We start from the raw sequence: 144,179 nt of genomic DNA, 5'->3' as shown, positions 1-144,179 counted from the left end.
GGGGGGGGGGCACTCTCCAGAAGCAATGCTTTGCAGCCAGAGAGCTATAGGGAGCTAGCAAACAAGTTAGCTAGCGACAGAGATGGGGTGGGGGGTACGTGGTGATGGTGGTGGGAGGGGTGGGGATTCATTTAGCCAGGCATAGCTGCTCTTGTTTGTGGTTGTCCCTGACAGCGTCGGCAACGCTGCTCCAAAGCACCTGTGTTTGCTCACTAGCTTTCCCCCAATCTGCTCGAAAAATGCTGTGAGCATGTCACATGGTGGCCAGATAGCCCGGGCACCATGGGAATACAAAAGCCGGGGCTTTTAGAACAGTTAATCATTAATGGAGGCCTCTCTTTTGTTCCCATTCAGCTCCGAACTGACAGAGGCTTTGATATTACATATGGCAGTCAGGTCAGACGTAGATATAGCCAAGTACATCGACAACACGGCGCTGTCAAGGCGATGAAAGTTGGTGGTAAGAGGCAATGGAAAAGTTTCTGTCAGACGAAAGCCGTTTCTATCTGTGAAAGATACGAAGAACAACATGAAGAACAACATGAAGAATAACATTTCATGCATTTTTTTGTACAGTTATGCTAATATTAAATGAAATTGTAAATTTTTAAGGGGAATTAATACATGTTTATTTTAACATGACTATATGAGTTCGAAAGGTTTTCAAAATTACCTGCACAAAGAAAAAAATGGAAAATAATAATCAAAAAGATGATTGCTTAAGGATTGTAATGTTGTTGGTTCAAAATTGCAGTAAATAGTTCAAGTCAGGCATGAGACTGGAGGCCACTTTACCAACCCTGCAATTAATTAACATGCCCTAATCTCAGTTTGCTCTCCATCTTGAACTGTCAATGAAAGGTCCAGGACTCATTTCACGCCTGTCAAAGTGGGCTTTAGAGGAGAAAAAAGCAATGCATGAACTTGCATTCACAAAGCACGGACAAATTTATCTTAAGGGGAGATTAGGTTTACACAGCCACATTCTTATAAAGCACTAAAAGGGTCAGAGACAAACTCTTATCTTCCATTTACCTCGGCATGCCAATGGTTCTTTATTGGAAGTTAGTCTCGACCCCACCCTAACCCCCAGTGCTAATAATACTGTATGGGACTTGGAGAGGATGGTGGGACCACAAACATTTACGGCTGAAAATGCAGCACAAGAACAGGCAAAGTGGCCACTCAACGCAGGATGCTCAGAGCAGCAGAGAGTCAATCATTAACGTGGCACTTTTAGTGATATCGGCTCTCTCACACGGAGGAGAAGTCAAAAGATAAATGAAGGTTGTGTTTCAGGGAATGAAGTAAGGCACCAACTTATGTGCTTTAGCAAACATACCAGCCCACACATAGGTTTCTTTAGAGACTTTTGTGTCTGGTTCTCATGTCAGAGTCTCAGTTAGACAATATGTTCTCAAACTGACCAACAATAGTAGAATGACTCAGGTTTATGTTTGTGCTAACATCAATACTGCACTTCCTGAAAGCCATGAACGTATGTGCCTTGCAACCTTTCCAACTCCAACAACACGCTTGACATTTACTTTATTCCTCCTTGTTGTTTTTTTTTTTTTAAGCATAACTTGTTTAGAAAGATTTACTTATTTCTTTACATATCACTGCTTATATATGACAGGAATAATTTTCATTTTATTCAGTGTCATGGTGAAAAAAAAACAATGTATAACTTGAGAAACATTTAATATCTTTTCTGTCATGTCAGGGCATCATGAAGCCATAAATCTTTTCCTTCCTTACGTGCAGTTTGACTTCACTACAGTGTGTTTATTTGCTAACCCTGGTCACAGATGATAAGGGCCACTGGTGTCCCCAAACTGTGGCTCACAATCTCTCTTCATGACAACACGCCCATGTTCCCAACAACACATTTGCGCCATGCAGTGTACAATAAGAGGAAAATAAAGAACAAAGCATAGGTGCTAATAAATCCTCTTTCTCAGCTATAAGGAAATAAATTAGTTTGAGTGGAGTCAAAGGATGGGCTTAACAAATGCAAGCTTCAAACAAAAGTTCCTGTTTCAGGAGGGAAGGTGCATGGGTGATGGATGGCTTGGCAAACATAGTTGACATACCTGGCCAATGCCATGGGCCGGTCACAACCCAAGACTGAGAGAGACATTGTGTGAGTGTTTGAGTGTGTGTGTGAGTGTGTACACTAGTCAGCGTAGCCCTTCCACAGCTATCCTTCTTCCCTCTGAGGCTTCCTCTCCCTCCTCTCCTCCACTCGTGCCGTGGGGATCACTTCAGTCAGCAGAGCCCTGTTTGACAGAGACACAGCCTCCATATAAATCCCATCCTCCTATTTATTTGATGTGCAGTTCTACTAGGGCGCCTTCGATCCATCCTCAGGGAGCCCGCATCTCAAAACACTCAAATAGTCTGGGTGCAGCGATAAGCATGGGACCGGAATTATACTCCCAAATTCCCAAATCCTATAGAACTGAGAACCATCCCAAAGAAAGGCACATACACAGGAAGAGAATTAATATGGATTTGGTTAAGTTTAAGCAATTCCTCCCATAATGTGAGCGCTTTATATGTTAAAATAAATAGGAGAAAAATGGAAATGCATTAGAAAAAAAGGTGTTCATGTTGCTCCTTTTCCGTGAGTGCATTTGGAGCGTGGGAGACGGGTCAGTGGAGTCTGGTGGATGAGTGGTAGACCTTTATGGGGAACACCCAGGAATGTTTAGTTAACTCACCCGTTGCATTCAAGCATGTGTGTCAAAGGTGTTTACAGGGTGTTGACATTCACACATTGGCAGAGAGGTAATGGGAATAGTGCAGCCATGTCTGGCTGTGCTCAGCAGGACTGATTTGCAAAAATAATCAGGAGTCAAAACGGTCAAACATGCGACATTTAGAAACAAGAGGAAATAGAAAATGAAAGCACTGCTGCTATAAGTCACTTCTTTAATAGATATATTTTTTTTTAAAATATAATACTGTATTCAGGCCTGAAAAATGAGAACAAAAAATATCTTACAGCAATATTTTCAGCTACATAACATTAAAATAAATATATCATTTTACACTACATTTTATTATTTGTTGCAATATTATTAGAGTTTACAAAGTGAACAGTATATTGAACATAATTTAATTGTTTTGATATTTTTGCTGCCAATTTTGTTTTGTAAATCTTATACCTTAAACTAGTTAAATATACATTTGCGCTATATTTGTATTATTATTATTATTATTATTATTATTATTGTGAAATAAATGTATGTATAAACATTGTAATTTTGCTTTTGTCTGTCAAATGAAACACAATACTTTTTTCATTCATTCATTCATTTTCATATATTCCCAGCATCCTTAAAAATTCCTTGCACCTTTTGTTAAATGCATTTCTAAAAATCTATTTACTAATTTCTTTTGATTTATCATTTACTTTATGATAATTTGTCATGTTAAATTTTAATATTTAACATTTCAGTATTTCTACAGCAATTTGAAGTAAATTAATCAAAGATCTTTTTCTCTATGAACTGCATATTGTGTAGTTGTTTTATTAATTTCAACAGATAAAGATTAATTTTGCAATACATTAAAAATTTATTTATTTATCTTTCCCCATTTATATTACAGTTCTTATCAGTTTTTGTTTTTTTAAGTGATTCTTTTTGTGGTTATAATATGAACATAATGACAATAATTCTGATTGTAAATTTCATGACATTATAACATGTGGTGCCACTGATAAACTTGCTTGATTATGTCTGGTTTAATTTCCCTGTATGTGATGGCTCAGTAATAAAACACAATTAGCCGGTCATATATCAACTCACTGTAACAACGAGCAAACAAGAGATATGTAAATAGAAATTAACAAAACAGTGTCACAATAATTGACATCGGCACTGATTTTTAAAAAGCTTGTGTGTTTTGTTTAGGCCTTTTTTTTATATACATAGATTTTAAATTCTAGAAGGTTTCAAATTCTAGAAAACGACAAAATATTTTACTGGGTATAATACACATTAATTAGGCTGAAATGTATTTAATCAAACTCACCAAAAATTTCCATTATAAATTATATTTTAGAAGCAATATTTAAATGTTGTCATGGTCTAAAAACTTACTGAAATTATATTTTGAAATATAGATCTGGCTTACACTGCAATAGCCTGAGGTTTATGCACTTCAGTAAATACATATATTTACTTTATATTACCAATTCAAATGCAAGAAGCCATGACAGCCACCTTCTGAAGAGGATTTACTTTTTCTTCAGCGGGATGCCAAAGAGGCAGCGAGTGCCAGCGAGCACAAGTCAGCATGTCTGTCTGTCTGTCTATCATTCTGTCTGTCTGTCTGTCCATATGACCACCCACTGAGAGCTATCAGACAAAACAGTGAACCGCTCCGACTGTATCTGTCCAGCTCTGCACCGACCCACAGGTGACAAAACACCTAACCTGTTAAAGTGAGTGTCCAACAGATTAGTTTAGGTCACATCTTCTGGACATTTAGCGAATGAACCCTGCCTCATAACACAATGCCACAGGTATCACTCACACCGACATTGTTTAAGGTAATTGGAGGAGTGTTGTAAGTTTCCTATGACTCATACGGCTCTTTTCTCCACCCATGAATGCTAGAAGATTGTAGGTCGTAGTGAACTTAAAAACGGAGTCCTCTCAACTCATAAATTACACGGCCGTGGACAACCTTAAGCAGTGTTGAAATGCCTCGAACAGAGCTTTATTTCAGCGTTGGTGGAGCGTGAAGCTGAGAGCACCACCCCACAAGGAGCCTAGCTCTCACAGGCACAAATAAGACAGCTATTTATCTTGCCATACCTGAGGTCTGACATGCTGGCAAAATGCTGGTGGTACACTAAAGGTGGATGTGAAAACAAGCACTTACTGTTTCTTAATGATGTTGCTCTTTGAGGTACTGCTTCCACAACAGGTTGAACCTTTTTTTGTCATTGTGTATACCTCGCCAAGCAGTGAATAAAGTCAGGTCTTAAATTTGAAATTTTCTGCCCCAAACAAAAGGTTTTCCTTCCTGGGACCTGTCTTGGCACAGCCACTGGCACTTTGAAATGTGATCTGTGAGATCAAGAGCTTATCCATTAGAATAAACCATTGTGAAATTATCATAGGTTGCCTTTTTACTCAGGGTGAAAAAAACACTGTATTCCTGCGGTGTCTGTGTCTGTGAGCCGCTCATAACCCCCGAATAAAAAAATTAAAAAAATGTGACAGTGAAAACACAGCCAGTGACTCTCTTTTCTCAAAGGTTATTCTTCACAACATCATATTGTCATCCTCAGTCTGACCACCCAAGGGGTCTCTGACACCACAACCTTTACAGAGGGGGATGGGCATGTGTGTGTTTGTGTTTAGGCAAGTGTCTGCTCACATGCATGAATATGCTCCTTCATCTTATGTGTATTGATCTTCCTGTGACATCCTTCTACCCTTTTTTGCATTTGTTTGTTTGTTTCAGATACATTTACTATTGTTGTTTTATTCCTGGCAGACAGAAAAAAGGAACCACACTTACTTCCATTTCCTGCCCCACACACAACATTACATGTATTGAGTGTGAATACACATTCAGCAGAGAACTGGTCAATGTAAATGCAAACACAAACCAACAACCCAAAACAAAAGAGCACAATATGGATCCTTCTCTCAGCCAGAGCCACTACACTTGTTGTGTTTGCCCTCTCTTCTTGCTGGAGTTGCCATTAGGTCATATAACGACTGCATCTCATTTCTCCCTCAAGAGCCCTTAGCAGCTTTGTGCCTTTGGCTGGAAAAGTACATCTCTGTTGGGGTTTAGAAATAGGATTTGTCACTATTAATTCAGTTTGTTTCACTTTTCAAATCCAACTTTTTCTTATTTTCTATCTGGGTGATAGCAAGGCAAACGGTGCTGAAATGAAAATTCAGTCTGAGCTTATGCAAAGCCCTGCTATCGTTATCTGACTCAGTGCTTGACTTGTGCTGCCTCCTCAGAGAAGAGAAGAGGGGTCAGCCGTTATCCCCCTCCCTGGCCGCCACCCTGCCTTTTACAGCGAAGTGAGAGCGATTCATGCCCTAAACGAGTACACATGCTAAGGTGAACAGAGATACACACACGATAACTGGTTCAATTAGACAACGCCATCATGGCAGGCAGAGTGTGGACAGATAAATGACCATACAGTATGGTATACAATGGGAATTAAAAGTATAGGGCAGCTGGGCTCTTATCTGGCCAGAGAAGAAGAAACCAGGCAACAAAGGGAGGCCTAAGACTAAGAGGCTTGATGCATGGGAAAGCCATGGGCCGGCCATTGTGGCTGCCCTTCTGCTGAGCAAATAGTCCAAACTGTTCATTCCCCATCTCCTATTCTCTCGCCGGTACATTGTTTGTGTCCTTGCATTTCATTCTGACTGGGGAAGATTGCTCTCAGGGCCAGTGAGCAAACAGTCCAGAAAAGAGCCAGCTATCTCCTGCCGTTCCCAGGAGAACTAGCATTTTTATTTCAGCTCCAAGCTGTCAAAGGATTGGAGAGTTTATGTCAGGATCCTGAATTAATTGCTTTAAGCCTTGGGGCCGACGCCGGCGTTTTTATCACCAAATGTTCGGTAAAATGTTTCCTAGCAAATTATGCAGCCCCCCACACCTCCTCTTTCAGTCGCCAAACATTTGGTATTGGATACATACAGGATGAGTTTCTGCAACACAAATGATGTGTTTAGTTGTTGTGACAGCACAATGGTGTGAATAGTGATGGGCTATAGCACGGCTGTCAAGGATTTGGTGGAATGAAGGCAAACAGCAAACTTTTGTGTGTGTGTGTGCTTTTTTTTTTTTTTTACCCTTTCCATGACGGTAGGTACACGAGCCAAGCTTGGCAATAAAATGAGTAAGCTTACAGATGCCTCAATAAACCATAGCTGTTCAGACATTTGGTGGACTGGGCTTTAAGGCTCCAAACTGTCCTCTGAACTGCCAAACTGGCTTCAGAACCGTCTGTCATCCTCATATCGATCCACATTACTGCTTACATAATAACTATTCACAGTGTCATATACATTTGGATATGCATCTCTCATATATGCTGTGATATACATTCAGCTCATTTCTATTAAGCACCTACTTCCACATAAACAACCTGTTTCAAGAAGAACCTGTACCAACATGTCCTCCCACTGAATGTAGAGGGTGAAATATCTGCTGCAGTTGATACAGATGATGATTTTTGGCTCCTCACACAACATCCTATTCAGTGTATCAACCCTGGATTCCGCATTTATCCTATGCAGATAATTACCGTAGTAAGTGGAGTAAATAGCTGAAGTTTTTATGAACATCATGTTGGCATTTCTGGATATATTTTCATTCTCTGTTAGCTCCTGCACAAATGGGCCAAAAACAACACAGGAACGGGTGGTCCAACAGAGCCACACATCAATAACTGAACCTCAAGCTACCATCTGGACTTTGCTTTTCTTCACACAAATGCATCTGACAGAGTACTGGACCATTGTATTTGCATCTAAAAAGCACCAGCAATATTTTAACATCCTTCTTGATGCTGTGCTATTTGTATAAATAAGGACTTTGACAAAGTACCTGTCATTCACCTAACACTGACTACAATAAATGAAGATAAAGCTACTGATATGACATTGTTCCAAAAAAAGATGCAACTGCTTTTCACATACATGGTTTGCATATGAAGGAGGGTTGAATTTGCATCAGTGCGTAGATGCAACTGTCTCTAAGGCTGTGACCTCAAACAGTAGGTTGCTCTAACAACTGTGAACCTGCAGCGTATTTAAATATAACAGTGCCTGCGCGCGTATGTGAAGAAATACACTACAGGCTACAAGTCTGCACTCCAGCACTTCAAGATAAGAGTATCTTGTTCGAACCAATAAATCTCGCCGTTGACTCCTTAATCTGAACGGATGTTAAGTGACAACTGCCGTGATGTTTCTGTCAACGTCAAGCAGGCGAGAGTTAAATAGTGTGCGTCAGGGGACTACTCTGCAGTGGAGAAACACGCAGGCCTCATCCTTCAGCATAATCTGCTCAACAACCCTGTAGACACCTCCCAGCTTTCCTCAATCCTTCAACTGAGTATCCGCCTTCCCATTATAAATAACACAGCCATTTATATGGGATTAAATTGGGGATTAATTTGATTCAAGTCAGGGTATGGGAATTCATTAAAGGGCTGACAGTGGCACTATACATGGAGGGAATTTAATTTGAATCCCCCAGGGGAGGCACTAGGGGGGCACCAGGGCCGGGTTGAAATGGAGGTCTTAAAGACAACAGGGGATATTGTTCAGCACTTTAGATTTGGACACTTGTAAGATGGCACTTTATTGCTGTTGATTGGTTGTTATCAAATTGTGAGCAGCAATGTGATTAGGTGAGAGGATCCTGAAATAGACCTGAATGGAGAGGGAACAGGAGATGGGGTTAGTCTGAGGAGAAACACAGCTTACCCTCATATTTGGTGTTGTCTTTCCACATGGATCAAGCATAGTTCTTGACACTCGCATGACCATGACGAAGTAAATACAGGTTTTTCACACAGATTTGGCTCCTACTCATACGGTATTAAAATGAGCACATTATTTGAATGTCAGTGATTCTCATGAATGTTGAAATGGCATACATATATATATATATATATATATATTTATACTCCAGCCATTCCTGACAAGCTGTGTGGTGTAAAGTAAAGGCATTAAATTCAACTAGGAGGCAGATTACAGAATTCACCCCTACAGAATACCACCCTGGCATTCACTAAATTGGACAAGTCCCATTGTAAGATAGCCTATCACAGTGCACATGTCTGCATAGGAGAACATATGCAGGACAAAATATTCCGTAGTTTGTTATTCTGAAGACGGCACTGGGGGCACACGGGCTTGTTTGCCTTTGCTGGGAGAGGAGATTGGATTGGGGGTTTAAATGAATCGCTGGCGCACCACGTTTATAGGTTTCATTAACTTTTAATGAGTTGGATGTCCTTCGCTGTGATTGGCTGGCAAAGCTCTGCCTTCACTTCCTGGAACTGAAGTCGGGAGATATTGCAGTATGCTGGCTTCCACGTTATGACCATGTGCTGCTGAAAGTGCCACAGTGGGTGGAAATGGGTCCGAGAGGGGGATATAATGTGGTACTATTCCAAAGCAAAATCCCCAGATATCCATCAGCACTGGCAACTACTGAATCTAAAACCTGGAGGTACCGGGTCTCGAGGGGAATAAAGAAACCTTGGCAGATCAATCACGGCCAGGCAGGCATCCCTTTACCACAGCTGACTGACATATCGTTTTATGGTAGCTTTGCCAACAAGGTTTGATCTCAAAGACAGGCATGAGACCCACTGGGAAATGCCTGAGGAGGAGTCAGAAGCATGTGTGTGTGCGTGCATACACACAAATGCCTACCTTTCCTGCAGTCAGTCCAGGCCATTCCTAACTTCATATTTTGAGCATCTTTAATCTCAATCCAATATAGTATCTTTCTGCCTGGTTGATCACACATCTATTATCTTGCATGGAGGGTTTTTCTCAACGCGTTATATTTCTCCTTGAGAAGCTTATCTCCCCTGTGTGGGGCTAAGCCTCACTTCAGCACTCCTGAGAAACAAAGGCCCTTGCCTGTCATCTATATTTTATCTCCATCACTCTAACATAGGATGGAAAGTTCTTTCTTCTGATATTTACATTATCTCCAGAGCCCCTGATTTCCAGTGTTGCCCTCTTTGTGAGACCTTGATTAGTTTGGTAAGGTGGGGGAGTGCTTTGCATGGTGATAGTACTGTGTTGCAATATTCAGCAAGGATAAACACTGACCATCCATCCACTTCCAGACACAGAAAAGCAGAAGGGTAGTGAGAGGCACCCCTTCCTGGCCTGAATGGATCGCCTTTAGGTCAGTGCATGTCCCACCAGCTGCCGCCTCACAGTACTCAATGGGCATTGTCGGTGGACCTCTCTCTCTTTCTCTCTCTCTCTCTCTCCCTTCCCCTCTGTAACTCTCTCAGGACATGATGGAGTCCTACACTGGAATGTCACATAGTCGTGTCAGAAGAGTGCGGACACATCACAGTCAGAGGCTGCATTCTCACCCTGTCCATCCTACCATCTCTTTACTCCCTTTCATTCTCCATCTTTCTCAATCTCCCTCTTAAACACCTCCTTTTGCTGCACACATCCATCTGTGTCCTTGTTAAATGTGATGCATTCACTGTAGAATGTCCTTGTTCATTTTTCACTTTCATCATCACTAAAGATGATACTATAATCCCAAAATTGATATAATCCTCAGATGAAAGAAAAGGCCCAAAACAAAAAAGCAGTAAAGAGTTAAATATGAATACAGTAGAGAAAAAAATATGATAGAGAATATACAGCTCTGGTAAACATTTGTAAATCCACGAAGGATATTTCAGGATATAGGCAGAGGAGCAGATTTCTCCATAAAACCTACCCAAAGTTAGCCTCTACTTTCTCTCACATACTATGTAAAATATACTCACCTCATAATAAATATAGCCAATCATTTCATCAGCAATGGAAAAATAATAAGAACGTCATTTATGCAAAATATTAAAGAAGTAACAGCATCAACTTTAATTAAAACTGTTATGTAGGGATCAAATTAATTCTAAGTTAAATGTCAAGGCCATAACAGTCAAATAGATCATTAATATTGTTTCATTTATTCAGTGATTAAGCTAAAATATTTCAGATTTGTTCAAATAATTCCACATTTTACATAGATTTCATAAGGTAAGTTTTAAACATAATACATTTTACAGATGAGGCCTGTTCAAGCCTTGAAATAGAAACTAATTATTTGATTAATTCGTAGGGAGTACAGGAATATTTTTTCCTGTTCATATTTGCATTTTTAATTCACATTTTCATTGAAATTACAATTTTGTTCTTTAACTGCAGAAATGTTAGCCAATAAATACACCTTTCTAAGCTGCTATAGCCTGTATTTTAATAAGCAATAATGTAAAAGCAAAACAGTGCATTTTCGGTTGCAAGCAATCCAATCCATATTTTTCTTTTAATTTCTTGTAATATAATAATTATTTAGAATTTAAAAAAAAAAAAAAAAAAAAAAGATGGAAATATTACATATAGCCTGCTTTAAAAATATTATTTGTGATGATCAATTATTTTGCACACAGTTGCGTCAGGCTGCAACACCTGCAGCAGAGGTGGAATAAATAAGAGGTTATTTTGGTCACTGCCGTTTTGTTTCTGTTTGTATGTTTGTATTCGGTAGAAAAATAAAATCGCTTGCATGCACTGTCCTTGTCCTGCGCTCTTAGAAATAATAACAACCGAAAATGAAAAATGCATTGACCGGCTGGAGAAAAGCGCAGACACACATGGTCGGAACAGACGGACGGGGTGACGGAGCGTCACACCGGGACGGGCCTCCCGCTGTGAAACCATGGGTGGGTTTTGAGTTTTGACTCCGTGGGCCCTTTAATATACTGAGGGACGGCACTTTGCCTTGCTAAGATATGGGATTAGGAGTATTTCTGGTGAAAGAGGAGTTAAGTCGGGCTAGTGTGGACGGTCCCTCCCCTGCAATAGGCTGAGACAGAATTACAGCTTGTTGGACCGGTGTCCCGCCGTCACCATGGAGACAGATCTACTTGGGTGTTCCAGTCCGCGAGCTGCAGCGCACAGCCTATAGGTGCGGCTGACACCCTGCTGTATACAGCCCAACACGAGTCTGTCTATCAGCAAGAAATAACCCCAGACCAGAGCCCGACTGATGCACACACACACACACACACACACACACACATATGCATCCATCATATCAACATCAGCTGTTTATTAGTAAATGGACTCTCATTTTTATGTTATTTTATAATCAAGTCCTTATCTGCTATTTTCCCTCAGAATAAATAAAACTCCTGCAGCCTAATAAAAAGTAGAGCCTTTTCTCCTCTATATTCAGTTAACGCCCATGGGTGGAAGCGCATGGGCTTATAAGATACTGAGTCATTCAGTTAAAATAGAGGCCCAAACTCGCCTTGACATTAAAATGCATCGCTGAAGGGGAAACGTCTCATTTTGGAGGTCTGTTACAATTCATGACAAGGGGATGCATGAAAGAGCGCATGATGACATATTGATAGATTACAGCCCCATTAAAATACTTGAACTCTGAGCAGGGCTTTAAATTATATTATACGTCTTGAGGAATTAATGTCTTGTATATTGAATGTATTTATGAGTGGGTTTTCCGTCGCCGGGTTGCAGACAGGGTCAGGCTGTCTGCAAAAGATGCATCAAAGCTTTGTCTCCTCAAACGTGTGATTTTCAGGCCTTAATCAAGAAATATGCAAATGTAACCGAAAGAAACGCCAAGAAATCAGGTTAGCGCAGTGAAAAGGATCAACAGGCTGCGCCATCCTTTATTCAAGTTGCTATAACAACAGATGTGCTTGTCTGTGATGATGTGCCAGGAGCTGCTGCAGAGGTATCCTCCCTGATGGAAAGCCTGGACAAAGTTAGGAGATGATGGGGAAAAGGTGCAGACATGTGGCCTCGGCGCACTTTAGTGCTCTGCTACAGATTGAGGTTGGTTACCTTTGAACCGGTAAAGCTCCAAAAGGCCATTCCCATCTCAGTGTGCACTGGAGAGGGCTTGACTGGGGTTATCCCACCATCAGAGGACCGGAGGAAAGCCGCGTCGGGATGCGATTGTTTGATATTGACTAATGGACATTTTGGAGGGCTTTTCATCTGCTCAAGATTTAACTGGAGGAGGTTTTTATGCTCCGGTTACATTATTATTATTATTATTATTATTATTATTATTATTATTATTATTATTATTATTATTATTATATCAACGGTTTATCCTGGAAAATGAGTCTTCATTCCACAATTTTACATTACTCCTAAAGTCTCCTGATAATATATCCGTCTAAAACAGGCAGTAGCGAGCTGCAGTGAAAAAAAAAAAAAAAAAAAAAACACATCGATTTGTCCAACTATAAGTAAAGCCTTGAGTTGCAGGGTCAGTGTTGCAGGTGCGTCAAACCAACAAGTCAAAGCTCGGTTTCATAAAATTAATGCAACAACAATGATGATATAAAGAAACTCCCACACTGCAAAAAATATCCACCTGAAAAAAGCAATAAATCTTACACTTTTGTTAATATATAAAAGAAGCCTCTGCTTTTATTTGCTGGATTGTTTCATTTTTGCTGATTCTCTTTTGAGTAAAACACCCGTGGAAATCAAGTGGAAGCATTCAGTCAATGCACAGACTTTCGATGTGTTTTTTTTTAACATAAAATTACTTTTACCAGTGGGTTAGCCATGAAAATCACATGTTACTGACAGTTTTTTTTTTGTTTTTTTTTTCAGTGGAGCATGATCTCTCCCTCTCACAACTAAGACACAGAAACATGAAGCAATCTCTATCACACAACCTGCAGATCCCCTCAGCTTTGCACCACCCTGTCTTGAAATCCAATACGTCTCCTTTCTCATGAATTTAGGATATGATCCTCATGCCCCCCCTCACTCATCCATGTCCCCGAACCGGCCAACAATCCACATCTACACTCCGAGTAAAAATAAATAAATAAATAAATAAAATTAAACGTTCTTTTACACCAGAAAAAAATAGAGCTTTGTAGAAAATGAAAGGTTCATACCTGTGCAAAACAGTCGGTGCTTGTTGTTGGCAAGTCACACAGGAGCCCATTGTAGAAGCTCGCCTTCTGCCTTCTGCAAAGGGCTCCAGACATCACGGCATTTATTTGAGCTCAAACTCTGTCACTGTTGACTTTAGCACAAAGCAAAGATTTCACTGCCCCGCTAGTTAAAAAAATGATTATTTTACAGAGATATCGATCAGTGTGCTATAAAAAAAATCAGCTTAGCATTATATGTCTAAAATGAATAGAACGAAATTTAATGTCTGTGTAAATTTACAGAGCTGCGGCGTCCTATTCAAAGTTTACACTTGTGCAATTTGGTTTGTGTGTGTACTCTTCCTATATGTGGGCATAGCCTCCACTCTATTGTTTACTGGCTTTGTTTATTCGCAGATCACGCTGTTTAAAGTACGATCTGTAAAGAGGGTCTGGAGAATAAACGCACACTTTAGGCCCTACGTGTTCAGAAGGCGAAGGGGTGTCATTTGGTATAAAGGGAGGTAGAAATGTCCCCCAACTCAGTCCCTGGCCTTGGATTTGAGCTCGGCAGGGAAGGACCAGGCAGGACCAGGGGGGGAAGGTTCGATTCATTAGGGGCGACAAGTAACCTATCTTATCTAACAAGAGGGGAGGGTCCGACTACTTTAAAAATAGGGAGTAGACAATGGAAGCCCAGATTGTGGGGAGAGAAGTTAGAGCATCACATTGAGGCGGTTCTGTTCCCAAATCAGCCCCCTTTACCAGCAACTATTCTCCTGCACCACAGGAGGCTGTTTTATGTGACAATGACACTTAATCTTATTCACTGATCTAAACTTTGCAGTGTGTGTGTGTGTGTGTGTGTGTGTGTGTGTGTGTGTGTGTGTGTGTGTGTGTGTGTGTGTGTGTGTGTGTGTGTCAGTCACAGTCTGAGTGATAGGCTGAATCATAATGTGTTTCACTGTATGTGTGGGAATGTAAATGGATGATGGACGTTTCATTATCTTGTGACTCTTCCTGCACATATAAGCTGAAATATTCTGGTGGGTCTCATCATGGTAGTTTATCCAAAAAATTATAGTGTATTTATACTATTTCTTCTAATATAAATGTATATATATATAAATGTGTGTGTGTGTGTGTGTGTGTGTGTGTGTGTGTGTGTGTGTGTGTGTGTGTGTGTGTGTGTGTGTGTGTGTGTGTGTGTGTATAGTTTGTTTTTTTCTGTAGCCTAGGTTTTGCGCTCTTCACCATTTTTATTTCAGATTTGTAGAAAATATTTTTCCTCTAAATAACACAGTTTGTGTTTGGGATTATTAAACATATGTTTGTTTTGTTTGCATTTTCTCTGAGACAAATTGAGATCTTTGTGTTCGATGTTGTCCACCAAAGCTATTAATCCCTGGTGAAACTGTGCGCATGGTTTGGATAAAAAACGAGTCAAGTCCAGTTTGTTTAACAACAAAAAATCTATAGGCATGAAAAATTGACTAATTTTGTCGTTTTTAAATTTTAGTGAAAAAATATTTCAAAATTGAAATAATAGTTTTAATCTTACTCCACACTTGCATTTAATTGTATGCATTTATATGTAAATTATTAAGATATTGTCATGAATGTAAATATTTTTTTTTCCGTTATAATTTCTAACATTGTGGCTTTATTTTAACGGAACCTCCACCGATAATAATAATAATAATAATAATAATAATAATAATAATAATAATAATAATAATTGTCCAACACAACCATATTCGGAAAACAAAACCATAACACTTTAATATAGATTCTGTTCTTGTCACTACAAGAATACACATATACAAGCCATAAATAGGAATTACACAAATGATTGAAGAAATCCTGCGAGGCATTTAAATTCATGTAAGAATCCAGTTATGCAGACGAAGGCTAATTTACAGCAAGTTGTTGTCTTTGGGGGTCCATTCCTGAAGCCGACTTCTGAACAGATCTCGTCACATTATCATTACTTTAATTATTATTATTATCAACATCTCCTCTCAAAATAATTAGCTACTAACAAACTCGACAACTAAACCGGTGGGAAACGTCAAAAATATTTGAAATACATATTGTACACAAATTCTATATATTTTTTTACAAATATACAAATCGAAGGGGAAGAAAGTCCGTGTCGGATGGAGAGTTTATGAGGAGTTCATGATGGGCCTGGAATAGACGCCTTGGTAGTACGTGGTGTCAGGTATGGATGAGGACTCCAGGCCGGGTTTCCCCGCCATGGAGCCCATGGACAGAGCCCCTGCCATGGGGGAGCCGTAGCCGGAGTAATGCATCACCTGCTCGTATGTCTTTAGGTCCATTTTGTGGTGATGCTGCTGCTCCGAGGACATGAGGTTATTGATGGAGAAGGGGTGGTTGAAGGAGTAGTGGTGCTCCGGCTTCAGGTGCGCTTCGTGCGCCAGGACCGAGTGATGCTGGGACATGAGGTGCTGGCCCTGGGACACGGGGGAGGGGGCGGCGTGGTCCGGGCTCAGGGCCTGGCTCGTCTTCATGTCCGACAGAGACCTTTTGTGGTCACCCGAGGACGAGTTGGAATGAGGGGACTCGTTGCCGTTGCAGCTCTCCGAACTGCTGTTGGAGGAGCCGCCGTCGCCCCCCTTCCGGCTGGAGTCCTTCATGGTGACCTTCTTGTCGCATTTGAAGCGCTTCTGCCTCCTCAGGTAGCAGCCGTTCTCAAACATGTTCCCGGAGTCCGGATGCAGAGTCCAAAAGGAGCCTTTCCCGGGTTTGTCCGGTGATCTGGGCACTTTGAGGAAACAGTCATTGAAGGACAAAGAGTGGCGGATGGAGTTCTGCCAGCGCTGCTGGTTTTGCCGGTAAAAAGGGAACAGGTCCATTATCCACTGGTAGATCTCGGCCAGTGTGAGCATCTTACTGGGAGACTGCTGGATGGCCATGGTGATGAGAGAAATGTACGAGTACGGGGGTTTGGCGTGTGTGTAGCTCCTGCGGTAAGTCTTGGGGTCTCTGGACCTGTTGATGTTACCCTGTCCGTAAATGGGGCTCATGGCGTTCATGTTAGTGTAGGATGTCAGCGCGTTCATGGAGGCGGGCTGCGCCGTCATGGGGCTCATACTGGGGCTCAGGGCTGCGCTCATGGCCGTCATGCCTGCGCCCATGCCGTTCATGGCTCCGGTGCCCGGCGACATACCGGTCATGGAGGGGCTCATGCCCGTGTTGACGTATGACATGTTCATGGAGTTTGCTGTCATGTTGGCAGTGGTGCTCATGCCGGACATGCTCATGTAGGTATTCATCGAGTTCATTCCCAGGCCCGTGTTCATGTTGCCAACGGAGGTGTAGCACTGTCAGTGAGGGAGAGAGGCATTCATCAGTATCATCTGGCACAAACAGACCAGGAAGGAATTAAATGCAAGAGTAATTAGGCTGAGTCAAATCACAAGAATAGCTGTAATTTAAAACACCCTTAATTTATTGTTATTTTTATCATTGTTATTCTTATTATTATTATAAAACGCCTGATAAAATGATTTTGTATGGGTTTGCTCTTTTATTAAAAATGAATCACAATTAAAAGTAAAATTATTTGTACTAAGCAGCGACTTTAATATACAGTTGGGGTTTATAACAAACAAATGACATTCAGTAAGCCGCTAAAAATGCATAGTCTAGTGTCCACTTCATATACAGGACTGTGAACGCACCACAATTCATCTCCGCAAAAATTAACACAGCTCAACTGTCTGCTGAGTAGAACCGTAACAAAAAAAAAAAAAACCAAACACAAAAAAACAGTAAGATTAATTAGAAGATACGTATAGATTTATAAAATTATAATCCGAGAGAAAAGTTTCCACCCCTACATATCAAGCAACTTTGTTAGGATAGCGCGCTGCGTGGAGATGGGGGAGGATTTGGAGGCGCCTCAAGTCAATATTTGATCACAAAGTTAATATTATCTCAGGGCTAATATTGAGTTGTATAAAATGGGATCGGCTTTAGACAGAAAAAAATATATATTTAAGGTACCCACCTCGGGCTCTCCGTAGTAGGTGCTCCAGTCGGTGTGTTCGTGTCCTTCCATTTTAACTGCTCCAAGCATCATGGAGGACTTTCACAAAGCGTCTCCCAGCAGAGGAAAAGCCAAAAGTCTGTCTAATAGTAGGTGACGGGGGACCACTGAGTGTATTTGGGTCGTCGGTGTGTCCCTTCGTGGAGAACTGGCGCATGTGTGTCTTATGGAGCCAGCCGTGAAATGCGTCTGTCAGTGACTGGAGTTGAAATGACGCTCCGAGCTGCCTGTTAACGCTGTGATATAGCTCTGTGCGCTAGGCAAGCCTCCAATCCCTACTTCTACGCCTTGGGCCCTATTTGAATAATCTCCTCGCACCTAGGCGTGAGACTCCTCAAGCTTCCACCCCCCCTCACCCCAATTGTACACCTGCGCTGACTGAAAAGAACAGTTTCATATGAAAAGCTTCATTATAAACTAATCTTATTGTATTTTGTCTAAGGGGTAAAAAAAAAAAAAAAAAAAACAGCCATAAAAGGAATGTTTGGCGCTCTTCCTTAGTGTGCTTTTTTTCATTACGCACATCCTCCAACGTGTTCTTTCCACCTCAAATCTTTTTTTTTTTTTTTTTTTTTTTTTTAGAATTATAAAGCCTTAAAGTGTTCTCTCATAAAGATAACACATACAAATTAAAGTCTGTTACTGATTTAATTCACACAAAGCAATTAGTTAATAACAGTAGCATTATAGTGCAAATGTGTTGCTGTAAACTAAAACAAAAAAAAATTAAGATTATACAATGTACATATTAAATTGCATTAGTTTATTGTTGAACACGTACAGTCGTAACCTGTAGATTTATTATATATAGTTAATATGTGAATGTATATGTGGCGTAAACTGTACTATTTTATTCAAATGGGTATTTTTGATAAAACTGTAACAGAGAAATAAAAAAAGAAGAAAACACTGACTTCCCTTTTTTTTTTTTTTTTTTTTTTTTTTTTTACTAAAACGGTTCTGGCACTTACAGAGAAAATACCTTTGCCTTTTTTTGGCCAAGCTTTGCACCACTTCCCAAAACAATCTGACTAACATTTACAAAAAGGTGTGATCTGAACCTGCTTTTTTAAAAAACCTGGATGGCATGTTTAATTAGTTCTGAATATGCCAGACGCAGCTTTACAGCGCCCTCTCTCGACTCTTACCCCCAATTGACTTTGCTGCTTGTGGCACATTTTAAAGCAGCTGAATTCTGTCAAAAAAAGCAAAACAAAAAAAAAAAAACTTCGGAGCTTTTCTTGAATCTGTTGAATCCTCAATCAAAAACTTTTTTTTTTTTTTTAGGATTTTGGTGTGAAGCAAACCTCAGTTGGATATCAATCCCCAAACTCATTTATTCTCTCCCCAAGTCAAATACACACTTTAAATAATTCATGTGATAATTCAGACTATAATATGCATGGAAGGAGGTGTGCGTATTTTGTTCATATCGGGTTTTACGCAGCACTTTAAAAGTCTAAATATTTTCAGAGCCTGTTCCAGCAGTAATGGACAGAGACGCGCTCGGGGCCTGAAGAACTGAGGCCCTTCATTTTTCCTGTCTGTGTCTCTACTGTATATTTGTATGACACAAACATCAAGGTGAGGCTGCAGTCCGGTGCCGGCCACGTGTCGGTGGTTGTACATCTATTTGACTGCATATTTACGCAAGAGCATAACTATCAGTATAGAGCCCCATTAGTAAAAGCGAGTAAACCTGTCTTGTTGACGAGGGACTAACAGAGTCTGCTTAACTTGGAAATGAGATCATGAGAAAAAAAAAAAAAACCTCTGTGTGTTTGAGGATTGGGGATTGGCACTGGCGGAGAGCTGTAGATGTTCGAAGCGGTTAAGTCCATTTTTTTTGCGTTATATTTGCATAATATTTTCATAGACAAATGATTTTAATTTATATATTCTGATTCTATTTTATGAGGAGCTTATCTCATACAGTAGATGGTGGCATGTATATGAATAATGCAGATCTGCTTGTGTTTTCAAATGTCAAACAGTTGTATTTATTAACGTGTGTTTCCATGATTAAAAGTTATTATAAGATGGTTGTATTTGTTACATAAGCCTGTGTGGAGGGTTTTCAATGTCATATTTTTATTTTTTTATTTATTTTATTTTTTTTTTACATGTGTGCAAACAGTGTGTAGCCCACACAATCCAAACACCTGCTGATTATTCACTACATTTGTTTTTGTTTTTTGTTTTTATCGTGGTCTTCCTGTGTATATGTATATATTTTTTTAGTGTTTATGGGCTGAAATAAGAAAAAAAAATATAGTACGTAGTTTTTCCACATTTACTGACACCAAAGCCTGAGGAGGATTTTAACATGGTCCTTGACCTGTTTGACATTATGTTCCTGAATGAGACATGTTGCTAATTCCATGTTTAATTATTAACCAGCCAGACTTTTGTCACATGGGTGAAGGTCACATTTTAGATTTAGTCAAAAACAAAAACTTCAACTGGCTCTTATGCCAGTACACGCTCCCTCTGTTCTGTATATTTAAGGATATTTGACCTCCTCCATGTGGTGCATTAGTACTGAAATATCTCCAAAAGTAGATGTTGCTCCTTCTATATGGCCAGGACCAAAGTTAATACTTCTTTTTGATTTTATAAATAATTTTTATACCCACTATGCAATTTATGCAAGTATATCTGATGCTGAAGATATGACAAATGTGGCTGATTAAGAAAATCATATTACATTTCATTTCTAATAAAGCCTTCAGCTTATTTGCTGAGAAAGATAATAAATATGATCAGTACATTAAGTATTAATATTGTAGTTCTAGTACAAACATGTTGAGGTATCAGGGAAATGCAAATGGAGGTCAAGTGAAGAGCGGCATCTTTTTTCACAAAATTCAATGGAAAGAGATAAAATAAGGCATTTGTGATTATGTCTGAATATGCATGTGATTTATTCATTTGTTTTGCTAAAAACATTCTGTCAGATACGTCTTGTACAGTTAAATCTGTTTGTAGAGCCACATTTTGGTTTATATTAATCACCAGATATTGTGAACTTATGGTCAAATTTCCATAATTACTGTATTTGTTGTCTTTTTAATGACACTAATCTTAAATATAAATGGGTTTCTGGCCAACTGCGATGTAAAACTGCAAAACTGTACTATGAGGGGGTTTTTTTGTAAAGCTTCATGTTTTTTGTTACCACATGTACATCATAAAACACTTCTGCATGTATTGTGTATAATTCTGTTCCTTCCTCACATTTAACTGAAAAAAGTAAAGACACAGCAAAACCCTATTGACCTACATTAACTAAAAAAAAAACCTACAGAGGCTACATTTGCAGTTCTCTCAGTCCTAAATCACCACATTGTTGATTAATGAGCCTCCATGATGATTAGTGTTACATTTCACACATTCAGGTGTCGTTCCTTTAGCGGTTATCACAAGGGCAAATACAAAGTGAGGAAAGTTTAATTAGTCAGTAAAAGGAGTTAAAGTGTAGCACCTGTATGAGCGAGGATCTGAAACAACACCAGAGACACCCTTCAGATGCTGTTGGGTGCTTGAGAGGTTTTCTTGGGTGCAGGTCTTGGGGATGGAGGGGGTGCAGGGTGCAGGAAGGCGGGACTCTCAGAACATTCCTTTAAACACCCAGGAGTTGTTGGCAGGAATGTGTTAACTTTAAGTTTCAACTTTCAAAGTAAAGATTTTAGCAGATTCACTGAAGAATGTCCCCTTCTTTTTTTTTTTTTTTTTTTAGTGTTTTTACCTTTTGTGTCTTTCTGAATGCTCCAAGTCATACAAAACAGCACAGGGCAAAGGGTTAAGCATGTGATTCATCAAAATAAAATTAATAACGGGAGAGTCTTCCTCTCAGAAAGTGCTGGAAAAAAAATGTTTGCTGCCAACTTGCCTGTGGTGACAGTAAACATTCCAGAGCCGGGCTGGAGTTTGGACTTGCCATTATCTGCCACAGCTGTGACAACGCCTGTTGGCCACAGGTTTGTGGCTGGCCACACAGTGTTTACCTGGAAATGAATCTGAAAAGCGACTGGACTGGGAAGGCACACAACCCAGCTAAATAAAAACTGAGAGTGGTCATTGCAACGAGATGCGGTGGGAGGGAGTCCAAAGTTATTGCACTGGCCCCAGTGGGTCAGGGAGCAAACACAGGCGTAAACGGACTAAGGATATCCTCAAATACGCACCTTTTGATATTGAGAGGAATGTGGCTGGGAATACCATCCAATATGTATTATGTTGACTGTATCCAGGGTATTGCAGATTCAATACTTTTCTCTTGTCATGTTAAAGGACCTGATGTTGACCACTGCCCTTCATTTATCAAACAAGGTGACAGTTTATCTATAGGACCACAGGGGTAGAACCAGGACGATGGGATCCCAAGAGAAGCACAGATCAAATGACGCTGAAGAATTCAAATACACTGAATTACACAGAGCTCATATGATTGCAATATAAAGCAAAAGTAACCAGAAAGCACATTATAATTCAACATTACACAACATAACATTAGATTAGGTCTAACTCATCAACATTTTTAAAACAGACTGAACTGGAATTGTTTGTTTCCTGAGCCTACACCTCAAGCAAAACACCTTTTTTGAGTCAATTTTTCCAACGTTTTTTGCTAATTATTATATACCATGTTTAGAGATACACCATACATTTAGCAGACAAACTCAAAGTAGTTACTGGTTGGTTTACCGGCAAAACATGACGCTATTTTAACGTGTTATACACCCACTCACATAGATCTACTTATGCCTGAACTTTGTAAGACAACGTGGTTAGGATGTGTATTAGAGCCAAAAGATTTAATATCACCAAATCAGCACATTGTTATTCATTAGTGGACCAACTGCAGAGTCAATACACATTTAATCACAGACTGAAGGCAATTAAAACAGGAGGGGGGCAGTAGTGCTATGTTAATTAAAGTGCCAGGCTCCCATGGGAAGCTCTGTGTCTAAATATCACTACGATCAAGCTCATGCCATAATCCATGATGAGCTATTGCCGTTCACACTTTGGCGCCATGCTGTCAGATCCCCGTCAGCGTTGACAAGAGGGTAAACCTGACCTGATAATTAAAAAGTTCTTGCCTTCCTTGTAGCATTCTTCCCTTGTCAGGTACATTAAAACGGCTGTATCCTAATGAATCGCTTCATAGATATAATTGTAATAATCTTCCGTACAATTCTTCTTCTTGATTAGCACAATTTTCAATTTCCTCAGATCTACTGGGCTGCAACCATCTGTGAGAAACCTCTTGAGAAAACATGCACACACTCTCACACACACATCTTAGCTCTACATCTGAAAGAGGCTTTTGGTCCATTTCCTTTTTCCATCAGTCAGTCACTGAGGTTCATATCTGCTGCTGTCTTATCTGTATTCCAGGCTGATGGAGAAATTCAAGTTTGGGATTACCTCTGACTGCTGACCCGAACCCATCATTTCATTATCCTCATGCTTTAAAGCGCCATACAACAAAATCTCACACTCTCTTGAGCAGGGGAACGTCGCTGGCATATCTAAAAACCCCTGTGTCTAAATGCTATCCCTGTTTTGTATGCATGGGATAGAAATTAAAGGCTGATAGTGGAGAATTTATATCTGGTCTACATTAGAGGAGAGCCTATATCTTCTGCCAGGCAGTTGTCTCCTTCCTGTATGGACTGAGGGCCCATCCATATGCAGATGGCTAATTTGTAGTGTTTACAGAGGAGTGTAGAGGGGGCCGACAACTCATGAAGAGGGGCTGAAAAGAGGCTGCCTACGTGTCACCCCAGGAGTCCGGTGGTAAAGCCTGTCCCAGAGCAACAACATAAGTGTCCAATCTGTGTTTGCTTACCCGTGGACACCGATGGCTGAGTCCTGGCCTGGGCCTGTAAATTGTGCCTTTTTTTTACAGACCCTGACAGCTAACAGGCTATTGGGAACAGAGGCCCAATGACACAGCCACTCAACAGATTAGCACCTCATCAGCCTCCTGCAGCTTCGGACAAATACAGCCCCTGCCTCCTTTAAGACACAATAGGACCGCCAGCGCTAAACAGCCCCCCGCCAACAAGGCCCCCGCCCTTCTCTACCACAAAACTTCCTGGTCTGGTCTTTCTCTGGGCCACAGCTGCATCAAGGGGTCCTTCCCTAGTCCCTGGCCCACCCCGACCCCAATTGGCAAGATGTGTGTATTTCAGGTGAGCAAATATTGCCACTTGCCTGAGAGTTCAATGGCCAGCCCTTTCAGGGTGGGGGTTGCGTATTGCGCCTGCCTGCTTTGCAACAGGGGTACATGTGGCCTCACACAGCAACCAGTCCCAGGGATGGGTCAGGGGAATTCTGCAGGCACAGCTGGAGTCAGCAAATCAAACATACCTTTAGCTCATCTGCATTTTCCCAGACCAGGAAACTATTTCCAGCTTTCATTTCCTGTCGCCGTAGCCTTTACAACAAAAGAGCGTCTAGGTGTTCCTACCAACCACCACACACGTAGATCTGACCTTTTTCCACAATACACAGTCTCCAAACCTGTGACTTGTAAACTTCATATTTAAAGCCTTTAAAGCCTGGCTCTCTTATGATAAATATCTCCTATAATGAACAAACATGACATCCATAATTGAGGACATTAGGCAGCTTAGCATACAGAGTAAATGGAAGTTAATTCTGTCATGGACTCGCCATGTTGTAGCACCTTTGTCTCCAATACACATATTGACAAAAAAGTTTTGGGATACATTGATTATAGGTCATTTCTAATAAGAGGCTGGGCTACTAATAACGACAAATACCATAGTACAAGTTTATAATACAATCAAGATAAGTGCAACAAATATTTTTATGTCTTCTTTGGGTCAGTTTGGTTGCCCCAGTGTTTGGTTTTTACTTAATTTTACTCAGTGTTGATTATTTCTCAAATCACTATAAGGGTTTCAAATGTTCTACCTGTAGCTTTGTGAAATAATTGTCACATTCTGACCATGCACGTAATCATTTTAAGCCGAAAGTAACCATCTGCTATCTTCACCTTTTACTCAAAAAAAAAAAAAAAAAAAGCTGTAACCTTGCAAGAAAAATAGATTTGACATTAACCAGAATTATTGTCAACAACTGACATGAACATATGATAATATTTATAATCAACAGAAAAGGGAAGTCCTACTGGCTGCAGGTGTAATGTGTTACAGTATTTTTGTGCACATAGTGTATGTCGAAGGCAACCAGGGCTGCGTACATCACAACTGGACTGGACTGGATGAAAAATATAACACATAGTCACATACTTTTATTAATTTATTTATGATTGTCTTTCCTGTCACCTGCCTAGGGACTGCAGATGGAAATTAGCACTGCTGCTACAATCTGGCATATTTACAGCTGCAATTGTTGTAAATGTTCATTAATATGCACTGTCCCTAATAAATAAATAAATAAATAAATAAATAAATAAATAAAAAGGAAACAAAAAACACGCACAATTACAAACCAGAAGCCAAACTGATCATACAGTCACGGAAAAAATTTTTAGATCATCAAAAGTCATCCAAAACAATGGTTATGCAATCAAGTACTAACTCCTGTGTGTGTCATGTGACTAAAACAGACAGAAAAGAAAACATGAAATGTCTAAAAGCACTGTTTTCATAGCTATTGATGTAAGAACTGAAGTGATTTTGGTTATCAAGAAAACCATGGAAAATGGCTAGATATCAGCTCTGAAATTAAACTCTTATGAGCTATTTTTGTTGTTATCATTATATTTGTCCAAACAAATGTACCTTTAGTTGTATCAGGCATTAAAATGAACAAGGAATTGAGGAAAACAAGGGTGGTCTAATCAATTTTTCCACAACTGTTAAGTACATGTCCAGTCATCTGAAACCCTTTTAACACTATATGGTGCACTAGTTTATAAAATGTAGGTAACATGCATGCAGATAAAATTAAGCAGTTATCTGAATATAATGTGTGTTGGACATAGCAAAAGGTAAACAGTCAAATACTAAAAAGATAGACTGTTTAAAGTTAATGCTGACTTAAATAATAAAATACTTAAGTTAAAATAGTAAGTTCATGATAAGATGATGATGTTAAGATTTAGCAGGTTAACTATTAATACTGAGGTAATAGTGCCTATAAGTTCAGTAAAAGGGTACTTGAGTGGTCTTAGGACTCCAGACTCCAGACGAAAAAAAGTTGTGATCCACTGGTCTAAGGTGTAAAGGGTGTCTGCTGTTGTATTCATTTGTCACTGAAGCCTTAAAGTGGAAAAAGCAGATAGCAAAAGTAACTCATGTGCAGTGAGATTGTATTAGAGATTGTAGATAGTGTTTCCTTACAACTATGTCTTTCAGCAAGGACACAGGACACAACAGTCTCACTGCTGTTTGGGTTTTACTCCAGTATAAGCATACAGACCAGATCCTGTAAGGGGGAAAAAGTGATGATGATTCTAAGGGCTTGTGACGGACAGGGGCCCTCGAAAATAGTTGATTATTGGTTTTAAAAAAATTTGAAAATGATTAACCTATTACCATGAAAGAATGTTTGCTTCATAAGGTACTAATAAATATGTGTTTCTTTGCATTAGTTATGAGTTGCTTTTTCAGAAAAAGAATAAATTAGTCAGAAATGTATTATTCTATACACTATAAAGACCCAGTGCTACTTTTGTGGTAGTTCCCAAATGATTTTTTTTTTCTATATTTAACCTTTCTGAAGTGATTTATCACCATTTATTATAATATTATCCACTGTATTTTGTGTTTTTTAAGTGTATATCATGTATTTTCATATATTTAATTCACTGATCATATAGATGTTTATTAAAACTGAGTAAATTCATAGATTATTCTATCAGAAACAGAGAAAACTGAAGAAAAAGTGACTGTTTCAGCAAAGGTATCATAAACTGAACATAAAAACAAGTGTATCCATCCACTGTCATTGATCCAACTCCATGGGTTTTACTGGTGAATCAATGTTGTAGAAGATGACAGTGTTTCCAAGTTCACTCCAGGGCCTCTGAACGTCCAAATGGGTCATATCTGATGACCATGAAAAGATGACAAACTGCATTTTACACCAAGTATTTACATGGATTGATAGGATTAGTGGATCAACAGGTATTAAATATTTTAGATCAGTAGATGTTTTAGTTGCCGGTGGTTGTTTGGGTCTTTATGGGTTAAAAATATAATAATAATAATAATAATAATAATAATAATAATAATAATAATAATAATAATAATAATAATAATAATACAGTATTATTATTATATTCCACCAAATGTTCTATTGATGAACTAAAACAACCAACATTACTCACTGGATGTTGGTCACTTTTAGTCATGATGTTATTTTGAGCACTATTAGGAATATATTATGATTTGTATCATTGCATTCTACAGAGCCAGGACCATGTGTAGGTGACACTGAGCCAAATGAGAGGAGAGAAAAAAGCAGACAGAGTGACATTTACTTCTATCCAAAATGATAAACTACATTTTATTTGTATATCAATGTGAAAAAAAAAAAAAAGTAATAATGTTAATATTAAAGAAATATGATTAACCCACAAAGACCCTGCACTACTTTTATGTCAGTTCCCAAATGACATTTTCTCTATATCTAACATTTCTTACCATTTGTTTATAATAATATCCTCTGTATTTTGTATTTTATCAGTATAAATCAGGTATTTTCCAATTTTTAATTCACTGATCACGTAGATGTTCATAAAAGCTCAGATTTAAGTTGACGGTTATTATATCAAAAACAGAGAAAACAGCAGAAAAAGTGAGTTTTTCTGTCAAATATATTATCAGTTGAACATAAACCTGGTGTGTCTATCCATTGTCAATGATCCAACTCCACGGGTTTTACTGGTGAATCAATGCTGTAGAAGATGACGGTGTCTCCACGTTCACTACGGAGCCTCTAAACGTCCAAATGGTTGATATCTGATGACCATGAAAAGATGAATAACTGTATTTTACACCAGTTATTTACATGTATTGATCAACAGGTATTAAACAGTTTAGATGAGTAGAAGCTTTTGGTCAGTGATGGATATTTAGGTCTTTATGGGTTAAAATGTAGAACATGGCTTGCATTTTTCTCATCCATCTTGCAAAAAATCCTGAATCTATTGTAAGCAGAGTATTGATCCATGCCTGCACAGTGTTATATTTTTAGGGTTTGCCGCATTGAAATAATGAGGCCTGAAGTGATATATTTTTATAGGGTATGGCACATTTTTCTTGTTTTAAATGCTGTTATTGTAATAAAAAAAACCAAACAAACATATTTTTGATTGTTTTAAGTCATCCAATCACTTCACTTCACTTTTTATTTACTGGTCATGACTCAAATACAATGCTGACAAGATGAAAGGCCACCAGCTGAATGCCACACCAACAAGACCCTCAGATAAAGGCCAAGACCACAGCTAAAGAGAACAGGGCCAGCTTCAGTAAAGGCTACAGGCCTGACTGTGTATTGGGCCATAAGATGATGTGTCAGCAGTGAAGACCACCTTGCTCACCCCTGGAAGTCAAACACAAATGTAGGTAGCTGTGTCCTGGGAGGCCTTCTCTGCCATCATCATGAAATGGAACTAGCCAAGAAAGCAAACAAGATCTCTCCCCATCTCTCCACGAGCCCAGACCAACCTTGTCTGGGTGATGGGTTTTTTTTGTTGTTCTGTTTGTTTGCTTGTTTGGTCTGGAGCCCATGGATACCCAGCATGGAGCAGAAAGGAGATGCAGAGGAATGGAGGACCGAGAGGAGAGAGAGAGAGAGAGAGAGAGAGAGGGGGCAAGGAAGGGGGGGGCCGTGAGGATGCATGACACACAGACCTCCCCTTGAGGTGACGAGAGACCTGCGGAGAAGCTACCAGGCAAAGCTGCTCAACAAATATACACAGACACCGGGATCAGGGCAACAAAGACAGATCGCTGTCTCTGATCCTTCAGCAGATGTTATTTCTGACGTAAATCTGATAGTGCAGTTCTGATGCATGTAAATTCCATACTGACCCTTTAAACATTTGGCAGCGTGTGGTTTGGTGTAAAGATATCTGCAAAAGTGTAGTCGACAACATGAACATGACTTAAATAAATATCACATGTCTTTAATATCAGAATTCACAGTTGGATCACTGAAGGATTCATCAGCCTCGCAGTTTGGGGAATCTCTTGCAAATACTGACCTTTGATTGATGAATTCACTCAGATAGTGACACCTTCTGGCAGCACAGAGAACTGCTTTTCCTATGGATTCAGAATAAAAACAATATACAGGGTGTCCCATAAGTCTCCATACATAGGAAAAATAAACGTTTCTTGACATAAACCATTTTTATTCATATAATATGCTCTATATGACTGCCATTTTGTCAGGAACACATTTCAATGCGTGTCCTCCACTGCTGAAGAACTATAAAGAAGAAATATAAAGAAATACATGTTAGAACCATAAATGTATGGAATGTATTATGTCTCCTATGTATGGAGACTTATGGGACACCCTGTACAGTGAACCCAAGTTGAGAACGTTACTTTTAGAACATGTTCTCCTGTGTCATTACTTTCACTATCCCTTTTTTTGTCATGCCTCTCCACATCAGTAACTCAATATCTACAGTGCATTTTTTTTTTTTTTTTTTAAATTTAACACAAGGTAGATTGTTGCTTGTGAATATTATTTGGATCTGGATTGAAGAATTCTACAAAGAATTCCTCTTTTATAGGTAATTTATCAATAATCTGCTAGTAAAGTGTAAAAAAAAATTACACACATGCTAAATGACAATATCCATGATGGATTTCCAATTATTTATGTTGTAGTGTTACTTTGCAAACTAAATAATTGTTAGTTTTACAAACATAACATACGTGCACAAAACATGAATACAAATCTTGGGAGTCTGTTTTAAGTACCAATGACTTGATTTCTAATAGATATAGTGTATTTTTCTTTTCATCACAACATAGTGGAATTATTCAGTGTGATTAATATGATCTGAGCTTCTAATGTAACAAACTAAACCTGCCACATCTGGTACAAAGTGGACATCTGTGGACACCAGCTATGTGAGTAAATGCACTGAGCCTGGCTGTAAACTCATGCACATTTTGTAAAACGCTATAAAAATGTTTTTTTAATGTGTTTTCAATATATTGATAACTCAACCTGAATATAATTTGAATTTATGTGACCTTCCTGGATGTGATATGTCATAAGTCCTAGGATGGGGGGGTAGGAGGATGAGGGTTGTTAAAATGTGTGTTATGTTTGCTTTCCTCTGTTGTACTTTTGGTTTGTTCACTCTGTGTTTATTTTTCAAAATGTGGACAAATTGTAATAATTGATGTTTTTGTGACTAACTCTTGAATAAAAAGATTGACAACAAAAATTAAATTAAATCTGTTGTGCATAAAGTTGTTTGAATACATGGAGCAAAAATCTGTAGCTGCAGTTTATTTTTTTGCATGTTTCTATAACTTTAATCACTAAATGTTCAGCCATAAGAGGGAGACATTACACTCTTTTTCTTGAGAGGGTTCATTTTCACATCCACCTTTCCTTCACCTTAACACAACTGCTGCTTATTTTTTCATTCATTACCGCTGTTGCCTGTTCAGTGTCTCCCCTTCAGAGGTTAACAGGGTCATCTAACCTCCACATCTTGAAATAATTAAGATAAAGGAGTCGTATTGAATATCATTTAGAGAAAAACCAACGATCTTCAGCTTCTCATCAGTAGCTATTAGATGATATGATATCTTGCAGCAGTCAGCCAGTATCTCAAGGAAGAAAAGCACACTTCAAAGATACGGCTAAATTATTGACAGCTGTCTGCTCTGTAGTTTACGGAGAACTGTACCTTCAAACAATAGACCCATTCAGGAGTCCGTTCCAGGAGTGAGATATTTTATTCATATGGCTGGACTTGAACGCACGTTTGATACTTTAAGGGATTCCATGATAGCATTTATCATGAATGATTTCAAAGTGTTCCACAAACCCCCACATCACCACCACCCTCTTTAACTATGTCATTACTCTCTTGTGGTGAGCGCCTGGCTGGGCAAACAGCTCGGTGTGGTGCAACAATCACATCCAGCTGCTGAGAATGGGACCTGACATGCGAAACCACTACACACTCGCTCGCTCTTCATGATGCAATATTTTCAAAACTGAAAACCAGGCCCGCTTATGCACGCTGGGAAATCTATTGTTAAGGAAAGGTCGTGTATAGAAAGACAATGAGAGGTTTAAGAAGACTTAGTTATGAAGTTGGGTTTTTATTCCATTGGTATGTACTGAAATATACAAAACACTGACACCTGCCAATCCAGCGGCAACAAAGACAGAATGAAGACAACAGGAAGCAGGAACGTACTCCCAAAACACACCAATAGCTGTACTAAAAACTCCCATGTGAACCAAATTGTAATTATACCTTTTTTATCCAAAGGGTTGTTGAAATGGTCCAGACAACTTAATACACACAAGCATCTTCCAGAGGAAACCGACACATATATTTTGTTCCAAGTGAAACAAAATTGGTCGCCTCAGATACCTACAAAGCATCAGAACACAGATTCCAGAACTGGAGTCACATTAAAAAACTACTACAAAGGTATGGAAATGTGTAGAGAGAGGCATGATGCTCTAAAATAGAGTCCATGCTGCACATTGCTGGTTTTAGCCTCAGGTTTAACAGTCAAAAATTGGCTCCATTATTGCATACCAACCAACTTATCATCGCTTCAGAGTTACTGTTTTGTAGCACACAAAAAAAAAAAAAAAAAAAAAAAAAAAACAAAATCACAATATTAATTTAAAAACAGTTTACAAAGATACAAATGAATAGTTTTAAGTTAGCATATCTGTTCATGTTTGTTGGACTGTATTTCTGAATAAAGCTGATAAAACTTGCACATTATTAGCTTCGACCAGCAGCTCATACTCTAAAGAATAGAGACATGTACCTGCTGTTTTTTTGTTGTTTTTTTTTAATAAAGTAGGACTCAAAGCAGCCAATTTTGTGTAAGTTGTGTCGTCTTTCTGCTGAGTGTCACTCTTAAACACTGCAGAGCCTAAACTGGATGTTGTAGCAGCGAATTGTTTCTATTCAAATGCTATGTTCATTGATAATATAGTGCAAAAAAATCTACCACAAATACTAAAAACATACAAATACATGTGACGGTTCCAGTTTCACGCCAAAAGGACAGTCTCACAAACAGTTTAGAAATGAGAATGAAACTTGTGTGTTTGATCCCCGACGGACAGACTGTGAATCCCTTGTGAAAAGTGCCCTTTACTCCTGGGGGGAAAGTTCTCATCTTATCTGATCTCCTCTCTCTTATAAAGAACAGAGCCATATTATTATTCAATTGTAATCAAAACTGTGTGTACAATAACTAAGCTATTAAGTTCACCTCATGTAATTTAACTTGTGATTGTCCTTCATGAACCAAACTTGAGCAAAATCCATGGAATGTTTTGATATCGTGCAAAAGAAGGGAATGCACTCCTCTCTCCTGACTGAGTCTTCATGAGTTACTGCAGCATCCCCACCCGCCTGCAGTTTAAAGCAGGGCAACATTTCCACGGGTTCTGTTGGGTTTTTCCAACTTTTTAAGTCTCTGGAGGGTAATTCTCCTACTAATCTGCTTCTCTCTGTTTCCACAACAAACAGTTCTGGAGGGAAAATCCACCGCTCCCAAAGCTCCACGCAAAAAGTCCCTATGACATCGTATGTGATGTAGTATGTGCTCTGCACCACTAGGGGTCCTCCTCCATGTCATCCAGGTTGGGTGCCATGATGAAGTGTTTGGGGTAAACCAGACTGTGCTCATCAGCGTACTCCTCCCAGCGGGCGTCATCACTCTCGTGGGTGATGTAGCGTTCGCCTCGTCGCGTCTCAAACTCCCTGAGGTCCAGCCATGTCTGATAATCCTGAGGAAAAGAGGTCAACTTTGAGATTAAGGCACATTTGTTTTGAGGGATGAGTAGCAGAAAGTGTCATTGTGACAATCTGACTTAACCCGTTATCGAGCAAGTGACTATTTTTGGTCATTTCTGCATACACTACAAAACAGTGACTGCAAAAGTTACAGTGAGGCAACAATCTCAGGTTCAATGTGGTCTACAGGGTCTGTAAGGTCCACCTCTGCATGAACAGTGAGTGTACCTGCTTTGTGAGGTACCATGAAGTAATGGTACTAATGTAAGGAATGATGTTCAAAAGGATAATGAGGATGTGGACAGGTGTCTGGATCAGCACTTATGTTGGTCTAATGTTCTAAAATACATGTTCCTTTCACCTTACATGCATTTTTCTTGTAAATACTTTGCCACTTATGGGTAAGGAACCAAATATGGTAACTCATTACATTGATTTTCCACATAACAATACTTTTTTTTTTTTTAAATCACAAAAGTAATAAAGTCTTGTTGTGTCCTCCAATAACAGAGGTTAATAAGGTTGAAATGTTGAATTTCAGAGTCTTTCTACAAGTGCCCTACAAAGGGTTAAATAATTCCATTTCTAATTTTTAAAAAAGCCTGGAAAAAAGCAGCATAATGACATATAGGCAGAATGTCATATAGGATGCAGGACAAGATGGAAAAATATCTTGTGAAATGGAGACACTTTAGATGTCAAAGAGTAAAGACCGAGAGGATGAAACTGAAAATACGACAATTCCATGCCCTATGTATGTACATATGTATACTATGACTAGACTCCTCTGTGTAGATATGTATGCTGTATGCATATATTATATACAAGGGTACTCAAAGTGTGTGTGTGTGTGTGTGTGTGATAAAAAGCTACTATATTGATACGAAGACCCCTTCTTGTTACAGGTGAAGGGCAGGTGGGTAGTTTACCACTATTCTAAAGTTAATGTTAGATGTGTGATGATGTGATATGTTTGGAAAAATAAAATTTAAAAAAAAAAGTCACCTGTAACCAGGGATGGCTGAGACACTTGTCCACACTGTACCTCTTTCTCATCTTGACTTGAAGAAGATTGTTGATCAGATCTGTGGCTGTAAATCAAGATGAAAGAAAGATCTTAAGCAAAAAGACACAGAGGAACAGTTCATAAGACTGTAATGACCTTCAGCATCAACACCTCCATTGTTTGTTTCATCTTGTCTATCACACTGTACGGTGGAGATGCTGCAGCTCAGAGGGTTGGGGAGATTTCAAACTGATTCATTTTGACCGCAGACAGAAAAATGTCAGGCAGACCAGACAGGTGGGTGGAGAGTATCAGTTTGACACTCAACTACAGGTGCAATCAGGCCACCGAGCACTTACAAGAGCAAAGGACAGAAGTAACAGTGAGATAGGATCGAGTGTTTACCCTCAGTAGAAATGTCCTTCCAAGGTGTCGGGGGGTACATGAAGGCAGCATTCTGGATCTGGTCATTAATGTCCTCGTCCTCGTTAAAAGGGAATGTCCCGCTCAAACTGACGTACACAATGACCCCCACTGACCACATGTCTAAGGAGCGGTTGTAGCCTTTACTGCGCAGCACCTCTGGAGCCAGGTACGCTGGAGTTCCCACTACCGACCGGCGGAATGACTTCTCACCAATTATACGGGCAAATCCAAAATCACACAGCTTTACCTGTGATAATACAGAAACACAGGTCAACATACAGTATATATATACACACTTGTTTTCAGATATATCTGTGTATTTTTTCCTTTTACCTGAGGGAAGGGCTCGGCGGAGGCCAGTAGTACGTTCTCAGGCTTCAAGTCACAGTGAACAATGTTTTTGAAGTGCAGATGTCTCAAGGCAACCAGGATCTGATGCAAACAAATAATACAAATAGATTTAACTTAAAGAATCCAGATGACAATACTGTAAACTCTATCATCTAAATGTTTCACTATATACAGTATATGGTATAAACAAGGTAGTGTTTGTATAACCTAAACAGTAGAATCTATGGTGCTGCCATATGGAAAACTAGCAGCAGTATAAGCATGCTAATGCCCTTAAATACTTCCATCTTGACCAGTACCTTCGCATAAAGACATATGATCTCATCTCATCATTCCATTTATATTCACGAGGCCTGGCGTAAGCTAGCGCTGCACGCACGTCTGCCTATGGCCCTGTACCAAAACCACAGCGCCTGGCTCCCCTATTCTGACCCTGGCTTTGACAGAAGTCGTCCTGGCCACATCAGAGCCAGGCCCGCTGCAGCTAATGGGGCTGTTGTTAATGGCCCCGCTCCTGTTTGGGACCTGGGATCCACGGAGGCCCAGGGGCCTGCTGCACTTCTAATCAGGCCACAAAGCCACGAGCACAGTGCAGGCTGTAATCCACAGCCAGGGAGGAGGCCCTGATGCCATGCAGACCAATTCTGTAAACAATCCTCCACAATCAGCTCACCACAAGAATAAACAGGCTGTGGAGCTGGAGCAGAAGGGCAAGTACAGTAGCAGCACACACCAAAGTCAAGAGGGTGGAAAGAGAGAGATAAGATACAACAAAATAAAGCTCAACCAAGAAGGCGAAATGCACAAGTGGAGGAACACATTATTTCTTAGTACAAGAGTGAAAAACTACATCAGTGTTAATAACAGATGTTACAGAAATATATTTCAAAGATGGAACGAATTGATTAGTGAGTGTGCTGTTTTCATCACATACAAACAGAATATGTACTTTTGTTTTACTTACTAGTTTAAGTTAACATGCAAGTAATGAAAACTACAGAGATAAAGTGGGGTAAATTCAGCTGCCCATACCTGTGTGACTAGGAATTTGGTGATTCGTTCAGGTAGTTTGCTCTTCTCACTGGACAGGATCATCTCCAGCATGTCGCCATGCAGCTTCTCCATGACAACAAAGACCCGCTCTGGCGTCTCAAACATACACTCCAAGTTGACGATACCTGGATGATGCAGATTCTGAAGAAAAGCAGATAAAACCATCAAATTTCAGGTCACTGGTGACGTCTCTGTTGATCTCAGTTACTTCATTTGTTTAATTACCTGTAGTATGGCCACCTCATTCCGTAGCTGACTCTCCTGCTTGGTAGGAAATCTCATCTTGTCAATAACCTTGATGGCCACATCTCTGCCACTCTTCCTATGTTTACCTTGAATAATATGACATATAGTTAGAAGACTAAGTTGAGCAGTAATCCCTTAACCCAGGGGTCGGCAACCCTGGTCCTACAGAGCCACTATCCTGCATGTTTTAGATGTTTCCTTCTTCCAACACACCTGATGGTCATTACCGGGCTTCTGCAGAGCGTGATGATAGGCTTATCGTTTGAATCAGGTGTGTTGGAAGAGGGATACATCTAAAACATGCAGGATAGTGGCTCTGTCGGACCAGGGTTGCCGACGCCTGCGTTAACCTATTACAATTCATAGTGGATTTAAATGGGGAAAAAAAGCAGAATATATCAATACAGAGACCTACCTCCGTAGACAATGCCAAACTGGCCTGATCCCAGCACCTCATCAGAAAATATTTGGTAGACTGACGCAATATCCTACACAGACATAACACAAATTGTTATTATGATTGTATTTTACAGCACTGTGTGTAACATTAAGTTAATTCTACGTGCTGATCCTGGCCGTAAATAACAGTTACATCATCTGAAGGCTAATAAAAATTCAACTCCTTCATTTTTGTTCTGGTTTCGCAAAATATTTAACTCTCACTCAGTGCAGAAGTGGAAGCAAGTCGAAAAACCCTTGACCAAAAATGAGCCTGGAGCTTCCCTATTTGCGCAGGAAAAAAGCTTCTGCAGTAGGTTTTGTTAAAGAAACAGCAGGATACAGTTTCTGATTTTACCACAACAGCTACTTTAATAGTACATGAATGCATGCATGTGCAGGCCATGCTGGGAAATTGTGCAACAGTTTTGCGGAGAAAAAAAAAGACTCACCACATTCTCCTGGATCTGGCAGTTGGACACAGATATGCTGATGGACAGCTCTTCTAGAGGGGGAAACACATGATGTTTTCACATTCAACAACTGAAAAACGCCACTTCACCAGTGCATAAAGTAGCAAGTGAGGTCTTCGTAGGCAGAAGCGCATTGCTCACATTCTGGTATTTTTTTCCACAATGTTCAGGCTTATCACAGCTGGATGCAATAAGTCACAGCCCAACATAATGAAGCATTTTATTACACAATAAATTGGCTATAAAATTGATCTGGAAAGTTATGTGTGACGGAATAGGACAAATATGTTATGTATTTCATAGCTAGGAATTTAGAGAGCCATGGGGGCTAATTCTGCAAACTGGCCAACTAATAGAAAACCAGACGTAATAGCAAGTACAAAACAGGATGGTACAATCCTTTAGTTAGTTCTACTCACACATTTAATGTTATACTACAAAAGCAAAGCATGTTTGTCAAAAACATATCGATGGTTGAGATTAAAATCATATATAAAGGTTAGGTGATACTGATTTAGCAATATTTGAGAGATAAATAAATACAGATCTGGGATGAAATATATTTTTGTTGGTCATATTAAGTGTCACCCTTATGTGACTAACTAATCTGCAAATCAATTCACATCCATAAAAGCTGAAATGACAGCATACAGACACAAATAACACTTGTTGAAGACCATGTGTAAATGATGCGATGATGTATTTTGAAACCTCAGTGTAACATTTACGTAATGACCACAGTCAGCCAAGCAAACAGAAACTTAACGCTTTGGCCTTGATTGCTTTGGCCTACAGAAACTGAGTCAGGGGGTTCCCTATGAGCTACAGCAGGTCATCAAACAGTTTTTTCATCACAAAGGTGAAACTGCGGTGGAGAGAATGTCCCGCTTTTTATATAACATGACTGAACTAAGAAGAACTAAATACATTTTTCTAAAAGAGCGGGGATAAAAAATCATGTGAAGCTCGTATGACGCAAGAAAATTCAATAAAGGTAACACAAACCTTGCTTCCAGTTATTTTTCTGTCTTACTCAGAGAGTTATCTGTATGAGTACTAGGATACTTACTGTGATCTTTGCCTTGGCCAACAGCACTAGCCACACTGGGTTGGGGGGTGACGGGCATGAGGGCCTGTCTGATGGCCTTCTCCCAGCCTTGGGCCACCTCCATTCCAACTCCCGAGGCAGCCAGAGCGGGGCTGTGGTAGTGGCTGCTGTTATTCTCCCCTACATAGTAGACCATGGTGGCAGTGATGATCTCAAAGCAGTGCGGGTTGCTGCCCTGTGCCAGATTACGGTAGTCTCTGGGCTGTTCAACCTGAAGGATCTCAGACAGAGGGATTTCCTGCAGGACGGGACAAAACGAGAAATAAACACTTAGGATAAAAATTATTTAAGCCAAAGTTTTTTTCAAATGAGTGACATCCCCTAATGAACATTTTTGTCACTGTATTTTGTCAATGAACACAACAGAAAATAAAAAGTCAGTACAAAGAAGTATGATCAGGACATCAAAACCAAGAGCCCAAACAAGTACAGTTTCTATGTATATGTACATTTCATACAAGTGAAGAAGAAAAAGAATATTTTAACTGGAATACTAAGTAAATGGAAACAACACCAACACTGTAAAATGCTCAGTTACAACAATATCAACTTAACACAAAGCACACAAACATATCTTATTACTCAAATCATGAAGTTAAAGATAAAATTTAAATTATTACTTAAAAGAGGAAGTTGAATTACTTCTGTTAATGGTTGTTTCATTTTAAGAAAATGTACTTAAAGCAAATATTACTGTTCACGTACATGACACCATTTTACAGACTCTTCAGTGCAACAATATAAACAAAACAAAGGTACTTGTAAAACTCACACTCTCCAGATGCCTTCACACTTATGGGCTGTTATCACAGTCTTGATTTTATAGTCCCAGCTCTAACCTTCTGCTTTACTCTCCTCTGTCTTATGAGCACACGCAGAGAAGACACTTGGATCACATTTTAAAAGTCCCCCCCTTCCCCTTCAACCTCGCTGTCAAATCAAAGAGAAGAGGGAGGGTCCAAAAAAAAAAAAAAGAGAAAGAAGAGAAGTTCCAACCAATGGGGGCTCAAGAAGGCACACGCTGTCCCCTCCATGTGGCTCACCACACAGTATCAGATGAAGTGCTTGTGGTTAGCGGGGCCGGGTCACGTGAACGGGCCCTGCGGCAGCTGAAGTACTCTAGTTCCCTGATTACAAGGCAGGGCCAGCCAGGGGCCCCATCTGAGCACGAGCCGCTGGCGCTACCGCTAGCCACTGAGACGAAAGACACTGCATCTACCGTTCCGCAGGGTAGCGTGTGTGTGGGTGTGTGTGGGTGCACATTTGAGTGTGACAGGAGTCAATCTGGCAGAGACAGAGAGAAGCCCCCTCACCCCATAAAAGGTTCTTCAGAGAAAGCCACAAGTACAGGGGTCTCATCTTCAAACGAGGAGCCGTTATGGCTTCCAAATGGTGAAAATGGCTGCCATGCCTGGCGAGCAAGCCACCACGCGACCACTGCTAATCAGATTGGAGGTATAAAGAAAAGGGAAGAGGGGAGGACAGTGGCCACACACTGATGAGCAGTGGGCTTCAGAGAAATGAAAGGATGAAGTCCAAAACAGAAGGTTTCCCGGACGCACACTGAGTGCATGTTTGTGGTTTCAGTAAAGAACTCCCTTAAAGACTGTTTTTGTGCAGAATGTACTGTAAATGTAGAAGAAAAACATCTCATGCCAAGTGTGTTGAATAAAAATTTACTCGGCAGCAAATGTCATGAAAAAAGGCAAAATTGTGAGCATGAAAAGAAGGCATTTACAGCTAGCCTTCAATTAGCCTCCTGAAGGTCTTAAATGTGCCAAGTTGATAATAAAGAACCACATAAAGCTGACAGTAAACACACCCTGAAAAGTCAGTACCCAATGAGGTTTCCTCTCCAAGGGTTTAGTGGCAGCAGATGAAGGGTGTGACAGAATAATTGAGAGCGGAGGGACAGGGATTTAGGCTTTCTCAAACTTATTGCACAAGTGACATAAGATTGAAAAAAATGTAAAAAGCCACCTGTGAAACACACAACGCAAACTTAACACATTGGCCCTGACTCTGGAAACTCTGCTGCATCCTACACACCATCCCACCTCATCATATCTCTGACCACAGCGCAAGGAGGTGTTGGAAGTCTCAAAACACACAAAGCAACACGAACAATAAAATGACAACATCCCCCACCCTACACACACACACACACACACACACACACACACACATACACAGACAACCAAGAACACACATGTGGAAGTCTTTACCTTGCAGGCTGCAGTTCCCTCCCTCACTTCCAAATGTGTAATTACTGTGCTATTAAGCCCCTGCGGCAATGTAATGACCGAGTATGATGCTGGAACTGAGAGGAAAGTGTCACACACGCTCTCCACAACTGACTTTACACATCTAAATTACAATGTTTTACTCAAAGCAACCACTGACTTTGAAATGAGGACGCCTAACGCAAAAATAAACAAAGCTTAAACACAAAATGTGAAAGTCTGGACTGCAAACATGTCAAACATACACAAATTCACTGTATTTTGCTGTTTTTTTTCCTGGAAAACCACTTTAGCTTTGGAGATCCCAACGGTCTCAGTTTTGCTATTTATTCCAAAACCCCTTCAAATGCCCCTGTATGATCTGATAGTGACAGCACAATAACTACAGACAGCGACTAGACAGTGACACAAGCCTTTCACTTCATGCAGGGACTAGACCGTGGCTGCAGAGTGAAAAACCACAGGGGAAATTTCAGTGGGCCAAACTGACCTCAGTGTAGTTTACAGTTGCAACATGACATCCCTCACACTTAGTTCAACAGTTAGCGCTGGTTAGATTTTATTTACATACCTCACGTAACAAATATTCAAACAAAGATATCAAAATGAATCATATCTGGAATAAAAAAATCAGCATTATAATAGAGACACTGGGGACATAACAGATATTAGTCACCATAAGCTTCGCACTGAATCATCCTGCATTAATCTCAATTTTCTGTCATCGTAATGAATGTTGTGTGTGTTTGATGTGGAGGGTACGACATGTTTTCACCAGGAAAAAGTAGACATGCTAGCTTTATGCTTACTTTATAGAACTTGGCTCCGGTGTCGTTCTGAAACAGACTCAGACTCTTGCTGTCCAGCCTCCAGTAATGTCTCTTCCTCTGTAAAATGTGGGTAATCTGTTACTCCAAGTAGCAAAATGCACATGATGTAATGCACATTCACGAGGAAAATACCTTCGGTGAAAACTTCATGACTTATGAGCAGCTTTACAGAAGGAGTTTCCCTCAGTACAGAAGAAAAGCACAGCCCATTTTTTCAGGCCAGGTTCCCTTATTGGGCTTTGGTGTTATCGGTCTTACCAGGTTGTCCCTGCTCGTATAATGAACCATCCAACCCTCCTTCACCACAGTGGAGCTCCGCCTTTTGGTGTGTTTGATGGACTGGACCACCCGCATCAGAGGGATGTTGGTACTAGTGGAAGGGCTAGAAACACACAGAATTTGAGATGTAGGTGAATAACAAGAATATTACTTTGGTAGATCCCGATGTAATGAAATACAAACTTGTACTTTTCAGCTGATTCACAGCCAGTTCATGCAGCCTTTCATTTTATTTTTCTAAGCTGCCAGTGTCTGGTCAGTATTTCCTGACAGAAATCCTGAACAGGAAGTCATGTGTCTTATGTTTGCAGCAGTGGCAACACTTGCAGAAACATAAAACTGCTGTTGTAGAATAAACAGAAGCACTGGGCAGTCGGACCTAGGGATTAAAACTTAACCTCAAAGTCCCCGATTTAAATCAGGCTGGTGACCTTTGTTGCATGTCTTCCTCCTTTCACTCAATATTTCCTCTAAGACTTCACAAAACTGTTCAACGAAATGAACAATGCCAAAAAGCAAAATTGACATGAGTTGTAAATATCCAGTGGTGGAATATAACTTTAACTACTTTTATTCAAGTACAAAGTTGAGGCACTTTACTTTTTTCCAAAAAAGGTACATTATCTGAGAACATTTATCTTAAAGTTTTCATTCCCATCCTGCCACATAAATATTTTAATTATGAATGTAAATGATAAACTCAATTATGACATTCATGATTTGCAGATTGAGAAAATTCTCCTCTTTTATTCAAGGAAATAAAAAAATGAAAGGCTTGCATTAGTTGGAGAATCCATTGTTATAAACCTAAACATGCAGGACAGTGGAGCTACAAACACATGAAGATCTTTATGCTGTAGATTAAACTTCCCAATGTACAAACCCAACATATAAAGTACTTTTTTATTTTTAAAAATATCTACAGCAATAAAGTACAACAATACTCATTAATTCAGGAGTGATATTAATTGACAAGATCATATATAATAGTACAACAACAAGGGGGTAGTAGTACTGTTTACTTATTTTTAATTGAATGCATAACATTTGCTATTTTCACTGTGCTATTAGTATTTTTACTCAAGTAACTATTAAATAATATCACAATATTATGCAAATAATAGAAAACAGAGACATTTGCAGTGATGTATACTTTGCCCGTAAGGACACTAAAACATATCACATAATCGGTCATGTTTAATATCCTTGCTGAAGGGTATCAAGGATGAGAATGCTCATCTGTTACGATGGATTACCTATTATTACATAAGTATCTTCGTACCTAATTGTCTTGATAGGCTCTTCATCCTTCTCTCTGTCTAAAAATGGAGAATCCATGTCAAACATCCTCTCATCCGGGGTGGAGGGCTCCTCTGGGTCGTCCAGCCCTCTGCTGCCGTCCATGTCACTGCTGTCCACCTCCATCGTGTCCATAGTTGTGTCTGAGTCTGGCCCAGGGCTGGCTGGCTCTACATAAGTACATCGACAGTGTATTATAGACGTATCACAATTACTATGAAACAATAACTACAGATGGCTACTAAACACACCTCCATTGAAGTCCACCTCCCCCAAACAGTCTCTTGGTACCTTTGAAGCACACCGCTTATGGCAGTTGAATCTGCAATCTGGTAAAATAAGTTAAAAAACAACATTAAGTCAAGGATCTTCAGCACCTTCCCAAAAAAAACCCCATAACCTCTGATATGGTTTCTTACCTTTACACTGCATTCCCTGGCGAAAAAGACCCTTGAGAAGACGCTTGCAGTACTGACAGATAGTTGGGCGGGTGTAGGTGTGAATTGCAAAAGTATGTGGCACTTTAACCCGTCCCAGGACCATCTTCTCCATCCAGATAGGCCTGCCGCTCCAGGATAGGATCCGTTTCCCTGCCTCCTGATGGGACCTCTGCTGCTTCGGTTGGAAGCGCAAGAGGAAGGATGGAAAAAGGGAAAGATAAAGATAGGTCAGGAAGAATTAAAAAACCATATGCAGGAAGGAAGAAGAGGGGGAAAGGATAGGTAGAACAGCCTCAAAGGGAGTGTTTCAGTAATAGAGAAAGACAGATTAAATAATGACAAGACAGTTGAAAAAGAGGAAGAAATCAGATGGAAAAAAAACCTGTCATATTGACTTATGAAGACTGTTTATCTAATCCTAGTGGTTGATAAAAGGTTATTAAATTTGTCATATTTTACCACAAATGAGCATTTAATTTTGATTTTGTGAGATTACATGGAGAATAGAGAAATAGGAAGGAAGTGTTCTTGTCTTTCTTTTTGGCCGACCACTGAGAAGACATGTAAAGTTGCATTTCATTGGACTTTTAATGTCATTAGCATAATTACATTTCCTGATAACCTTTATTGGAGACACAGTCAAGAGGAGAATACGCCAGAGTGAGCTTGTGCAAAATTGTTTCCTAAGACCTCACTGAGGATCCACGGACAAGCGTTCCATGCAGCTCAATTCAATTTTCTGCATCAGTGGTATTCTACAACAGGGTCCAATAGATTAACCCGTGGAAAACTGCCACCTTTGATAAGTTAAGAAACATTCAGTGGTTGAGACAGAGCGGTTATGAGGAGGATGCAGATGGACTGGCACACACTCATAGCTAATTCACCTGACTTCCATTTCAATTTAGGATGATGTCAAAACACCAGCTGGTTCATTTTATGGGAGCTATATATAGTAGTTCTAAAAATGACCTGAAATTATGACTAGAGTGTTTAGAATAAAAGTTCTGACATAATGCCACTGACGTCAACATATTAGGTTGTAGACATACGTGCTGCATTTAATCACAGAAACAGGTCAGAGTGTGTAGTGAGATTACCGGATTCCAAGGGTTGAAAGTTAAAGACTAATGCTTTGACCAGAGTGTTAGAGTATGACCAGTTCATTTGAAAACTGGTAAGAGACAACTTTCAAAGTCAAAGAAAGTAACAAAGTGATTCAAAAATATGAGCATCAACACTATTTTCACCACTAGATACAGCTCTAAATGAAAAGAATGGAGTTTGAAGCTGAAATTGCAGTGTTTCTTCTACACGGGTGAGTTTGATTATAAAGCTCATGAACATTTACGTTTATTATGTGATGTTATTATCCTTGCCAAGTTCACTGTTTGTGGATCCATGATTCAGACTAAACTGTGACAGTTCTGACATTTAGACGATTCTACACAGATTTTAAATGCAGCTATTAACAACACAAACTGTACAGAAAACAGAGGTGATTTGTGGTTTTACTGTGGTTGTTTTATGAACTATAATGTAAACGACTGGCTAATACAGTAATATACATGAAGACCATAAAAAAACTGTTATTTTGACTGGCTGTCAAAACAGCCAAGTGTAAGTTTTTATTAAAGGAGAATATTTCTCTGTAATAGATGCAGAGAAGATAAGGACACTGTTCCATTGTCTATGGTTATGTCCAAAAATCAAGAAATTTTGGGGAGAAGTTAGAGGTATGTTACAGGTGATTTTATCAGTGAAACTAGTGCTAGAACCCAAGTTTTTTATTTTAGGATTATACCCTAAAAAAATCCACTTAAATTCCTATGGAGAAATCCTCATAAACCTGGGAATATTACAAGCAAAGAGAGAGATCGCTCTGTCATGGAAAGAAATGGGCAAACCAAGCATAGCAAAATGGCTCAAAAATTGTCTTTATGTTAACCACTCGAAAAAAATCACATACACTTTAAAAGACAAACACTTTTGAAAAAGTGTGGGGCCGTTTCATTAATTATATTAAGAACAAAGATTTGACATATCTGGCGCTGGTATCTGGGACATCATAATTATTCCCTGTACAGGTCCAAAATCATATGCTGTATTCTGACAATATGACTCACCATCTGGAAGGACTCTCATGGATTCAAGCACTGATTTTAAATATGCCTTTTTGTTTGTTAGATTGTTTATATGTTTCTACTTTGTATATATAGCCTGTAAAAATCTCAATAAATATATTATTGAAAAAAAGAAAGGAGATATTTTGATACCATAATACAAACTTAATTCAGTGAGTGACACAATCTGTGGAAACATAGCATTAATTTGTTAGTTTTAGCAGTAAGTGTGTTTTGGTATACAACTTAACCCAGCTAGATAGTTTGGAATATCAACACCATATATAAAACCCCTTTTAAGATGAAATTTTTTTTTATCATCTTCCCTTTTCAGTCAAACAGATGCTTATTATAATATCATAATTTATAAGGTTTTATTATTTTAATCATTTTCCACCTTTTCCCATCACTCTTTTGTGTAGTAAAAAGAAGACAGCAAGAAATGTATGACTATATATTTTCCAAATTCAACTCACCTCATCCATGATGACGACGGCATTCTCAGTAGGTACCGGCCGCGGGACAGAGAGGGATGGTCCAGGCAGTGAGACATTGGACAATCGCCTCTTTCTGACACCGGTACAGTTATTTGGGATCTTAAAGGCACAGCGCTTGTGGTAGTTTAACCCACATCCTTTGGACATGAAAACATAGATGACATCAGTCAGAAAAACAAACTTAGTGTATTGGTTTAAAATGAATATGTCAGGCTGGTGAGGGGCGAATATATTTTTCATTTTGCAACTCAGCCACAAGATGGCTCTACTGGTGAATAGGAGAATTTATGACTATGAATGATACACTAGTGGATAATTCAGCTACTTAAGTTTAATTCATAGTCAGAGAGAGCTTCAAACGCCAACTAACTGTTCTGATCCAACAATGACCAAAAAAAAAAAAAAAAAAATCAAAGACAAGCCAGCGTGCCATAATTCCACTGGGGTCTGAATGTCAAGCATTTCACTAGCTACAGTGCCCAGACCTAGTCCTTATTTGCTTGTATATCTCCATGATACATTCTTGAGGTCAGAGATGTGGTCTGTATTTGCATCAGTGTGAGTGGATACAGTAGGAAGGTGGATTATTGCTCTGAGTTACAGTGAAAAAGATCTTGGATAAATTGTCTCAAAAGCTTAGCAGTGACTTAGTGGAATCAGGTGTGTGTGTGCGTGTGTGTGTGTGTGTGTGTGTGTGTGTGTGTGTGTGTGTGTGTGTGTATGTGTGGGCGTCTAACCTTCACATTTGAGCCCCTGCCGGACGAGACCCCACAGCATCTCCCCGCAGTAGTCACAGAATGTAGGGGCCTTGTAGGAGTGGACATAAAGGGCATGGGGTCGGATCTGGAAGTCTTCAACTGTGGCTTGAGCTAAAAACAATACACAAGTGGTGTAACTAAAACTTGGCTAAAGCAAAACAAAAAGAAAAAAAAAGAAAAACAAAGAAACAGAAGACCAGAACAAAACAAATGATGAAAAAAGATGATAAAGGAATCAAAGAGACAAGAACAGAGGTTATTTATCACACTTCCTGTGTGTCCTGACTGTTTCATAAAGTTTCTAATACCACATACACTGCAAACAGTATATAGCTCCTGTAATATTCTTATAATGAAAAATGAATTTAAAAAATCCTTCTGAGTGCTATAGCCTCTTTGCTACAGTAGAGGGCATCACATCTGCAGTGATGTCTCCTCAGCTTCATCATTTCTTGTATCAAAGTGATAACTGCACATCCACGGGACACCAGAGAAATACAGTGTGATTCTGTTACCAATCAATCTTTATTTTAAAGAATCAAAGGGCTACGCTCCACTTCCACCCATTTCTCCTTCATCTGCAGAAAGACACGCTGAGCTCATTGTTGGAAACAAAAGTTGGTTAATCACGGCTGTGAATCATCAAAGATGTGAGGATGAGTAAGAAACATACAGAGGTCACTGTTGCCAAACCTGCCTGAAGCTTATTTTCTCTCTGAGCTTGCATTAGCAAAGATAAACCGCTGAGAGCAAGTGTTTCTGTGCAATCATTTATTCATTTAAGGCCGCAGTCTAAACTCTGAGTAACAGGAGAATGGTTAATCTTTACACTTGGTTTAAGCAGCAAAGTCTTTGTGGTGGCAACGCTGATGTCATAGCATGTGTCAGTTTGTTTCCTCTGAAGTGATTCAACCTAGTGTATGGTCCTTTTGGGCGACTATTCTGAGTTGTTTTTGCTGTGATAAAATGCAGACCTGAACAACAAATATGACATCTGGCCAGTTACTAAGTAAGAAAACAATTCCTCTGCTCGATGATGTGCATATGCTGCACATCGCATGCCAGAAAAAACATCCTTTAAGTGAGACAACAAATGCTGATTTGAATTAATTTATTTAAAAAAAAAAAAGAAAACAAAAAACTAAATATCCAAAATACAATCACACTGCATTGCATTATTTTCCTATGTTTAATTTACTAAGTAGATATTCATAAAAGCTTGGAGTAAATTCAAAGGATATTACATTAAAATAGAGAAAATTGAAGAAAAGGTTACTTATTTGACAAAATATACCGTTAACTTAACATAAAAACAAGGGTTTTCAATCACTGTTTAAAAAAAATAACATAGGTTTTCTGAATGTTCTGGATGGTTACAGAGCATCTAAGCATCCTAATAAGCCACATCTGATGAAGTGCATTTTATCAGAATTATTTCAATGCATTGATTGGATTAGATGTTCATTCATCTTCTGAACTGCTTTGTCTCATGAGGGTCACGGGGGTGCTGTAGCCAATCCCAGCTACCTATGGGTGAAGGGTACACCCTGGACATGTCACCATTTCATCACAGGGCTGACATATAGAGATGAACAACCCATCACCCTCACATTCATACCTAAGGCAGGGTACTTGCTCTTTATCCAAATAAAAATTCCAGACTTTTTTCAAAACTGCTATTTTTTTTTCCCCCCAAGACCTTGACTTCATGTATTTTTATACTTGCATGCCTACTTTTTAGGTTGAGATTGTGCCTGTTGTGAGTAGTAGAAAAGCTCATTTTACTAAATGTATGAGTGAATGAATGCATAATTCATAGTAAATTATGTTTTACTGGCAGAAACCTTTTCAAAACATGAAAATCACACAAACAAGTTTCACTAGAATCAGTCCAGTACCAACCGGTTAGTGAAATCATACCAAGTTTTGTATATGCTTTCTCCGTGTTTTTCTTATCTTTCAAGATTATGTGCCTTTGAGCATACTCTAAAATTTGACTGAGAGAAACTATTTTCCATACTTTATTAAGACTTTCACACAAAATTCCAGACTTTTCAAGGTCTGGAAAACAGCGTTTCAAGATTCCATACTTTTTAAGACTTTCAAGACCTGCACAAGCACCCGGCTAAGGGCAATTTAGATTAACCAATTAACCTATTAGTGCATGTCTCTGGATGGTGGGAGGAAGCCAGAGTACCCGGAGAGAACCCATGCAAACACAGGGAGAACATGCAAACTCCACACAGAAAGGTCCGGCCCTGTCGGATGGTGTTAGAATCTGACCCAGAACCTTCTTGTTGTGGGGCGACAGTGCTGAACATTGCACCACCGTGTTGCCATTAGTTGTTTAAAAGTTGTTAAACACTTTCGATCAGTAGATCGCTTTCTTTGCCAGCAGCTGTTTAGGTCTTTGAGGGTTAAACATTTTATTTCATTGGAAAATAATGTAAGGAATTGTTAGAGGTCACCAGAGACTGCCACCACATATTTCCTTTTCAAATGATGGCTGGTGGGTGATGTTTCGCAGTTTTGGTTTGATTTGAAAGAGAAGAAAGAACCCAGGGCAGATCACATGTCATGGGGTGAACATAGCTCCCTGGCAAAAACACATAAAAGGCAGCATTCATGAGTGTTTTCACACATGTCTGCAAAACAACTGTCCACTTCTTAGCAGTCACGGTGTTATCTAATGCTTGTCATACTAATTAGCATCAAACAAGGCCAAACATAAACTCAGCACATTGTTTTTCACAGCTCTTCTCACGAGCAATGAATGCACTATCTGTTTGCTCTGAGACAGCAACTTTCCATTTGGAGGCCACAAGTTTCCATCTGACAAAAACAAGTTTGCCATATTTATGACAAACAGAAGGTATTGTAAAATATCAATTTCACACTGCCAGTAGTGTTGAATAAGAAGCTTGTGAAAGTGGGTGGAAAATGCTAGTGAAAAGTAGAACAAAGGGACAAATGGTCAGGCCAAACCTCAAACCCCATGGGCCGAGATGGCCTGTGCAGAGTCCGCTGTGTCCAGGGCCGCGCCATACATCAGAGCGTGTTTACACTCCATGGGTCTACTAAAATCACTTACTGCAGGAAAAACAAGCCCTCTTCTTTGAGCCTAGAGCCAAGAAAAAGCCACTTCTGCCTCCCTCTCGCAGCAAGAGAGATATTCAGACCATCTCTCTCCCACAGCCACTGACTCCAACAACAGGTTGGTTAAGGAAAACTGAACTGAAGATGACAGGAGACAAATTGAGGGGCGGAAAAGGTTTGTATTTTTTTTTCTGAACCAAATGAAAGGCTTGGGAATCTGGACTTTGTTGAGCTCATGTTACTCCAACAAAGATCAAGTCTCTGACATGCTAAGCCTCTCTGTGACTAAACCAAAGTTTATTGAGTGTTAGATAAAATTTTACAAAACAGCGTGCGATGCAAAAGTCGCATGTGTAGCAAATCTGTTATCCAACACTTCAACGGCGGCTTTCATCAAGTATATCTCAGGCTATAAATTATCTTGCCCCACTGGTGGAGCGGTGGTGCAGCTTACACCTGCTGATGGATTTGTTGAGGTAGGACGGATTAGGAAGAGAGAAAGCAGCGAAGCAAAGACAGCAATAAAGACTGACACAAAAGAGAGCACAAGACAAACACAGACAGTCAGAAACAAAAAGAAGGAAGTTCTCCAGTCTTTAGTCTACATTCCTCAGCCCTGATGCCTGAAGTATCCTCAGATCCTGAACCCATACAATCATCCCCCATCTAAATCCCCACAAACAATACTCTCAGCCCACGAAAGAGGGGGAGATATTCAGCACAGGTGGCGTCAGGTGCTTCCCAGAGGAGACAGATGGAGCAGGAGAACAGATTAGAGCAGAACAGATACTCTAAGCCAGTTGTGGGTCTCAGCACTGCACAGGAACCTGATTCATTCATCACAGGAAATGACAAAAGAAAGCCAAACACCTGTGTAGCAACTATAAAGGTGAACAATCTGATGGAAGAACACATAAAAACAAACATATCCCAAAATACAAAAATTTGGTGAATACAGAGTGTTGAGTGATCCAGGCACAGCCATTCAATTGAAAACATGCTTGTATCACATTAATACTTTTATTGTGTTTTGGTGCATTAGGACTTGGATTAATCTGTCTTGTAGAGCAAGAACGTCCCTAAAACCTCTGTGTACTGGGATCAATTATAACAAGGCACGACAAACTGAATGTTTTTTCCAGTTTTTGACCTTAGTTTGGCTTTTAAGACTTACATTTGATGTCTGTTGACCAAAGCATGAGCTTAAAGGGATTAAATGTAATATTTCTGCTTTAAAACATATAACTTGGCGACACATCCAGGGTGCATTCCGCCTTCACCCGATGGTAGCTGGGATAGGCTGCAGCACCCCCGCAACCCCCTCAAGTATTCAGTGGTTCAGAACACGAATGAATGAATGAATGAATGAACTTTATAATCCAATGTATTGGATTATAGATATAAATTGACTGTATTTACATTGATCTGGCTAATTTATGTGACCACTAGAGGGAGTAATGAGTCACTCTGCTGGTCTCTCATGGTGAGGAAAACTAAGGTCACAGGGCATTTGACCGAAGCATTAGAAAGTGACAAGATTGGATGAGAACCACTAAGAAACAACTTTTAGGGTCAAAGAAAGTGATAAAGCAATAAAGGTAGAAAAATTGTTTTCAAGAATTGGGTTTGATGTGAAATGCCAGTGTTTCTTCTACACAGGTGAGTGTGATTATGAGGCTTATGAAGGTATACAGCTATTATATATAGAGCCCGACCGAGATGGGATTTTGGAGGCCGATGCCGATACTGATATTGCGGGCTAAAAAAAGCTGATATCCAATATATCAGCTGATAACCAATGTATCGGCTGATATATGAAATAGGAACACTGATATACACAGGATATAATAGTCTTATATTAGATAATGGTGGACATGTGAATTATTAGTTGCATCTTTGTTTATCTCACAAAGATAATTTAAACATCTTTAAAACGCTGTATAATAGTCTTATATTAGTCTAGTATGTGATTCCGCAGTCTGTGATTATGATTGTGTGTGCGTGTGTGTTTGTGTGTGTGTGTGTGATGTGTGTATGGAGTGAAAGTGAAACTTAATATGCTTTACTATTCCTCTAATTCTCCAGGCAGCATAGACACACAGGAGCAGAGCAACAGAATCTCTGTGCTGCAAAAGTTAAAACATCAGTTGTATATTGACTGATGTTGATAATCTGTGATACGCTATTATCGGCCTAATTAATCAGCGGGCTCTAATTATGCCAAGTTCACCATTTGTTGATCTTTGTTACTGTAGCTGTAATGTAAAATATCAGCTAAGGCACTGACCCATGTGAAGATTAGAAAACAGTATATTTTGACTGACTGTGAAAACAACAGGCTATGACTTTTTGTTTGGAGAGGAAAACTTGATGATACTATAATACAGATGTTTCTTTTTCCAGTGAGTTATACAGTATGTGGATACATATTATTAATTCAGTGGTGTTTTTGGTAGTGCTAAGTGTGTTCTGTCATGTGACTTATCCCCCGCTGTTGATAGTTTAGAATATCAATAAAAATAACCCCTTAAAGTCATTTTACTTGATTGAGCTTTTGGGAGTTTCTTTGATCTATCAGTAGCTACTCCTTCTTAACTGAGAAAAAGCAAGTTTTATGTGAAAAGCTACACATGATGTAGAAAAACACAATTGTATAAACTTTTAAATACTTACCAGAAAGCACCACCTCAATGAGGTCTCCTTCATGGATGTCCTCTGCTGATGTCAGTCTCTGCAGGATGTTCTCATCACTTAAATCGTGGCGGAACAGCAGGATCTTATCGTACATGCCAAAGAAGCCACATTCTGGAAACTGGAGGGATACCAGAGAAGTACAATTTAGTAAAGCCTGATGACTATGATAACTATATATGCATGTTTGGAATTGATTAATTAATGTACTATATGGAGTCTACATGCATACAATAAAGGGGCAGACACAGAAACACATGAGCCATTTTGGTCTGATTTGCATTGAGCTCTGCTGTATAGTAACCCCCCCCTATAGGTACACATAAGAACACACACCCACATATTACATCATTCCCGGTGTTTCAGGAAAGGAGCTCATTGTAAAACTTGAAGGGGGAGGAATATGTTACGTAAAAAGTCCATTCCATGAAAGCTGATACATGTTTTAACAGAGTAAAAAACTGTTTCCCACATTTATTAACAGGAGTCGAGTAAGAGTATAGGTGATCTTCTTTGTGCACAACTGAATACCATGTACAACAATAATAACATCAATGGAAAAAGCCATCATTACTTGTAGATCATACATGATGAAAATGGTTTAGTGCACATTTACATAAAACATTCTGGATTTTTGCATAAACCAAAGCGCCCAAGTCAACAGTTGCCACCGTTACCAATTTATGGTCCAAACCAAACAGACACAAGCCAGGTTATGAACTGCAGCTGAGTAAACTAACTTTAAGTCACATGATCAAGGAACAAGGCAAAGTAGAGGGTGGGTCAGGGAGACAAGGAGAAGGAGGAGGAGGTAAACATCCTGAGACGAGTAGAGGAGAATCAGCGCACAGGAAGTGCAGCGCCAGTCAATACTGAGTCACTTCCTGTACTGAAGGCAGCTCATAGCCTCTTGGAAACCAGCGTTTTCGTCACAAGGGAAGGGCTGAAACCTAATTATATAGGGTATGCAAATACTGAATGCATACACTAATAGCAGGCTGTCACATTGGTGATGTGCCGTGGCTGGGTGCCCTGCAATAACAGACTTGAATATCTTTTGATTTTTTACAGGAAATGTCACATCACTGGACCAGAAAGTAAAAAAACACCATATATTTCCATTTGGCACTCTCCTTTCCTCTTCCCTGACACTTCTTTTAAAGAGGAATCCTAAGGGAAACGCTGCTCTCATCTCCTGCACTGCATAACATCACTTTCAAACCAGACAGTACGCTCAGATCGGAGGATGTTCAGTTCTGTCCGGTGTTGTAATTTTACACCGAGGCCTGAGCTCAGCCTTGATGCCGAGCAGCCTGGTACAGCAGGATCCACCAGCTGTTTCCCCCCCTGAAGAAGGGGTCATGCACAATGGGTCTAACAGAACAATGCCACTGCAGCCCACGAGCACGAGAGTTGGCACCGACTCTGGGCATGGGACGCATAAGACACCTGGATCCTTATAACTGCCAAGACACACAGATACAGACACAATGAGACAGATTGATGGCTCGGAAAAACATGGCCGTATCAGATGACTCGTGTCAACAGAACCAGAAGGATGATCTGTCAGATGGCAAAAATGTGATTGTGTACAGAATCTATTGAGGCTCTTGTGATCCTTCAGGCAATACAGTGTGGCCTAGTGGCTACACAGAAAGACCCTTTGACAAGAAACATCACCCACCCCTGCTTAAAACTTTTACTTTTATCTTCCTACAACAACAAGAACAACACTTTAGCTTCAGGGATTAATAACCATCAAACTGTAATAATAAATCATTAATGTGCTTTGAAGTATGAGTATCAGTTACTGTGTAAAGAGTTTTTTTAATTGGCAAAATAGTTTGTGTTTGCCAAATAGAGGTATTGAGGTTAAAACTCACATAAATCTGGTAATATTACTTCATATTTCTTCTACTACATAAGTGAATATGATGTTGTGCAATATGACAATATGCAGTATTGTACAGAAGTCCTCGGCCAGCAGTAGGTTTGTTGGTTTAGTAAAGTTCTAATGGCCACACATATGCATTTCTCAGTCTGTATTAAGATACAATCTGGATGTATGGGAAGTAGCTATGTACAGAATTAAAAACTAAAGTTTCAGGGAAAAAACAGCTTCTATAAAACAAAGTGGTAGTATTTAGTGTGACGTCCCTTTACACTTAACACGACTCCAACCCTTTTGTTCATACAGTAAGAGATTTATTGCATTAATTTTATGATGTTTTATATGAGGTTTCATTCAACACATGTCAGATGTTTCTAATTGTTTGTGCTGCTTCTTTTCATGGGGTCAGGGGTCAAACTAAATTGTAACTTTATCCTTTAGAACCCATTTAGTTCAGTTATTTGTCTGTTCTACACATATTGTGTGTATTTTTTTTGTTGTATCTGAAGAAAAGAGAATGAGAAACAAGTATGTATGACCATTTCAACCCTGTAAAAACAACAAACCTGGAAGGCCGAACACTTTTCACAGACTACTGTATATAATGTGACATAACATCTATCTCATATCCCATCTATTATTTGTGTTACATTCTTTCCATCAATATATTGCTGTTTAGACAATGCACTTGAGTTCCTCCACATGACACAGATGCAGCCATTTGTTGTTTACACTCTTGTTTTTTTATGTATTCATAGTGAGCCTTATTTGCTGTCAATTTAAAAGTAATAAATGTTTAAATTTGATGTTAATAAACCAATATGCATGTTAAGCCTGTATAAATTTTATTTGCTGCAGAAATCCTTTGACCATATTCATATTTTAGTCCATTATTTATATTTGTTGCAACAATAGTTGGAAAAAAAGACATGACAGACCATGGCTTCACGACCTGCTGCTGGTAAAAGGAGATAGTCTTTTTTATTTTTGGTCCATCCCAAATGCCCCCTAGCCCAGCGAATACGACAGTGCTTCTGCACAGTTAACGTAAGGGCTTCCTTTTGCTTTGGTAAAGTTTAACCTATCATTTCATTTAACTGTATTATTGTGCTTCACAAACATTTGCCACAGTCATTCTGCATCCATGTGGTTTTATCAGCTAGAAATACAGTACTGTGCAAAAATCTTGAGCCAACTTCAGCTTTGTTGTTTTTGCAGGGTGGAAATGAACATACATATTAATTTCACTTTCTATTTTCTTCAAATCCAACAATACACATAAAAGATACACAAAAATGGAACTACATGGGTTCTAAAGGTTAACGTCATTATTAATTTTGATCCCCGTAAGGGCTTCCTTTTGCTTTGGTAAAGTTTAACCTATCATTTCATTTAACTGTATTATTGTGCTTCACAAACATTTGCCACAGTCATTCTGCATCCATGTGGTTTTATCAGCTAGAAATACAGTACTGTGCAAAAATCTTGAGCCAACTTCAGCTTTGTTGTTTTTGCAGGATGGAAATGAACATACATATTAATTTCACTTTCTATTTTCTTCAAATCCAACAATACACATAAAAGATACACAAAAATGGAACTACATGGGTTCTAAAGGTTAACGTCATTATTAATTTTGATCCCCGTCCCCATGACAAGAAGCAGCACAGGTAGAAACATCTGACATGTGTTGAATGAAACCTGGTATAAAACATCATAAAATTAATGCAATAAATCTCATATTGTCTGAACAAAACAGTTAATTTAAATAAACATGTGAAGTGCAAAGGGAGGTCAAACTAAACATGACCACTTCAAGGATGTTTTTCCCTGAAACCTTTGTTTTTGCTGCTGTCCATATTTCACATATATCCAGATTGCATCTTAATACAAAGACTGAGAAATGCATATGTGTGGTCATTATCACTTACCAAACCAACAAACCTAATACTGGTCTAGGACTTTTGTACAGTGCTGTATATGACGGTTCTTGATGCAGTGCCATTTTAGAAATCAGAGATCACAATGTTCACCTTAGGCTTGTGCCGTTGTTCTTATACCCTTTTAATTGTGCTACATAGAGGTAAAATATCCATATCCTTCCTATCATTAGATGAGGAACATCACTGACAAACTGGTGATGCTTGGCCCATCTATCTTCCCGAAGGACTAGACTAGACCTGAATATCGGACTGTTGGAATGTTTGTTTGAGAGGAGGACATCAGGTCTTCAACTTTCATATTCAACCACGTGTTGTTGTTTTTGTTTAATTGCCTAGCAGTGACCCATAATCATACATATGTTAACATCAGCTCATCCTTTTCAAAGTAAATTAAGTTAAGCAACAAGTGGTGTAGCCTGTTGAATACACCTCATCTTCGTCATCTTCTGCCCCACAGCTCCTTTCAGACATGGTGTCGAAGCTTCACTACTCATCATGGGTTAATAACACTACAGTGCCAGGGCTAGCGGGTCTCTTTAAGTCTGTTTATAGACGATCTGAGTCTGTCAGCATGAAAAGTGTTCGGTTCATTTACTCTACCCTGAAGGCATGATGATGATGTGACTTAAAACGGCTTTGGATCACGGCCAGTTGCAGATGCCCATGAGTAGTGATGGTCTGACTGTGTGGTGAGTCTAGTCCTGAGAGTGTGTGTCATGGGCCTCCCAGTTTATGTATCAACAAGTTATGGACATTAGTGGCACTGTTGATACTTACTTTGCTATGTTTTGTTGTTCTACATTATGTTTCATTATCTTTACTTTATCATGTTATGTGTTATTTAAATGTACATTGTATTGTCAAAGCAGTCACACCACAATGAACTTATTGGGTACTTTCTACTGCAATTGTTACTCATTTCTTACAAAACCTAGTGTGAATACTTAGTCCTAAAAATGGAATTCCAGTACAATAATTATTTGTACACTTCACATTGGTATTTCATTAATTTAACTAATTTATTAGCTCTAAACTGCCCTTGTCATGATTTATTTCTTGAATGTTCTACAGCATGAATGTGAGGAACAGATATTTATTTATGAATGAAATCAACTTGACCAGACAAAACATAAAAAATATGCTCCATTCATTCAGTCTTCAATAAAATACAAGTCAAACTACATTCTAATTTTACTCTTTCTCTTTTAAATTGGATTTTCCATATTCAGTGACAGAAAATGTGCTATACTGTAAAATGCATTACATGAGTATAGGAAATTTTGTTCATATCACACAGACTTGGTGCATATTCATACAAAACAACACATTAGTTAGCCCTCAAACCACAGCTGAAATGTCATAATTTCACTTTTTGCAAGTATATGTACACATGTTCCACCAAACACCATACCACAGACTGAAGGAAAGCGATCAGTCACAAAGAAACTCACACAGTGTGCATAGTGTAACACAGCACACGTGTCGGTATAATGGAACATTTCCAACTTGCCCCCTCCTTTTAACATCTACATCCTAAACCCTGACACTCTCTGAGGTGATTAATGTAGCCCGAACCATCACCACCGCAAGCAGAGGGAGGCGGAGGGCATCCTTCCTGAGCCGGCTGCAGTGTCACGGTGGGGTTTTCCTCCACTTGTCTGACATGCCTGCTCTGAACCCCACATATACACACACAAAAATTATGGTCAATGCCCAAATCTAGCCAGCTGGAGTCACCTCATCTTGGCACACAGTGCAACATTTTCCACTGCACCAAATGGGGCCCATTCCAGAGCAGAAGCATCTGCAGGCCAACATGTAATGCCTAGAAGGGCAAAGGACACTACTTTTTTCCATGCCCCATTAAAGCAAGAGGAAGTCAAAGGTACAAGAACAATAGGCTGGTTTTGACAGTACACTCTAAGATCCTACAGTTCAGCTTTATTGATGGCTAACCTGTGAGTACAGGCATGCATTAATGCAGAAATCACTCAGTTCTCCTTCCAACATGAAATGATAAACGCAATTTCCAAACTATACCATTCACATCCTCCATGCTCTCATACATCCTCATACACCATCACCCACACATGCTACTGCATACGTATCCGATGCCCATAGTGACTAAGCATGTCTTTTGTCATCTTCAAACCCAAATCCATTCAGCCGAGCAGCCGCGACCACACACGCACACCAAAGACCACGTCGTGGAGGAGCTGTGTGTGAGGTCCACAAGTCAGGCTGGAAAGACGAGTGGAAAGGGGCTTTGCAGTAGTAAGCTTTTGTTAAACGAGCTAATCCGTCATTGATATGCTAAATCCTGTTATAAGGAAAGAAAGTGAGAGGCAGGGATGATGGGGGGGGGGGGGTCTGAAATGTAGTCCTTTTTCACTGGAAGCGCAAAACAAATTATATCTAGACAGCTATTAAAAATTATCTGGTCTAAATACCCAATTGTGCCATTTGGCATTGAATAGTAATGATGTTCTTTCTAACACAAAAAGGGAAAATGATAAATGAGGAAAATGAGTAATAAGTCATTCTTGTTCTTCTCAAGAAGAACACGACAGCTGAAAAAAACTGTCGTGTTGAATTTTCTTCTAAATTTCTTTACTATCGCTGTAAAACAGCTCAAACCCAATGCGTGAGGGCACTTAGTCCCAGAAGGCACAGAGAGTTCTAGTTGAAAACAAAACGTTATGTGCATGTTATGATGTGGTTAGGTGTTTGTGTACGAATGTGTGGTGTGTGGCAAAAGGGAAGCTGTGTGGAGAGGCTCTGACAGATGGCCATGTGATTACAGTAAGGAAAAGTATGCTGCTTGACCTCAGGCTGCCTCACACCTTTATTAGTCTGGCTGTAGGCCAGACCGACCTGGAGGACTGTTACAGTAAAATGGCCAGCTGCAAGAACGAAGAATTACAGAAATACCTCTAACTTAGTAGATAATGCTGCTCACAAAACAATCCAATGCAATGAATACTAAGTATCCACTAAAGTAAGTAATAATAAAGTAAAAACCACTCGACATGAAGTATTCTGCTCACTAATCTGAAATCCATCTTTTTCTGCTTTATTTTGGCCTTGTATTCATTTTAATAAAAGTAATAAAAATAAAAGACAGAGAAAGTAATCTCTGACATCTGACTGTCATGTGATTTGTTCTGCAATAATCTTTTATTTGTGTCCCATTCTTTGATTTGTGCTCTGTAAATAAGTAATCTGACACAGACATCACTTTTCTTTGAATAAGATAAATTTCATCATACAGGGCCCTTGGTGAATAAATTAATTTAAAAACATGAATCAAAGTTCTAGAAGCATTCATACATAAGCACTCATTTCGAAAAGCACAGCAACACTGTGGCGATGTCACATAAAATTATTCTTGAATGGATATCTGTGATCTGGATTTGACGGTAATACTTGATTTTAAGCATTGATAGTGAAACTGGAGAACCCTCGATGCATCATATCCATTGGTTTACACTCATTTATAGAACTCTTTTAGGACACTAGCTTTTCTATTTGAGGCAGCTACTGCAGCCAGTGTCTGCAGCAAAGTACGATACACCGACTTCTGTTTACATCAGAATAAAGGCCCCTAAATCCAACTATGCTGCACATAATGACTGGAATCTGTTGCAAAAAACACAGAAACTTGATACATTTATTTCCATCTCAGTTTTTAAGTGCTTACTTAAGGACATTTTAATGATAGCTCTAAATGCATTGCTTCTGAGGTATCACTTTTGATTACTTCTAATGGCTTTAACAGCCTTCTTAAGGGCATCTCACACTGATTCTGCAGATTATTTATCCTTGTCTGATTAACTGCCTTGGCTCTGTTTGAGTATTTGTTGTTTTTGTTTGGTTTTATCCTTCATCTTCTCCCTTTCTAGCACTTGCTAAGTTCACACTAAATAAGAAACTGTTCTTTATGTTTTCCCTGGTAAAATAATAATAATAAAAAAAGGAACCACAAAATAAAAAGGCATAAAAGTGACAAAGTGAATGAAAGTGCTATGGAAAAGCAGAACCATTACAACAGGCGGGGGTAAAAGATTTTCTACCCTTCCCAGAGGACAAAACCTAAATATTTTCATCAAGGTACTGGTTTCTTGTGAAACATTTAACCAGAGTCAGGAGGTATAAAGCCCTAGGACATTTAGCTTGAGGTGGAGAGATAAAGGCTGTCACAAGATTCATGGTACAAGGTACTTTTATTCTCCAGATAAATGAGCCCTTTGAGTAATAACACTGTGATTATTCAGTAGTGTTAAACCACAGACCCAAAAAGGATGATGCTTATTTCTTTTTGTTCGTTACTCACTAAAATCACCTAAACAGGTATTCTGCAGAGCATGTGTAATATATTATCATCACCAGAACTGTATCAAATACCATACATATGTTAAGTGCAAATAACTGTAAGCACAACATGATGAGCTTTGATGCACAACAGTTTTAATAGCCAACATGTGCTGAATTGACATGCACTGCGGCCCCACAGTCAGTCATGGAACCATAAGTTCCACTGAGCCATAGTGAGGGTGTCACAAATAGGAAAACAGCTTTTGTGTCAAAACAATGAGAAAACCATTGTTTGACTTTGAGGTGCATGTTAATGCCCACAACAGAGGAAAATATCCTTCAACGGCTCGTCAAACCAATGCATTGGAAAATCCAATTACGTGCTCACGCAAACCTTGGGGGAAAGCTGTCTAATTACTTTGTTCAAGTCACATCAAACACAGCGCAGAAAAATGTGCTAATTTATTAAAGTCAACAGTGGAATTGTATTTGTTTTCATTACATATGATTAATGTAATACAGAGCAAAGGTTTTCCACATAGCATTGTACAAGAAACACATACGCAGTGAATTATACAATTACTAGATGTGGGCATCAACGACAGCTAAATATTTCATTTGTCACTTGGAGTGATGCATCAAAGAGGGAACACTGGAAACATTCCTGTTTTCCACTGTCTTGTTCGACTAGTGTGTGTTTTTGCTTGTCTTAATACTGTAGCTGTTTCCATGTAATCTGACTGCATGATTCTGAATGTTTCACTTTAACGAAGCAGATGTCTCCACTATACTGTATTGTAAGCACGAAGGCCTATTAGACTATCCCCTATAATAAATAAAATATCCAAAACATGTCCCAATATCACTATTACTTCTATCTAGACAAGAGAATGTTTCCTCACAAGTAGCAAACTTAAAGAATTATTTTGGAATTAGTAAACAATCTTGAGTAGTGTCTTTGAGTACTACTGTGACTGTAGTAATTGCAATTACAAATTTGGCATACATGAATACACTAACATAGTCTTACTTAACCTACCTTCTAGATAACAATGATTTAATTTCATCTTTGATCTAATGAGTAAACACAACTAGCGTAAAAATGGCAAATGATTACAAATAAGAAACACTTGTTCTTATTAACTATAAACTTTGGAGATTAACATAGAATCAATTCCCTCTTCTTTGAACAACACTTGATTAAACTGCAACAAGTGAAACACAAAGCTTTAGTGTTACAAGTGTTAAAATAAAGTGTTGCAATTAACTGCTGACTAGTCCATTATTGGTCAAATAACTGCTCAGCAGTCAGTGTATGGAGGGAAAGACTAAGAAGCATGCTTCATTTCAATGGTACATTACTTTTAACTATTTGCTCCTCCGTTTGCAGGCACAGGCCAAGAAAAACACACTACAGCTGGAGGCACAGTGAGTAAGGGGGGGTGCTATATGGAGCTGACAAAGTACTATCCTCATATGGTTCTTATTTAAACATGCTTCTTGTACAACTGGAGGATCAAGTAAACTCATCCCGTCACTCTCCGCAACATGCACACAACCATACTATGCCTTCCTCCTCAAGGAAAGTCAGCTTCTTTTCCATTGCAAAAGGGAGACAGAAACTCCACTATGGGTAAGCAGCTGAAGCAGCCACATGCTGAGGGCCCGCAGCGGAAAGGAAACTCATGTGGTGGGAGAACAGCAAGAGAAGCTGTGACTTTCTCACTCTAGAGACTGTCTAACTCGTTTCCTTCCATGTGGCAAAATATGGCTCATGGTTCATTCAAAGGCTGTGCTGCATAAGGCTATTATCAACGTGAAGAGTTTGACAAAACAATAGGAGAAATTATAAATCGAGCTGAATTGATATTTGATATTTGTAAATGCTTCAATTTTCAGTCTAGCGTCAAATAAAGCCTAACTTGAAATAAATCTGCTGCTACAGTCAATTTCAACATGCATGACACTGAAAATGTACTTTCAAAACTGTAACATGAACCAAACCTGGGGGACACAACTCCAGCGTTTTTCAGCCAATGTGCAGCCAGCTACCTTGCACAAATGAGCGTCAGTATAAAGACAGATCACTTTATTGTTTAACCAACATTTCAGGGTGCTATGCCACTACTTACCCTTTGTCATTTGTGTGTGAGATGTGTAAACTCCGAAGCCTGGCTGAGGCTGAGCTGACTGGTAAGATGAGAAATGAGGATCTGAATGAGTGCCAAGTGTTCATATGCACTTAATTCACTACTGCTTCCCTTCATACTGTAAGACGAGAGCTGGATATGTGTAAGTGTGTATATTTCACGGCCTGGTGTAGACAAGGTGGAATCACAACTCTAACCACTAAGGCCTTGTCCAGACCACAAAGCATACTGGTCGTAGTGGGAGAGTACACCTGTCATCCTAGACCTCGCTCAGTCATCAGGAGACTCTAACAAAGCTATAGCGCTTAGCCAATTTACATCAACCGCAATAGCTGATGGTTTTCCATCATTTTGGCTTTACAAAATGTCACCGTAAAGCTCTCCAAAGAAAATCCCACAATTATTTCCCCAGGCTTTTGATTATTTGAATCCAGGGAAACAATACTCTTCTGTGGTAATTTGGCCTGAAGCACCAAAGGACTTAAGTGGAGCAGAGATAATAGTGATGAGGTCACTGTATCCCCAATGAGAGCCAGGTGGCTTTTGGCCCAATAGCACCATTCTTTACATATGACAGAAACAGCCTCTTTAAAGCTGTCCTGTACATGTGTAGGTGTTGTGCATTTTAGTATGTATGAGTGTGTGTGTGCATGAGTATTTCATGGTTACTGTGTGCAGAAGCCAGGCAAAGAAGAGGAAGGCTGAGTCACAGATTTTAAGGCCTCTCAGGAAGAGAGCAGTGTGATCTAAGACATGCTTGGCCAGGCCCCCGCACATTGCCGATGAGTTATAGCCCCGCTGCGATCCCTCACCAGCGCCTCTGCCTCAGAGATATACTGCAGTACACACTCCACCTCCCCTCTCTGGCCTGAAGGAGCAGGGGACAACCGCCAGATTCACCTCCACATGGGGCAAATAAACAGGTGAACCAGGGGGGATTTATGCAAGGTTGAGATTGATGGCGACTTTCTCTTGTTCTGCTGGAGCAGGAGGTCAAAAGGTGCCAGGTAATAGCAGGATGTAGGAAAACGCTGCTGTTGCTCAACAGAAACATTAATAATTGCTGTGGGTTCTGTGTTACAAAAAGTGGGCTGGGATTAGCTGCACAAGTTTTTTTCTTTGTTATGATTAACACTAAGAATTTGCCTGCACAGAAGTTCCTGTAAATTATTAGTTTCACAGAAATATGTTTGCACCTTTGTAGAAGAAGTGATAAAATGAAACTAAACTAGACTAAATTAAACCTAATCCTTAGTCCAGCCAAATTCCAACACTGGAGCTGTCACTTTCTTCAAAACAGAAGGCAATTTTCCCTGAACACTTAAATACACAGACAAGAAGAATAGCAAGCGTAGTGTGGAGAAAAGCCATTTGAATGCAGGCACACAGACTGAACAGGCTGTGCTGCTCCACCGACCACAACAGATTGGAGAGCAGGAGCACAGAGAATATGGAAACAGGGAGCGGCTCTGAGGGGAACGGGTGAACAGCAAATGCAGCTGAAGAAAGAGACACAGTGACAAAGGGAGTTAAGCTGAGTGGATGTTTCATGTTAAACTGACCAAACCAACCAATTAAATACAAGCACAATTATAATTCAACCACTTGTCTCTCCATTTGGCCTGTGAGGCTTTTATTAGAGCAAAACCTGCTCATTGTACACATTGTATGAAGCCAATTCTTTACGTATTTTCTCTCTATGACTTAGAAGGTTTCTTACTGTATTCTTGTCGTATCAACACATAAATTGCACTTCCTCTGCCACCTTCCTATCAGTTTGACAGATCACTCTCTACACCGAGAGACAGGAAAGGCAAACAGCACTGAGAAAACAACACAGTGCAAGACCCTCTACAATGTGCTCCTGACGCAGAAATCAATAATGCCACAGCGATATAACTTAGACAAAACTGAAACTGCAAGACCCTTGAAACATTTTTGCTGCATCAACATATCCGTGAGGACATCTGTTGACATCTGTACAAGTGTTTTGTCCATTGTAAGTTGCAAAGCATTCTAAAGATCATATACAAGCCATTACGCAGGTTAAACGAGTAAAGGTTAACATCCTAGGGAGGGCCTTGGGTTTGTCAGTGAGCCAAATTTAACCCTCTCCTTTTATGCTTTAGTCACTGTTGAAGTCCTCTAAAAGTGCTGAGGTTGTCAGCAAATTCAGTCAAGGTAGAACGCAAAGGTGGTCGAAGCAGAGGCAAACCTGTTAATGAGTAAATTAATACAGGAAATGGGATAATAGGATATCTACTCTCAGTGAACCATGTTATGTTAGGGTTACAAATTTATGAATGAAACTTTCACAGGAAATGCTCCTCAATCTACTACAGGTGGTTGGCTTCACAGGGACACAGTGTTAAAATGTTTGAATATAACTGCTGCCTACCACTTCACTGTAATTACAATCAAAGCCCATTCAGACAGAATTAAAAAGAGATTGGAGTGATGAGAGATTATCTTCTACCACTGGCCAAAGTCAAGTATAGTGAAGGGCATTTAGACAGCCGAGTGGTGCAGCAAATCCAAACCAAGCCCCTCTTGGTGGCAGGGGCGGCCTCCTGTTCATGGTTTTGGTGCAGACTGAACGGCAGGACATAAACAGACCACAACCCCTTTTGTGCCCCATGCAAGGTTTGCCAACGGGGTGGCCCCAGCCACCCCTGTCCCCGTTTGTTGGAGAGGACCACTCTTCTCCACTCTGTCATTCCCTGACTCTTGTGGCCAGGCCCTCCTCTCCGCCTTGCCACTTTACATTTAAAGGAGAACGAGGCGGCAGAAATGTGCACTGCAGATGGTAGAAATTACTTAGCTCACTTAACTTCAGAGATATTTTTTTCCCTTTTTCTTCTCTCTCTGGCTTTTCCACAAATTACTCCAAGACTGGGGAAATTGATAGATTCCTTGTGCAAGTAGGCTTTTGAGTTGTACATGGAAAACTTTAGTTTTTTTCACCGGTCCCAATTGTGTTATCAATTTAGTCAACTCCATGGCGTTGAGATACATTAATATGCCTGAAAATGGACACTGAAAATCATCGAAGTTGGACAAAGTCTACAACCATAACAGTGTGTTTTCAAGACCTAAAACCAACAGTGAATATTTTGACTCAATGGTGGCCTTTTTGGGGGGGTTGGGGGGCTGAGAGTGCTTTCCAGGAAACGTCTGGCTCCATGTATATCACACATAAAACGCTGTGGTGTTGGGATGTCCTCAAGGGTAAAATATGGCTGCCAGCTCCATAGGAACATGCAGATGTGTGCTTATGGCGTCAAATAGAGGAGAGAAGGAGGGAGGAAGATGGTGGTGATTTATTTCCCGTGTGTTGCAGTTAGTTTTGTTGGAGGTGAACTGCAGTGTCTCCATTTTCCATCCGCATCTTTCTTTCTTGAAATTCTTTCTTCTAATTTTCATCTCCTAATAACTTTCTTAGTTTTTCTTGATCCTTTCTCTGGAGATGTTTCCCAAAACCAGGTCAAGCTTTATGAGAAATCTTGTATAGCATGAAAGTCTTTTGGGGAAAAAAAATCATTATTTTTATTGAATTTTTATTCCAAAGTGAAATAAAATCCTTATATACCATCAGTTGCCAGTTGCTCAAATACAGTTACATGTATTGCATAAAACAACCACTATAACAATGTGGATTCTACTAATCCTCTACTGTTGCAACTCAATCTAATTAAACTTGAAAAAGGAATGTTGAGCTGATCTTTTTTCTTTGCCAAGTGTTAGCTTGCATCATGCAAGTGATATTACTCAAAGGTTTAGAACAATCCAAATCCTTCTCTTTTTTAATACACGGCTAGTTTACTGTATGTTTTCCAGCATAGCCTGTGTCTGACTCAAAAAGGCCTTTGTCTTGCTAATTACAGAGGCAGCTGTACAGCCCTCAAATAGAGGCGAGGAGTTGCAGCAGAGACAAAACCAGTAGGGGAAACCTGTGGCTGAAGCAGCTGCCTTTCACAACACTTCCATCTGTAGTGAAAATGCAAGACAAGTGCCGAAAACTGAAGTATTCATAAAACTAACATTTGAGGCAATGGTTTAATGTTTTTTTCCATTACCTATTCCAAAAGCACTTCAAATTTCCTTCCTTGTGCTAAGCTTTATCTACCCCTTTGATAGTGAGAAAAACTTTTAACTGATGCCAAGTTACACTGTAAATTCTCCCTTTATATCAAGCATGTTTTAACATCGCAACAGCTGCCAACATTCTCCGGAAAGTATCTCCACTGACACCTCAGCTACGCCTTAGCAGCATATTAAATACAGTCCTAGAAAACCTGCAAACTAAACCGAATTAATCAAGAAAGTGCCAGTGTGGCATCCATCAGATCATCAGCTCTACTGAGGCAAGTGTTTAGATGCAAATTCTTCAGTTTCCTTGCAACCTAATTCCACACCAACTCAAGCAGCATCACATCATCCTTCAAAAATGCCTGAGTGAAGAGGAATGTTCAGCCTGGCTGCCTGTCCAGGCTGACCAGCTGGCTAACTGGGAGTCATTCTCAGGGAGTCGTGAACTTTTGTCCCGCCACTGCTCCCTTGCTGGCTGCACGAGAGGACTTGGGCGACACCAAACAGGAAACGCTCAACAAGTGGAAGCTATGGATGTTTATCTCACACCATTCATCAAGCCCTAAAACCAGACAGAGATGTCGGCATCAGACCAGAGAAACAAGGCTTCCAGACATGGAGTTACACCAGTGGCATGTAGCTGCTTGGGGGCAATCAATAGGCCATCGTGGGTACAATCTACTGCTGGATGGTACCCGACTGGGAGGGTCTCCACCACCCACTGTAGTCGCCTCCATCCTTTCTCACAGTCCTCAAGGAGCCTTGCTCTTACCAGTGCCAACTGGTGAGAGTAAATCAATCATATTTTAAAGTATTCACTAGATTGCAGGAGCAATTGTGACCACAATAACTGCTCTTAGAAACTGAAACTGAACCTATCGGGATCAGCCTGCCCCAGACTAAAGTTGACCTTAACCACTAAAGTTGATGAATGTGGTCCAAACCACCATTATCAAAACCACCTTCACATCAGTACAGAAAACAGAGACAGAAAGAAAATCTAGTGTGTGGAGGCTGGCCAAGTCATGTGGTTGGGTCGTTAGCAGGAAGAGGAATGAGCCGTACAAAATCTATACAATGCACAGCTAGTATAGCAGGCTGCATGACCCCTTCAAACAATGAGACGAATTCAACAGTAAAGGGTTCAGGAAAGATATGAAATATCAACCTCGAAGCCATGACACATTATACACAGTGAAAGAGAGCGTATGCAAACATCTGGAAATTTCACAGCTGTTCGACCAACTAAGCAAGGCACCCACTAGAAAAGCCTCTTTCTTTCCTTAAGCTATGGTCACAAGCTTCAAGAACATAGTATTAGAATGAGATTGCAGATAACAACGGCTAAAACAAGTTTATTGAGTTCAATGACTGGCTCCTATTTCTGTAACAGAGATTTAATCCCACTCATTTAACAGGTCAGTGAAAAATATAAGTTAGAAGCTGATGTACTTTAGCTGTATCTTGGTCAAAACCAGAGTATAAAATGGACATGGTTGAGGATGTGGATATTCTAGAAAACCTGAAAGCAACCTTAAATACCATAAAACACCTGGAGGAAGCTCCCTCAGCAACAGCTACATCTGAGCTGTTGTTGTCCCACTGGCACACTAACCCAGACCCACATAAGCAGCAGTAAGATGTGCATTCGACGTAAACACTCCTATATGAGGTTCAAACCTAACAGACCAAACCTTATATAGATAGGTAGTGCTTGAAATGTAAATTCTATATGCATTCCTATACATTACACTGTTAAATCACAACAGCTGACACAGCAAAAACCTTTACACTAGATGGACAGATTTAAGTCAGGATAAACATCCATGTTTGCTGCATGGCTCAGTGGTGAGTCACTTCAGTGAAGCAGGCCAGCTCTCAGTGGAGGAAGCAGCAGCACAAAGGGGGGAATATACTTCCATCCAGACTCTGTCTCCATGCAGATATTACCTCATGAAATCCAAATCTTTTTTTTTTCCTGTCTCGTCTCTGTTGACAGACACCTGAAGTTCTGCTGACTGGTGAGATCCTAGGACAACTGTCAACGGCTAAGCTAGGGTCAGAGATCCCCAGCTGGAAAAGTCAGGCAGGATGAGCAGACTTTGTAATAGGCTCAACATTATCATGCATATTTTAGAACAAGAAGTGAGGCAGGGATGTACTGGAGAGTGCAGAGGGCCTACAGTCATATTTTCCATTGATATCAAAGCCATATGGCTGGGTTTCATGAAATAGTTGAGGCAGTACACTGTGTCTGGCAGAGTTAAATATGAGAAATTAATGTGGATGAACAAGTTGGATGTGTTACATGACGATGATGTGCAGTATATTATGATAAAAAAGGATGTACAGTTTGTTCAGAAATATGCTTAGATTTTTTTGCACATAGTCTTGTAAAAGAAGTTCCCATGACTGCTCGCTATAAAGTCAATGATTTCCTGCCATGTCTTATTAAAGTGTGATGTGAATAGATACAGTAAAAGCAAGTAGTAGGTGATACTGATCTCATCTCTGCACCCACTCACCACAAATGCACTGATTTTGTTAAAGGCATTTCTTCAGAGAAGCTTATTTCCCACCCTCTTCCTGTCACAGACTCTTGCAACTATGCCAATATATTACAGGATCCGTGTAAATATGCGCAGTGATGAGATTTTCTGCTCTGTGGACCAACTGTTCATAACTAGCTAGTGAGAATCAGCAGACCTCATAAAGAACAACAACATTACCCAGCTCCTCTGGAATGTCAACTGGGACAACATGGACCAAAGGACACAGACTCAATACACATATCTCATTCTACTATCATCCAGTGGCTGTTTTACAATACTTTGGCTCCAGCTCATTTTACTTATATCGATTAAAATGTAATTATCAAGAAAAAAAAACATAGTTCTGACCTTGCCACATTTCAGATCGTAATGGCTGATTAAGAGTGCTTTGTTTAATCACCCTCCGTTTTATTGAGTTGATGATAATTGCAGACACAAATGGAGTAATCATCATTATTCACATGAGATTAAAAAAAACAGCCATGTGTGGATGCACATAGGAGCCATTTCATTATCCCAACAGGCATCGAACACCAATAATCTGTCACAACTACACATCCAAGAGCTAAAATAATAGAAAAAAACTAAGAGGTTTATTGTAGAAATAAATTACAATACATGCCAATAACTAAAATGTGCATGTATTGTGTATAGCCAAAGAGTACATAATGAGGAATGTAATTACTATATTAATGCTCTCGTACCACACCAAATATTTTTATTAGTACTATTCAAATGAACATGTTTATATTTCTCTAACAAAGAAAACCACTTCATAAAAAGGCACAACAGCAGAGGTCTTTACAATGCTTGTTATTACATGGGAGTGCATTAAATTCAAAACAAAAATTAAAATGTTTTATCATCATTCTTATTGTGGAAGTTATAAACAGCAGCACACACAAAGAATCGCAGGCCCAAACCAGGGTCAGAATTTCTCAACCACTTCTTGCAAAAATGCATGGGAACAGGCAAATTAAAGCTGGCGCCTTTGCTTTGTGCCTCAGATTGTTTCACATAACCAAATTTAAGTTGGCATATAATGTTAAATGATGCACCCTATGTTTTTGCATTTAAGCCACATCTGATGCAGAGGGTACAGTCCAGTGTCATTAAAAACATGACAAATGTCATGGAAAATAAAGTAGGTCCAACATAACATCGGGGCCTGCAGGCAGAGTAAAACCACTGCAGTTTAAGTGTATGTGTGTGTGTATATAAGCATGTATGTGTGTGTGCTTCCATCATGTAAGTCCAGCAACACTACACCACAATGTAAATAACTGGCGCTGCTAGAGCGTGTCCTGTAACTAGAGGAGCATCAGTGCTGTTGTGTGCATGCTTCTGCGGTGTTTGACTCATTTAGGGGCACAAGGCCCAGATGTCTGTTTTGGAAAACAAAACCTAAACAGATGAATATGGTAGCAGATGGCAAAAACATGCTGGTGCATCATGTTTGTCTTCTACTGCCTTCAGTGTAAGGGATAAATTTTGAAAACATGCCAAACATTGCCATTATATGAGAGGGAGCTTACCTTCTGGTCCACTATGGAGCACACCAGGTCCTTTACAGCAGACAGCGAGAGGTCACTGGCCTCCAGGTTGACTGTTTCTCTGGTCAGTCCGATCTGCAGCAGGAAGGACACCCCATGGAAGGAACCACGGGAGTTGGTGGGACTTGGGGCGCTGTGACTGCCGTTGGACAGCCGTGTGTAGACCGGCCCGGGAGGACTCGGCGATGGGGATGGGATGGTCGGCAAGGACGGGTGGTGTGGATGGAGAGAGTGGAGGAAGGCTCGAGGTAAGGACGGGGGAGAGGAGGCAGACATTGGGGTTCTTCCAATGGCAACGTGAAATGTTGAATTGCGAATTGTTCAAAGAAGACTGATATAAAAAAGGAGAGGGAAAACTCTGCAGGAGAAATTTTACTTCTCCGCAGTTGTAGTGAGTCAGCTTTGTATGTTCTGATCAGTATCGCTCTTTCTCACAAATTAGGATGGTAATAACCTTTCCGCCCACCTGAGATCACACACCACATAGTCATTCACAAGAAGGGCAGGTGATGGAGAAAGATCTGCAGGCTTCTGCAGTGAAATCACTGCAACAAACTTCATATCCTGGAGTGGTGTTCCTTCTCCAAACTGAAGTCAGTAATCCACTCTGACCACAGGAAGCCTGTCACCACAAACACACACACATACACACACACATACACACACACACACACACACACACAGTGCTATTTTTATGAAGAAAAAGTATTCACCTATCTGAATACAGTAGAAAAAGAAGATGACTGGTACACATCGGAGGTTCTAAGTTTGGTGTTGTCTGAATGAATCATCTCCTGTTTTGTGAACTCGTGTGTGTGTGTGTGTGTGTGTGTATATGGGTGTGTGTGTGTGTGTGTGTGTGTGTGTGTGTGTGGTGGTGGTGGTGGTGGTGGGGGGGGGTATTAGTTTGGATAAACATGCTCCAGCTAATCTCTGCTTTCAAATAATGGCACTAATAAAATGAGTTTAATCACCCACTAACATCAAAGCTAGCTTTAAGGGTATAAGTCCTAGACATCAATACTATTAGAAACGCATAATAAAACTTGAAATGTGGTGATTTAACTTCACTTCTGCTTGTGTCTAGCTGTGTAGTATCAGGACAAACTCTTACTGCTTTTATGCTAAAGAAGCTACAACTCAAACCTATGTGTAGTAGTTTAACATTAGCTTTTTTTTTTTTTTTTTTTTTTTTTTTTTTTTTTACTTTTTCCAAACTTAGCGGAATAACGTTGCTACAGCACTTTATACTCGGACAGCACAACGAAAAAACAGTTGTCGAAGACGTGCAAAAGTGGATAAAGTCTATGTTTGAAGTGTTTGAATCATTTCTCTACAAACATCTGGAACTTCTGAACATCTGCACCCCTCCCACTTTCGATTGGTTTGCTGGCAGAACACAACCCGTGTCTCGAATGCCAGCAAAACAAGTTATACAAGCCGCCGAATGTGCACTTTCACAGGACACTTAGTCGCAATTTTTCACCGTCTCTTCTCGTAAAGTTCGTTTTAAACCAACCGCCGTCTTGAATGTTTGTGAAATGATACTTTACCTTCACAGTCAGCGAAGGGCGCTTTTCTTTCCATTGTGAGTGGACTGAAGAAACTTTGTAACTCCATCAACTGAGGAAAGCACACTCGGAACTTTATTATTCTACAGGTTTGACACAAAAACACGGCGCCGGTTCTTTTATATGACCACAAGCGCGAGACTACTTTAAGATACGCGCGCGCCGATACAAACCGAGCAGTCCATTTAATTTCTCTTATCTTTAATTCCAGATTGTAAATTCATGCGCATCTTATTATCCTTCCAGCTGTGACTACTCCCCCTGCTTGACGAGAAAAAGAGCAGCGGCCCTCGCTGGGGTTTGGAGTCTTTTTATTATCTCCGCATAACTGACTTTCCATGTGTGGGAAGGAAAAGTTGAACTACAGTCCCTGTGAAGCAATGGCGCCTCTGATGGAGCCCAAGCCACTGCGCATGTGCATTTCTTTTCCGTTATTTTAACTAGGCCTGCCAAGAAAAAAAAACTTTATTCTACAAAAGTCGGACCAGTTTGTAACACTGCTTTTCAAAGAAGCACGATCGACGAGTCCTAAGGGGCCCTTGAAGGGGTTTCTGCAGGAATATGATTCACTTACATGCAAACTAAAAAGAAGTTTGCTTGTAGATGACTGTTTTTAGTCCATACTGTTAAATTTTATGTATGTGAGTGCATGAGGAGATGGAAAGTTTAATTTGATGAAATTTAAGGAAGCTGCACTTAAAGCTGACAAAGAACAGGAAGGAGGGCTTGATTTTGCAAGGATGCTTACGTGTTTGTTTTTTTTTTCTCTTTACTGCCAGGCCTTGTTTTTTGATGAACTGATACATGGAAGATTACTCAACAAATTTTAGGAACTGGCAGTCTTACACTTGCTATGTGAGGTTTTGCAACTCAACAGTGGAATAATAAGATTATTACCTGAGGGTGCTGTGTAAAATACACATAGAAACAGGCGACAAATACTCAGAGCATAAAATACAGTTTATTTATTTAAAAAAAAAAAAAAACATGAAAGTATTAATACTGTGGAAACGTTGGGTCAACTGTCTGTGCCCAAGCCATGAGGCCTCCGCTAATGTCCTTCACTGTGATGCTGTCCACCTCTGATCCACTCATCTTCTCCAAAACCTGCACCGCTTTCTGAGAGTCATTACCCAGTTTACAGATGACAAACACTGGAGAAAACCACAGAGAAACAAACAGAAGACATGCATGTGTAGATGGAATAGAAGCTTTAAAGAAGTGACATTTTGCTTTTTTAAAATGGAATTATGCATTTTAAAACATTTCCCTGTGGTCTACATAAACTGTAAATGCTATGCTTGGGTCTGAATTCTTCATTAATTAAACTCCACAGGTCTATCTTCAACCCTATTTCTGAGTAATGACACCAGAGAGGTCATTTTGAGCGCTGGCCCTTTAAATGCACATGAGCCACTTCATGCCCCACCCCCTCCAGGTTGTTGGCCGTGCTGCTCTGTCACGTTCAACCAATAACTGAGCATTTTAGGTAATCGGCTCGAAGTTTGGACATATTTTCAGTATGGACTACAACCACTGCTGCTGACAAACAATTATGGCATATTCGAAGAAATGTTCATCGGAAGTCTTGACCTTATATGTGCAAATGTCGTGACATAACTAGTTATAAGACTTAACAAATTAAGCAGGAATTAAAACGGGTTGTAGAAATCCACTCAATTTTTAACAAACTGAACATAAAGATAGCTTTGCAGCACCTGGAGGATTCACATTCAAACTTTTTGAAATATTAGGGTCCACAAATAAATGTACCAAAGACTAATAAAAGTGGGTTTAGCAAAATATGACACCTCTAAACTGGGATTCAATTCATGATCAATGTAATTCAGTTCAATTATGCATTGATATGTGAAAAAAATTAATTTAATAAAGTGACAAAAAAACTGCATTGGACTTTTAAATGGATGTTATAAAAAGCATAAACAGGTAAATGTTTGATCCAGTCACAGAAGACAATGTAATGTTCTAAAGCCAGGAATGCTAAATTTAGCTCACTGATAAAGAAACCTCAACACAACTGACCTACTATACTCAGCAACACCAAAATAAAGTTTTGAATATTCATTTGTCTTAAGCAGGCCAGCTGTTCAGGTTGACCATACTTGTTTTGGAAAAGGTATTGCCTAGCAACACCATTACAACCTGCTACGAGCTGTCCAAAATATGCTGTCAGCCCGGCAGTTTGAGACTACACAGCGGACAATGAATATGCACAAGTGGCTCTACGTGTCTGTTCATTTCAAACAACATGTACGGACCTAAATGGTGTTTTGACATGTTACCTGGAGGCCTGCAGTCACCTGCCGTCTGCTGTTTCAACTGGCTGATTTTCTCCTGAAGTAACTGGATCTGTTCACTCTTCCTCTCCTCTAAATTTGAGAGGGGAATGTCTGGTGGCAATGTAGGAAGAGTAATTGTGTGGATACAGGGAAGAGACAAATATGGACACACTGTAGAATTATGACCCTATGAGACTGATTTTTAGTCTCCATCATGCAAGGATACTGAGAGAGAAGGGTAAATGGCATATATCCACTTCCACAAGAGGGCGTACATCCAACAAGAGATGGGGATCTGAGTTGTCCAATATTGATTTATAATCCTGAAATTACAGTTAATAACAGTTGTTAATGCACAAATATTAACGTTACAATAAGAGAGGGGTGTGACTTTAACTTTTGGCAAAATCTACTGATTTGTATCTCTACAGTTAATGAAAAAAAACAAATGACTCATAGCAAATGTTGGAATAGGTGCTGTTTGGATATGTATTAGTCGAGTAAAATGAACATTTTAACTGCTTTTCCTTAAATCGCAGGAAACAAAACTGTTTCTAACTGGAGCCCCTTGCACAATCTCGATTACAGCCCAATCAATCATGATCCCCATCTCTGAGCTTAATGACTCAGCGGGTTTGAAAGCGCCAATTCTGCAGAAATATAAACAGATGCAATACACTACCACTACTCTCTGTGCCAAACAGAACATGTTATTCTTTCCCATAGAAAATCTACAGGCACATTTTAAGTCATTTCCCATTTGGGGTTGGGTCAGTGCTGAGATGTAATCAGTTTATAAATGCACATGAAAACTGAGAAAATTGTGAGTAATCATACAATAAACATGGCTAAATACAGGGAGTCACGCAATGGTCAACTGTTCTGGGGTACGTTCCCTACCTTTACTGTGATCCTCTGATCTCTGGAGAGGAGGTTGAGTTTTCGGCACTGAAACACACAGAAAATTAGGTAATATAGTTATTTTCCTGCAATTAGGGGATAATTGCTTGTACTTTTTAAGTGTGAAATTAAATAGCAGCATTCAGTTGATATAAGAAACATGTCTTCTCACGACAGAAAGTCTTTGGTCCTCTCTTAATGCCTCTTTTATTACCGACCTTATCTGTTGCAGCGGACCCACAGAAGGTCTCATAGTCCACCAGTCGGGTCACACTGGGGTTCTCTCCACATACTGCACAGTCAGCCTGCTTGGGGCGAAGCCTGATGGACCTGAATTTGGCACCAAGACCATCAAACATCACCAGCTGCTGGCCACAAGAAGCTGGGTTGCATGGTCAAGGAAAAATACTACTTTGTTGAGCATGTTCCTGTACAGCTTGACTAAGAGAATAAGCTGGCAAGTCTCCTGCTTCTGTATGAAAGCCATAGCAACAGTCTACGTAGGAAAACACTACCTTGGCTGACGCACCAAAGCCAGGTGTGAGCATGAGTGTCACAATGCAAGATAGGGCAAGTCTATTGTCTGGCAGACTCAATATGACCATGAACATAGCGATCACAGCAGCTTTATCAAAGTTCAAATAAAGACAGGGGGGACAAAATATATCCGTTTGTGTTTTCCGTCCTGTCCGTCTCCCTTACAACAGCAAAATCTGTTTCAGCATTGTTTTTTAATTCATCTGAAGGACCTAATAGAAAATTCTACACAGCAAATAGGGCGAAGAAAGATATTATATGTAATGTGTACATTTAGAATAAAAAAGCAAAAGATACATCCTTGTCCAGACGCAATCTTGAGGACTTCCAAAGCCTGCAAACAGCCCATTATCCCTGGAACTTGAGCAAAAGTGCAAAATTTTTCCAATGAGTATTATTTACCCAGATTACACTAAATGTTCAAAGGGTGGGTGCTGGGAAAGTGAAGGTAACATTAAGTAAGGTAACTCACCCACTCCTAACACCCCTCCATCTGAACAATTGGTGACTGTCTCCGGAGGTGGGGGGAGTGGGTACAGGCATCTGTAGCAAGGGCCTCCACGGTAGTTATATACTGTCAACTACAGAAACAAATGTGTTCATATGCTGGTGAACTTGCATTATAAATGTAGACAAAGCCAGGCTGCACTGAAGGCCAAAAAGGCTTTGAACCCTACCTGTCCCTCCATTCTCAGGGCACTAGCCGACACCAGAGGCTTACCACTGAGCACACAAGCATCATTTACCAGATAACGTGTGGGGACATTGTCTGAACAATCAGCCACGATGTCATATATGAGGTCAAAGAGTCAAGGAGTCATCAGACAAAGTTCATCGATGAAATAAATAATACAGTGACCTAATATATGAGGCTTCTTACTGAATTCCATGCATTATAGCTAAGGTTTTACGCAATGTCAACAGTAACATAAACTTAGAGCTACAGTAGATGTAGGTTCATGGCTTTGCAGGAGGATATTGTTGAATGAGTTGCAAGGCGTTCTCTGGTGAGAGCTGTAGGTGGTAGGGAATACATTCTACTGTTGAGTTCAACCTGGAGTTTCAAGTGTCAAAGAAAAAAAAAATGCAATTATTTTACAGTAATGCTTCACAAATTGCAACTTAAACAGAAACAGATTGATATTTCTGATTTATGGCAGTCATTCCTATTCTTTACTGCCAATATCCACAATTAGGCTAAACATCTAAAAGAAGAAGAAACACTTTGATTTATGCATAAAGTAAGTGATGACCAATAAAAATTAAAAAAATAAAAACAGAGGAAGGGGGTGATCAATCAGCAATGAGTAACAACCAACAGTGTACAATCATGAAAATCTAAAATGTGCAATAACTACTGTACTTACCTCTCACTGTCCTCTGCACCTTAACTAGGTAGGAATGTGTGAATGTGTGACTTGACAGAATGGGAGAGGGGCAGGGTGTGTGTGTCTTTGTTTTTATTTTTTTTACTATTTATTACTATTTACATTTTTTGAATTTCCTTTTTTACTCAAGAAGTACTGTTTTTACAAGTTCATCAGAATTTCATTGTGTGTGCTCTGTTTATACAATGAAAATAAAAGGAATCTTGAATCTAGAATCAACATATGCCACAGCAAACCGCTTAAGTTATTTGCCAGTCAGAGAAATGACGCCCTCATGTGGCTATGGCTCTGCAGCATGTGTCCTGACCACAGTAGGCCCACTCAGAGGGACCAGAAGCACCAAAAACAGCTGTCTCTAAAATAACATGTTTACACAATATTTGCAGACTGCAGAGAAATACACAACCAAATATAACCTGTGGTGAGACTAGAGAGCGCCAGCATACATTATATAGCAACCAAAGGGTCGCAGAAAGCCTCCAAATACACCAATTATCATAGTTACTGAACATTTACTAATAATATCAAAGTACTGACTTCTGTTTTAGAACTTCCTGTACAAATTTTCCACAAATGAGCACAAATGCCTGTCTCAACCACTTTCAAACATCTCTGCTTAGCTTGTTTACACTGGTATTCAAGTAGCTGTCGTACACACTGAGTGATCAGTACCTTCTGACTGCACTGGCAGCAGACAGAGCCTTGGCATGGCCTTGGTTCTCCTCTCCATGAAGCACCTGTCTGTGGAGGTTACTGAGCTCCACCTCATCATAATCCAGCAGGCCCAGGCGTCCTGTCGAAATGCATAAAACTGTTAACTACTTAACACTTTCATTACAATAACTAATCTAATCAGTCTGTGGATGGTTCATTGGCTCCACACAGACCTCTGCACCACCTACCTCATATCTATTTTCAATCACAGTATCTAGGTTAGACACATACACCACTAAAAGGTTGTATCAAAGTACTGGGAGAAGTACTGGTAATTATGGTTGCAACCTTTCCCCTAACTTAAATATTTATTTCAGCCAGATATAGTTTTAATCTTATTAATAACTTTATTTAGTCAGGCATGAGGACCCTCTGCATATTCATCTGTGGTGAAATAAGTATTCAGATGTACTGCTGTGAAGGAAAAAGTACTCTATTACTAGGATCCTATAGACAGAACTGACAAAGCCACATAATGTTATTATCGTTTTATTGCCCAGCTCTATGTTTATGTGATTTTCAGTCTAGATGAGATGAGACATCTGGGTCAGCTCTCTGTCACACACTACAGTTTTCCGAACTACATGGGAAAATGGTCACTTCATTCAAGGACGTGGAATAACACAACTCTTACATATTTGAGCAGTAACATGAATGATCTTTCACAAAACCTAGTAAAAGTACATCGAGTACAGGCAGAGAAATGGACGATTTGACATTCAGCTCATAGTTCATTTGTCTGTTCTGTTTGTCAGGTACCAGTATGCTGGCAGCGTGGAGTCCAAATACAAACATAAGTTAATTGTTAAAAGTGGTGACCAGCTGATTGTTCCACTATGGATCAGTTCATAAATTTAATCTGAAATGGTCAAATGGTCTATCAGTCAGTTTTGAGGAATAAACACCACACTGTCAAAATACGGACAGTCCTGCATTCACTTTTATATTTACAAATAATGAATGGAAGACTATTTTCTTCTGCAGTAAATAATTATGACACTTGTTTCAGACAACTATTATGAAGAAAATCAGATTCTATGATAGTGAACAGGTCAAATCCAGGGTTCCTACAGGTTTCTACAAGTACAATTTAAGACTTTTTAAGACTATTTCGAACAGAATTTAGTACCTATTTCATGGCCATTCTGGCAAAAATTTGTAACTCCTAGAATTTAGGAAAAAATGTATTTATTTACTCCAATGCTTTGATTCCCACCATTCCTAGTAATTTCTCACCAGGGGCCGCAAAGTTAGAGATAACTAGTTCCTAATTTCAGTATAAATTGTTGGGTTGGAATGGGTCTAACTGATTCGACTAACATAACTTTCTTTGCAGCTTGAACATTTCCCAGACACATTTAAACACATTTATAACAGTTTATGGCAACATAACTTAAGATCTACCATAACAAATGTAATACCTTTTAAAGACTTTTTTAAGGTAATAAATGCAGATCTATAAATTCAAGACTTTTAAGAATTTTTAAGACCTAGTGGGAACCCTGAAATCAATGCTTTTGCACTTTCTTAATTAAGGACATTATTGATATAAGCCTAAGTTACAAATGAGAAAGCAAATGATTATGCGTACAATTTAAACAGAAACCCTAACCCTGCCCTGCAAAAAGAACTGATAAGAACATCGTTAAAGCACAAACATATCTTCAAATGCATACAGATTTATAAACAGTATCGATACATTAGCACGGATAAAATTATCGTAACAATACCCACCTCTACTCTTGAGTAAAAGTAGTTGCTTCATTCCACCTCTATTATTAACCAAATAACATACTTACCAATGCCTGCTGCTGCAAGATACTGTGCCAGGGGACAACCCAGTCCTCCACAGCCCACTACCAGAACTGATGTCTTGGACAAGTTCAGCTGACCTGCAACAAAATTAAATAAATAAATCAAGATTGATTATACGGCAAGAAGCATTGCCATGCATCTCATTTGGCAGAATGTGTGCTGTGCATACTGACAATACCTCCTACCTTTGACACCCAGCTCAGGCAGGAGGAGCTGTCTGCTGTACCTCATGATGTCCTCATTGCTGAGAGCTGGTTTGGCCCTTAGGGGGGTCAGGGGGGTCACTTTGCCATGCAGTTCAAGTGCTGGGGCATGGCTCTGAAATCACAACAATAAAAATAACAGATATTAGAGAATAAAGTGGAAGCAAAGGCTGTTGTGATGAAGGGATCACAGGTTTATACACTTTCCTCTAAACCAAAACAGATACTAGATGCTCCACATAGAGGACTGCTTCCTCTCAATTCACTATCAGACGGTTAAGTTATAAAAGACTACAAAGTCAGCAATGTTACAACTATATCCTCCAAGTTTTCTGTTGGCTTACGACGCGATAGTCAAATTCACCTTCCGTACAGAAATGCAGTATCTGAATTGGTCTTCTTACCTTTTCAAGTTGAGCTAATTTACACTTCAGAGCTGCTATCTCTCTGTCTTTCTCTTCGAGCAGCACCTTCAAGCTGCACTCCTCCTCAGCCATCTCCGCTACCCAGCACAAATAAGGAGCAAGCACCAAAACGTATGTTTATAAAAACTATACAAGTTTCAGTTAGTTACAATAAGACTGTGACAGGAAAACGGACACATGCAGAAACCGGAGCTACACAAACTTCCGGGTTTACCACGTGAACGTAGTACCACGTGATAGGTGACGCTTGACACGCCCATCATATTTTCAAGAAAAATTAATTAAATTTTTACTGAATTGAAGGTTCCTTTGTAAGTATATGATAATGTACTATTTTAGTTGCATAAAACTGAAAATTAAAAAAAAATGTAATGAGCCTTAAATCAGTGACTGTATAAAAATATTAAATCTGCTCCAACGTAGTTTTATTGAATTTATATTATTGTGACTAAAATGAGATGAGACTATGTATGGTTCTAAGGGTACAAAAAAGAGGGGGGAAAAAAAGCATAAACACGAGAGCAGAAGTATTTCCCTTCAAATTATTAATCAGTAAGTTGGAGTATTAATGGCACCTTCTTGGTCAGTCTTCTTAGATATGTGTGGAAATAGTAAATATTTATGATCTGTTATCATATTGTTGCCCCTTGCAGTGAATGGACACGCAGTGTGTGGGGCGCACAGAGCTCCACAGTGACGCGCTGTGGTTTGAGAGCCTCGGGTCCTCCCTCCTGCTTTTCACATGATCCGTAAGCTTTCAGAGAGGAGAGACAGGAATGTGGAGAGGAGCGACAACAACGATGGCTGAGCGAAGCCACTGTTTCTCAATAACGTGTTTATTTAACACTGTGGCTACATGGTTGATATTCATCCACTGCACCAATGGAATTCCCTGGACACAAGAAAAGGTAAATAAATTAAGAGGATAATTTCACATTTTGATACCTATACATGCTTTTTGTTGCCACATTTGGAGCTCAGAACACCTTTTACATATTGAAATTTCTTGTACATTTTATTTAATTTCTGTTACCATTTAGCACTTTAATTAGAGTAATTAAAAATCCTAATTTTGATGACTTTTCAGCATAGTAAAGTGAACCTATGGATCCAGTCTTCTGCATAGATTAACTGGATAAAGATTTTAACTGGACATAATAATGAGAGTTGTGTGACTGTGAAGTGTTTCTATTTGTAGTATCTATTTTATTCTATTTATACTGGTATTGTAATCATTAAAATATGGTCAAAGTTATTAAGATAATTTTGCAGTTATTTAGGATGTATGTAATTTCTTGATTGTATTCCAGCCATTCTCTGCACTGCCTCTCAGTAGCAGAGCTGTATGGTTCTCTTGAGATGAACCTGGGCATGCCTGGCCATTCATTTTTCTCATTTATGTTCCCCTTTCCTCTTGCCTGGTTGCTATGGTTGCAACACTGTCATCACCATTGATCCTCCAATTGTACGTCTTGGTATTTATAGACCTTAAGTGGACCCCCATTTAACCCTTTTCTGAGCCCAGTGAGCCCCAGCTCTATAAGGACATAGTGACTGTTTGTGACCACATAATTATACCTTTTGCACTCTGTAATTACTATAATGATGTTTAAGTGAGTCAGTTCCCAGCATGTTTTGTGAGTGTGTTTTTGTTGTTTCAGTGGCATGGAACAGGTTTAAGAAATGTGATTTTCCTTGCTGTTTTAAGAAATTAAAATTAAAATTTATAAGGAATTTTCTGTTGATCTGAAAAACACTGTGATCATATGCACATCCCTAAAGGACACAGAAACAGATAGTTGAGACAAAATAAGTCTATGAAACCTTGGGCTCTTGACATGTTACAAATGGATGACAGAATAGAAAGCAAAATGTGCAGACAGCAGTATTAAATGACCTCAGACCCAGTGAGCTATATTAGAACTTCAGGAACACAGGTTTGTTGTGACTTATACAGGTTTGGTCAGAAAACATAAAGTACATTACAATCAGTGAATGAATAAGTCAATCATTGCATCATTGATTTTCTCATGTTTGACATTAGTGACTTAAAAGCAACACCTTTGGAAAAATGGCATTTGAAGTATAGATTGGCTCAGTACAACATGCTTTTCATTTCCACCATATTGCCAATTAAATTGTACCCAGAAGGCCTGTTACTGAAGATGGCAGATGTACACGACTCTGGTATTTATCATCAGCATCTTCTCCCTTATTCTCCACCTTCATTGTCTGTTCAGGTTGTTACCAGGACAACCACGGATCTTTGCAGGTGGACTTTGAAACCCATTGGGATTGTGGGATCAATATGTTTTTTTAACCCACGATTGTGATTTCCCATCCACTGATTAGACACATGGAGCTTGAATCTTAATCATAATCTATATTTTGGGTCTGAATGTACACAAAGTAGCTCATCTATCGTTGTACTGTCTGTATTGTAGTATGGTATAAAGCACACTTCACACTTCTGCTCCAAAACTCGATAGATCTGTGCTTCACTTATGCAGTTCAGTAACCATTCAATCAATGCCTATTCACACTGGTGTAATTGGCTCTTGTTTGGCTCCCTGAAGAGCTTCTAAATTGAACTTCACTGCTCATCCAAAACACAGTGTTTTACACAGACCTGGTTTTGTGTCTATTTTTGTGTCGGTCTTTTTAGATTTACAGTAACTGTTGGTTGATCTGATTAGGACTTTCCAATGCTATGAAAAGTTGACTTCTTTATTGTGAAACATTATCATTAGTGGTTCTGTTTTTTATGCGTCACCTATATGTTGCTCAACCAACATGCATCACACAGTAATGTCTTCAGCTCTTACTAAGTGGTGGTTGATCAGAAACTAGCTAAAAATAGATATGGTTACATGGAATTTTCTTGTTCAGCTGCATTCATTTGCAACACATGCAACCTATGTGATTATTATCAGTTGTAAGCCTCTACTTTACAATGTTTATCATTTATTGTCTGTTAGGATCCTCAATAGTCCCAGTTGTACTTTATCTACCAACAATAAATTACATTATCACAATCATTTTATGAGAAGAGATAAAAAATATTTTTATTCCAACTTTATGATAAACAGTGTACATCTCAGACAGTCAGAAGATGGTTTTGAAAGAATTCAACATCACAGTACTTTCAAGTCAACACACCCAAATTAATCACATCCTATACCTGAAATAATCTATTAAATATTATATTCATTGTCAAGATCTGTTGAACAAAACACAATAAAGAAGTTCCTAAATTGACATTCCCATCAAGTGTATTTAACATTGTTTTGTGAGTCATTCTGTGCTGCAGTTTCCCATTTGTTGTTGTTCAGTTCCATCACAGAGCTGTCACACTAACATCAGATGAAGTCCGGACCGCTCTGTCTCACACTAGCCTGGATCAGATGTGGCAGAGGGACCTGAGGCCACTGCTAGTCACCAGGTACCCAGGATCTGCAGGCAGCCAGGCTGTGCAGCAGGTGAGTTTATCATTTCAGCCCAGAGATGATGAATCAAGTTTGAAGGAATCATGAAACACAGGACATGATGTTAATAGATGGTATACACATGAGGTTTACCTTGATGTTCAGAGGGGGATGGGAGCTGTATATCAGACATGGGAAGGATGTAAATTTCAGGACATATCATCAGTAGTGTTGTCAATATGGATGTTGGAATCAGCAGTCAACAATACTTAGATCAAGTTGCCGGACCTCAGGTTTGTTTTAGTTAGCCCACTCTGAGGTCCAGTCTTACGCTCCACTACAGCTATGGATGAAAATTCCAGGGAGATGTTGAGAGGGGGGTGGGAGCTGTATCTCAGACATGGGAAGGATGTAAATTTCGGGACACATCATCAGTAGTGTAACTTTGAGTCATTGGGTGTTTCGGCCTTTCAACAAAACGACAATTCGACATGATTTTTTAAATTTATTTATTTATTTAGCTGTGGTACAAGCTGAATGTTACACTGTAAAATCCAGTTAGTTATCATTACTTAGAAAAAGCATGCAAACTGATTGCACTTAAAAAAACAAATAAAGAGAGCTAGGTATTTCAAGTTGTATTAACTAGTGCTTCTTTTGTAGAGTACATTTAAAACTGAGTTTGAGCAACTAAAACAATCAAGTAGAGTGTACTTGATAACTCACTTTAGATGTACTCTCGACTTAGTAAAGACTACTCAGAATTATTATTTTAATCTACTAAATGTTTGCATGTGAAACTTACTCTGTCTCTAGTCCCTATAACACACTTACCTAAATTAGACTAGTTTAGCATGTCTAAGTTATATTTACTTGAACAGCAGTCTGACTTACTTGCTAAAACCATGCAAACTGATTGCCTTGAAAAAAGCAGGTAAGTGTTACTTCAGCAATCTAAGTGCCTTAAATATACTGATTACATTTACTGTTTGTCTTTTCATTTTGCCTCCAGCATATCAAAACAACCCTTAGTTCCCTCGGGGCAGGATGGGAAGTGACAGAGGATGGGTTTGTGTCACAGACCCCCTACGGCCCCCTACCTTTCACCAACATCATTGCCACCCTCAACCCGTCAGCCAAACGTCGCCTGGTCCTGGCCTGTCACTACGACTCCAAGTACTACCCACCACAGTATTCAGGGAGGGAGTTTCAAGGCGCCACAGATTCTGCTGTTCCCTGTGCAATGATGCTGGAGCTGGCACGAGCCCTAGATGAAGAACTGAAAACCCAGAAGGTAATACATATCAGACACGTTACAGTTTACGATAAGTTAAAAGTCATGGAGAAGTGCCCGGGAACCAGTTCAGGCAGGTGATTTGAGCCCAGTCTGATATGACTACAATAATTTCCCAGCTCACCTTTTACTCATCAAAAGCAGCTGCAGCCCCAATACCTATATGTAAACATTTAGTATCTGTAAAGAGTGATAAGCTCAGAGCCCAGATGCCAAATTCTGAACACATCCTGATGCTGTAATAAACATTGATCTAAGACCTCCACTTGAAATATCCTCCTATATTTTAGTCTACAGGTGTAGTTGTCTGAGAGTCTGTTTGCATAAACCCTTTGCATGGGTTACTTTAACCCATAAAGACCCAGTGTCACTTTTGTGGCAGTTCCCAAATTAATTTTTGTCTATATTTCACCTTTCTTAAATGATTTCTCACCATTTATTCTAATATTACCTTACCTAGGCCATACCTAACCGAACAGGCCACCCAGCTCCTGGTGCAGACTATGGTTATCTCCCGTCTTGACTACTGCAATGCTCTTCTAACGGGCCTCCCAGCTTGTGTTGTCAAACCACTACAGATGGTCCAGAATGCAGCAGCGCGTCTGGTCTTCAATCAGCCTAAAAGGGCACATGTCACCCCCTTACTCATTGAGTTACACTGGCTACCCATAGCTGCCCGCATAAAATTCAAATCTTTAATCCTAGCCTACAAAATTCTCCGTGGGTCTGCTCCTGTCTACTTAGGTGCACTAATAAAAGCTTATGTCGCCCCACGACCACTCCGCTCGTCTGGGGAACGTAGTCTGGTGGTCCCCAGACCTTGTACAAGACAATCCAGGCTCTTTTCATGGGTCGTTCCACGTTGGTGGAACGCTCTACCAAGTGCTACAAGAACAGAGTCATCCCTGCCTATCTTCAAGAAGCTCCTGAAGACCCAGCTCTTCCGAGAGCACCCCCTGTCCTAGCACTTTCAAATATTCCATTTTAAATATTCTAATAAGGTTTTTCCCAGGACAACCACAGATTCTTTCACGATTATCTCTGGACCTGCTGCGGTGGTCCGGCCTCTTCCCTGCCCTCATCATCACCACTCACTTATCCTCAACCGCCTCCATGTGTCTCCCCCTACTCCCCCCTTCTCCCCCTCTCCCCCAGTCCCTATCTCTATCGCTCTCTCTTTTTCCCCTTCTCTACTCTCTCTCTTTAACCCCAACTGGTCAAGGCAGACGGCCATCCTCCAGGAGTCTGGGTCTGCTCGAGGTTTCTGCCTGTTAAAGGGAAGTTTTTCCTCGCCACTGTCACCAGTCACAAGTGTTTGCTCCTGGAGGATTCTGTTGGGTTTCTGTAGAATTGACTTAGAGTCTGGTTTTGACCAACTCTATATATAAAATGTCAAGAGATAACTTTTTTGTGATCTGGCGCTATATAAATAAAATTTGATTGATTGAGTGATTTAATTGGTTTTCCCCTGTAAGTCGCTTTGGAAAAAAGCGTCTGCCAAATGCGTAAACATAAACATAAACATAAACATAATATTATTCTCTGTATTTTGCATTTTTTTCTGTGAAACTCATGTATTTTCCTATATTTAATTTTCTGATCATGTAGATGTTCATAAAAGCTCAGATTAAAGTTGAGAATTATTATATCAGAAGCAGAGAAAACTGAAGAAAAAGTGACTTTTTCAGTAAAATATATCATTAACTGAACACAAAACAAGTGTCTCCAACCACTGTCATTTATTAAACTCCATGGGTTTTACTGGTGAATTAATGTTGTAGCAGATCACGGTGTTTCCACGTTCACTACGGAGCCTCTCAATGTCCAAACAGATCATATCTGATGATCGTGATAAGATGAAAAACTGTATTTTACACCAATTATTTACATGTACTTATAGGATTCATGGATCAACAGGCATTAAACAGCTTCATCAGTAGATGGTTTTGGTTGCCATTTGCTGTTTGGGTCTTTATGGGTAAAAAACATTTTTCAGATGTGGTCATGAGTCATGAGGAAACAGGTTGGACCGGAAATTTCTCTAACTACAGCAACATAAAAACTTTTAGACAGTAACAGTCATTGTTAACCCTTTGTAGGGCACTCATAAAAATATTGTGAAATTCAACCTTTCAACCTTAGTGTGTCATTGGAGGACATTTTTTTATTGTTGTATAGAAATTCAAGGTCAGTGAAGTTACCATATTTGATTCCTTACCCATAAGTGGCAAAAAAAATAATAATAATAATAGTAAACCAAGAAGTAGCTATAAAAAATACAAGAAAAATACATGCAAGGTGAAGGGAACATGTATTTTAGAACTTTAGAACATCACTTTCAGAAGATTACAACAACATAAGTGCTGATCCAGACACCTGTCCACATCGACATGATCCCTTTGAACATCATTCCTTACATCATTAGTACCATTACTTCATGGGACCTAACAATATATATATATAAATTTTATTTTGTTATTGAATGTGTGCCATGCTGCTGCTGCAGTGTAATTTCCCAGTTTGGGATAAATAAAGTGCATCTATCTATCTATCTATCTATCTATCTATCTATCTATCTATCTATCTATCTATCTATCTATCTATCTATCTATCTATCTATCTATCTATCTATCTATCTATCTATCTATCTATCTATCTATCTATCTATCTATCTATCTATCTATCTATCTATCTATCTATCTATCTATCTATCTATCTATCTATCTATCTATCTATCTATCTATCTATCTATCTATCTATCTATCTATCTATCTATCTATCTATCTAACAGTGACCTGTATACAACTTACCTTATATCATTTTCTGCCTACTGAAGCATTGCAGATGTCTTATGTATGCAACAGGATGTCTTTAGATGGAAAATACATGCATCATGGGCAATCTAAACCATAATATTGGTTAATTACCCAGTACTATAAAACATATTTTGTATGTGTCTGCAAACACAGTCTAAATAGAACATCATTTCAGGACTAAATTCCACTAAAAATGTTTTAATTTCATAGTGACAAGTGCTAATTTACTGCATTAATGTGCGATTGTTTTTCACATAAACGATGCGAACAGCACATGGAGCTCATTAAGGATTCATGTAGCTCACTCTTCTGCCCTTTTCCTTTTTCAATGCTGAGATCAGACCCCTGTCTGACTGAGTGGACAGTGACAGAGCCAGTGACAGGTAGGGAGCAACCGAGGGAGATGTTTATCAGACTCAGCTATCTGTCACTGAGGTCACTGAGGGAATAAGAGTCACACTGAATACAAATAGCACTGGATGAAACTGATGGGAGGCATATAATCATTATTGGTATTTGTAAACCTGCCATTACAGAGGCACAATTTGGAGTTAATTGGAAGAAAACTGGAAACATCTTCATGTGTCATTGTAATCTCAAATCCACTAGGGGGCAGCAGAATGCAATCAATTCAACCTGGACTTGTCTTCAATGATAATCTCTTTGAATTCCTCTGCAGACCTCCAGTTCTGACCTAACCCTGCAGTTGCTCTTCTTTGATGGAGAGGAGGCCCTCTTCCAGTGGACTGCCACCGACTCCCTGTATGGCTCTCGCCACCTGGCTGAGAAGATGGAAGCCACCCCTCACCCTGCTGGAGCCACAGATACCAATCAGCTACATGGCATAGTACATCCCAGATCTTCTCAGCATTCTTTCCGTCCTTGGCTAGATTAACATAATCACTTAAGCACATTCGGGATCATCCCTTTGTTAGCCCACATCAGTTTCATGACAATCTGCTTTGTCTTAATCTTCTTTTACACAGAGAGACCACACAGACATCTTATATTTAAACAAATTAAATCATGCTGCCATCAGTTTCATCATCTGGGGGGCTAAATATCAAATGTATCAACATATTTAACTGGATGATAAAACTATGTCATGTTTCTCTGTAAATACCCCTGTATCCTAGCTATCCAGTGATAGTGTTACTGTTTATCTGCACTGTTTAAGTCAGACATTCTTATCTTGACAGATATAGTCAGAGTTGACATTGTCTAGTGTGTGGATGTGTATATACGTGGGTATTCATGTGTGTGAATGTGCATGTGAACAGACAGACTGGGAGCATTGATATCAGTGTGTTTCACTATGGAACACATGATGTCATTATCACACGTCAAGGCAAAGGAGCTCTGAGGTGTGATTATTATGTGAACAAACTTCTTGTCCAGATGTTATCTTCAGGATGTGCCGATAAAGTTTCTCATGAGACCTCATTAGTATTTTTACCAACACCCTGACTCCTCTTTTCCAGGATCTGTTTGTGTTGTTGGACTTAATAGGAGCGCCGAGTCCACGCTTTGGGAACCAGTTTGCAAGCACACAGCATTGGCTTTCCAGACTGCAGAACATTGGTAATGATCGCACACAGCTTACAGAGTCAAATGTCTCAGTGTTATAGATACTATGTAATGCTGGTTACTGTTGGGAGAGTGTGTTATAAGCATCACCAGTTATTAACACATCAATATGCAGATAGTCATTAGTATATGAAAGATAACATCAACATCAACTGTGCAAACAATCCTTCATATATGTTACACCGTATCTTTAATGTCTTGTGCTTTTTTTGTTGCATTTATTTTCCTCCTTAAATTCTCAGAACGTCGTCTCCACTCCATGAACACACTTGCGGATCATCCAAATAATGTGCAATATTTCTGGCCAAATGTTCCTGTTGGCCGAATAGAAGATGACCACATACCATTCCTGATCAGAGGTACGCACGCCAACAAGATAGATAGATAGATTTGACTTTATTTATCCCACCTTGGGGAAATTTCACAGTTAACAGCAGCAACATAGAACAAACAAGTGCAAAGAAAAGAAAAGACAGGTATAAAAACCACAAATGAGTGAGAAATAAAATATAAGAGAAAATGAGAAATATGGTATTTATATAAATATCTATATAAAAATAGAATTAAAAATTTTAAATGTAAAAATTTAAGTAGTATTTGGGTCCTTCTATGAAACCGGTCCCTAAAAACAGGACAGAGAGGCTAAAAATTCAAATTAGATGTAGACTAATGTTATGAAGCAAGTTTGGAAGCACTTTGGGTCTATTTTAAAAATAAATATTTACTAAGATAACATATTTTTATATTATTTTTATATAATTTTTATACAAAGATCTGCATGTAACACGGTAAAAAGGACACAAAAATTACACGCTGTTATTTTTCGAATATCTTTTTATTTTTTTACAGGTACATTTTGGGAATCGAACTGATTATATGCAAGGCAGAGTGTTTCACAAAAATGACCGCTGTTGCAAAATCAGTTATGATTTACATGTGTAAATGGGCAGGTTCCACATGCAATGTGAGTGGACATGATGGGTTACACACAAAACCTGGAATGAGACTGAGATTCATGAAAAACCCACATGTCTGGATTAGAAAAAACACTAGGATCATCAAATTTAACAAAGTGTCTTAGTTTATAGCAGTATATAGGACCATTTCAAGCCATGTTTTCCAGATCAAATGTCCCAATTTTGGTCCTATTTTTGGCCCCAATATTTGAATAAAAAATCATTGATTTCGGGATGGCTCAGAGCAAGAGTATAATTTTTATGCATTCATCTGAGGTCATTATTGGGTACATCCTGGGGGGAAATATGTCTAAATTTCTCTTTTATTATTGGGTCTAAAAAAGCTGGCAAAGGGCCTGGTACCAAAATGAACCCAGTTTCATAGAAGCACCCATATTTACATTGTGGTTGCACTTGGTGTGATATGGGGGTGGGGGGCTTTACTGAGAACTGTTATAAAGTCTGGTGGCTGTGTGGAGGAATGACCTGTGGAATCGTTCCTTCTTGCACTGAGGATGTAAAAGTCTGGTGCTGAAGGAGCTGCTCAGGGCCTCTCCAGCAGTGTAGGGGGTGGGAGGGGTTGTCTATGATAGATGTCAGCTTTGTCAACAATCTTCGCCTCCGTCTCCTCAGTGGAGTCCATTGGGCAGCCTATCAGATTACTGACAACTATCAGACTGATAATGCCATGTGTTATGTTCTGTTCGAAGATCCTCATCCTGTGCTTCTCCTGTTAGGTGTGTCTGTCCTCCACCTTATCCCGTCGCCCTTCCCGTCGGTGTGGCATACATTCGATGACAACGAGCAGAATCTGGATCGCACCACCATTGAGAACCTGAACAAGATCCTGCAGGTCTTTGTTCTGGAGTACCTCAACACCAGGCCTCAGACTTCAAATTCCCAAAATGCCCCTTGAGACTTCTAGAAAATGCTTTTAGCAGCTATTTTGTCTGTAGCAAAGACCTTAAACTCTGGACTGGAATACTTAACACAGGCTTAACTAACAGTTGAAAATCCACTTGATTCACTCATTTAGCATAGCACCTGTTTATAGCTTTTATTATTATTTTTACTTTTTGTTGAGAATTTTTTTGTCCACTCATATTTTAATGGATGTGATTATATATGGAATTTATTTCTTTTTCAGTCCACAAACCACCAGTCCCTAGCACACAGCACACAAGCACACAAGATCTTCTGGTTTTGTTTTGTTTTTTTTTTGTTTTTTTTTAATCACACTGCTCTCTTTATCTGCCCTCCCTTACACTGTGAAGTGAAATACAAGAGTCAGTGTTCATTTTTGGGTCTTGCTCCTGGAAGAAAAAGATTTTATGGATTTTATTTTTGTGAACACAAACATTGAATTACTTGAATTCACTCAAAGTCTTAAAATAACAAGTCTGACAATATCCATGGTCGTGTTGTAATGTTCAGGGTCCACGGTCAGTTACATGATGTGATAAATATATACCATACACCTGCATGGATACTGTTACACATGTGGGATAAATTATGTGGTGACACAAACTGTTTGAGCTACAGGGTATTTGACATTTCCTCTCCTTGAGTAAATCTGTTCAGTGTTTATAGAGTAAACCTGTCAAGTACAGGAAGTGGGTTTATTTGTATTATAACAACATCTTTACCCCTTCATATCCTGTCCATCGTAGATAGTGAAGTGGATGACTTCCTGTGCTAATGTTTCATGTGCCTGCCTTTGTTTGTGTCACATTATTAACCTGCTCTTAATGTAGCTCCCAGAATAATATACAGTACCAAAGCTGGATTTCCTTTATTTTGGCTCAGAAATAAATGTTGATTCAGAAAACAAAGAATTTCATTCACAGTTTATGTATCTTCTCAAGTCTTTGTTTTACTCTAAACATTTTGGGAGAAGAAGAGAAAGCAATTAGTTCTTCTTCATCGGTGAACCAGTGTGTATTTTATTTCCCACCTTTTAATGCAACAGGAGTACAACTTTTTAATACTTTTGTAACAGATGCTACAGTATTTCCTTTTCCACAGTTTCTACTCTCTTTTCTTCAGCAAAACAAACACCTCTATCCATCAGGCTCAGGCTCACCTCCACCACAGTCCCATGATTCATTTAATCCTATCATGAAGACCTCCCCTGGATTCCACACTATCCAAATCCCCTTCAATCCAGCCTTCTCCTATGAGAGCTGAACACAGCCCTGGAGCCCCATGAACCATAGTCAGAAATGTTTGGTCTGCTTAGCAACAATCTACACCACAAAAATGTGTCTTGTGAAAAATACAACTCCATCAAGGACCATTAGTCTTGGTGACTGTGATACACTTCTTAGTCTCCACCCAAACTGAAAAAAAGCATAAAAAATGAGGTGAACAGATATGCTTGGCTGAGCTACCTTTGTTTCACTTCTTTATTTTACACAGTTTAATCACATACATCCTCACAACAGTGTTGTTATTGTCAGATCAGTGTTGGAGTGGGTTGGGTTAAATCGATTTAAGGGAAATGCTTATCCTAGCCATTCCACCTGTCAGTCATCACCCAAATTATGAGACTCCAAGAAGGAGAGAGTATACACAGTATACTTTAATCTGAAGTAATAACTCTCATTCACGCTATGTTTTGGTTTAACTGAGAATTCAGCATGATCAAACAAGGAAGACAGGAGCAGAACAAATTGCTGAGTAGCGGTAAACTATTGCTTCCAGCACCTTTTGCCTGACAGCAAATTGTTGCTTGCCCAGGTTTAATAACATCAGAGCTTTAATCTGCAGCTGATTATAGTGCAAAGTACACAGCAGTTTCCAGATGTACAATAGCAGAGTGAAGGGAAGGGCTGGGACAATTAACCTGAAGAAGTTACTCTCATGCAGGAGAGGTGAACTTCACAGAAAAATCTAATGAAGCCTCATAAAACAGATAAAGGCAGGTTTTAAAGGCAGAATAATATGTGGATGGTGGAATTTGTATGTCTATGTATGAGCAGATTCTCTGTGCATAATAGTACCTATAAAATCAAACTGGCATGAAATATATTTACCCAGTAGCACTGGTTGGAGGCTCAACCCACTTAAGAACCCATGCATATTACTTTTGGCTTTGTAAAGCAGTGAAACAATCATACAGATGTAACTTGGGTTTTTAAAATGATAATAAAACAGTTATACAGATTGAAAACTTTGAATTCTTTTTTGGTGACTATTCATTTAATGAATTTATCAAAATTAATTTTCTCTACATCTACACTTTCTTAAGTTTTTTTTTTTTTTGCTTCATCCTTTGAATTGTTTAGTTATTTGAAAACATTTTCCTATATTTATTATACTGACCATACAGATGTTCATACAATCTAAAAGTAAATTCAAAGGTCATTATATCTTATAATACAAAGCAAAAATAAAATGGCAAATGTAAGGTCTGGAGACACTTGCTTAAATACCATTTGATAGACAGACAATAAATATAAGTCTATATTTTTATCTAATGAATTTCCATTGAGAAACGTTCTATATATTTTATCAAAAGTTCCCAGCTACCACATTTAGTGTGAAATAAAATTCTTCTATATGACAAGTGCTGCTGGAGCATTAGCAAGTTGATAAAATCTGGAAATAAGGCAGGCAAAATAGCTACACCTAGTTGTTTCTGCCTCCAAAATCCCCTTCAAAGTGTCCAGTGAGACTAGCTCCTTAAGTTTCAGCTGATTTTATTTTGTAACTCATTCCAAGCAGAGGAAGCAGTATATTTAAGTGCCTTTTTCTCCCATTCAGATGTTGAAAAAGACAGAAGGAATAAATCCTGAGACAAAGATAGAAAACAGGCAAATTTTACACAGAATAAAAAAAAACTTTATCATTTAATTTCCACAACATATGTTGAAATTTATTAGTGATGAAAATTAAGACAATGTGACATTTTCTATTTAATTGTTTAGGAGTATGACAGTTATGAACAATTACTGTAGTTTTGCCAAAGTGTGTTTATGGCTGTGTAACTAACTGAAAAGTGTGTTTTTAGCATTTAAGGACTGTTGGGCCAAGTGTCAAGTGACCAACAGAGGGCAGTGGTGAGTTATTTTCACTTCAGTTGCTTTTTATGTTTGTTTTGTTAGTCAAGGCCAAAGACAGCTCTTTATTTAGACTATACATATTTGAGGTTAAATATAATCAAAACTCCCTGATGTCTCTAGTGTCGTGTCACGAAAGTAAAGAGTTGAATGGCAAATGAATTAGATTGTCAACACACATTAGCCACATAAAACTGATTGAAAAAAAAAAAAAAAAAATCAGGTATAGAAACATAATAGTAAAACATATAGCCTTTGGACTTGTACATGTTTTCTCCAGTCTATAAACATGAAGAGTTTGTCACATTCCTATGTGCACGCCTCCTCCACTGTTAAACGAGATCGGTGAACACACAGAAACTACCTACATCACACGCTGCTTTCACGTGTTGTATGTAAATGTCAAGTGATGTGCTTCAGGAGCTTTCTTTATGAGTTATCTTTTCATCTGCTTATTTTTTTGGTTAGCAGAAAAAGAACTGATATTTATGTTAATCCATCTGAGGAAAAGAAATTTGTCAGAAAAGTCGGGAAAAACATAGTTCGTTTTCCGAAAACCCATAATAAGGATAGAAAATTTACCACACATAATATAACAAATAGAGGTCTACAATATTATTCTGTTATTCTGTTATTATACATTTTTAAACGCAAACTCAATCCAGTATTGTCGATCTTGTTGGTTGTTACTTGCACAACTGACGATTTGTTAAAGATCTTGAAAAATCCCAGCATTCAATTTAGTTAGTGAAGGCAGCACGATCCCACGCCGGGCATTCAGGAGCTGTGGGAGATTTTAGTCCGGCCTCCACTCATGCGTGTACAGAGTTGACTAGTCAGTGAACACAAACACACGGGAGCCACTGAGCTGTTTTGAAGAATGTGACAGTAACGTATACATTTTTATTGAGGTAAAGTTGCCAGGTTTTGGCACATTTTTGCCTCCGTGTTTCGCCGTAGAAACAAAACATGGAGCCGATAACGAAGTGGACGCCGATGCAAGTTGTCGACTGGATGAAAGGTAAGTCTGGAACACTAGATGTGTAGCGGTAATTTGCATATTTTTGACAGAGACAGGTGCCAAATAAACACATTATGTCTTCATAAATATGTTTGTGTGTGGGCTGTGGGGTGGCTTTAGTTATCTCCAGCTGGTTTCGTAGATACTGCTCCTGTGTGACAGCATACCTCGACTGAACAACAATAGAACCGCATTTCTCTGACTCTCACTCACAGCTAATAACAAGTTGAGCAGTGTTAGTATCATACCACTAAGGTTAAACTCTAACCGAAATACATTATTACAACTGTGTGGATTTAAGCTGATACTGTTCCACTTTTATTTCTTATATCATATATAAAGTGTATAGTTTATTAATTCAGTTCCCTGATAGACTATAGTTAGGTTTCTATGACAGACTTTTGACTTTTATGAAATCTAAAACAAATTACACTTTTATGAATGAGATTAACCCTCAAAGATCTAAACAGCCTCTGGTTACGAAGAGCATCTACTGATCTAAAATGTTTAGTAACTTCTGAACCACTAATCTTATCAGTACATTGGAATTATACAGATTAAATGCACTTTCTTAGCTTTTAAGCCACATCAGATTTGATCCATTTAGACTATTCTATAGTGAACTGAGACACTGACTGACCAGTAAAACCGATGTAGTTTGACAAGATGCTTGTTTTATAATCAGTTAGTGATATATTTTTCTGTAAAAGTCACTTTTTCTTCATTTTTGATACAATAGCCTTTGAGTTTACACTGTGCTTTTATGAACATCTATGTGTCAGTAATTTAAATATGGGGAAATACCTGATTTTCACATAGGATAACATTATAATAATGGTGATAAATCACTTAGGAATTGTTAAATATAGAGAAATTTCCTTCAAAAATAGTTGTTGGTGTTAAGAAAATAATTAAAGACAAGAATTAAAAGAAAATATCCCTTTTCATCTGTTACTATTGTACTGTCAGTTATAGAGGTACTACTTACTGTATTTCTATTCATGTTGGTACTGTTTGTACTTTATTTCCCAATCATATTTCTGTTTTAGTGTCTTTTTGGATCTGACATTACATAAAACGTTTCTTTCAGTCAATCGTAGATGCAGATCTACTGACATCATTACTCTTTGAACCCGAGTTTAGTCACAGCATAGGTATGTCCAGTGAAGGAAGTGAAGGATGTGAAATGCTCTGTGAAGTGTGGATGGAAATAGTTCCAGTGCTATCATTCCAAACACAGAGGCAGTTAAGTGTATATATTATACGGCAAATTGAGTAATGGGCTGTTTATGTAGCCAGCAACAGGACAAAGCTGTTTCTTGTGGATTTCAAAACATCCTAAAGCAGTGCATACATCTGTAACTTCCTTTTCAACCTATAATTTGTACCACAGGACTTTGATTTGTCATCCAAAATGCCTTTCCACATTATTCAGTTCTATCCCCGTGTTGTGGCAGAGTAACTGCTGATGGAGGCCTGCCTGCTCATGCTCATCTAGCCCTTAGTTGGGGGGCTAAAGGGGATTGTGTAAGGGTTAGTCCTTGTGTGCCCAATGAAAAGAGCCAGCCCAGAGCACGCATGGATGTAGGATTAGTTGTCTACACAGGCTCCATTGCTGTCAGTCTGCTGAAAACCTGACTCAGCAGTTGTCTCTGTTGTCCTTAAACCACTGGATTTGCAGACTCCTGCAAACACGGGAGAAGTGAACTAGGTGTGATGAGAGCAGTGCATTCATTGAAATACTTAATGTTATATATCCCTTGTGCATACAAACCTGGCGCATCAACACAACATTGGCCCACTAATACAGCAGTAATAGATGGTGAGGAACTTCCCATGTCATCCTGATTCAGTTAAGATTCAGTTTTGTGAAGTCATACCCGAAACACTGGTTTCCTCATTGTGGTCTAGCAAAGGGAAACAACTATTTGCTGGAGTTACAGGCATTGTTGATTGGTGCACACACAAAAATTACTTTGCTAGTAAATGTACACTCCATCAAGAAGTCAGAACCATAAAACAGAAAAAAAAACTCCCAACTAAAATTCTACTACTGCAGTAATGTTGGCTGTCATCATTACCTAAATGACTTCCAGTGCATGATGATTGTTTTGGCATCTGGCTGCCAAATTCAGTCAAGTCTCAGAGGATGTTTGTAAAACCGTTGAAAGCTGATTTAGCTCGACAATAGCTTACATGAATTCAGCTGACCATAGCTTAACTGCTCCCTAGTAGGGTGTATTTTCTTTATTATTCTTAAACACTTAAACACCACAATAAAATGTCAGTTTGTACTTCATGGTCATGTTTGACATAAACTTTTGTTCAGCAAAAGCAAAATAAGACAAAGCTAGAAGGTCAGAACTCATCAACGGAAGATTCATAGTGTTATGACCAATTTTTCCGACATAGACACAACATGGTGTGCAATCACTAGTCATTTATCATTAACTTCCAACTTCTGTGACTCTTTCTTATTAAAGCATGTAGTGTCAAACTAAAGCAAAGTCTTATTTGGGTGCGGGGTCATGGACTTGGTCTCAACCTATTAACACCAATAACACAAATGGGTGTTTCCAGAGTTGTGTCTGTGCAAGAAGAGTAGAATTAAACCTGGTAAAAGCCTTTAATGTAGACCTTTGTTCTCATTTGCCTCAAGTTGTTTTCCAGCAGGACAGGAGCTCTTTTTGTGTATTGAGGCACTTGTTAATCACTTGCATTGTTAGAGAAGATCAAGTGGTGGTTGGTGAATGTTTATTGCCAGTGAAAGGGCATTTGGTTCTTTCACTTTAAACCATTTTTTGTTTGGGGACTACAGATGCCCTGAGGAACATTTTCTCCGCCACAAACTCTGATCGTAGAAGTGGACATGTGGTGTCATGTGATTGGGATGTCATATGTCATGTGTAGGACAACTTAGCCTGAGGGAACTTTTCGTTTTTCAAATGACAGTGTATATATAGAAGATATGCTGAATCTTTACTTTGTTATGACCTGAAGTAATAATGCAGTGACATTTATACAATGACCCACATAGTCAAAACTTGAAGTCACATGCCGCAAGTCATTTTCTAAATATAGGATTCCACATAGGGCAACGCTCTGGAGGGTTGGCACCGCTCAGGGAGTGTTTAGCTCAGTCTTAACGGAATAATTTCCCATTTACTAAACGCACTTCTTAACAAATAGTTGCAAGACTGCCAAGTTTTAACAAGGCATCCTAAACATGCAAACCTGCATAGCTACTCTGTGACTGGTTGGCTTTTTATTGAGATTTTTTTATTTACAAGTCACAACTGAATGAGCTCCTTACTTTGGTGCAGTGGTGGTCTCTCCACATTTTCCTTCATGCAGATGTCCCAGTTAGGATGTGACTGACTGATTGGGGAGCCTGAATATATCTCATAACCCTTTAAAACTGGCAAAAGGACCCCAAGAAAAACATTTTTTCTACTGCTTGAATGTTCATCATGGTTTATGCGCTCTGACTTTACAACACACTCCTTGACAGTTAACAACTAAAACACATCCAAAGCTTACAGACTTGGTTGTACCACAAGTCTACAATTGCATACTTTTTTTATACTTTACCCACAAGTCTGATATGAATGCTTATATATGGATGAAATACACCATGTCATGTCATAGAAGAGGTTTGTGTGGTGGAAACAGAGGATTATATATATGTTTGTGTTTGGTCATGTCTTGCTCAAATTGTACCGAGGTGCCAAGAAGATCATTAGCTTGTCAGATTGGTGGCAAATGTGTGCTGAGTGTGCTTTTATCTCCGACCAAGAATGCTCTTGGGAAAAAAAACATGATTGTGTCTGAGTCTGCACATGCTGAATGACTTCACTGATGGGTACTTTCAGCAGCCTTATCTATAAGGTAACAGTAAGGTGTAGGCAGTGGCCCATGATCCTTATCTGGGCAACACAGAGACTTCCTGTGCAAACAGACATTGTGCAGACACCTCAGCCTTATTAAGGCACCCACTGCTTTTGTTTTAGTGCCTGCTCTATCAGACAAATGTAGCTCTATGTTTAGCCACCACAGCCATCATTAATCCATTTTAGCAACCCTTATACTGTAAGCAGTGAGTATGCATCGGGGGACAGGTGTTCCATTCATCCAAACATGAGTCTAAACATGAGTGGGAATGTGCATGGTCCTCTAGTGACCTCCATCATAAAGAGATACAGCCAGGGGAAACAGTTTATTCATCTAAACATTACTGTTCTGCTGACATCTCTTAAAGTTAAAAAACCTGTCTTTGTCATTAACTAGTTTCCAGTCATCTTGCTATTCAGCTTTAAAAATCAGCCTATTGTGTTCCATTGATGGGCAGATAACCATGTTACTTTTCCACAGAAATGGTCTTTTGAGTTCAGGGGAAGTGCTGTAAGAGGATTCCCCCTGGGGAGAGGTGACTGAAAGAGATTGCTGTGGTTTCATCCCTGTCAGCCCTTCCACGGCCTGTTTCTCACACGGCCTGGTGTCCCAGCCTTATAGCCTCAGGACTTCAACCATATGGGAACTTGTGGAGAAATCATCTATAATTAAAACTGTTCTAATCTAATGCCCAAGGAACAAAGACCAAACAGGAGTTTAATCAACATGAGGGTTTTCACACAATGGTTGAGCTCCATTCTGTGTGTAAGAATTGATTACAGTAATGGTGCAATGTTTGGATGGTACTTTTAGAGTTTGTGTACACTTCTTTTTGGCTATTAATCCAAAGTCAGTTTGCATTTGCATGTATATTCAGCGGAGTCAGGAAAGCACACCATTGCCACCGAGTATTCGTGCCAACCCAGCACACACCAATGTCTTTTTCATTCAAATCTAAAATGTGCATTGCAAATCTCCCAGATGATCATAGCTTAGTATGACCTGCAAGCTGTTTGGCCCCTGCCTGCCCTAAGAGCATTGGCCTGTGAGATACCATGTTTAAGCCATGAGACTAAACGCTGCAACCTGAGGTGGCACAGAGGGTGTAAGTGCAAATACTGATCACATGCTCACTGACCTCTAGCACACGGATGTCAAGTGAGTGTCCCGGCTTACATTCACTGATTTACATGTTTGCATGTCAGTGTTGTGCCCGAAGGCTCTTCGACAGAGTCATGTGACTGAGGGGATTTTTTCAATATATTAAAGCCTCTGTGCTATTCTTGTATTGTTACTCAAACTCAGGCAGAGAAAGGGAAGTGTACGGCTGTGTTGGTTGTGCTATCAAAGCTTTGCTAATGCACTTATGCTCAAATAACCACAGAACATGAAAGGAATGCAGACAACTGCTGTTATTCTTTCTACCAAACCAAACCAACAGTCCTGTGAATGAACAGTCAAAACAGGTCACACATGTCCTGTGTTGCATTTGGGGCCACCAGTTGCTTTTAACGGATTTAAAATGCTCAACCCAGTCGTGTTGATGGTCCCCTTTGCTTACCAAATACACACAAAGCTCTTTTATCCTGCCACCAGCTTATAGTGTAATGGAGTGTAATGTCATTATGATTATGAAGTGATCTGCAGTTTTATGAACTGTTACCCACATTTGGGTTTAGCCAGGCATTTGGGTGAGTGCCAAATCAGAGCTTGTTTAGAACATGTCCAGACAAGTCCAGATTTTCTCAGTCCACAACTAAGATGGACTGAATTCCTGTTTAGCTATTCATACATTTTACAGTTTATCTTCTTTAAGAGCACACAGTCTTTGGGATAAATGTGACTGACTACACCATAATTTGAAAAATAGAGCAAAAATAATATTCCAAATGTATTCTTGTTAATGCTTGTTGGTTCAGATGTGTCAACTCTCCTGTTGACTGCTCACATTAGAGCGTGGTGATTGATATGGTGGCTGTAATGGCCCACTCTTTATTTTCACAGCACTGATGGAGCATTGATGAGCCCCCGGGCTCACTGTCAGTATGGCTCTGTTGGGCATGGATGGATGAAGTGTTTGTTTTAAGGAGGAAACTGAAAAACACCTGGCGTATTAGAGGGAAGCTCTGTATTGTCTTTATGGTTGTTTGCATGTTCGGTTTTTTCCTAACCGGTTTTTCTCTGTGCATGTTTAACTGTATTATGAAAGGGTTATAAAACTGATAAGAAGACACAGCAGGAGTAAACTTCTGTTTTTATTTGGTTATGCTTGGAATTCACTGAGGGAGTCTACAGAAAATTCCGCATACGGAACTATGACGTCTCCCTCAACTACAAAATAAAACAGTTATTCTGACTCATTTACTAACACTGAGAAATTAAGTATATAGGTTACAGTATGATGTACCTTATCATATTGGCATTTGCTGAAAAACTTCTCTGCCTACTGAAGCTGCTGCCCATGTTTTTACCAGAGACTGTGTCATACTGTACGTTTGTTCATCTCATCTAAGTAATTATACAAAGAACATTAAATGTGGGATTTGAGTCTGTTTAAGCAGGGAGTGGTGACTTCTCTTTGAAGAAACTGTGGCATGAGAGAAGAATCATGGGAAATTCTGTTTATTCTCCCTTTTGTTTCTGTTTGAGCAGACACATGGGAAAAGCCTGCCACCTGCCCTTCATCTCTCTTTGTATGCAGCTCCTTATTTTTCACCACTCAGCAGCACATTTATCATTTATAGGACCATAGCTGCCCCTTTCTTAATCTGTCATGACTCTATGGGAGACCCACAACAGGTGCAGGCAGGAGTACAAACAAACCTCACCTGGATGGGCGGAGTGTGTTTTTGTGGTGAGGAAGATTAGCATGCATGTATTTATGGCTAGTGTTGGAAGAAAAGGAATCTGCTGCTGCTTTAGAGCTTTGAAATGAAAGTTCTACACAAAACTTAGTAACCACAGGACTATAGTGGAGAGTGTCTGCGTCATGCGTTCCATGTTGTGGCCTGAGAGTGACACACTGTTGTTACCTTCACTGAAGATGACTCACCCTCCCACACCTGCACCCTCACAGCATGGAGAACAGGATGGGCTGCCCACAGTCTGAAGGCTGCCCAACGACATCTTGCATGGCACAATTTATATTAATATAATAGCTTGTCTATGCCATGATGAGTTGTTTTTGGAAAAAGTAGGCGCTTGCTCACTTGCATTTGTTTTATTTTTGCCTTGTTGCAATGTGTCTGAGCCTTTATGTTCTGCACAGAGTATGGATAGAGGAATGATGCCCTCAGTCTTTTTGACCCTGGTCCCCTCCTCCCCTGACCTGGACACAAGGAAGCCGTAAATCGTATTCAGTCATATCACATACCTCCCATCTCCCCCTCCACCATCCTCTTTCCACTTCCCCTGTCACTGTAGTTACCTGTCAGCCAGTGCTTGAGCTCTTTGTTGGCAACCATCAGGACCGATGGGGTAACCCCTTCTCACACTTTGTGCTGTCGCTGCAAAATCCTCCTGTTGGGGCTAGAGGGCAGGCAGAAAACCTAGATTTGCGTGTGGACTTCCCAGTCTTAGATGTGGACTTCCACTGTGTCAGGGTCAGAGATGGCCCCGCTGTCGGTTTTCATTGAGTAAATCCTCTGCTTGACTCAGTGCCTGAACCTTTTATTGTTCTTGCAGGCGTTTTAACAAGATTTTCGGGGGTATTTATCCTCTGGGAGATTTGTGGCAATTAGCAGGATCTAATCCGAAGATGCTTATGGGAATCCACATTAAGAACATAGCACAGACTCCATTATACAAGTAACAGGAAAGATATGAATCTATCTTTAGTTTAATTAAAGGCTTGCTTTTGTCTGTTTGTTTTATTTTCTTTATCATGTTTGTTCCACAAAAGCCCAATAAAACCCTCTCATAGAACATAACGGCATAATGGACACAATGTTAAGTTGGGCTCTGTCAGAAAAAGTGCCCACATACAAACTTAGGACTGCAAAACCACACTATTCCCATGGCAAACTAAATGAGTGGGGCACATTTCCTCCTTCAAACCTTGTTGTTCTTTATTGTGGATTCTGTAGGCATCTATTATGGTGAGGGTAAATTGGTCTGTAATCAGTACACAGGGCCACCCTGATCACACACTGTACATGTGATAGGAAGGTTCCCTTCTTTCACTTACATGTTTGTGTTTCAGCTGCAGTTTCTTTGAACTCGGGTTTAGGTGTGATTGGGGCGTCACCTTTTAAAAGTGGTAATTTTCTCTCTTTTTCTTACCTTGTCCTTTTCAGTCTCTGCCTTTTGTTTCCCCACTTTTTGCCTCCTTCCCCCCATCTTTGTCTCTTTCAAGTATGACAGTCTTTAATTACAGTTTTGTCTTTGGGAAATGATGTATAGGTTTTACAGCAAAGTGAGTGTTTTAGAAGTCCTGTTGGCACACAAACATCTTGTCCTCAGTAGTCAATTTCGGGCCACACAGACTGACTGTGTCGCTTTAGGATTTAACACCTCTTCTGAAAAACACTAGATCACTCCCAAATTCCAAACATGATATATTGCATTGTATTGTGCACTTTCATAAGACAGACTGTGACTATCTTGGGATACTTGTAAACAAACGGAACCACAACAATATAAATGTCGGAGGGGCTGAGAAAGATGAAAAATTGCAGTGGGTGGAGGAGCCAGAATGGACTTTCAGGAGGAGGAGGGGGTGATTGAGACATTTTTGAGGTCTTTGTTGCTTTCTTTAGTGGGTGTTTATGCTAGTGGTAACGAGCTGCAGCGTGGCTGGGCGACCGACTGGCTGCAGAGTGATGAGTGTTTACATTGGCCTCAGAGGTTATTGCTCCTGTCCCTGTCCAGCTCTCAAACAGTAGCTGCTCTTACCTGTACATGCCATTCCTGACCCTAAATCATACCCCACTGTACTCAGGATAAGGTGCGCAGTTTACATGCTGCTCCATAAACATGCTGTTAAAACTTGGTACATGTCAATCTATCAAATTATTCTACAAATATCAGTGCAGTCAGTAGCAGCAATATTAACAACTTGACAGCAGATGTTAAGATGTACAGTCGCGGAAAAAATTATTAGACCATCAAAAGACATCAAAAACTAGAAAAGCACTCAGAGAGCGCAGACCTCCGCCAAGGCAGATCAGTGCCCCCCCTGGATCACCACCAAAATTTAATTATTTGTTCCTTGTGCCAGTATCAACATTTCCTGAAATTTTCATCCAAATACGTCCATAACTTTTTGAGTTATCTTGCACACAAACAGACAGACAGACAGACAGACAAACAAACCAACGCCGGCATAAACATAACCTCCTTGGCGGAGGTAACAATGGTTATGCAATTATGTACTAACTCCTGTGTGTATCATGTGACTAAAACAGACAGAAAAGAAAACATGGAATGCCTACAAGCACTGTTTTTGGCAGCACATTGCCATAGCTATTGATGTAAGAAACGAAGTGATTTTGGTTATTATCAAGAAAACCATGGAAAATGGCTAGATATCAGCTCTGAAATTAAACTCTTATGAGCTATTTTTGTTGTTATCATTATATTTGTCTAAACAAATGTACCTTTAGTTGTACCAGGCATTAAAATGAACAAGAAATTGAAGAAAACAAGGGTGGTCTAATTTTTTTCCGCAACTGTATAATAAATAGCTTGAGTTAGGGCATTGGAATTGTGCATGTTAGCATGTAGGCTTTAATGCCCCGTCCACGCTAAACATAGATTCATTTCACGTTACTTCATTTCACACAACAATGTAAAAATGACTACAAACTGGTACAAACACTCCAACAAACCATTGTTGCTTGCACACACTGCAGAGACCGTGGATAATACTGGGTGTAGCAGATGCAGAGGCTTTAATGTGTCATGAAAGTGAGCAGCAACAAGTTAATTTATACAGGTAAGTTAGCATAAGTGATGCTTTTGTTTGGTGTTTTACAAATTTGTTGATTTATTGGGGATGGGTCACTTTTCCATAAGGGGGGTCAGAATTCTATAATAGAAAACTGACCCGCAGGTCATTTTTCCATGGGGGTCACTTTTTAATCTGACACCGGTCCAGTCTGTCTCCCACAGGTATCCATGTTGATTTGGATCTACTTCAGGTCATATACTGATTTATACACTTGGATTTGATGTTTCAGGCACAGGTTCATTACACAAAGCAGTAACAGACATGTGCAAAATAGGGAGTGCTGCTATTGTTTTCCAGTCTCTGTTTTTCCTGTATACATGGATATACACGGCAGAGTTTTTAAAAATCTCAATTTTTGCAGCCTAAAATGCCATTTTACCAGTGGATGAGAGACCCAAACAGAGAGAAAAATATCACCTTTTATAAAATATCTGCATTAGTGTGGACAAGCCATAAAAATCAACTGAATGAAACAGTCAACATTAGTGTCATTTATCACACTTTTGACAGATTAAAAACTCTGACAGAGAATGATTCTCTTTTGAGCACTGGCTAAGGGTAAAAATATGTATTTACTTGAATAAAATTGGAGCATGTTATACACGTTTATTGCTGTCACATTACTGGCATTTACAATATATACACATTGTTTGAGAATCCTAAATATCCAGGGAATGTCGGCGTGTGTGTAGGCGGTAGTTGTACAACAGTGTTAACACATCTTGTCTGTACAGGGAGTGTGACACATAAAAAGTGAATGATGTTTCAGATGTAAAGTCACTGACCCAGACAACAAGTTTGGCTGTTTTTTTTTTTTTTCTCCACACCCTCGATTGAAGCAGTAACTGTTTGGTTGTTGATGGTTTGCAGAGACATTGACTAATCTCTTCCTGTTGTGTGTTGTGTTGTGTTATGTTGTGTTGTGTGTGTGTGTGTGTGTGTGTGTGTGGGGTGGACTCATTCCGTCTTGTTTTTCTTCTGATCTGCTTGTGACCAGAAGCCATCATGCATCAGGTCACGTGACAGCCCAAATACCTCTCATAACCTCTTCTCTGAAGACTCTGGCCTTCATCGCCTCCAGACTTCACCTCTCACCCTAGAATAGTCAATATCAACCAAGCTGCCCCCCCCCCCCCCCCCAAAAAAAAAAAAAAAAGGAAAACCTTAAAATCTGAAAAAGGTATCATGTGAGAATGAGGTGAGGCTTAGCTGAGCCCAGTTGCTGATGTGGTTCAACCAAGACATCCCCATGAACTTTGACCACCACCCCCCCTTCTTTCCCTCTCATCAGTCATCGTCCATCACCCTGTAAGAGACAGAGCTGCTTTTGTCTGCCTGTGTAGAGAGAAGCCTCAGCTGCTTTTTCTCACTTAGGAAGCCCACTTGGGATGTGTCACTACCGTTTTGTACTTGTCTGTGTTTAAGATTAGGGTACATGAAGTGAAACACTCTTTGTTTGACTGGAGGAAGCATTGATAAGATTAAAACATGGGTCACACGGGGTCATAGGCAGTAAAACAGTCGGAGTGACACTACGAGAATCTGTCCAGCAAACATACTTGAGTCAGATTTAGCCTGCAGAGGAGTTTATTACTACAGAAAACAGCTGTTTTTAACCAGCCACTTCATCTGATATTCATTTTCAGCATTCAGACTTTCCTAAAATATCTCAATTACTGTTCTATCTTTACACTGGTATCTTAAATATACACAGTAAGGCAGGTTTTTGTGCTTTGTGAGTACAGTCTGAAATGCCTACTGAATGAATGTTGTCTTCTTTATTGTGAAGAATGCCAAAGAAGGCTGTAACAATCTATACTGCCTACAGATGAGGACACAACATTGTCGCTGAGGAGATGTAGAGCACCATTGTGTCCTCCTGTCCCCTGTTCCCAATGGAAGAGCCTGCCTAGTGTGTGTACATGCTTTGTTGTTGTCCTGTGAAGTCATGCATTAGAGGATAGCTTAGCAGCCACCAAGAGGAGCTTTTTCTTTCTATCTAATTACAGCACATCCTGGTCCAGCCAGAGACCATTGTGCCAGAATGCTGTGAATTCCCACAATGGGCCTGCTCAGTGGAGAACAATGACTCGAATTCCTGATCGTTCCCCACAGGTTCAGAGGCTGGGCTAACAAATAAAGACAGCGGAGTTACAGTGGCTTTGCTATTCTACACCCTGTAGCTTTCCCACTGGTTAACCCAGTGGGGATATTGGTGTATGTTGGTGCGTGTTTATGTGTGTGTGCATTGCAGGGTGGCTACAGCCCCAGTTGGAATACAGGGAGGGGCTGAAAGATGGGGGAGGTTAGGAGGACTGAGCCTGGTTCCTTCTTTCTCTTTTCTATGTGTAATCAAGCCCCTGAGAACGAAACGTTGGCATCCCAAAGCTGCATTAAAGGCAATGTTGAAAACTGATCAACATAAGGACTAAAGAAACAGAGCGCTGAACTTAAAATGTCAAGTGCAAACCTGTTTGAGCACACAAACACAATTGTGCTGAGATAGTAGACACTTGGCCACCTAAAACCCTATCTGCTGTATTTGTGCTTCTATATGGAAAATGTGATTATAACAAGAATAACGCAGCACGTTGAAAGAAGAACAGCTCTCTTGTTTACTTTGCCAAATATGTGCACTCACATAGAGGCCTCCAACAGAGTCCAGTTCCTCTTATAGTCTCCAGACTGGGGTATTTGGGCTTCTTGCTTTTCCAGCTGTGTGTGTCATATGCGCATGTGTGTGCACATACAGTGAAACTGTTGTGTTGATAACCTGTTGTACATAATCACTGTTTACTGAATACAAGATGGTGGGTGGTAAGAGAGACCTCACAGTGAATAACAGGTGCAGTACTGACATTCCCTCATTAGCCACTACACTGTGTTTGTTCATCACCGACGCTGACAGACGCCCCTCAGATGCTCTTATCTTTCTCATTGAGTGACTTTTTTTTAAATTTTTTTTTTATATGAGTAATAGCCAAGTATTAAGTTGTAATGCATGTTTCATATGTTGCAGCTCAAGAATTTTTCTTAACCTCTTGAAATTGTGAGAAAAGGCAGTTTTGAACAGTGTGCTGGTTTTTAAGGTGTTTTTTCTTTTAAAAAAGAAAAACAAATGGCAAAAGAATAAATTGCCATTGACAGCTTTTAGAATGATGTTTAATTCAGTATAAGCCAGAGAAACTTATTTTTCCCATTTCTTTTCTGCATCTACCAAAAAAACCCAACCAAATTCATGTTTATTTTCAGCATATCAGCTCATTTCACTCTTTGATATGCTGTGCTTTTCTCTGATTTGTTTAATTTTTATAACAAATCTAATATTTCAGGTTAAGTTTGTTATCAAAATTAAATTTAGGGGCCAATTAATGATATCCATGCTAACTGGCAGTGGGACTGCAGATGACATTGGTGCCATGTTGGCCTCTGTTGCACAGCTACACCCGCTTGCTGTGGTTTGAGGACATTTGCCAAGTGGTTCACAGAGGCCATAAAACTCCTCCAAACGTTTCATCCTGCGCAGGCTTTTGAAATCATTCACACAGCCCTCCCTGCTGCCTTCCCCTTTACTCAATTCACAATAACGTGACACTCTATCTCCTTTATTAGTTTCTCTGCCCTTAATGAAAATTGATAGCATCATACGCATACACACACCCACAGCAGCCATTGATCTAGGCCCAATAAATGTTTTATAAGCCCCACTGTAAGGACACCCCTCTTTTATTCTGAAGGTGTCAATGGTTGAGTCCAGAGGGAGAGTTTGCTGTGATATGCCTTTCTTCAACCCTCTGAATTTAATGTTTTTTCTCTCTAGTACACATTCTCCCTCTGGTCTCCAGCACTAGCACCATCAAAGTGGTTTCTTTCTTTTATACACATAAACTATTGTCCACATTCATTTCTCATGTAGATCAGACCCCAGAACGACCTGGGATTTCCAAAGCCAAACTTTTAGAATTAGAGGTAGAATATGCAGTAAATGAATCAAAGTGAAAATAACTTAGAACAAAAGATAAATCAATTTCTGTGGCTGCAGATTTGTTTCTCTGATTGTGTCTTTCCAGACTGTTTTCCCATATTAAGTTAGTCTGGTGATTTTGGGATACCAAAGCTGAAAATACACACATTGTAAACTTCCAAAAGTCTTATTGTAGCCCGGACCACAAGTTCCCTGGTGCCCTTTCTTCTTCTGGTTTTTGAGGGGAGTCTGTACTGAGCATGGCACCGGTCCACAGGAAATGCCTTTTTAACACAGCAGGAAGGAGAAAGTTTACCCCCGTTTTGGATCCCAGGCTTTGTTTCTTCTAATCGCATTACTGGCCCAGTGTTTGTGTTTAACTTTTGTGTGTCGTGGCAGACTGAGGCCAGCGCTCATTCCCTCACAGACTTATAATGTGAAGTGGATTCTCTTGCAAAGTTGTGGCCAGTCAGGGGTTAAGCTTAAAATTCTCTGAAGTCTTGCCCTAGGAATTAGCATGCCAAGGAATGAGAAAAATCTAATCAGCCTAACTGGACTGGACTTGTGGAGGCTAATGGTTAACGTGACTTGATGGATTTTCCCTTTGATTCTGCAGAGATGAGTTGAGACATTTTACTGAAGGATTAAAAAGTGTCATAAGTGAACTTTGATTTTGTAATGGAATTTTAATGGCCTTGAAGGGAGTCCTAGGTACATAATGGTGTGCTAGTTCTGTTATACATTATTAACCCATAAAGACCCAAAACTCCACCGCTGACCAAAGCCATCCACTTGTCTAAAATGTTTAATAACTTCTGATCCACTAATCTTATCAATATATGTAAATAATTGGTGTAAAATACAGTTTGTCATCTTTTCATGGTCATCAGATATGACCCATTTGGACTTTCAGAGGCTCCGTATTGAACGTGGACACACTGTCATCTTCTACAGCATTGATTCACCAGTAAAACGCATGGAGTTGGATCAACGACAGTGGATGGACACACTTGTTTTATGTTTAGTTAATGATAAATTTCACTAAAAAAGTCAAGTTTTCTTTAGTTTTCTCAGTTTTTAATATAATAACCCTCAACTTTATCTCTGAGCTTTTATGGACATGATCAGTGAATTACATACAGGAAAATATGGGATTTATACTTAAAAATGCAAAATACAAAGCATAATATTAGAATAAATAGGGATAAATCCATTAAGAATGGTTAAAAATAGAGAAGAATTCATTTGGGAACTAACACAGAAGTAGCATTGGGTCTGTATGGGTTAAATATGGTATTAAGTCAGTTATTGAGCATTGCAAACAACTGCAACATCAGAATATCTGGTGTTTTTGTCAGTAGATCAAAAAGGACATCAAATGGGAGATGCATAATAATTCTTAATGTTACTGCAAGTTGGATAAATAAATGATCTTCCATATGCATAATCTTTGCAGCACATGCTCAGACTGAGTGTCAGAGGCATGAAGACATGAGGTCTCATTCACAAAAAAAATCTGGGTTACTACCAAACACACCCAGGCAGGCCTCCAGTCCAAACTACATGCTCTACATTTAATATGCCTACAGTTATCTGCTGACCAGGAAGAGCAAAGCTTTTTGCAACTTAAATGTCACACTTAAAATGGATCTCCCTATCCTGTCTCATACTGTTGAGTATTATTTGTGTGTGTGGTACGGTTGGATTAAGTGTCTTGCAGCTGACAGGTCTTTGAGAAAAAAAAAAAAAAAAAAAAAAACAGGGCACAGGGCCATTCATGTGCAGCTGCCCCCTCTCTGTGCCTTCTTTGATGGGGAGAGAGATGGTGTTTACTTCTGCACCCACAGCCAGACACACACACACACTCCTGCACAGAAGCTCCTTCTTCATGTTTTGTTGTCACAAAAGTATGCAAAGATCCACCGAGAAACACGTTACATACATAAGGAAATGCTCTGTGTACAGCTCAGTCTAATGTACTGGTGCACCGAGCCAAGAGGAAGCACATAGAGGTGGCTGTTGCAGTTCACTTCAATACATGGTATGTTCTCATGAGCTACATCCTTGTGTGTTCAATGACCTGAGCAGTTGGTATTGTAACAGCCAAACTGATTTGTTTTTGAAGCTCCAAATAGGAGTACATTTATTTCACACACACCCACATGAAGCACATACACAAACACCACACGCAAATATAGCCATTGTTTAACCAGCCTAACAGACTTATAGGTCTCAACCGTTTATAGTGTGTTTATTTAGCAAAGATAGCTGTTCCACCTGTTCCTTATCTGCAGTACACACACACTTACACATACAGGATACTGAGAAATGCTAACACAACCAGTGCAGTAATTTGATAATGGTTTGAAATATTGTGTAACTATAATGTTTGACTAATGAATCCCTCTATTTCCTCTTTCTCTTATGTGCATTCAGGTTTGGATGACAGCCTACATCAGTACATTAGCAACTTTGAGCGGGAAAAGATCAGTGGGGAGCAGCTGCTGAAGATAACGCATCAAGACCTGGAGGAACTCGGCGTGGCCCGGATTGGACACCAGGAGCTGGTGCTGGAGGCTGTGGATCTGCTCTGCGCATTGGTCAGTAGATCTCTATTGTTTAGAGCTTTCTTTTGGTCATTGACCCTTCCCCCCTTTTGCTGTCAGTGACTGCCTTCACTGCAGACTTGTAGTGTGTGGCTCAGTAGCTGAAGGACCCAGCGATGCAGAAAGGCTCATTGTACCCTAAAGAGCTCAGCGGGTATGGAGGCACCAAACACATAAAGCAAAGAGAGGACACTGGGAACAGTGGTGTCACTCAGGGAAGAGAAGACATTGGGTCAGAGGGGGTCCTGGGACTGGTTTAGCAGCTATGAGACATTGTTAGAGGCAGTTTAGGGTGGTCGATATGTAGTGTCCCTTCCAAGTAAAGTGCCCTTAATACCCTAAAAGTATGCTGTTTTTATTAAAAAAAAAAAAAAAGAGTTTCACTGTCTATTAGGGCTGTGTATATTCATTTCAGTTCAGTTTTATTATCACGGCAAGGTTGCCTCACAGGGCTTTACTGAATTAGTTGAATATGAAAATAAACAATAGTCAAATAAACAGTGGATGAAGGAAAGTGGTTAATGTCCCGGGCATCCACCGTCCTTAGACCCTGCTTGTCGGCAAAGAAAGACTCCAAAAACCCAGTGGAAAAAAAAAAGCCTCGGGGAGAGCCACAGTGAAGAAGAGATCCACTCCCATGGATGGACAGGCTGTAGATGAAACCAGGACTGATGGGCATCCATTTGCGGATGTGGTTCCAAGCTATATTATAGCATAACATGTGACAGGAAGAAATTATATGGTTTAATATTATGCTTTGTCACTTTTGTGTCACAAATAACACTCTTCACAACAATATGTGTCATTTAGGTGCTTATTCCATACGGCACTGATGCATGGAGGAAAACTGCTTAAAAGCAACTGACAATAACATAGAGGATAGTGAATGTAACATGGAATGGGTTAATTCACAGATCTAAAACAGTGCAGTTATGGTTATGTTAATCAGTTCTTGATTACATTTTCAGAACAGTTGCGATATCATGCTATGTGCCCTTGACATGATATAAAATGTCTTATTGTTGATAATAGTCTCACATATCTAGACCACACTTTGTTCCATGTCCATCAACTGTCATTCTGGGGTAGAGAAAAAACTTTGCTTAGTTGTTTATTAATTTGTATTTCTTTAAATCAGTTTCATTCAGATCGGCCACTGCAAGTGCAGGTTGTAGCAACAGTGCCTTTGTAAACTCCTGCCAAAGGAGGGGATGTTTTGGTGAAACATTTGCGTGTGGCAAAGCATAAATGGCTGAATACTTACAAAAGAAAATTCCACACAAAACAACCTGTGTCTGTGTTACAACAGGCCATTTTTGGCATGTAGTGGCTTACCTTGATGGTTGCTGTGCTTTCATATATCAAAGGGGTCATCCCGATAGCAGAACATACTGAAACGGTCATCCAATGGAAGGTTTATTCCAGTAGAGTTACATACTGTGAGCCAGACAACCATGATAGGAGATCAGACCATAATACCCACCTGTACTCTGCATCCTCTGCACAAAAAAACAGACAAGCTAGGTGTTTTCAACTACTGCAGCCTTCTGCTCACCTGAATCTTCTCTCTTGGCCCCTGTTTGGCTGTTAATAGTCACTCAGGGAGTAAATCATCTCACCCGCTGTCCATCAAGACATCTCCCTGAAGAACTGCCAAGAACATCTCGGCCTTTAACTAGCGAGCATGAAAAAATAAGCCACGATGAAATCTGTCCACGCTCCAACTGAAAAAGACCCAGGTTTTCCAGCAGATGGGATCGATTTGGAGTTTTATCACTTCCTGCACCATAAAAGTCCCAGATTGTGGTCCCCCCCTTTTTTTGATCTGTGTCAGCATTTCTCTCTTTATGCTCTCTTAAAATGCTTTACATTAATCATGTGGGGCTTGCTTATTTTTACCCTTAAGAAACATAAAAGCTCAGTCTGTTCTCTTCTACTTGAGACTGTAGTTTGCATTGATGTCAGTATTAAAGCTGTCACATGAGTTCTAATCAACAAGTATATTAGCGCAGAAAATGTAGCTTTACTGAATAGGATTTTAGGGTGTAAAATATTGGCACATGGAGGTATTTGACACACAAATGGTTGTCTTTTTGGTTTTGATAGATATACTGTACATAATACAGAATATATACCATATGGAGCATGCTGTGGTCCATAACCTCTTTTATCATGTCAGTAATCAGCACCAGACTTTTGCTCACCCCTAAGACCTTGGCATCAAGACAGTAAAATCTCACGCAATTTTGATCACAAGTTGTTTCAAATATTTGGCCTCCAAAGTACTTATTCAGCATGGTTTTGTTATTTAAAGTAAACCCTTGCCCTTGCATGTAAATGTAAACGTCCCCTGACACCGTATTTGTTTGCATTCTATGCCGGAATGCGATTAAGCACATTGTCTTTTCTTTATGTTCCCCATACTATCGAGCCAGGAATGCTGGACTCTCAGTAACCTTTCACGTCTGATTGAAGCAGTGCTAACTAAATGTTTTTTGTCCGTTAGGGGTTTCCTTATTAAGAACGAGGTCTCTGCTTTCCACAGGCCCCATGGGAGGAAGTGAGGCCCCCGATTCAATTAGCTTTAACTGAGGCAAGGTCACTGCTACTGACAGGAACACGACCCACCACCACCCAAAACCCCTACGCTTTCACATACAGTTTGCTGCCCCCGCTTTTCTCTCTTTTTTTTGTTTACTGTAAGATCATGCACTTCCTGTCCCTGCGGTCACATTCATCTAAATGAGACATTACTGCAAGGCCCTGCTCTTGACTTTTAGATGTTTATACATGAATACACGATAAATTTCACCTTATTAAAGTTCATTTAATACCAGGAACCTCCACTGTCCTCTTAGCACACTGAAGTCTAAATCATGGTGACTGATAGCCTAACATTCCGCCTCATAACCCTTTAGGAAACATTCATACTCATGCTTGTCTTCCACCCATAGGCTATCGGGGGCAAGTCGGTGTCTTGGGACAGAAAAGGAACATTTCAATTAATTTTACTAGACTTCTCTGAGCCGTAATGTCTTCTGCAGAGTCCAGATGGAAACCCAACTCTTTTTTTTATTTGTTATTAGACCCCAGTAACCCACTCAAAGACCCCATGATACTCACACACATATTAGAGATATTAGAGTGGTGTCTAATCGTCATTGAGCGTACACTATGTGACAGGTTATCTGGCGGTTTCATGAGCTGCTGCAAATGTATTTAAATATTACCAAGAGTTATATCTGTTGAAGGAATGTAAACATATCCTGAGGTGTAGAATTTAATCCTACTGCATGCTTGAACCTTTTAGCTAGATATATTAGAAGCTTATGAGGAGAGCAGAAAGTACTGTGTTGAGATAGCCATTCTCTCTTTTCCCCCAAAGTGCACTTACATTAGCGTTGATTCCCTTCATAGAGCCCCAACGAGAGCCTACACAAAAATCCTTCCACCATCTTGAATCTAGATTAACTGAATAACTATAAAAAGCAAGCTAAAGCATGTGCATTTGGCTGAAATGTTGTAAGATAAAAAAAAAAAAAAATTGATTGGAAACACAGGTTTTACTCAGACGTGGTTTTAAGCTTAGCTGGCAGTGGGGGACAGAGTCTCACTGGACATCTGTGGCCCAGTCAGAGCTCCTGTGAGTGTGTGATTAGCCTGCTAATGAAAATGCAGGCTTGTTCTGAAATGCCCACACACTCCTTTTGTGCTCAAGCTCCATTTCAGACTGGACAGGGCTGCATGAACTACATTTTATCCCATCTATTCCTTAAAAATATTTTCCTGTTCTATAACATTTAAGCAACTGTGTTCATTTACTGTCAAATGTACCCCAAGTAAGGCTCCCTACAGCTACTGTTCAGCCAGTACAATTACTTCCCAGATTCCCTAGTGGAACGATTTATATGTTTTTGTTGGAGAAATGCACTGGAATAAAATTATTCTTGACATTAACCATTTGCAGATCTGTTCTGATGTTTGCCAAACATGTGCCTTTTCACTTAACTGATGGCATATCACACATTCAGCAGTGTTTCTGGCAGCAATGCACTGTCATGAAAGATATTTACCAGAACAGAAGCCAGACTACCTTTGTTCTGCTTACCTTAAACCATCACATTACTGCAAAACTAATTATTCAATCAAAACACTTCAATCATTACGCTTAAAAACAAGCTCTTAAAAATCTTTAACTAGTCCTGATCAATCTCACTCACTCATTTTTTTTTTTTCGTCAAAAATAAAAATGAGCAAGTACGATCTCAGTCAGACTGGTGAAGTGCCCTGGAGTATCTTGGCCTGCACTCTTCTTGTGACAAGCAAAGATATACAGTTTTACACATGTGAATAACCCATAAATCTAAGGAATGCAGAAAGCAGGAAATAATCCAGGCTCAAGAATGCAAACTTTGCTCAGCTTGATAAAAATCAGGTGATGGCACATGCACAATCTTGCGGCACACCCTTCAAGCAACCAGGAGACGGGAAGGGAAATTTTATGCTAGAGCTTCAAATTTAAATCATTGTCTGTCAAAGAATGATTATAGCCATTCACTTTACAGGAGACAACATGTTTCTGGGGGACACGTCACTGCTATGAAGAAGACCTTTACTGTATAGGTTGTGTTGTTAAGCTGTTGCTTTGATTATAGCAACACACGACTGAAACAAACCTATGAAAAAAGTACATGCGAAATTTGTTATTGATTCATTTATTTTTTTCTTCAGAACTATGGTGTGGAGACAGACAACCTGAAGAATTTGGTGGTGAGGATGCGAGCTGCCACCAACAGTTTACACATGGCCACGTCTGATCGCAGGAAAAGCCCCGCCTATGACAGCAGCATGTCACGCAAACCACCCAATGACTTCCTAACCTCTGTGGTTGAATTGATCGGTGCTGCAAAGAGTCTTCTGGCTTGGCTCGACAGGTACTAACCCATTGGTGCTAACTAATATTCTCTTATGAAAAAAGAGCTTCATGGTATTTGAGGTATTGCTATTCATTTAAAGATGTCGTCATGCCTTTGGCCAGGTTAAAATGGCAGTTAAACACCCTAGATGGTAGCAGTGTCCTGTGTACTTTCTGGAATGTTCTAAAACACAGAATTTTGCATGTTGCCAGGATTAACAGTTAGATGGCTGGAATTAAGCTTCTCTATTTTTGGCTGTGTGGCCAATGTGGGCACGTTGAGGTAATGATTTCTATAGCAGATATGACATTAATATGAGAGAATTGTTACAGGTTTACCAGAGCTGTGCTCAATTTTAAAGTTTGTAGTTTCTCTTAAACTTGTATAACCATTCAAATATGTCTGGACATGTTAATGAACAGTTGCTAGGTTATAGCAGCTGAGGTTGTCAGACTTTAGCAACAATACTTTAGTTAAGACATATACATGTGTTTTCTAGAGACACAAATAAGGCAACAGAGGAAAGTTTGCAACAAATGACAGCATGTGCCTCTTTATTATGTGTTTCAAAGAGTCTGTCATCAGATTTAATCTAATATGATGAGCCACGAACCAAAAATGTTAAAAACTTCACAGTGGTTTTCGGGTGCATGTTTGGGGCTCTATTTATAAACTGTGCAAATGCATGTTTTAGATGGAGTAATGGAAGGCAGAGGAAAAAGAAGAGATATAATGGCACCAGAGTGACATTCTTGAGTTACAACCAAGTCACGAGTGGCCAGTCACCCAAACACGCAGCAATTACTGCAAGTTCATTGAGCCTGTTATAAAGCTCAGTGTAATAGCCAATGCTGTGTCAGTAAATCACTCTAATCGTGAATCCAGGATTTCTGTTTTTAGTGTACAACTGTGATTCTAGTGAGTGAGAGTAGTAAAGTGCAGTAGTATTTGATGTCTGTCCTCTTGATCTGGTTGTAGAACCCCTCTCACAGGGATCAGTGACTTCACAACCACCAAGAACAAGATCATTCAGCTGTGTCTGGAGCTCACCACCACCGTTCAACAGGTCTGCACACTACTGAACAAACAGCACACATGTTGCTAGCCCTGGGGAAACATACATACACAAACATCTTCACAATTGTTTTTCCACTCGGCACAAACCAGCTGTGGGGCACAGACATAAAGGATAAAGTGAAGTAGAAAAGAGTTATGGGAAATGTGGTCTGGCAGCCATGACATGAGCCTGAAGCCAGCAGTCTTAGTACATTATTGCAAATGCTTATGTTTTTCTTGGGCTGTTTTCTCCTCTCGCTGGCTAATGAGAGACCCCCTTAGTGTGGGGACGTTTAATGGTAAATGCTGCTTTTGTGTTTCCAGTTTCATAAAACCCAGTGGCGCTCTTTTAAAGGGGCCTGCCAGCCTTCCCCAGGCTGCCTACTCCCTCAGCCATGTGGTTCCTGTTTTGCCTCCAAGATGCTCGCAGGGGAGAATGTACTGTCTGAAAGCTCTTCCTGTGTGTAGGTCTAATGCAGGGGCGACGTTGTGGTCCTGCCAGATACATGGCTAACTGTGAAAGCAGAGCATCGGCAAACATCCACATCCGTCATATTTCACAAGTTTGTGGCGAGAATTGCTCTACCATTGCATCATAATACAGCCTCAGTTTGTCAGTTTATAAAACCATTAGTGGGGCCTCATGCTTAAGTCTTAAACAAAAGAAGCTGTTTAGTGGCTTTTTCTTCTTAATCAAAGCTATTATTTTCTCCCAAAAGTTTTTCTCAGTCATAGCTTAATAGGCAGTGCATGTTAAACTGCCAGTGAAAGTGGCTGCTGGGACTGGGACTGCAGGTGTCATTTTTAGAGGGGTATTGCATCAAAATAAATTCCTTTCCCAGAGTGCCTATTTCCTCGCCAGCGTCTGGGATTTCAGCTGCTCTGGTGATTTACCATGGGTGGCTTGGTCATGGTTCTCCAGAGAAAGTGGGGGTATACATTTCCCACACTGCCATCTAAAGCACAGAGGTTATGGTGTAGAGTAAACTCCTGATAGGTGTTGAAAAAGCCTTGTAAGACTTGAGTGATAGTTTCCTCCAACAGGTGGGGCAGAGATGCATTTCACAATTATTTTTGCTTTAAATCTGCCACAGCAATACATGAAAACTGATGAGGGAGATTCATTTCCAATTGTCACATCACTTGAGAATGTGGCTCTGGGTTAAAATACAAACTTTCTATGTGCAAACCATTTGGAATCCCTTTGTTTTTTCATTAGAGGCGGGTCAGAGTATAAACCACACTGCTAAATAAAACTGGTTGCACAAGAGACTGCCATAGTGTTCAGTTTTATGATGGGGGAGGACGGCGTGAGGTTTGCCCTGCTTGTTCATGAACTTCAGCCAAGAATTAGAGCTTTTCAGATCACACAATTTATGTGTTCTGCCTGAATGAGGCCTGTGTTTACACACAATGGGACATAGCCATAAAACTGTGAGCGCATCACCCCTCTTGGCTGACCTGATGACGAAGAGGTCATTCGCTTTCAAGAGTCATTTTTCATCGATCCCTGTCTCTTTTGTCTGAGCTTTTCACTCCTGAAGTGTAACCACATATCAAATTTGCCCCTCTATTTTTAGTAGAGTAAATATAGAACAATTTATCCCATGATGTAGATCGAAGACTCGAATGTAACAAATGCATCCATCATATGTTAATACCATATGAATAACAGTATGTCAGGAAGCTGGGCTTAAAGTACTGCAGTCCATGCCTTTTTTTTTTTTTTTTTGAGCGGGTTCCTGCACTGTGCCAGCACTACTCTCTCTCGGCCACTTCATTGCTTGACCATGCAAATCCGCTCTGGTGGCAGATCAAAGACCCACAGAGCTGCACATACAGAGTCATCTGATCCACACCGGCTGCGGGATCAAGTCCATAACGTGAGGGATCAGTACACATAAGGAATTGTCCATCAGCTTCTCTCAACACTCAGTTGTGTTCTGGCTTCTGTCTACTACAAAGACTCGAAAGTCTTGGGTTTTGACAAAGACACAGGATTAATTTGGTTTTCACAAACAAATCTTAAAGGATTATCTGTGATATTGTGTTCACAAGAATGGGATGGTACAATGAAACAAGAGAAATGTTGACTGGAGTCTGCCAAGCAATGTCTGAAGCACATAATAATAAAACACTGTTTTGTTTTTGCAAACTCTAAACATTGACATATGTATTATTAGCTCATCTTTTTTGGCTCAGTCAATAATGTCGTCTCCCAAGAATGGATCAGTTTCTGAAAGAAAAATATGCAGTTCCATGTTTTGTGCAAGCGAAGCTACATTCTTGCTGAAACCACCATATATTCTTGGCTGACTTAAGAAAATATATTGTATGGAAACATGACTTTGGGACCAGCGTATGTCAAATTGACCCTCATGATTGCATGTTTTCCTAGTTTGTGTTTACATAGGTTCTCTTTTTTTCCCTCAAGTAAAGGAAATGTGGAACATGTATACTACTTTCCAAAAAAATGTCCTTTCAGCAAGTTCTCAAACACATATCATTTTTTTTTAGAAATCTGTAGTTCTCTTGGACATATTTAGTGAACATTGTGTGTATTGTACTCCGCTTTTATGTGAAGTCATCCCTTCAGGCCACAGACAGTCGGGCTGATTTCAATGCAGCGCAAACAAACCAACAGTATGACAAGCCAAGTGTATTTGACAACAGACGTTCCCCTTTAGCCCAGTGGAATGTGCAAGCTATGGAAGTATGGAAAAACTTGCACGACCCCCATTCGCTGTCTGCACAATGGATTTTGAAAGAACAACAGAGGTGGCTTTGTACATGGCACATGCCTATGCATGTCACCAATACTGCAAAGGATCACAACACTGGTTTCCCTTTATTGTGCGTCGACAAAGTGGCTTGTGAAATACATGTACTATTCTCGTTCACCTGTGTTTTGATGGATGGCGTTCCCTGGGGCTTGCCATCATCGAGCCAAATCCATAAACATGAAGAGGCCCCCCGCATACACAGTGAACTTCCCCCGTCCCTGCTCTAAGTGGGGACCCTTTCACCACTAACAACACAGTTGTCAGTGGAGGCTGTTTCCTCAGCTGTGTCCAGTCCAGCTGCAGTCGGAGAGCAGAGCATGGACACTTGGAGGGGGCGGTGGTCAGTCTGCCAGCTGAGTTTGCAGATTTTATCGATGGTTCTTTCCCAAAACAGTCACGACCACGGCTACTGCTTGACTACAAGACCCCTGCCTCCCCTAGCCCACCCACTCACTGTATGGTATCATTATAGCAAGCAGCAATGCACATTTTTTTAAGAAAAATGAAGTCACTACTTGGATCAGGTTTTTCAGAAAATCCTTACATGTTTTACTCAGACTGTTTCCCACTGTGTCATCTGCACATTGTTACTATATGAGTGTTAGTATGGTATTTATGTTCCAATGTAGTTAACTAAACCACACAGGACATTATGCAATTATAGCAATACCAAAATTTGGGCAGAGATGTAATTTGACTCTAAAAGCTGTTTTTTTGTGGCTGTCCTTCATTTTTCTCAGTTCTATATCTGGAATTTTGATTATATTGTATTTACTCAACCCCTATACTTTTTCCTTCTCTAGCCATTGAATAACCTCTTCCTCTTCCCTGTTGTTTACTGCTCTTCGGCCTAATCTGTCATCACTTTTTTTCTTTGTAACAGGACTGCAGTGTTTACGAAATGGAAGAAAAGATCCTGGAAGTTGTAAGTATACCATATCTCTTCTCCCTGTTTCCCATGATGTAAGCTAATTGAGACTCAGAGGTTCCTGTATAATGGGGAAGAGACTTGTTTGACTGTTTGGGTAAAGGTCTTTTAACGTAGAATTTGTGTGACACATTCTGAGCACCAAGGTCAGTTTTGAGTGAATAGCGGAGAGGGGGCTATACGATTGCCAGTGGAAGGGGCGGCTCTAACACGCCTTCACCATCAATCACTGTTTCCTGTTGCTGACATTCTCCAGACTCCTTGGGCTAACACTGAGCTTCTCAAACTTCTCCTATGACCCTGTCTCTCATTCAGGGACCTGTCTCTTCCACATCAGGACAAAGTCTCTTCATCCATTTCTTTGTTTCATAGGATTTGCATTGTCCTGCACTTTTTCTCATGCCTCCTTGTGTTCATATCTTTGCTCGTTTTTTTTTTTTTTTTTACTTTTCTCTCCTCCTTTTACATTTTGCTTTACTTCGTCTTCCCTTCATTCCCTATACTTTTCTTCTGAGCACCATTATAGTTTCTACACAAAGTGAAGACCGTGTGTTTTAAAACAAAGTGCACATGTCTAAGAAGAGACGTCACAGAAAAGGCCCCTCTAATTAAGACAAATTGAAGTTTTTAGCAAGCAGAAAGCAGCAGTGTGTACAGAAGACTGATTTCAGTGTTTTGTGTACACGTACATCCAGTTAATGGTACACTAATGCACCCCTTTAACCTATTAAACCCCTCACATAAACACACACATGTACATAAGGAGTAAAACAATTAGACCCAAGCAGCTAATGTGTCACGCGCAGCAGTGCAGCCTGTCGTGTTCTAACCTGTAAAACATAATACCTGCATTACAGCTTTAAGTGTAGTAGTCTGAGCACTCTTTCATTGGTTCATTTCCTTTTGTGTTTGCCTTCGCAGTCTAAGATTCTGAACAACATTTGTGATCAAACCGTGAGAACCACCTCTGACCCCCTGATGAGCCAGTCAGCCTGCTTGGAGGAAGTCCAGCTGACCAACATCAAACCAGGCGAGGGTCTGGTAAGGAATGCTGGGAGATCTTTTTTTATCTTGCACATTTTTTACTCAAAATCCAATGTCTGTCTTATGGGATGGCACACCAGGAATGCAAGCAATGTGTGTGAAATTGTGACCATCAAGTCCCTGTTATACATATCTCTGCCTCTGGAGTATTATACGCAACCAGAACTGCAAGAAATGTTTACTCAAGTCTTTTTTTTTTCCCTCCAGGGTATGTACATCAAATCTACCTACGATGGATTACATGTCATCACTGGAACCACAGAACATGTGAGTATGACATTATGCTGACTACATAGTGACAGCTTCTGATGGGTTTTCCCCGGGTTTTTGGAGGACTTAGGTGTTGTTCCTGCTATTTTTTGAGTAAAAGTTGTGCATTTTTGTGTAATTTTCAACATGTATTCTTAAAAACATCTCAAAGAAAGAAGTCAACCGTAACAGGTTCATGAAGTATATAATATTAACTGTATAAAGGCTAAGTTTTAAGAGTCTTGAAATGATAGCGAAACCCCTGAGTTGTATTTAGTGTGGTCAGCTCGTACTTATTCCTTCATCACTTATGGAATTTCCTGATTTTTACACCATCACAAGAACTTGTTTCTGACAACACCCAGCTCTTATCCTCCTCCTCATCTTCCTCCTCACTTCCCTCCTCCGGTGCTCAAACTGAGTTATCTGAAGGAGTTCACAACTGCTCTTCTGTTAAGGGAATTGTTTTTGATATTCAGAGATTGTTGGCATGAAAGTAAACAGCCTCCACAGAAAATCCTACCTTTCCCCACACTGACACAACCAGTCAGTGACTAATGCGCCAGCATCAATGCCACGGTTGGATCCTCATGCCTCCGGTCTTTAATTGTGAATCAGGACCTGAATCATCGCTAATAATGACTAGTTAATGCCACTTGACATCTGTGTGAAATGAAATACAATTGAACTGATATTCATACACACAGAGAGGGTTGGCGTTTTCTCACGATTTTTGCTGGATATGTTTTCTTTTTTATATATTTAATTACATGCTTTCACTTCAACTGGAAAATGGGGAATGAATGACTCTCAGATGACCTCCACCTCTAAAAAACTTTGGTCATGGCTTTAAATCATGTGTTATCAATGAGTTTGAGTGTTTGACCCTTTCTATGTGTGTCTGTTCTTCAGTCGCCTGCAGACTTGACCAGGAAGATCCATGCAGGTGATGAGGTGATACAAGTTAACCAACAGACAGTGGTGAGAACAGTATTTTATTGGATTTCCTTTAAATATATACATAAGGGTCCGATCAAGCGAAAGTGAACATCAACATGAAAAGTAAATTTGCACACATCATTTATCAAGTGGGCTCATTTTTTAGTTAAAGATCTCAATTTTATGGAACTGTTATCCTTTTTCAAATACCACTTGTAGAAAAAAAGGTACAACTGATTTTTTTGATTGTATTTTTTACACCATAGCCATGCCTCAGACATAAAAATATAGCTTGAATTTGACGCTAAAAATTATATCTAAAAAAATTTGAAAATTTATTCAGTCTTCACAGTTAAAGAGACTATCTGTGAACAGTTACCGAGAAATTATTCTTTATTTGTAATTTACCTATATCAGTATGGACTACCACTATTTGTAAATAACACTGTGTTAGTATTAAATACTTTAAATAAAGCATTGTGATTATATCTGACTTGTTGTTTTAAAAAATAAGTCAACATTTTGGGTGATGCATACAATGGTAAAGAGTCATCCACATGTTACTATGTCAGCCTGTCCATGTGTTGCCACATTCTCATGTCAGTAAAACAGAGACTTTTCAATATTTTACTCCACAATTTATTTTCTTAAAAAATTGATGTCCGTTTCAAGTCCATGTGTTACCGAGCAGTGATGTGACATTTTTCACCTAAAAAATTCATCTCCCCACATTTTGTTATACATAATGTTAAAGTGCTTATAAATACCTTCTGAAATATGTATATTACATGCATTTAAATTACTCTGCTTACATGACAGAGACTGTTGAACATGAAATGTGTCCACGTGTTACCTCTCAGTCGGACCCATATTTGACTGTGTCTAGTGGGAACACTCATTATGTATTGTAAATTCTGTGAGTGCATATTTTCACATGTGTCACATCCTGTATACCAGGTGGGCTGGCAGCTGAAAAACCTGGTTACCAAACTGAGGGAGGACCCTAAAGGTGTGGTTCTACTTCTGAAGAAGAGGCCTACAGGCACAACCGGTTTCACCCCAGCCCCACTCAAGAACATGCGCTGGAAGCCTCCAGTACCACAGGTACATACCCATACACTAATGTACATGTACATACAAACTGGGCTTCCTTTCAATCCTAGAGATCAGCAAAAGCCTGTGCGTCTATTCATTGTGAACCAATTATCAGGGTTTTAGGGAGGTGGTTCCAAAGTGGCAAGCTCAGACAAGTGTCACAGAGCCACCCTGAAAGTGCTGCTGGCTGAACTGAATAGAGCATTGATGTTTTTTCATGCATAACACCAGAGGAAAATAGACATGAGTCTCATGATGTCATTCAGGATCTGAGATAAAGCAGACAGTCTCAGTAGTCTGCCCAGAGACTACCTGATTTATCACAAACAAAGTCTGATGTTGTAATCGGTAGTGTTGGTGGGATTGTAAATTGGTCAGTTGAGAGGAAACAGCAAGACTGAAAATAAAGCACATTATTCTCCAGAAGAAAACACCCTAAATGTTTATTGTTCAAAGAAAGGTCAGTTCTGGGAGGGGCAGCTGCTAAATATTGTCCTAATAAGGTTACGTGACTGTAATCCAATTTGCTATTCTCCTTCATATGACCACATTAGGCTTGGTGTGGCTCTTAACCACATCTCTTCCACCTGAGTCTCCATTAACAGGCAGAGAAGAAGACAATAAGCCCGTTGTAAACCTAGAATACCAAAATTCAGACTTTGGCATTGTCTTATCCTGCGAAGCCTGAGAAGGCAAGATGACCCGATATCAGATAAGAATGGGTTTCTCAAAACAGCAAAGAGGCTCTCAACACAAAGGTGGCCAACATCAACATGTCCACAAGCATCTTGTCTTAACAAGCAGCCAGAGATATCAGAGTTAGACATCTTAGTTTATCTGTGATAAAAAGCTCCAAAAGGAAAGAAACAAATCACTCACCTGTGTTCAGGAATGAGTGGTGGCTTGTATTTCTCTGTGTTTTGTACACATGGGAGTCATGTGGTGTCAGAGATCTCACATCTCAAATCTGAGTTTGTTATTAATATATCACATCTACTCCACTGTATCATTAGACATATCATTTAAGTCTAATTAGAATAGCAGAGTGAGAACCATACATTTAGTCAAGGGCACAATGTTGTCGAGTGTTGGGAAACATAACTGTGGTAAATGAGTACAGTTTTAAGTACATGTCTCACAACTATTTCGGGCTTCACTTACAATCTTTCCATACCTCAAACAAGAAGGTTCATACTCAAGCAGACACACACAAGCACTTAAACGTCTCACCACATCTGGTGAACTCCTCCCAGCCATCAGCCAGTAGTATTTAGTCTTAATTTGGGTTTTAAAAGAAACTTTGAACATAAACTGCAAACACTGGCTTTATCTGAGTTTTGTGTGCGATGTTAAAGGTATTGATTAGATGTTTGTGTTGGTATTTTCCAGAACAATACCTCCTTGATCAGAGCCCAGTCTCCATGCGGCTCAGCTAATGGATCAGCCAAAAAGGAGAAGCCTGCAATTTTGGACTTATACATCCCACCTCCACCTCAAGTGCCATACACCCCACGGTAAGCTGTCTTATTTCATATTGTATTTTATTAAGTCTAGTTTCATGCAGTAGTGGTCGTTCTACTCAGGACATAAAATGCAAGCTGTGGAACAACCCAAGGCACAACTTACAGAAAGGGTAAAGGTGATTCGCCACCCCGTTGTGAGCCTACCAGTTAACCTTTGCCACATTTCCTCACCCAGACCTTTAAGGCCATGGGTAATGAGTGTGGACCCCTGATCACTTACCTCCTTCCACTCCCACAGCACACTTTGTTCTTGTCTTTAACCCACCAGTCCCAACACACAGTCCTTATGCAATGATTGTTTTTCCACACAGAGAGGTGAGAACAGACTCCTTCTCCAGCATTAGCAAAAGACCAAAGGGCTCTGAGTCACCCAACTCCTATTTGGACCACGAGAGCAGAAGGCGCTGCACCATCGCAGATTATGACAAACTAAGCGTTGGCTGCCCTATCGAAGCTAATGTGATTCAGTCTAGAATGAGAGAGCACAAGCCCTCACGTGGTCAGTATGACATTTTCTTGAACGTTTCACAAAAATGTACAGGGTTAATGGTCTTAAAATTCATGAATATTAAAATTATGTTTTCTTTTAGGCAAGCCCCGTCCTCTGTCTATGCCAGTGGATACATGCGTTGGCTTGTATGACCCCTACGCTAAACCTTGGACACAAGGCAGAAAAGGTGTGTATGCAAAAAGGGTTGGCGATATGATGTATATAATGTACAATGGTAGAGTGTGTCCTGCTGTAGGAGCTATTCCTTAGTGTCCAGGTCCAATCAGTTTGCATCTTTCACATGCTTATTCAGAATCATGTGGATCCAGCTGCCTCATAATGTTAAGTCACAGTAATGCACCTGTGAGGACCTCTGATTACCATGATGATCAGACATTTGCTCATAGTAGTTCACTTTGACAGTGTTTAGAGATGAAGGATGAGCCAATGTCTAGGCTTTTTTTGTTATATGCTAAAATTAGCTGAAGATAAGGTGATATTTCTTTGAATCTTGAAATTTTTGTCATCATTCATATTAAAATGTTGTCTTGTGAGGACAGTTTTTTTAGTAACGGTTTAAATATGGGATGAAAATAAGATGAAATGTGGTATTTTATGTTATTTCAGAACAATTACTACATCATGATGTATACAGTGACATAAATTAAATGTACAATGACACATCGATTGTAATTCTACACATTTTGCCGCGTGTGATTTTATGAGCCACCTTTGTTACTATATTGCTCTCAACCCTGCTGATAAAATGATTCTCACTTTCTCTCTGCCTCAGGTGAAGATCTCCTGTACAGATACCTGAGCAACGAGAGAATCCCCACCATTGCGGAGGAGATGCCCTCAGTGTCGCCACCCTACAGGCCAGCAGGAGAACAACACCTGGTCAGAGTGGACCACATCCGCGGCAGTCGCTACTACTCCAACTCAGAGCTTCACAACAGTGCCACCATCCCCTACCAGGAGGACATGAAAAAGGCACCTGTTGCCCCTGTCTCCAAGCGTAAAACGGCAGAACGCTCACTACTGGTCAGTTGGATCACGCGACTTAAGCTATTGACTCACTGATGATGCGCTTCCTGTTCGGGGCTTCCTGTTCCTGTCTTGTGTCCTTCCTCAGTGCCTTTTTTTTTGTAATGTTAAGCTGTATTTTAGCAGCTTCGGGCTTTCTCACACTCCTCTCTCCCAAACCTCCCATATTTACATGGTGTTACTAGTACTACCAACTACTACTCCCTCAACCAAGCTTTTGTAGTACTCACTACATTCGTCACCACCCCTTTAACACTGCCCACAACCCTCCCTGTCTCTGACTACAAGCCCCATCTCAGCCTCAAGAGGATACAGTTTGTTCAGGTTTAGGACACTTTGGCCTTGCGTGCTGTTTATGGACTCTTCTGTACATATTAATTTATGTCATGTTTCAGTTATTTCAGTCTCCGGTACCATTATTTAATACTTCAGTATGTGAAGTTACTCAGAAAACTTGCCTGATATTTCTTCAGATATTGGTTTTATTTGCATAAATAAGTTAGAGCATATTCTGTTGGTGAAGTACTGTGCTTATACTATACATGTAACTTGTTTTCTTTTTTGTGAGCAGTTAACTTCACTATCATCTGCCAATGGTTGCCTCTTTAAAGCTATGCATATTCTTCAGAAAGATTTTATAGTCACTTCATTTGACAATGCTGCATTGGTTGGTGAAGGAATATTTTTTATCTTGTCACTGGCAAATATTTGTGCTGGTTTTAAAGCTATGCACTCCATTTAGTGCAGTCTAAACTTTTATATCTGGTGTTTCAGTTTACTCTACAATTACCCACCTAAAGGGCCTATACATACAGCTGGTTGACAGTAATAGCTGGTTTTTGGAAACCAGTGTTTTGAACCAATCTTTTAGGTCAAATGGCCTACTATTAGCTCATGCAATGGAAATGCAGAATGACAGTATTATTTAAAAATACAGGAAAAAAGTGTCTGTTGTTGCTTTACCTGCCTTTTGTAAGATTTGCATAGCATTTTATTAAAAGTCACAGTTTATTTCAGCGATCTTTTGTATTGTCTTTATTTTACTACTTGATGTTGAACAAATGTAGTGTGTGATTGTTTTCTAAAACTACAATTTACTTATTCTTGTAAGGACAACTTAAATATAAGTGCGGTCTTATTACCAGTTTTACACTCAAAGTGGCATATTTCATCAAGAGTAAGTGACTAAATGGTAGTTTTCGCACTTAATGTCTCTAAGAGGTGAATACAAAAACAAAATGTCAAGCCACCTGGCTTTCTAACCCGCTTTGACATTTAAGGTGAACCCTGCTTCTGTTTTCAAAGCATATAATGAAAAGGGATAGCTCATGTCATGTTACCTTTTCTGCGTCTCAAATGGTGATGATTATGCAACTGCTTCCCTGTTTGATGAATTTTAGATTCCATCTGGAGGACCATATGGTCAAAATAGGTTGTTCCATCAGGGGATCTTATCCCTGCACATATGTCAGCTTTTAAACCTTAAATGTGAGGTTAGGGTTACTTTGTCTGACAGCTTTCACCTTTGTCATTGATTTGAAGAAGTGTTTGCCTGGGAGGAATCGCCTGAAAGCACCTTTCATCATGGAACTGAAGATCTGAACGCTGTCTCCACTCTTTTGCCTCTTTTCCTCCACCTATGTTTCTCTTTGCATGATTTTATTGATTTGAGAGGAGTCTCTTTTCGTATCTTTCATCCACTAGTTCTTCCCTATTGCTCTGCAAATGCCTGCCAAGCTATAGTCGCCTGTGGTCCTCACTAATTTGCACTTTCTGAAAACCTGTGGTCTGCCTAAACACTACCTGCACTCTGTTTAACCCACTGCTAAGTCTGCTAACCACTAACATGTTATGCCTGCACATCACAAATGGTTACAAGGGAATGATATGATGAATTATTTGTAGTGTATGCATGTGAAATAACTTACTGTCTTTGTTCAATAATTATGTTTTTATCACAAATCACAAATTAAGCCAAATGAAGACACTTATGTAGACATGTAGGTGTGATTAATATACAAGGTTTATGTGCTGCTGGGGAGGAATTTGGTTTAACACAAATACTAAAAACGTAAGTTGCAATAAGGAAAAAATCAAAATGATGATAAAATCTAAACTTATCATTAGTAAACTTAAAGATCTACAAGAATATCTGTTCTAAGTCGTTAGCTCCATCTCCAACATGTGATAACGCACAAATCTTTATGTATCACAGGGACTCGACTGGCACTCTAGCAGTGACTTCCTCAACCGGTGAGTGCATCCGCCTCATTCACACACAAACACACACATAGAGTGATGTGGTTCATAGGTCAGAGTAGAAACATTAGAGCAGGGCGGGTCCAGTTTTCCTACTGGGAGTGACAGTCAACCCACTGTGGAATCTCTTTAAAACTAGCCACGGGGTGCAGGGTCAGTGGGTGGGCTGTTTTTATGATCTGGGAAAGTATGCCATAGACAGGCAGGCTTAGATTAATTAAAGCATAGACAGGAAGAAAAACTAATGTTGACAGCTGAAAGGAAAAATAGCAAAATTCCCATCTATGTGAGGATCTTTGAACCACAGTGTTATTCAGAACTCCTTGAACTTTACTGAGCTGTGCCAGTGATGACAAAGAACAAAAATAATGCTATTAGAAAACATCTCCTCCTACACATTTGCTAAGAACTCTCTCCTTTGGGCCTGAGTGAAGAATATAGATGCAAAGAATGTATAATTATTTAAGCCAATTATAGCAAATAATCTGTAGTTATGTGTGATACGGAGGTAAAAAATCACTTTATTGTAACGTTGTTTGGGCTTCAAAGACAGACTTAAAAGCCTTAAATGCTTATTGTAGAGTGATTCGTTGTCGTGTCTCGGGGCCTACTGCCATGCACAACATTCCAACTTGTCCACCATCCACCCCCGAGACACCTTCACAATATCTTTACAAATGTCAGTGTTATGACAAATCTATGTACAAATCTATGAACCAAAAATAGCGGCACCCCACTGTGAGATATGATGACATCAGCAGATGCCCTGGTGTCCCCTCTAGTCATGGATGCAGGGCCTGAGGAGGCGTGACTCCCCGTATTAACCACAGTGATCGATGACGAAACGCCTCGCACGGTGCCCGCACCCTTCCTTGTTGTTCTATTCTAAGAACGATGCATAAACACAACACATCCGGTTTGTTCCACGCTCAATCAAAACGCATTACTCACATTCAGAATATATATAGATGCTGTAGTAAATCTAGCAGATAAGTGGGTGACTCATTGTTGGTGGGGGTTTATGAACATGTGACAGTTGATAGAATTTGACTGACACAGGATTTAATTATCCCATAAAGACCCAGACAGCGACCAGTGACCAAAAGCATCTTCTGATCTAAAATGTTTAATAACTGTTGAGCCATTAATCCTATCAATATATGTAAATAATTGCAGTTTGTCATCTTTTTATGGTCATCAGATATGACCCATTTGGACGTTCAGAGGTTCTGTAGTGAACGTGGAAACACCATCATCTTCTACAACATTGATTCACCAGTAAAACCCATGGAGTTTAACAAATGACAGTGGTTGCAGATGCTCGTTTTTTTTTTTTTGTTCAGTTAATGATATATTTTGCTGAAAGTCACTTTTTCTTCAGTTTTTTCTGTTTTGATATAACATTTAACCCATAAGGACCTAGTGTGACTTTTGTGGCAATTACCAAACGAATTTTTCTCTATATATAACCTTTCCTAGGTGATTTATCACCATTTGTTATGATATTATCCTCTGAATTTTGCATTTTTTTCCAGTGAAAATCATGTATTTTCCTATATTTAATTGACTGATCATGTTGATGTTCATAAAAGCTCAAAGTAAAGTCAAAGGTTATTGTATCAAAACAGAAAAAAACTGAAGAAATAGTGACTTTTTCAGTAAAACGTATCATTCATTGAACATAAACCCAGTGTGTCCATCCACTGTCACTGATCCAACTCCAAGGGGTTCACTGGTGAATCAATGCTGTAGAAGATGACGGTGTTTCCACGTTCACTACGGAGCCTCTGACCGTCCAAATGGATCATATCTGATGACCATGAAAAGATGACAAACTGTATTTTACGCCAATTATTTACATGTATTGATAGGATCGGTGGATAAACAGTTTAGAGCAATAGATGCATTTGGTTGCCAGTGGATGTTTGGGTCTTTATGGGTTAAACTGACTCTGAACTATTTTGAACATCTACGTGATCAGTGAATTAAATATAAGAAAATACTTCATTGTCACTGAAAAATTCAAAATGCAGAGGAGTATAATGCATATTGCAGTAAATAGTGATAAATCACTTGGAAAAGGTTAAATGTAGAGAAAAATTCATTTGGAAGTCACCATAAAAACAACTCTGGGCCTCTAAGGGTTAAACACAACAAAGTCTAACACTTATTTTATTCCCACATATGCCTGATCATCTCCTGAAACTGACAGTATCTTGAAGTTACAAGGCATGGAGACACTTGTTTTTACGTTCAGTTACTGATAGGTAACTCCGTAGTGAACGTGGAAACACCGTCATCTTCTACAGCATTGATTCACCAGTGAACCCCTTAGAGTTGGATCAGTGACAGTGGATGGACACACTGGGTTTATGTTCAATGAATGATACGTTTTACTGAAAAAGTCACTATTTCTTCAGTTTTTTTCTGTTTTGATACAATAACCTTTGACTTTACTTTGAGCTTTTATGAACATCAACATGATCAGTCAATTAAATATAGGAAAATACATGATTTTCACTGGAAAAAAATGCAAAATTCAGAGGATAATATCATAACAAATGGTGATAAATCACCTAGGAAAGGTTATATATAGAGATAGGCTTCAAAGGTATTTGATGAAGAAGTCCTTTTTTCTTCAGTTTTCCCTGTTTCTGATATAATTACCCTCAACTTTACTCTGAACATTAATGAATATCTACATGATCAGTATAGTAAATATGGGAAAATACCGAATTTTCATTTAAAAAGAAGATAATATTACAATAAATGGACAAAAATCACTTAAAAAAGGTTAAATAGAGAGAAAAATTCATTTGGGGCCTGCCACAAAAGTAGCACTGGGTCTTTATGGGTTTAGTACTATATTGATTTTGGCATAATCTGTAAAAACAAGACTTTTTTTCTATGTGACACAGCTTATAATAGGATGCTTCAAAGGTATCAGTGTCTCTTCATTTTCACTGAAAAATTCTAAATGAAGAGGATGATATTGTAGTAAATGGCAAAAAATCACTTGGAAAAGGTTAAATGTAGAGAAAAAATCAGTTGGAAGTCACCATAAAAACATCTCGGTGCCTTTAAGGATTAAACACAATAAAATTTAACATTTATTTTGTTACCACATATGCCTGACCATCTCCAGAAACTGACAGTATCTTGAAGTTGCAAGGCATGGAGACACTTGTTTTTATGTTCAGTTATTGATATATTTGATGAAGAAGTCACTTTTTTCAGTTTCCCCTGTTTCTGATATAATTACCCTCAACTTTAATGAACATCTACATGATCAGTATATTAAATGTGGGAAAATACTGAATTTTCATCAAATAAATGGACATAGATCACTTGAGAAAGGTTAAACAGAGAGAAAAATTCATTTGGGGCCTGCCACAAAGGTAGCACTGGGTTTTTATGGGTTAAGTACTATATTGATTTTGGCATAATCTGTAAAAACAAGACTTTTTTTCTATGTGACACAGCTTATAATAGGATGCTTGAAAGGTATCAGTATCTCTTCAGCAAACTAGTAATTTAAGGAGACAAAGAAAAATTTATGGACAAAATAAGGAGATGAGAGTGCAAAAATGTTTGCAGGAATGGCAGGAAAAACGAGCCAGAGACAATTTCATACCCTGAAATTGCAGGGTGAGGCCCAGCTGAGGGAAATCCTATATTTTGAACATCGGGGAAAAAGAAAAAAAACGTGTCTACCCATGCTGCTGTGGCTTATTGCCAAGTGTATTATCAGAACCACTGACACACCAGTCAAATACCAACTTCTCAAACATCCTCCATGGGATCTGCTTAGTTCAGGCCATATCAAAGTGAGCTGGACTGGAACATAGATGGAACCAAATAATGAGTGGTTGCACATAGGCTGGGAAAGACTTAAGTATAAGTGTTGGAAATTTTAACAAGACACTTTCATCTGATGTGAACTATGACAGTTAGCTACAAGACAACTTTCTATAAAATGATAGTGAGGGGAACAGCCTGGCATCAGCTTTAATGGTGTTTCAAAGCACTGGGGGGTCATTTTTAATATTCTTTTTTTTTTTTCAATGGTCTTTTTATTGGAATCAAGGTAAAAAAAAAAAAAAAAAGTGACAGTCATACAAGAAAAAACAATACTTTTGGATTTTCCACATAACATATAAACAATACCCACCCTACAAAGTCCTGGGTAACCCATCTCAATCTGAGATTAAATAAACAAATAAAAGCAATAACATTAGTAGGTATGACACTCATCAGATTCTTTTTTGTTTTTACAGGTATAACCAGCCACATATTCGCTCCTGGTCTTTCTCTCAAGCGGTAAGACTGTGTGGGATTAATCTGTGTAAAGCCTAACACTATCAGTCTCATAGACACTAAACTGAACCCAATGTGAAAAATGCATATATGTGGTCATATAATCTTACATGTGTGCATCTGCATACATGTGTGAGGGACTTCTGCGTCCGCTGTGCAATGTGAGGAATGCCTCTGGCCTCTGTCTTGGCAGGAGGAAGAGAAACCCAGCACCTCAATTACAGCCCCATTACACTTCACACACAGATAAGACAACATAAACACTTTCTGTTTCTCTCACTCTAAAAAAAATGCAACATAGAGATCTCGTCAATTAGGTGAAAATGATCATGTTAATCTAAAACGTTTCTTCTTTTTCTCAGTGAAAACACTATTAAAAGCAGGGTTCGAACGGGTGTTTGAAATCCTTGAAAATGCTTGAAGTTCAATGTTGAGTTTTAGTTTCAGTGCTTGAAAGTGTGTGCAATTCTAACTCTGTGATGCAATTTATTTATGTATTTTTAATATTAACTCTGCCAGGTTAGAAGTCAACCCAAAGCTACTTACAGAGAAGTGATACATTTTGAAAAATAAAACTTTATGTCAAAAAAGAAAATTAGAGGGTGCTCCTCAGGCTGACTCCAAGTACATTTTTATCTTAATCTTTGGTGCCTGAAGAACGCCTAGTGGCTTCCTTTTTTTTTTTTTTTGGATAAAACTTTGTGTTCTCCTTTAATTTCTAAAGTTTTTGCTATTATGAAACATAATTTTAGACGTTTATAGCATAATACAATGTACATCATTGTGATAAATGGTAAAAACAAAAAATAATGAGTATATGTATTCCTGTAGATATGGTGCGATAAGGTGCAGTGCTGGAAAAATTTTAAAATTACTCTTAAAAGTGCTTGAATTTGACCTTGAAAAATGTGTACGGACCCTGTAAAAGTTACATTGATTCAGTGTTTATTGACGGTGGCATGTGTGGAAATGGACTGGCTGCATGGAGTGAACATCGAGCCATATTTCACTGCACCAAGAGCCACTGTCAGTCCTCCAGCGACATGTACCACTTACATACCTCCACAGGGGTCAGATGGATTAAGCACATAGCAAGTGAACAAATCACATTCGTACAGATTTATGATCCAAGGGCAGTTTGTTGTTGAAACAAACAACAAAGCCTTGACCTTGCTGTCGGTATGTATACAGGATATGACATGGAATACAAATCTGCTGCAACAACAACAACGAAAAAAAGGGTTTAGGAGCTATAATTATTCAGTGTGTGCATGCAGTAAGATCATGGGTGGTGACCGGTGCCAGGTCAACTGGGCAGTTAGCACCAACAACAGGCCGGAGGGCGTTGGGTGCCACTGAACTGAGCAGGCGTGAATCTGATATCATTTCCAGCCCTGCGCCCTTCCCCCCTTTTACACAGTGTGAGATTCCTCTGTTGAATAATAGCCACTCTGTTTGCCCCTTCTCTCATTTCTCTCCCTCACACACAGTTTCAGAGCAGGACAGGGTGGGGTAGGGGGTGGGTGGGGGGGTGCTAGCTAAGTGCCGTGACAATTCCCAGCATGGATCATGATGGGAGATTGAACACTACAATGGTGTGACCAATCTTCACTCCTGTGAATCCTTCAGGCGAGTTGACATCAGTCGCAGGCAAAATTACCTCACTTCCACCAACACACAGCTTCGGTGAAATGCCCCTTTAAATCACCTAAAAGTGCCGTGCTGAGGCTTTTCCCCCTGTGATAGAAATGCAAAGGGTGGGAATTGTGTTAGTATTTCTCCATTTAACTCAACATATTTAATTGAAATGTAAAGGGGACTCTGCGGGAGGGGTCGTAGTTAAGGCTGCAATTGATATGAATGACAAAGGGTGACGACGACTGGGAAAAGGAGGCAAACAAGAAGCTGTAGTGTGAGCGATGTAAAGGAGGAGGATCTCTTCATATTCACTGTAGCAGTTCAGTGTACAAGTGCTAAGGGACAGGAGGCCGCTGTCGATTTAAGAAGACATGAAATGGAGACTATAATAATGCAGGATTCAGGAATGTGTCTGCTGGTTTACCACCATCCCCACTCAGACAGACAGAGGCCAGAGCTTCCAAGCTTCTGTACTGATAATACAGCTCTAACAGTAATGTTATGGCTATGAATCCAACTCCCCACTGAGACAGTGAGGAGTGTTGATAGCCAAGCCACAGGCTCAAAGAGCCATGAGTGGACTTAGTAATGTAAGACACTTATTTTCCTCCTTCGTTTTTGGAAGCAACTTTTGATGTTTTCTTCAACGTTTTAACTGAGGAAACATTACTTATTTAGCTTCTTCATTTGAAAACTGACCTAAACAATGTGTGAAATTAAGCTTTGTCCATAGGTGCCCGTCCAAATTAAGTATAAATGTTGATTGTCTAACATCAGTGTATTAACTTGAAAAAGTATTAGGAGACCAGTGTGAGTCATTTAACCTGCAAAGATTTAAACAGCTGTCGGTGACCAAAAGCATCTACTGATTTAAAGTGTTTAATAACTGTTGGTCCACTCACTTCTCAGCTTTTCACGGTCAAAGGATGACCCATTTGGACATTCAGAGGCTCTGTAGTGAACATGGAAACACCGTCATCTTCTGCATCATTGATTCACCAGTAAAACCTATATAGTTGGGCAAATGACAGTGGTTGCAGATGCTTGTTTTTGTTCAGTTGATGATATATTTTGCTGAAAAAGTCACTTTTTCTTCTCTTTTGTCTGTTTTGATATAATAAACTTTAAATTTACGCTGAACTTTTTTGAACATCTACAGGATCAGTGTATTAAATATAGGAAAATACCTGATTTTCACAAAAAAAAATTCAAAATGCAGAGGATGATATTGTAGTAAATGGCGTTAAATCACTTGGAAAAGGTTAAATGTAGAAAAAAATGTATTTGTACGTCACCATAAAAGCATATTTGGGCCGCTAAGGGTTAAACGCAGCAAAATTTAACACTTCGATGGCCAGAATACAAAACCTCCTATCTGAAAAAATCCCTTTTTTGAGGAAACAAAAAAAAGTTTAGTTTTATTATAGTATGGTCTTTGTTAAAGATATCTGCATATTCTACTGTTCTCAGACTCTCTTTCTATATTATGTGTTAACAATACATACTAGGTATTTATGTCTCCTAAAGTGCAGTCCATTTAATGTGAAAAGTCAAAATCAAAAAATTTGCAGATAGGAGGTTTTGTTTTTTGGCCATCGACTTCTTTTATTACCACATATGTCTATCTCCTGAAACGGACAGTATTTTGAAGTCACAAGGCTTGTTACTTTTAAGGAGTTAGGGACATCTTGTGGACAGATGTGGTAACTGCAAGTACTCTACAATTACAAACTGAACTTCGTTTGAGCATGGAAGAAAATATATATATTTTTTGGATACTTTACTTTGCTTCTGCCTTAAACAGATGTTCCTTTAAATTGTTAGACATTTACTTTTCATTCGTTGGTGTCGGTGTTACTTGGTGTGAGGTGAAACGTTCTTTAACACCCAAACAAAGAGGTCACCTGGACCTGAGTGGGTGTGGATGTGGATGTCCTGTTGTGGCTTTTCTCGATATGTTCGCCAATTTTTGGTCAGATTTTGAGCTGACATGTCGAACCAGGTTTCTTTCGTTGAGATTATGGTGGCAGGTACAGTGAAGCTGTGTTTGCTGTTAAAATGCTGTAAAGAATTTGTCCGACATTTTTTTGTTTTGTTTTGTTTTTTTTATTCGGAAGTCTCAGTCACTTGCATTTAGCATTGACCACCATGTGTGTATTTAATTACATTATTAATTTAATTATATTTATGTATTTATTCTTGAGCTGAATCACTTATAAACATGGTTTGGTTGTGTACCTTTTAATTATTTATTTATTTATTTATTTATTTTTAATGTCCTGATGGGCCTTGAGTACTTTTATCTTGTTTTAGGTTTTGCAAATAGTTTTTCCACTGTGATTCTTGTTATATTGTTTTTATTTGTCTGCTAAAGTGGATGTCACCATCTTTCTGCAAAACAAATCTATCCACTGGTATAAATACTGTAAGCTTCTCCTTAAACTTAATATTATTTGATAAATAAGATCTTTTTAAAAGGCTATAGATTCAATGTTAAAATTATGCCTGTTTTGGGGTCTTTATTTTAGACAGTGTGCTTCCAACTTTCCTTTTACATAATTTTAAGTCAGAAATTCAGAACCTGTTAACCTATGATATTGTTTACCATTTTATTTTATTTTATTTTTTCAGTCAGATTTGCCAAAATTAAACTATGAGTTGTGGTTTGGTTTAAATTCCTAGTAGGTCTTGGAAAAGATGCATCATGAAAACAATAGAAGAGTATTATGCAAAATGGTTCCCTGAACTCAAGTCACATTTAACCATTATATCTGTAAACAGTGATCAGATATCAGTGTTAAAACTTTTCAACAGGATGTTGGTTGCTCATCCTCACATCATAGTATGTGCTGTGGTTTATGTGGTGTCAACACAGGCGGCTAGTTCAGTCAGGGATGTGGAAAGCAAGATATGATGCATCAGTTGTGCAAGAGAGAGAGAGAGAGAGAGAGACCGAAACACTGATCCACAGGTTTAAGGTTAGAAAAGAGCTTTCAACAGTGATGTGTTGTCACTCTGAACCTTTTGTGCCACTGAAGATACTGTAACCCAGTTAAAGTGTTTGGATTTGAGGTGAACCTGTGAAGTTTACCAGGTATGTGGCTTCCTCTTTTGTTACCCTGTTCTCACTTCAGATGTTTGTAGGATGTGTTGAATGTGAACAGATGCAGCAGGGCTTAAACTGAACACTGCAACCACACTAGCACACTTGATTTCCTGACCTCAACACTGTGTTGCATGTGTGTAGTTCTCAATCTGACAATTTATAATTAGGAAGGAAGATTGAAAGATAAAAACGTCTATGTGAACTTTTTTTTTAGACAGCCACAGCCCTGTGAAATATTGGCCAGATCTTATCTCATGAAGTGTCAATGTTTCCTATTGGCAATTTAAGTGAATGGGAAGGTAAATGTTGTATGGTTGTTCTATTCTCCCTTGTAGCTGTGATGTTGTAAAAATAAGGAACTTAAGTATGCAGAGGAAGTTAGTCAATAATGGCAGTGCAGATTTCTCAATATCTTTCACGTCCTTGTTGAGTTAGGTTGATAAAATGGTCAAACACTTACTGTTTCTGTGTTTTAATTTTTGTTGCTAAACTTCTTTGACTGAAGAAATGGTTCAACTGTAATGTGAAACCTGAAGGTAGGCTTATATGTGGCAGAGGCTGAATGAAACTGCTGACACTTGCCCATTGTGACATTTCATGTGTGAGTCAGTCTTCTTCTTGAACACTTTTTCAACTTTTTTCTGAGTTCAGTAGAATTAAAAAAAAAAAAAAAAAAAGTCTGCTCTTCCTCTTCACTTTTATTTCACGTTTGTATTTTCTGGGGGGAAAAAAATCACATGAAGAAAAACAACTTCTATTGTTGTCCGTGATGTCACATCCTCCTGTCACACAGGAGCAGGAATGTTGCTCATTTTCTGCTCATTTAGCTGTTGGTAGCAATATTGTCAACCCACACATCTGCTGATAGAGTCTTTTTTGATCTTCTTTCAACAGGCTGCCTTTCCGATATCTGCGTCTCCCTCTATGGCTGCTGATGACTACAACCCTGTAAGTTTTTTTTTTAAATTTTTTTATGTATTTCATTTACTGAAAATTATCTACAGATGAAATGGAAACTCTTCCCGACTCTCCTTTTATGGTCAGGCTACTTCTGCTTCTCCTGTTTTATGATGACACTGTCAAATATTTATAGTAGCACGGGTTTATTTACCACAAAGCAGTTAGGAGACTATTGTCTAGGCTGGTTTCACTTGGTTTTAGAGGTGATTTCGCAATGGAAATGTACTTCACATAAAAATAAGGGTGAAAGAAAGAGCAAAATCAAAGAGTGAAAGAGAAAAGAAGACGGAGAATCAAGTCACAGATGAGGATGTTACAGAGGGGGTGTGTGAAGAGACAGAGACAGTAAGTGCATGTGACACTTTGTGTGTGTGTGAGAGAAACAGGATGTTCCAGACAGCCTCTTCTTTTCAGCCGTTGGGTCTGAGACTGTTAATACGTTCTTCTCATCTCTCACTTCTCTGACCCTTCTCCTCTCTTCTCTTCTCTCCAAAAGGTCTCCCTCCGGCACAAATCCAAGAAGAAGAACCGAGGAGGTAAGCTGTCACTGCTGAGCTAGCATCACTTTGTCTATGTGTGGTAGCCCTCAGCAACTGTAATTTGGACCCTCTGTGGGCGTGTGTGAAGTGGCAGGGCAATTAGTGTGTGCAGAGTGCTTTTAGACAACGCTCAGTTACTTTCACTTCAGTTCCTTTCTGGTTTAGTTCTCTGTGCCTGTGTCTTAGAATCATCTGAGAATTAATTCAAGTGTTTCATGTAAATATTGGTCTCTGTGTGATTCACAGGTGGAACAGGTAGGCTGAATGCTTTTGATTTGACTGTTTCTGGATGCTGTGTGGGTTTGCTCGGTTTTATGTTTAGGGTTAATGGGGTTATTGATCCGACGCAGCGGCCTAGTTTATCTTTGATGGAAATGTTTTCTGCTTTTACACGTGTTGTCTGTGGTAGCATTTGAGCCAAACACAGCTTTGACCTCTTGCTTCCTCTATCGCTGTGCTTGTACTTCACTGAGGCTTTGCTGTTCTGCAGTCAGGGGGAAGTAGATCTCTGTGCATTCATGTACATGTCTGTCTTAGGCAATGGTATGATGAGCAGGAGACGAATCTCAGTCAAAGAGCTCGGTCATCCAGACCACCAGGGCTGGCTGTACAGGAAGAAAGAAAGCAAAGGCTTCCTGGGCATCAAATGGAAGAAGTACTGGTTTGTGCTGAAAAAGACGGCTCTCTACTGGTACACCAACCAGCTGGTGAGTGTCCCTCCTACCACACCACCTCATCTGCACTACTTAGTAAAAATGTACCACATAGAGGACATGTATGAAAAAACTGTGGTCAGAGGGTGTTGCTGTAAAGACATCAGTGTAGCTACAGCTGTAATTCCACGAAAAAGAATTACTCTAAAATACCAGTGAACATATCATCCATCTCTTTCATCACTGGCTTATTTGTCCACTTTATAATTTTCTGTTGCTATCTTGTTCTTGATCCCTGTTTGTCACCCAATTTCACTAAGGACTTCAGGCAAATTTTTCAAGTGTATTTTTTATTGACCTATAGTGTTAGATTTAGTGGAAAGTACTACTACTTAGATGTTATTAGAAAGAGGAGGGGTTTTTTTTTACTCAAATTATTCTGCCTTGTTACTGTATGTGTCCCTTTTGTGGCTGTTGAGAACAGTTTCAAGATGCTATTTTCAGTTTGCCCAGAATCCAATGCAAATTGTTCTTAACAATTCAAGAGCAACTTACAGTCAGATGCAGTTTGAGATGTCGACTTAAAATCAGACTGTTAGATTTAAGCCATATTGTTTTATCTGAAGAATTGTTGAGGCTAAAATCTGAAGTTAGTTATATGATTTAAGGGCAAAAAAACAAAAACAGATTTCTTTACAGATTATCATAAAATAGCAAATCTATAAAAAATTATATAAAGAACAGTGTAAGTTCAGTTTTCACCATATTAGAGAAAAATACACTTACATTTTTTGTAACAGCAAAAACTTAACATGACCAATTATCATTTTGTTAACGCATCACACATTTAACACAAACCGATTCACACATATGTGGTTGTGTGGTGTCAGAGCTGCAGTCTGGTCGATGAGTCATACCTCCTGGTTCCACAGTTGTTTCATTACCAGTCTGTCACTCAAAGAAATGATGAGATATTTCACTGTGTTTCCTGAATTTATGTCACTGATGGCCTGTCAAGCACTGATAGAAACATACACAACTGACGTATTTGAGTTACTGGCATGATGATTTCAGTCAGATAGAGCCTAGTTCTGCTGCATTTCACCAGATGTAGAAGGAGAAAATAGAAGAAGTTATTGTCTAATGGAATTTAACAACAGTTGTTTTTGTCAGGAAGTGGTTTGACGTCATTCTTATGAAGCTGAATGTTGTTCAATTTATGTTTCAGGCTGAAAAAGCCGATGGCTACATTGATCTCACCAACTTCATGATTGACAGAGCAATAGAGTGCAAGAAGAAACAGTAAGCTCATTTGGTTTTTGTTCATCCCCGTTCTAATACTTTAGCTTCTGTCAGCCACACACTAGTAGAGGAACTGTGTTATTATGTGTTGTAACACTTAAATTGCATGTAAAGTTATAACACAGGGAAGCCTGAATTGTAACTGTAACTTTAACTTATTTTCATTGTTTCTTCATTTATTATAGTTTTAACCTCATCTAATCCCTTCTCCCTGATTTTTTTTTTTTTTTTTAATCAATTTGTACATGTTTTCTCTCCCAATATGTGTATAGTTATTGAAATCTTTAAAATATGTGCATGGCAGTGGATCCAAAACTACTCTTGATATTATACATGTTATGCTCTGTAATATAAACTGCTGTTCCAAAATAAAAAATATAAAAAAAGTTATAACACACATTGATAGAAATTTAATTACCTAAACTCTCAACCTAATGAGTGATGTAACAATATAAGATACAATGTCAATAGAAACCTCTGTACACTTTGAAACACTATTTAAACTGTTCTTCATTTATTTATCTTCACATAGTGCTTTCAAAGCCTGTCACCCTCAAGTCATGATGTTTTATTTCGCTGCTGAGAGCCATGAGGAGATGAACTTGTAAGTCACATCAAAGTACAACCATGAACTTCACAAAAGCACATCGCCTTGTGACATCAGAAACGTTACTGAGTTGAATACTTCCTTTCTTTTCAGATGGTTGAATAAGCTTGGGTTAGCCTCCATTCAGTATGAGCCCGCAGAACGCAACACTGCAGCCGGTGAGTAGCCTCTTACTTTAGAAAAACAAACAAACAAACAAAAAAAACACTTCCTCATGTTCCTCCTTGTGATTTTTCTTTCTCATTAGAGCTCTATGTTTTTTAGCTCAGAAAATCACAAGCGGGTGAACTGAAGCTATGAAACAAATGTATAACCGCTGATCTTTTCAATATAGCATCAAGTGTTTAGAATAGTAAAAGCCCTTTAGGGTATCACACGTGAGAAAATCACACCCTCGCTGACACATTTCTAATCTTTCAGTAGATCTTTTTTGAGATTTGAATTACACATATGTTCCTCAGCCTACATCAGTATTTACATTTTTCTTGTGTCTTCCCCCATGTGTATGGTTTTAGAGTGTTACAGTGAAGCCAGCGACCACGAAGAAGCTGAAAGCACTGAAATTCCCCCTCCTCCGTACTATGAACAGACTTTGCCGGACTCAGTAGATGCATCTGATCCACCTGGTAGCACCAATCAGGTCAGTCCAAAACAGCCATGGACCAGTCTTAACAGATGACTGCAGTATTTTCAATATTTAAAGGACT

At 39.4% G+C, this 144,179-nt stretch overlaps 5 protein-coding genes across 6 annotated transcripts in view; 2 read left to right on the top strand and 3 right to left on the bottom strand.

Moving 5' to 3' along the window:
• Positions 1-15,451: 15,451 nt before the first annotated feature.
• On the bottom strand, positions 15,452-17,962 carry foxa2 (forkhead box A2). The gene is made up of 2 exons (XM_030125997.1): positions 17,724-17,962; positions 15,452-17,034 (listed from the first exon to the last, which is right to left on the bottom strand). The coding sequence occupies exons 1-2, from the start codon at positions 17,793-17,795 to the stop codon at positions 15,856-15,858; spliced, it is 1,251 nt and encodes a 416-aa protein (XP_029981857.1). The 5' UTR covers positions 17,796-17,962; the 3' UTR covers positions 15,452-15,855.
• Positions 17,963-31,058: 13,096 nt separating this feature from the next.
• On the bottom strand, positions 31,059-72,521 carry prkd3 (protein kinase D3). 2 transcript variants are annotated; one of them, XM_030127401.1, is made up of 19 exons: positions 72,151-72,521; positions 70,580-71,219; positions 52,088-52,226; positions 46,298-46,429; positions 45,540-45,697; positions 42,920-43,115; positions 42,752-42,829; positions 42,484-42,670; positions 41,181-41,304; positions 40,902-40,979; positions 37,811-38,087; positions 36,721-36,773; positions 36,246-36,318; positions 35,810-35,916; positions 35,564-35,725; positions 34,514-34,612; positions 34,160-34,427; positions 33,754-33,839; positions 31,059-32,741 (listed from the first exon to the last, which is right to left on the bottom strand). In XM_030127401.1, exons 2-19 carry the CDS (start codon positions 70,871-70,873, stop codon positions 32,568-32,570), a joined length of 2,685 nt encoding a protein of 894 aa, XP_029983261.1. In that variant the 5' UTR covers positions 70,874-71,219; positions 72,151-72,521; the 3' UTR covers positions 31,059-32,567. The 2 variants fall into 2 exon arrangements, with proteins under 2 accessions (XP_029983261.1, XP_029983262.1); XM_030127402.1 differs by having other exon boundaries at positions 32,568-32,741; positions 42,920-43,112.
• Positions 72,522-73,110: 589 nt separating this feature from the next.
• mocs3 (molybdenum cofactor synthesis 3) lies at positions 73,111-80,651 on the bottom strand. The gene is made up of 13 exons (XM_030127689.1): positions 80,430-80,651; positions 80,008-80,140; positions 79,807-79,899; positions 77,966-78,086; positions 76,885-76,959; positions 76,583-76,700; positions 76,378-76,486; positions 76,203-76,265; positions 75,587-75,750; positions 75,369-75,416; positions 74,695-74,791; positions 74,472-74,579; positions 73,111-73,322 (listed from the first exon to the last, which is right to left on the bottom strand). The coding sequence occupies exons 1-13, from the start codon at positions 80,520-80,522 to the stop codon at positions 73,165-73,167; spliced, it is 1,380 nt and encodes a 459-aa protein (XP_029983549.1). The 5' UTR covers positions 80,523-80,651; the 3' UTR covers positions 73,111-73,164.
• A 533-nt stretch (positions 80,652-81,184) lies between these two features.
• qpct (glutaminyl-peptide cyclotransferase) lies at positions 81,185-92,902 on the top strand. The gene is made up of 7 exons (XM_030127632.1): positions 81,185-81,358; positions 83,783-83,929; positions 84,888-85,169; positions 88,665-88,832; positions 89,467-89,566; positions 89,815-89,931; positions 91,266-92,902. The coding sequence occupies exons 1-7, from the start codon at positions 81,227-81,229 to the stop codon at positions 91,442-91,444; spliced, it is 1,125 nt and encodes a 374-aa protein (XP_029983492.1). The 5' UTR covers positions 81,185-81,226; the 3' UTR covers positions 91,445-92,902.
• A 2,484-nt stretch (positions 92,903-95,386) lies between these two features.
• LOC115413864 (connector enhancer of kinase suppressor of ras 3-like) overlaps positions 95,387-144,179 on the top strand; it is a 52,133-nt gene continuing 3,340 nt past the window's right edge. The window contains exons 1-22 of the mRNA XM_030126984.1: positions 95,387-95,610; positions 111,852-112,015; positions 116,753-116,955; positions 117,916-118,003; positions 121,660-121,701; positions 122,626-122,745; positions 122,956-123,015; positions 123,910-123,978; positions 124,894-125,040; positions 126,421-126,545; positions 126,866-127,053; positions 127,145-127,231; positions 127,838-128,088; positions 130,307-130,344; positions 134,628-134,670; positions 140,306-140,359; positions 140,868-140,907; positions 141,448-141,617; positions 142,792-142,865; positions 143,398-143,469; positions 143,566-143,630; positions 143,988-144,112. Coding sequence (XP_029982844.1) covers positions 95,559-95,610; positions 111,852-112,015; positions 116,753-116,955; positions 117,916-118,003; positions 121,660-121,701; positions 122,626-122,745; positions 122,956-123,015; positions 123,910-123,978; positions 124,894-125,040; positions 126,421-126,545; positions 126,866-127,053; positions 127,145-127,231; positions 127,838-128,088; positions 130,307-130,344; positions 134,628-134,670; positions 140,306-140,359; positions 140,868-140,907; positions 141,448-141,617; positions 142,792-142,865; positions 143,398-143,469; positions 143,566-143,630; positions 143,988-144,112 — 2,277 coding nt within the window. The 5' untranslated portion in view covers positions 95,387-95,558. The remainder of the gene's footprint in view (positions 95,611-111,851; positions 112,016-116,752; positions 116,956-117,915; positions 118,004-121,659; positions 121,702-122,625; positions 122,746-122,955; positions 123,016-123,909; positions 123,979-124,893; positions 125,041-126,420; positions 126,546-126,865; positions 127,054-127,144; positions 127,232-127,837; positions 128,089-130,306; positions 130,345-134,627; positions 134,671-140,305; positions 140,360-140,867; positions 140,908-141,447; positions 141,618-142,791; positions 142,866-143,397; positions 143,470-143,565; positions 143,631-143,987; positions 144,113-144,179) is intronic.

Source organism: Sphaeramia orbicularis, chromosome 22 (assembly GCF_902148855.1).
Source record: "Sphaeramia orbicularis chromosome 22, fSphaOr1.1, whole genome shotgun sequence".
NCBI lineage: Eukaryota > Metazoa > Chordata > Actinopteri > Kurtiformes > Apogonidae > Sphaeramia > Sphaeramia orbicularis.
This window is presented reverse-complemented; position numbering and strand designations above follow the sequence as displayed.

Bases quoted from the DNA above. Each gene is read 5' to 3' on its own strand.
- qpct (XM_030127632.1), top strand. From the start codon at position 81,227: ATGTGGAGAGGAGCGACAACAACGATGGCTGAGCGAAGCCACTGTTTC. The intron at 89,567-89,814 runs GTAATGATCGCA...TTAAATTCTCAG, and splicing joins TTCCAGACTGCAGAACATTG to AACGTCGTCTCCACTCCATG. The intron at 89,932-91,265 runs GTACGCACGCCA...TTCTCCTGTTAG, and splicing joins CATACCATTCCTGATCAGAG to GTGTGTCTGTCCTCCACCTT.
- mocs3 (XM_030127689.1), bottom strand. From the start codon at position 80,522: ATGGCTGAGGAGGAGTGCAGCTTGAAGGTGCTGCTCGAAGAGAAAGAC. The intron at 80,141-80,429 runs GTAAGAAGACCA...TTGTGATTTCAG, and splicing joins AATTAGCTCAACTTGAAAAG to AGCCATGCCCCAGCACTTGA. The intron at 76,266-76,377 runs GTGAGTTACCTT...CTTTTGCTCAAG, and splicing joins TGGAGGGGTGTTAGGAGTGG to TTCCAGGGATAATGGGCTGT.
- prkd3 (XM_030127401.1), bottom strand. From the start codon at position 70,873: ATGTCTGCCTCCTCTCCCCCGTCCTTACCTCGAGCCTTCCTCCACTCT. The intron at 38,088-40,901 runs GTAAGCATAAAG...CCCGTCCTGCAG, and splicing joins CCGGAGCCAAGTTCTATAAA to GAAATCCCTCTGTCTGAGAT. The intron at 33,840-34,159 runs GTAAACACTCGA...CTTGATTTACAG, and splicing joins GAAGGACATTTCTACTGAGG to CCACAGATCTGATCAACAAT.
- foxa2 (XM_030125997.1), bottom strand. From the start codon at position 17,795: ATGATGCTTGGAGCAGTTAAAATGGAAGGACACGAACACACCGACTGG. The intron at 17,035-17,723 runs GTGGGTACCTTA...CCTCACTGACAG, and splicing joins CCTACTACGGAGAGCCCGAG to TGCTACACCTCCGTTGGCAA.